This window comes from Cupressus sempervirens, chromosome 8 (assembly GCF_028749045.1).
Source record: "Cupressus sempervirens isolate cs-2001-9-10 chromosome 8, ASM2874904v1, whole genome shotgun sequence".
NCBI classification, from domain to species: Eukaryota; Viridiplantae; Streptophyta; class Pinopsida; order Cupressales; family Cupressaceae; genus Cupressus; species Cupressus sempervirens.
Genome location: NC_143125.1, coordinates 359,482,196 through 359,626,374, shown reverse-complemented (window position 1 = coordinate 359,626,374; position 144,179 = coordinate 359,482,196). Strand labels below are relative to the sequence as shown.

The window sequence follows — 144,179 nt, the reverse complement described above, 5'->3', positions numbered from 1 at the left end:
CTATCACTATCAGGTTGTACATCTAAGATTTTCTATCTCTTTCTGCATTGTGTTCTTTGGAATCAGATATCTCTATTGATGCCTGCTCATCTTCTATTTTATTTCACATAATGTGTTCCTAGATCAATCACACATTAGTCAAAGAGGCGCAAATATAATCACCTAAAAATGGTCATCTAGACTATTAGCCCCCTTCTCAGCATTTTGGCTAAATTAATTGATTACCTAGACCAAATTTCTATAAATCAATTAATTTGATTATAACCTTTAGTTTTTACTATATTATCCTAAGTTCATTATTTGATTAAAAGAACATGTCCCCTTTTAATTAAATAAAATCCCCCTTTCTTCTAACCCACTCAATGTGCACACATAAGGCATTATTTCTACTTTGCAAATTAAAGGAAAAGACTCTTTTTGTCTCATATGCAAAGTCAACTCTTTGTTTATTGGTTGACTTGTGTGTGCACATGGATCAATCTCATTTTCAAACTCCACCCTTGATCTTCCATCATCTTGATCTTGATCTCCACCATCCTTATGACTTTGAGAGAGAGAGAGAGAGAGAGAGAGAGAGAGAGTTTCCCCTCAAAGGATCCACACTCTTGAGTAATGTTATGTTGTAAGTTTACTATTTGAATTCTTGAGAGCCTTTGTGGAGAACTTCTATTTTTCTTGTCTACATTCTCTCATACCATGACATTTTAGTGTAGTTGCATGATAGGTTAGTTTCCTTTACTATAATCTAGCTCACATAGCTTAATATTTGGATTGGTAACACTCTCATTCTTGTTAACATAGCTTTATTATGCATATTCATACTAGTTTAGTCCACATTTGCATTGTATTATTTGAGGCATTCTTTGTGGACATTTGAATTCTTGCATCTTGTCTCTAAGAGAACCTCCCATTGCATGGTTTACTAGAAATAAATGTATTTCTAAGGCTCAGTTGATATCTCTCACACATTCAAACATACTTTCTTGCACTCCATGGATAGGGAGCTCCAAGCTGGCATCCAAGCATTGTGAGCTCATGGAATCACTTGGATAGAAGGGTTTAGAGTGTGACACATTTATAGTGTACATTTTGTACGAATTTGCACATTGATACACATTTTCATGATATTTTCATGAAGCTTCCCTCAATAGTGCATGAACTAACTCTCAACAAGTCATCCATACAGTTAACATCTGTACATTGTGATGTTGTAAACTGTCTAACACTTAGACAATTTTCTAACTGTAAATGCATAAATGAAATGTTGAATGTTTGTTACCATAAATGACAACCATCAAGACATCTATTTTACCATATTTCCAAAAAATGACTTCCCTCATATCAACAACCTATAATCTTCACTACACTCTCACTTGTCACCCTTGACCTCACTGATTGCTTGCAAAAGAATCAATAGCCTAAATTGTCTTCCTTTTAGAATGACTATGAAATGGAATGCTACATCAATGTCATTAAAATTTTACTTTCTTCCACCAAAAAACTAGCAAAAAACATTACTAAAATAGATATCAAGTACCTTCATCAAAAAATTAAAATAATTTTTTAAAAGAATAACCCCTCTGATGGCAAAAACCACTTTCTAGTAGTGTGCTGAAAAGGTAAAAACAAAATACGTGTCTGAGGGTGAAATACTCTTTGAGGCACCCAAGGATGAGTTACTTGGTATTTTGTCTAGTTACTTTTAGGATAGATCTTTAGGACTGATAGAGCCAACACAACCTATAAATCTTGGAATAGAAGAAGCACCTAAGATCATACATTTAGCTCAGTCTCTATCAACAAAGGAAAAAACAATAGTTCACTAGATCTTTCAAAGAAAAGAAGATAAATTTTTCTTTGACATGTGCAAAAATTCCAAGGTTTGACACTAATATGATTATGCATCATCTATTCATAGCTCCGAGAGTTAAACTAATTAAATCAAAATTAAGAAAGATGCATCCACATGTAACTCTTGTGGTCAAAGCTGAAGAAAAACTCTTGATTGTTGGGTCCATACGAGCTATTGATTGTGTTGAATGGATCTCAAAATTTATTCTAGTATCTAAACATGAGAAGTCCATTCAAGCATGCATAGATTTTTGAGACCTTAACAAATCTTGAATTTTTACTCCTAATTATAGACATGATAGTTGATATAACTATGGGTTATTAAATGCACTCTCTCATGGATAGTTTCTTAGGATATAATCAAATTAAAATAGCTCTTCAAGATGAAGAAAAGACTAACTTCACATGTGCATGGGGGACCTTTTGCTAGAGTGTCATGCCATTTGGATTGAAAAATGTTGGAGCTACTTATCAAAGAGCTATAAGTATTATATTTTAGGACAGGATGCATCAAAAAATACAAAATTATGTGGATGATACCTTGGAAAAAACTAAGAAGAGGAACACACATCTTGGAGATTTGAGCTTGAACTTAGTTCAAATGGAACAATTCAAACTTATATTAAATCCTAAGAAATGTTCTTTTGATGTCACCTTAGGAAAACTACTAGGACATATCATTTCAACTAAAGGAATTGAGGTTGACCTCAAAAAGGTCCAAGTTATAATGGAGATGCCACATCCCAAGAACATTAGTCAATTGAGGAGTCTTCAAAGATACCTTAAGTCTATCTACAGGTTCATGTCCTTGTTGATAGATCACAACCATTCAATAAGAATTTGCATAAAGGTGCTACATGTACATGAAATGAAGAATGTGAGAAAAGCCTAAATTAGATCATATAATATCTAGCTAAACCTCCAATCTCGATGCATCCTATTCTAGGGAAACCATTTATTTTATATTTCTTAGCTACAACTACATCCTTGAGGGCATTACTAGAACAACAAGATGAATAAGGTAAGGAAAGAGATATATACTATATCAGCATAACTTTTGTATCCTATGAGGTGAATTACAATAACATTAAAAAATCTTATCTCATTTTGGTGTTTGCATCTCAAAAATTTAAACACAACATCTTGGATACTACACATCTTGTAGCTAAGATTGACCCACTAAAGTATCTTTAGGCAAGGCTACCTTTACTAGTCAATTAGATAAATAGATGATAATTTTATCTAAATTTGACATTCATAATATTGATAGTAAGTGGATTAAAAAGAAAAGTTATAGTAGATCAGTTGACTGATTTTCCACTTCAAAATAATGCTCCTATATAAATTGACTTCCCAAATTCATCTATTATGTATGTGACTAAGTGAACATGGACGATGTTCTTTGATGGATCTCACACTCAGAATGGTGTTGGTGTTGGTATTTTTTTTTGTCACACCTCATGGTTATACTATTCCAAAGTCATATAAGTTGTTATTTTCATGTACAAATAACATTGAAGAATATGAGGCTTTAACAAATGGAATTAAGCTACCTATTGAATGGAGGATGACTAAGTTGCATATCTTTGGAGACTCCTAGCTTATCATCAATTAAACTAATAATGATTACTAAGTCAAAGATGAAAAATTTATCCCTTACAAGAAAATGATTGATGATCTTAAGAATTAGTTCATTTTTGTCACATTATAGTAGATTGCTACATCTTAAAACAAGGAAGTTTATGATATGGCTACTTTGGCTTCTATTCTACAATTGCAATAGCATGAGTCTCAATTTGAGTTCTTAGTGGAAGAACTATGTCACCCTACCTATGATTCCCCTAATAACCATGTCATTATTACTATGGTTGGTCATGACTCATCTCGCTATGCTAACATATAATCTTACTTATATGACCAAATAATTCCTGACGGCCTACCCCATAACAAGAAAAGACAACTCATTCACAATTCTTCCCGCTATATCGTCATCTTTGGTGACTCGTTTAGGAGGGTTCTATATAAAACACTTTTTAGGTGTCTAGAGAAATATGATTCCAAACATGCCCTAGCTAAATTCCATTATGGCATATGTGGATCTCACTCTAATGGCCTTGTGCTAGCTCAAAAGCTACTAAGGGATGGTTATTATTGGCCTACTATGCAGACTAATGTTGTGTGCTATACTAAGTCTTGTAAAATGTGTCAAATGCATATAAACTTGATTCATGCTCCAAGATAAGAGCTTATTACATCTATTACACATTGGCCTTTTTAGCAATGTACTTCTGACTTGGTAGGTCAAATACATCCTAATTCTTCTAATGGACATAAGTTCATCATTGTCATCATGGATTACTTTACAAAATGGGTTTAGTTTATTCCTTTTTCTGTCACTACTGGAAAATAAGCACTCTATTTATTCAGAATCATATTATATGTCTTTATGGAATACCTTCCCCTATAGTTACTAATAAGGGAGGGAAATTCAAGAATAAGGATCTCAAACAATTTTGTAAGAAGTTTAAGATTAAGCAATATTGGTATTCGATCTACTACCTTCAAGGTAATAGCCAGGTTGAAGCTTCCAAAAATAAAATTTTAAAAAACTTATATAGAACAATTACAAATTAGGTAGAGACTAACACTTGCAAATTAATCTTGCACTATGGGCTTATAGAACAAGCATTCACACACCTATGGGAGCTATTCCCTTTGAACTTTTGTATGGATCTATAGTTTTTATACCTCTTGAGGTTGAGATATCTCCTCTTAGGCTTTTCTTGAAAGGCCTTGGTATAGATGAAGATGTTAAAAATAGGGAATATTGAGAGGGGGGTGAATTGATATTCTACAAAATTTTGCCCAAAATTGGATATTGTTAATAATTATATAACATGCATATTAAAGAAAACTAATAATGTTAAAAAGTAATAATAACCATACATAAAGAGAACTCATAACACCATAATTTGTTAACTAGGAAAACCCTAGCCAAGGGAAACCCCAGTGGGGATGGTACCCACAAAATGATCCCCTAAACAAAAGTGTCTTGTTAATGATGTTGACCCTATAAGGAGTCTATTACATACATATAGTGTCTCAGTCCTTCATAGAGGACTACGCCCTATTAAAAGCCTCAACCATATTATCAGTTGATATATATAATTACAAAATGTATGCAAGATGAGCCTGCTGCCCAAACATGCAATTATACAATATAGTTCCTTGATACAAAAGAGATAGATACAAAAACATATTTATTGTTGATATCTTCAATATCTAATCTTTCCTTTGCTACTCTTCACATACCTCTAATCATACATCAGAATGCATCAATATAGTTTTCATAGTAGTTCGCATATCACATACAACTTTCACATCTTATGAATTACTTTGCATTTTACAATCTTTCCTTTTACCTTTACATTTTATCAAAACTGCCCAGTCGGCCTTCAAGCTTTCACAGGCTTGGGAAAATGTAAAACTAACTTTTTCCCTCTTAGGGTTAACATCTAGGATGTCATCCCTAGTTAGTCAAATAATTATTATGTAAACAAAATAATTCTTTAACCCATAATTTACACTTTTCTATTATGCTTTGTTCTGCCTATATACTGCCTTTACTGGTGTTTATTCCATAACTCCTTTCGTACTAAATTGTACACTTACACATTTCATCCTGACATACTGTAATATATGTCCCTAATTAAGAATGTACTAATAATAATTGTGTCATTCATACACATCAAAACTATCTTTACTATGTTGGATAACTATCTGATGCTTATGTAATTTTCTATGTCTAACTATGGAAACTTCATCTATACATAGTGCCTTAATCACATAATCTATATTTTGCCATAAATGAAAATCCCACCATTATACCAACTTATCTTACTTAGCCATATTTCCAATAATCTCCCCCTTTGGCATTGATGGCAACATATGGAAGAATTGGCTAAGTCCCAAAATGTTGATCAAAAACTCTTACAAAATTGGCCTTTGCAAAAACTTACAAAACTTCAAAATTGTGGATCATTACATTTATAACCATCTTCTCTTATAACTCCTATTACAATACTTCATATAAGTATTACTCCCCCTTAGTATATTATTATTACTCCTCCTTACATTATAATTTATACAATTTTCCTTATACTGCTCCCCTTTGACATTAATGAAAAAGGTGTCAACATTTATATACATGTCAAAATTGTAAATCTTTACCTCTGCACTTAGGTGGATAATCATGAAATGCAATCATCAAAACTTACCTTTAGACTTTTCAAATTCTTCTCCCATGTATCCTTCACTCCCTCTGATATGTTAAGGGAAGTGCACAACCCATAGGATGTAATTTCTACTGCATTCAAGTCTGAATATACAAATTTATCAAAGGATGTCTCTAGTGCTTGGTTGCTGAAGTTGATCTACTAGTGCTTTTACTTCATCACACTTTCTTCTCAACTCATCATCACTATCCTTTGTGAAATTGAATGACATGGCACATTTGGCATACAATTTCTTCCCTTCTTTCTTGCATCTCCTTAGCTCTATGATGCATGCATCAAGAGCTCCTAAGTCATTATTAATGTTCTAACCCACAGTGTCAAAATTTTGAGCATCATGCTTTACTTGGACTTAGACTGTTTCCACATCTGACAAGTTAGTGAATTCAGAATCAAGTGCTTGAATCACTACCTTAGCTCTGTCCTCTAGATCTGGATCTAATAATCTCACTACAAGTGTGTTCAATAACTTTTCACTTACATCCATAAGAGTTTTCTAGAAACTCTTCACCTATCTATTATAGTTTATTATCTTTCTTAAAGATGATATCAGCTCTGATTGATCATCATCATCTGATCTTGTTAATGTTGCAAGGGTAAGAGATGTTCCTAGTGCACTCACCTTCTCCTCTTCTTCCTTCTTCTTTTCTTCCTCCTCTTTTCTTTTCTTCTCTTCATATTCTCTTCTTCCTCTTTTCTCATCTTTTCTCCATCTTCTTCTTTTCCTCAATTTTCTTTTCTTCATTCCTTTCTTCTTCTGCTTTCCGTTTCTCATCTTCCTTCTTCCTTTTTCTTTCTTCTTCTTCCTTTATTTTCTTTTCTTCTTTTCTCTTTGTCTCCTCTTCCTTACTCTTTCTTTTCTCCTCTTCTTCATCTACTTCTTCTTCTAATCTACCATCATTTGCAAAATGGCTTTTTCTATTTCCTAATTCACTTCCTGATAATTGTCTCCCATTATTAGTATGGCCCTTTTCTTATTTCTAATTTAAGGTTCAAGATTTTTCATCAAACCAGTCATATGTTCATCATTGTCAACTTGGCATAGTTTTCTTATTTGTTTATGTTTGATGTTCTTATCTTCTTCGACAACTCTTTTCCTTCTATTTGTAAGCCTCTCATAGAAATCTTTTAAGATCTCATATTTAACATCCTCAAATTTCTTATTAGATAGAACTATATGTCTAATAACAACATTTTCCAACTCTAGTCTATCAATCCATGTATATGAATGATAGTATTTATTCAATTGAACAAAATTTCCTTCATTTATAATTGTGGTGTTACCTTTTTAATTTTAGGCTTCCATGCCTTTCTCCCTCAGGGCACAACTTCAAGTTGCTTCTCTATTGTCTTTTAAGGCTCTACTTGACCTTGCATCTTCTTACTAGGCAAGCTAGGCATTAATTCCTTTTGCCTCTTCCCTGGTCCTATAGTAGTTGCCTTCATTATCTTCTTCTTTGGAAGGTCAAGTGACTCTTTCTTTACCTCTACCATTCTGACTAATTTTGTCTTTACCTCTACAACTTCTACTTCTTTTTCTTCTTTTGATTCCTTGGTTAGTGGAATAGGAGGTGTGATATTGTCTATTGTTGGGACACTGCTACACAGATAGCAATTGGTGTTGTGGTAGGCGGTGTAGCCATTGTTACTCCTAATGGTCTGGTAGATGCCAAGGGTGGAATGTACATCATACCTTGTTGATCAATTTTTTTCATTCCAATGATGGTCTACCTCACTGCTCTTTCTTCCTCAGTTTTCATCCCATCTTTTTCCATAGACTTTTTCATGATTGATTCTACTTTCTTCTTGGTTGATTTTTCTAACGAATCTTGGCTAGTTGATTGAATCATCTCATCATAAGTTCCCAATTTTTCAAACTCCTCATCTTTGTCTAATTCAAGAATAGCCTTAACATATCCTTCTATTTCTTCTGTTATAATCTCATAACCCAAGGGTTCAACATACAACATCCTAGGCTCTACTGCTTCAATGTATGTGATGTCATAGATGTCTTCTTTGAACTTTTTTGTTATAGAGGGTGGGATTCTGAATCATTTCCTCATTTCTATCTCATATGTCTTCATAATCAAATTAGCACTATAATCAATCTTCTCAAGAAGGTGTCTATTGTAAACTTCTGAAATCTTTTCCATAGTGCTCCTATCACTACTCATTATGGTTGATGCTTGCATGAATGGAAATCTATTGATCAAATGAAAGAACATATGTGTGATCAAGGATTGGAATCTAAACTGATTGTTCCTGACTTCTTGACCTTTTCAAGGTTCTCTATCAACTGCGCTCTTAGGATCTCACATAAATTTACCTTTTCTTTGTCAACACAAATTTTGTAGACTACTTGTATAAACCTAGCTATTATATCATCCTGTCTGGAGTTGTAGCACATCCTTGTTGAAATGATTCTACTCAAGAATCTAACATCATCTCGTTTTAATCTTACTAATAATAATACCTCTACCATTGTAGATAGACTTACTGTTATCAAGTACTAACTTCTTGACATTATTTTCATTCATTGGTAGGGTTCCTTCATTACATAATCCAGTGACCTCATGAATATAAGGTTAGCTGAGATTTTAATCACACTATCTCCTAACCAAAACTTTCCATCATGGATTCTACTCAATGTCACTTTAGTTCACTCTTCATTATCAAATTCATAGTAAAATGCAAACTTTACTAGGTCGTTATCCTTCAAGTATTAATATCCTAGCTAATAACTCATATCTTGGTTGTAAATCTTGTTGAATTCATCATAGATGTGTACTTCTCTTACAATATCAAACTTCCTTATAAGATAGTTGCTCACATCTTTCAAGTGAATGACATTCTCAGGTGTTTTAGACAATGCAATGCTAGGGTCATCAACTATAGGTTTCATAAGGTTTATCTTCATCTTGGGTCTTGCTTCATCTTCCACATTATGTAACAAAGACTTATCCATTTCTACACTTGAATTCTTAACACAATTTACTAATCAATTATTTTCTTAAGAGTGAAACACCTCGCTTTGATGTGTAACTTAGGGATTTCTATTCTTTGCACTTGAAATACTTCAATTCTCCTTCAATTTTTCTATCAAATCACTATTGATTACTCCTTAACTCTTCACATGGTTGAATGATACACAATTTTTCTCGCATGGCTTATATTTCATCAAAATGAACTTCGCATTAATTGCATAACTACTCAATCTATAAAAATGTGTATCTATTTCCCAGTCGACTTGGTTTCTTTCATGTAACTTCATGCAATTTCCAAATGACATGTGCTCTTGACCACATCTTCCTCTTGATATGTTATACCTTCTATTAACCTTGCAACTCTTAACTCAATCTCTAACCTTAGTTATATCTTTTTGATGCTCGGTCTTCAATAGAAAGGTGCTAAATTCAAATAGGATGAATCACATACAATAGTTGACATCAATATTTCTTCAAGTGCATCAAAATATTGTTCTTCTAATACTAAATGTGAACTTGATGGATCATTTTCCTTGACAAATAACTCTTTGAATTCTTTTGTATGTTCTCTCAATTAATCTTTCTAACTATTAATGTTGCTATCATTCCTTCTAGCATTTATGTTATTTTTCCTTCTAAAATTGGGATTCATGTTGATGTTCCTCATGTCCATTCTACAAAATCTTTCTATATGACCAAAATTGTTGCATAGCTAACATACTAGTGTACTTCTTCTCTAATTAGGTCCATTCTGATTAATCAGTGCTCTACAATTTCTGGTAATGTGTCCAAAGTTGTTACACTTGTAACACATAATGTTACTCCTTGTTCCATTATATTATTAGATCTGCTAGAGGATCTTCTTCTCTCATTACCTGCAAGGTTAGTATCTCTAAACATTCTACTATTTCTATTATTACTATCAAATCTAGGCTTCTTACAATCAACTGCTTTATCACCAAAACCATGACAATTATGACAATAAAAAATAATAATAGGTTTGAATGAATTACCTATATAGTCTCTCTTTATATGACCAAATTCATAACATATTAAGCATCTACCTTTGAATTCATACCTTACCTCTTTAGGTGGTTCAACTTGCTATGTTTTCTTAGGTTCATCATGTTTCTCAGGTTGGCTTGCTTGCTTGACTTCTTTTGGTGCATCCTTAGATTGATTGGACTCAATCTTATCTTGATCAATCTTCTTAGGTTTAGGGTTTTCAACAACTAGATCTCGGTCCTTTCTTGCTTGAGATTTCTTTTTTGGATTTTCTCCAATGAAATATCCAAGACCAGTCTTATCATTGGAAGGTCTCTAATAATATAGTTTCTCATCAATTTTCTCACTATAGGAATATATATTTTTTAATTGTTTCTTAGCCTAGGTTAACTATCCTTTCACAATAGTATTGTACTTCTCAAGTTTTGCATGCTTCATCTTGATAGATTCAAGTTCAGGTGTCACTTTAGTAAGATGGGATCTTATAACTGCATTCTCAGATTTTAGATCTGATTCAACCTTGCTATCATCTTTCTTCAAACTTAGCTTTAGTTCAACAATCTTCAACTCATGTTTAAGAATCTCATTTTCTTTGTTTAATGTTGATACCTCATCACTATCTTTTGTTTTCTCTCTAGGTTCCTTTCTGGATTTGAGATGATCAAACTTGTCTTTCAATTTCCCAATGTAGTCTTTTGCATCTTCATATCTTTTTTTCAGGGTATCTCTTTCTTCAGTAAGAAGATCAATGTGCTCAAGGGCTTCTTCAAGATTCCTTTGTAACTATTCCATATTCATAGGGATCATACTCAAGTTGTGAGGCCTCTTTAGAGTAACTGTGCTCGTTTACCAATTGCTAGAAATAGCGAATACTAGGGGGGGTGAATTAGTATTTCAAAAATGTTTTCCCAAAAGTAGATATTGTTAATTACTTTATAACATCCATATGAAAGTAAACTAACAATGTTGAACAATAATAATAATTGTACACAAACAAAACTCATAACTCCATATTTTGTTAACTAGGGAAACCCTGGCCAAGGGAAAACCCCAATGGGGATGGTCCCCACAAAATGATCTACTAAACAAAAGTATCTTGTTAAGGATGTTGACCCTATTAGGAGTCTATTACATACATATAGTGTCTCATTCCTTGATAGAGGACTAGGCCCTATTAAAAGCCTCAACTCTATTAAGAGTTGTTCCAACCCTGTTATGAGTTGATATATACAATTACAAAATGTATGCAAGATGAGACCACTACCCAAACATGCAATTATACAATATATTTCTCTGATACAAAAGAGATAGATATAAAAACCTCTTTATTGTTGATATCTTCAATATTTCCTTTGTTGCTCTTCACATACCTCTGATCATACATCATAATTTGCATCAATATAATTCACATATTAGTCCACATATCACATACAACTTGCACATCTTATGCATTACTTCACATATTACAATATTTCCTTTATACCTTTACATTTATCAACATTGCTCAGCCTTCAAGCTTAATTTCACACGCTTGGCAAAATAAAAAACTAGCTTTTTCCCTCTTAGGGCTAACATCTAGGATGTCATCCCCAATTAGTCAAATAATTATTTCATCAATAGAATAATTATTTAACCCATAATTTACACTTTTCTATTATGCATGTACACTGCCTTTATTGGTGTTTATTCCATAACTCCTTTTGCATTGTTTGTACTAACTTGCACACTTATATACGTCATCTTGACATGTTGTACTATCTATCCCTAACTACACATGTAAAAATAATAACTATGTCATTCATACACATCAAAATTATATATGTTATGTTGGATAACTATCTCATACGTCAACTATTTTCTATCTCTAACTGTGGAAACTTCATCTGTACATAGTGTCTTCTTCACATAAGATATATGTTTCCATAAATGACAACTCCATCACTATACCAACTTATCTTACTTAGACATATTTTTAATAGAAGACTATAGAGCCATGCATATACAAGAATTGGAACTTCTAGATGAGCATAGAAGAGATGCATTTGATCATATGAGGGTCTATCAAAAAAGGATGCCATAAAGCTACAATAAAAAGGTTCATTCTAGAGAGTTTTGAATCAAAGAACTCATCTTGAGAGAGAATCCTAAAAATCAACAAAATAGAGCACACAAAGGAAAGTTTGAGCCAAATTGGCTAGGCCCTTACGTAGTTACTATTTCTTGTGGGTCCAGTGTGTATCAGTTATCTACATATGAGGGAGAACAACTCCATGAACCTATCAAAATATTTCACTTGAAGAAGTTCTACATGTGATTCTCTTTCTTTTCAAAGCTTTGTACATATATTAAAGTCCTCAAAAATCTAAAAAATCTGATATATGATCCTAGAAAATCCTAAAAATCTAGAAAATGTCCTAAACAATGATCATCTTAGTGAAAACCTAGCAATAGGAACTTTGATGTATCATTAAAAATTTATCAAAATATCAAAATAAATAATTAAAAAATCTAGAAAAAAAAAACCTTCCAAGTGGTGAAAACTTGAAAACAAACGCTACTTGAGACTCGTGCACTTATCTATCAGTTTGTTTCTTCGAACTTTGAACAATTTTTGCTTCATCTCTCACATTTGTCTCCTTGGTATGGGATTGATCTTTGTTTAGATCTAGGGGGCACAAGCTGCATCTTTCTTTGGTCTCTTGTGTTTGATGGTGTTTCTTGGTATCGAGTGTTTCTTAACACTTATCAAATACACTACCTTGAGTCAAAAAAAAATTATATAGTCTAGGATTGTGCAATATATCTCACCTAAATACATGAGTCCTGGTGAGTTAGTGATTATATTTTTATCTGTCATGTAGTGCTTAAACTAAAATGACTGAGATATGCTTGACTTATTTTCTTTATGTGTTTATTGATGATGATTTTCTATGAGGGTTCCCTCCTTAGTCTCTCCAATATGTCACTTGGACTAGAGGACTAGGGGCATGGGGCATGTTTTCCTTTGAGTTTTATATGTGGATGTAGATTTGATGATCTTGGGTGTCTACTCTGCAAGACCGTGCTTATGGTCATCTTGAAAGTTTGTATCTTGATACGAGCATAATTTTTCTATATTAAATCTAGGGAATCTAATTGCATTGTCATCTTGACCTCTCTATATTTGATGCATAGGTTAGGTTCATCTTTCTTGTGAAAATCACATTTTAAAATTTATCTCTTTAGTGCAGTTGACTAAATTTTTCTAAGCTAATATTTTGAAGCAATCTTTATCTTTTCATCTCTTCCATCATCTTCATCTCTCATTTTTCTCATCATTCATTCCATTTAATTTCATGTCACCACTCTTCTTGTTTTGACCTAATTCTCTTATTTCATCATTTCATTCAAACTAAGGCATATTTTCATCATTTGGTGGTCAAAATTGGTTCTATGCTCTTTGAATCTATTATCTATCACCATGGACCTTATCTTGATTTGATCAAATCTATCTAATTTCTGCCTCTCATCTACCTCATTTCAATTTTGATCCCGGGGGGCAGAAATAATCCATCTGGAAATTGATTATGTTATATCTATCTACTTTTCTTGGCACAGATTCTTGACCTGTCTAATTTTTCTTGGGTATATAAGTTCTCATCGCATCATATTAGTTCTAATATTGTCTTATTTATCTATCTCGCTATCTTTTCTTGTTCGCATTCAATTAGGTTTGGGGTTAGTTATATCTTTGTGCTCCATTTGTTCAAGTTTGAAGTCAGATATATATATGCTTGGCATCATCATTCTTTGACTTAATGTGTTCTCAAATCACTCACACATTAGTCAAAGAGGGAAAAATGTAATCACTCAAAAATGGTCCGGTAAACTATAAGCCCCCTTTTCAGCATTTTTTATCTCTATAGTAACCTACATCTTATGCTTAATCATTTTTGCATTATTATTTAATCATTAATCCTTGATCAAATCATCAATTAATCATTTATTTGATGTTATCCTATAGTTTGACCATCTTGTCCTAAGTCTTTATTTAATTAGAAAACGTGATCCCTTTTAATTAAATAAAAAAATCCTTTATTCCTATGTGTGCATATGAAAAATGAATTTCCTAATCTATAAGTAAAAGAAATATAATTTTTGTCTACACGTTGAATACACACTTTTCTAGGTGAGAGGATCTTTTTTGCCTCTTATTCTCCTTCAAGCATCTTTTGCCTCTTCAGAATCTTGTGCACCAAAGTGAAAATGAGAATTATTCTCCACTGTAGATATTTCCTCTTAATCTCTCACCATCCATTATTCTTTAAAAGGAGGCTCTCTCCTCACTCTCTCATATCTTCGAAGTTCATGCTATTGTTATGTTGTAGGTTTCATTCTAGAGCTATTGGAGCACTTGAGTACTCTTGTTTGCATTCTCATTAGTTCATACTTGCATACTAGTTTAGTTTCATTTTAACATAAATCTTCAATGGTAGCTTAGTTTCCTTCTTGCATTAGCTTACATCACCTAGTCTAAATAGGAGGAAAGTAATATTGTTGATCATCTTGTTAGCTTAGTTTTCTTTCTTGTTATTGCATTTACATCTAGATTAACACTCATTCTAGCTTACACTTTCATTTGCATACTCATTTGAAGTTCTTGTATACTAGCACTCTTGCTTTTATCTTTGAATCTTCCATTCTATGGTGTACCTTGCAAGGGTCTCCTATTGAGGTTCATTAGAAAGCCACACTTATACTCTATTTGCTTATTTTCCCTTGCACGTCATAGATAGGAAGCTCTAAGTCACCATTCAAGGTTCCTAATCAATTGGATCCCTCAGATAGAATGTCCTAGAGAAGTGTGTCACATTTTTAGCATATAGGACCTAATTTAAAATTATTTGATACAACGCTCATAATCACATTATATCAAACAAGGAGAAATGTAGACACCCAAAAATGGAGACTTGAGAGTTCAAATCTAATTATTCTACTATTAATTAAAGGTTATTAAATCATTCCCTCTAAAATTTGAATCTTTGCATCATTTCATCATTCTCCTATATTAATTAAATAATTAAATTTATTTAATTAATTAATCTTGAAGTAATAAATTATTAGTGGTTAATTAAACTCAAATTGTAATTTGTCATAATTTACTTAATTATTTAAGTTAGCTAACTTATTCATTAAATTAAATTAAATTCTAAATTTAATTTAATTTCTAATTAATCTCATCTTAATTTCACATCAACTACAATTTTCAATTAATTCTATTTAATTTCAACTAATTCCATCTTTCTAATTTAATTGCATTTTTAATTCAATTAAATCTGAAAAAAAAAAATTTATGAGGAAATATCAATTTTGAAAATTAAAAATCCTCACAACCAAAAAATCACCTTTTTCTTAAAATTATTTATTTTCTAAAATTAGAAAAAAAAAAAGTATTTCCATTGTTTTTGGAAACTTTATCTCTCCAAAAAATGAGAATATCTTCAAATTTAATCTTTATTTTTTTTAGTTCAAATGGGAAACTTACCAAAATCTCTTCAGTCTTATCTCTTCTCCTCTGTTGATCCTAATTTTCTTTGATTAATCTTGATCGTTGATTTTTAATGGAAAGTTCTATATAAGAAATATTCCTTCATTCATCTCTCTCTCTCAATTTTGTATCAAACTTATGTTGGTTTTCAATCAATTGAGTATCAAATCTCTATCAAAAAAAATTATCATTTCTCATCATATATCTTATCATATTTCTCAGAGCTCGAAGTCAAAGTTCTATTAGAATCACAAATGAGTGCACACTTCATACGTATATAGAGAAGCAACAAAGGCTTGAAGCATTTATTGGTTTTCATGCATTCATTTGTTTGTATTTTATTTCTAATAATTATGTTTTCATTTATGTTATTTGTAGTGTTAAATAGATTTATTACTTTAACATTTTGATTTTATTGGTGTTGTTGATCACTCTTTCTTGTTTTGCATATTTTCCCTATGACGAGTAACTTCTATCTTAGAGTTCTTAAAAAGGATTGCATTTGCAATTATAACTTGTAGTCCTACAAAAAAAAATTAGGCCTCTCATCCCTATAAGTACTCAAATATAAGGTAGTCTTACAAGCAAGATTGAGACCTACACATGTATTGATGTATTTCATTGAAGTCTCATAAATAGGGTTAAGACAGAAAAGAGTCCCATGTGAGTACTAGGATGATGGTAGTCTCATAAATAGGATTGAGGTTGTGAAGCCCTACATAATTACAACAATAAACATAATAGTATAACTATCTCCTTTGAGATTTTAATCTCGATAGGAGGCATTTGATTATAGTGGGTTAGATTGGACAGGTCGGCTCATTCCCACTTGAGTTGTTCCTATGAGATTTTTCCCTCAACAGAAGGTTTGCTAATCAAAACAAGATTATAAAAGCTTCAAGGGTCTAGAATTTTGATTGGACCCAAATGGCCAAAGACTATACTCCCCTAACACCAAACCAAATGGATCTACGAATCTTTTATGGTGCCTAGAAACCAAAAGCAATAAACAAAGGTGATGATTTTTTGTATCTCCAAGGAACCCTATAGCACAAATTCACTAGTGTTTTTAGAAATATATATCTTCATCAAGTGGTTTGCAAGAACATGTTAAGATATTCAAAAAAACATCAAAAAATAGAGCATCAAACAAGGGTCGACATCTCCAAAACTCAATCAAAAACCCCTATAATCATCTCTCTGAATTTAATGACAAAATGCAATGAGAAAACAAAATTTCACATCAAGAAAAAGCTTACCATACAAAAATATACCTTTTTGTCAGAATTTTGTATCAGCCTTGATATGATGTTGTGTGACAAATCGTCAATTTGCAAAACATTGTACAAGTCAAGAGTGAATATAGTACGAAAATTCCTCAATTGTAAATGCTCGTATGATCCTATACAAAAATCCATATGATGATCTAGAAAATTATACAAATAAAGAAGTCTGAAATCAAAAAATAAGAGGCTAATATCAGAATTTTAGCCCTATGGGGGTGTTAGAAATGTGTGTGAATTTTGGATTTGTAACTATGACACAAACACTTCAATAAGTAATTATATACAATGGTCAAAGAAAATAGACAATCAAATGAAAAAAGCATAAAATCATGACAAATTGACCTATTTCCTCCTATCTAATATAAGTATAATTCCTCTTAGATTTGTAAAGTATCAATGACTAAGCAATACTAGAATGAAGGATTAGAATGCAAGTAATCTATATTTTTGTATTTTTTGATGCAAAGTATGATGAGATAAATCTAGATGCAATAACAATATTCTAAGATGGAAACATGATTAATAACTTATAGTGATATTCAAAATTGAACTAAATGGACACAATAAGAAAATTTCTCAAAGTTGATTCAAAATATCTCCAGAGCAAACCAACATAATAACTCTACTCTTCAATTGCACATAAGAAATAAGGAGGTGAGCCTTGGTTTTATAGAATACTTAGCTAGAATGAATGATCAAGTTCAATTTAGATCAATGATTCAGATCAATCCAAAGTTGAGTTGAAGTTGAGTTGAAAAGCATGCACTTCATATGATTAGTTGCTTTAAGAGGTGAAAGACAAGCTAACCAATTATTTTTTGAGTGATTTTAGAAGATAAATAGATAATAGATTAATCTAAATTTATAAAGATTAGTTAATAGCTCTATCTTCTTTTATAATTATACATTCTTTAGTGAAATTTTTTTTTATTAATGCATAAATTTTTTCTTAAGAAAACAAGTTTTGTAAGGGCCCTGAAACCCAAAAACAAAGCAGGTGCTAGCCTGCAAACCAAAACTAAGCTCAAGAAAAGAGAAATGAGGTAGAGACACAGTAGAATGATCACAAAAGTGGGAGTGCCAAACACCTCATAGCCCCCACCTACATGAACCGGTGGTCAATGAAAGATTAAGCCCTTAATATTTTGACTACCCTACAAAATAAAAGAATTGCAAAATTAAGTCTTCCCTATAGCCCCACCTTGTGGGCTTTAGGAGGACAATGAGAAGTGGACCTCTTTGAATGTTTGTCTTTAACTGAAATTCATCCCTCCTCAATCTTGGCCACCACAAATTGTCAGGCCAACGAACCAACAGAAAAGTCTGAAACTATTGAACCACCACCAAAGACAAGGCCAATAGCACTAGAACCATCATTCATATGGCCATAAATAGGGCTAGAAATAATAGGCATAACCATTGAAGCCACAACATCATCATTACCTATCACTAAATGCTCAATAGCACCATGTTAAACACAGTCAACAACATTGTTCTGATCAGCATCACCAAATAAAGAACCAATAGAGACTCCGTGAATAGAGTCAGCCACAAGAGGGACCGCAACAACATCTTATGTCTAATTTATACATAGTTGAGTTAACTAAATTTTTTGATTTATTAAACTATGAAAACTTAACTTTTAAACTCGGACTTGGAATTATGTTTTTTTTTGTCAATTTTGAGGGTGATTATTTTTCTCAATTAATTAATATTTTCAGATAATTAATTTTTTTGGATATTAATTTAATTTAATCAAATTAATTCATTTTTTATGTGCAAATGGAAAATAGGTTTAATTTAATTAATGAGTTGAGACATTTAATTTAATTAATTGATTTAATTGTCAATTTGATGTTTTTGATTAATTTTAAAATGGGTTTTGAAGGGACCTAAAATCCTTTGCAACTTTTAGAGCATTAAGATATTCAATGAAAGCCCCAAGATAAAATGCTACCAGCAAACAAAAAGTAGCAGCCCAAAAGAAACCAAAGGAACTGCAAAGGACAACACTAGTTAAGACCAAAAGAAACTAGCAGAATAGAAGAAATAAGCAGAAAGCCCAATCTACCCAATGGGTTTCAAACCAAGCACCCACAAACTTAACAAAACAAGGAAAAGAACTAGGATTTTTGTTTACCTCCTTTCTTTTGGGAGTTCAATGCCCTGCTAAAATGAGGAGGGGATTTCTTATGGTTTTTTCCAACAACAAGAATCCACCCCTCCACCATAGAAGCCTTCTCTTGCCAATCTTGAGAAACCAAAGCTTGAGACCCAAAGATAGAAGTAGGACAAGAACCAGTCACAATAGAGCTAGCAAGAGAGTTCTAGAAAAAACTAGTAATGGGGCCCTCCACTAGAAGAATGACATTAGAACCAGCAATAGTAGACACAACAACATCATGCTTGACAGTACCAACATTAGCAAATTTCTTAGCACAAACAATTATTGCCTCCTCCAGAAAAGGAGAAACACCAGGCCTAAATTTACTATCTACAAGAGAGAGGCCAGCAAGTACATAACCCCTAGCCCATAAAAAAGGATTAGAAAATGCTTTGACCAATATAGAGCTAGAATTTAAACCAATAGTAGCAACAGAACTATCAAAAGTTTTACCAATAGACCTAGTAGGAACAAATCCAATGGAAGAGACACTTGTAGAGTTCCTAGCATTAGAAGTACCAAAAGCAATACTAGTAGACTCCACTAGAAAGGAGAGACAACCATAGAACCAATAGGCATGATACCATCAAACTCTTGTGTCATGCTTTGAGAAAAGTTTTTATTAACAACAATATATTGTTTGGAAGAAGCTCCCTTCCACCCAGAAGAAAAAAAAATTGTCTAAGCCCTCTCTAATCTCTATTGGGTTGCCAAGTGACCCATTTTAAAGCACTTCCTACATCTGAAGAGGAGCTCTTCATCATCCAAATTTTGTATCCAAAAACCCTTAGAATTCTCTAACTTAATCATTTCTGATAACCCCTTAGAGATGTCCATCTCTACTAGGATTCACACATAAGTAGAGTGCATAATGTTAGTTGACACATCATCAACCATCATGAAACCTCTAAGAGCCATTTTTGTCGCTTCCAAAAGGTATTCAAACCAAAGATAAAGAGGAAGATAGGGGAACCTTTCCCAAATCAAACCTTGTTAAAGATTTCAGAAGAGGGGGAAAATTCGGGAACCATAGTTTCACCATCAATACAAGACGATCTTCCCAAGTGCAAGAATGATTGCACAAGATCAACTTTCTATCATCAACATTATCAAACTTGGAAATTAAAAATTACCTATCCATAGGGATGATGTGAATAGTATTACAAATAATAGGTTCCCAATGAGAAGAGACCCACCCATGTAAATCTAGAAGGTTTAGCCACAAACCTAAGAAAAGATAGATCACCCCCTGGCAAAAATAATCAGAGGTGGAAAACTCAATATCTTTCCCTACTTCCTCATCCAAAGCGATCAAGATAGGGTTTGAAACAAGTAAATGTCCCTTCACTTTCAAACTCGAGCCACCACCATTCCCAGTCCCAACAATCTAAGACCCAACAGGGACATTACCAACATAAGAAAAGGTCCCTACAAATAGAGAAGCACCAGTAGATGGAAAACCCTCAACAAGAAAAACCCCAACCGAACCCTGACTAATAGATGATAAGGATCCGGTAGATCATAGAAATTTTGCAGCCAAAAAAAACCATTGCGAAGTTCCATCAAACTACAACACTCCAGCTAAAGGTCGCAACAATTGAGTAGACGACAAAGCACCACTAGGCAGAAAAATTTCATTCACAGATAGAAATCCCCAACTAAAGCAACAATTTCCTAATAGATAAAGAATCCCTAGTGGACGAAAAAAACCCTAGCAAAAGTTCCAATAGACAAAAAAACCCCATCTGTAGGTGACAAAATCCTAGCTAAAGACAGTAGAGTCCCAATAGACAACAAAGCTCTATGGGTAGCAAAAATCTAAGCGAAGATCTAGTGGATGAGGAAACCCCAATAGGAGATGAAAAAACCCCATCTGAAGCCTGTAAACATCCTAGCAAACAACAAAGCTTCAGCAAATGACAAAACCCCAGTCGAAGCTCCAACAGTCAGTGAAGTACCAACAGACATCATTTCAAAGTCAAATCAATTAGCAAAGTTATTACGTTCTGATTTTTTGATTTTCTACATCAACAAGCCCCCAAATGTTTTTTGTGCTATCACTACACATGCCTCATTTTGAGTCACAAAATGGGGGGCCCCTAATTTCAAAATCCTCTTAGGGAACCCAATCAAGTGCCTCGGTCATCTAGGACCCTCCTCTAGGTCTAGGTCAATCCTTGATCCATGGTCAGACAACATTGAGCAGTAACAAGTGGTCAAAAAAAATTATTTTGACTTCTAAGTGCATAAAGTAAATGCTCATATGCACCCTCACCTCCATCCAAGGATGCACACATGCACACTTGTGCATGTGTGCACCCTCGAAGGTGTGCACTAAGGCCACCCGGGCCTATAAATAGAAACCCCCCCCCTCTCTCTCTCCTCACTTGTTATCTTTTCAGCTACCCTTTAGTGTACATTCACCATTTGCGTTGATCCGTTCCTCTACATATATGCACTCAGGCCTCTACCTTTCCAAAGGTTTAAAAAAACACCTATTGAGGTGAGCATGTGCGCATGTGCACACCCTCAATAGGTGCGCAAAGCGCACCAAAACTAACCAAGCCCCCAAAACACTTGCCCAAACAAAGAGTCAAGTGTGCAATTTTTCACATGTGCACCTTGTGCATGTGGTGCACCACAGCGCACTTTTTATATGTTCTAATGCTAAGGCAATATGCACACATGTGCACAATGTGCACCTGTGTAGGTGTACAAGGTGTGCTTGTGTGCATATCAAGCTCATTAGGGGTTTTTTATCAGTTTTGTCTATTTTTTGTTAGTTTCTCATCAGTCTGGGTCTCATCTAAGGGTCATCATAGTTTTTTGACACCAAAATACTAACAATTCTCCCTTTTGTGCAGATATAACGATGTCATCCTCATCCTCCATGGTAGCAAAGATGACACCAAAGCTAGTAGCTTTCAAGTATCAAGAAGCATCGAAGAAATTCTAGTTCCAAGATAAACACACTGAGATCTAAGACACTAAATTGGGGCAAATTGACTGGAATGTCTTTCTCACCCTATGCAACAAGCCTAAAGAGAGGTCAGCCATGGTGTTGGTTATGATCCAAAGTGGGTTGATGAAAATGGCTTCTCACCCAAGATCAATTCGATCATCTAAATTAATCATGACATTAGCTCATCACTATATACGAAAAGAGAAGGTGATCAAGAGCGTGACTGAGGAGACCAATACCTTCAAATCACCTATAAGGGTCTAGACAGATGGTACAGGGAGAATGAAACAGAGGCCAAAGAGTTGGTACAATCAAAGTACCTAACTAACAGAACACCTTTGGGGAGAAGAGCTAGAAAGGTCAACATGACACGTGGATACATGATTAATGATATTGGCTACTCACTAGTTCTCCTGAGTAGAGCCATGGGCCTTCCTGCAGTAAGTCATCTAGAAACATGGATGGTACACTTCATAGAAACCACCTAGACAAGCAAGATGCATATTGACTAGGCTACAATCCTGAGTGATAACCTGGATGAGCAGTTGATTTTGGTGAAGAACGACCCCCACTTCTACATGACCTCATTTATGGTAAATTTGTTCATGACAAGAACCACAAATCTAGGATTGTATAGAAAGGGAAGCATGCAAGATGCAAATGCTTGGCCTTATGTCATGTATCCACAGCTAGTAAAGAAAAAGCTTCCTTTGCAAAGTGTGGAATATAGGGTGGTCAATGATGGTTTTATATTTTTCATCATCATATTTATCAAGGGAGGCTATGCGAAGAGGATGTTAGTAGGAGTTGAAATATGAATAACATAGGTTGGTGCATACTACATACAATTCAAGACATTCACCTATGTCCAAGTATCTAGAACCCTAATGCAAGAGCATCCTAGGGAAGTCGGCAATCTTGTATGATGGAGATTCATTCTTAAGTTGTAGAATTATAGTTTGCAAGGTTAGGGATATGGTGGAGACATGTTTTTTATCTTTTTCCTATGCGCCCATAGAGATTGGAGTTATCATGTTGAAGTTAGAGTTGTTTTTACCTTGTTGTTGGAGTTGTATTTTCTGGTTTATGTGTGCTTGTTGTATGTGATGTAACTAATTATGCGCAATGATTCAGAGGCTGAAAATTTTAGGTATTGAAGAGAGCCTAGATTTCTATCTATGGTTAAGAGAAAAATCCTCAATTCATTATGAGTTAGGAGATATGGAAATTCTCCTGTAGTATCAATTTTCTGCCAGTTTTGCAATGGGTTTTTGCATGTGACTTTCGGGGTAAATGTGCACTTATCCTTAATGAATCAATCTTTTCATACTTAAGGGGTTGTAGAGGACCTAAATTAATACCTTTTGTTAAGAGCACATGTCTTTATTCAATCAAAGTGAGGAGATATCATGATTTTTCTCAAGTAGCGATTTTCAGCCAGTTTCACATGAAATGTGTGGATTTTTCGTCTTGCACGATTTCATACGACAAAATGGGATCTTGTTAAGAGAGGGAAATTTTGTTGGGTCATGTGTGGACCTAAATGTATCTTTTCATTTAGTCTTTTTCATGTTTGTTAGAGTTTTGGTTTACTCTTCCAAGGTGGACCTATATTGTAATTAAATGCTTGACTAGCCAACTTGTGGCTTAGCTAGTTATTTAAGGAGGGCTTGGGTAGTGTCTTAAGCAATAAGAAGAAGAGAAGGAAATTCAATTTAGTGTGGGAGCTCGAGAGAAATTATTTGAGTTGGAATCTAGAATGGTAGTTTGGGAGAAGAGTTAGTGGCTGCGATTTAGAAACAAGGAGGTTGCTTGGTGGCTTGCAAGCACAAGTTGAGATCTTGGAGGTTTCTACCAAATTGTTGTTGTGTTACAGATCTGGGCTAGCTATGAATTGAGTTGGATCTGGAGGGATCTTGCTGAAATATTGTAATTTCTTTGTATTTGGCCATAACCGAGAAGGCATTACAGCCTAGCACATTAACTGTAATCAGTTGTTTTTATGAATAAAGAGTTGTAGATTGGTATCGGCTCTTGTCTTTTTATTTATATTCTATTGTGTGGTTATTTGTTGGGGGTTAGGACATCTCCATTGGGGATTCTCCTACCTTGCACTGCATCAGACCCTCTTGTTCCCAAAGAAGCTTCTACAATATCCATCGGATAAGTTTATATTATTGGAGATAGCAAGATAGTTAGCCTCTACATATGACAGGGTTAGGAAGCAACATAAGAAGACTTATGTATGGCCAATCACCATCGAAGCCTTCGAGGTGAAGCAAAAGTAGGATATCGCTACATTTGATTCAGAATGGGATCAATATCCTCTTGAGGACTACCAAGCACCTTGCCCTTATTTTGATAATATTGGGATGGTACAGCACTTGGTGGGAAAGAAGTTTGTGCCAGAAGAGGCACTAGAGGATCATTGGATGAGTGCGGTAGATGGCTACGACGTTCGCATTAGGGACTATTGTAGAATGAGTTTATAGCGGATTGAAAAGGTACTGAACATGGAGATACCCCTCAAAGCATGTGACAAGGATGTTCTTGACATATTAGGTCCCTTGTACAACAAAGAAAATATTTATGAAAGGCCCATTATTACTATAGAAATTGGGCATGAGGATAATGTGCTATCAATCATCAGGGTCAACATGCAGTTGAGATAATAAGAGAATGGATCAGGAAGCCTTTCCAGATGGATCCAATTCCTCAAGCCCTACCTCTTTAGGATACAACTAGACCTAAAAGAGGTAAAGAAAGAGATAAAGGAACAAAGGTCACCATACCAACCTACCATGCAAAATCACTAGTGAGGCTAGAGACAATACACTAGCATGAGCATGAGGTTGAGTATTTTGCTCGACACAAAAGGACAAGGGCAAGAAGAGAAAGGGATCCCCTCGAAGAAGAGAGAAAGAGCAAGAGGTTCAAGCAGAACTAGCTACTCAAGAAGAAGAAGCCCAACAAGAGCCAGAACAAGCTCAACCCAAGCAAAAATAGGCTCAACCGATATGGGAAGGAGTCCCATCACCTCAAGCCCCAGCAGAAGAAGCCTCCCTGTAGGTATCCAAAAGATCCAAAAGAGAGACGGTGATGGCAGGTGTAAAGAGGAGAACACTAATGAAAAAGAACACTCCCTCACCACAAGTTTCGAAAACCATCCCTAAGGTGGAAGACGAGGAGGAAGGGGAAAAAATAGAATTTGTCCCTTTGATAAGAGGGCTCGCTAAGCTACTACAGCTAAAGAAGAGAGGAGAAAAAATTTGACTCAAACATCGCCTTCTATACCAAGGGAGCCTATTTATGTTGAGACCTCAGAAGACGAGCAACAAAAATGGGTTGAAGAGATGGAAGGCGAGGGGGCAGATGTTTTTGACCTCTCGAATTCTAACTTCATGTCTATGGGTACTGAGATGGTGGGAGAGAGGATACAAGATACTCCAAAAAATGAGCCATTAGGAGAAGATTGGAATCAACTACCTCCTCTACCACAACGACCTCTTGGCATTCCTCCTTTGCCAGCATAGGATATACCAAAAGTAATGGATCAAGGATCAGTGGCCCTACCTCCTCCAATGGTTGAACTTGAGAGTGAAGCCCTAGAGGAAGGAGAATATGTGCAGTTACATGCCAATGAAGTATCTGAGGAAGGACAAATTCTAGAAAAAAAGGCAACAAGCTCCTCCTTATATAGAGGCTAGGTCCCCAACCCAACATGACATAGAAGCCCACTCAGAAGTTCTTCCTCAACAAGAAAAGACTCTAGGGAGGAGTGATAAGGGAAAGGAACCTACAGAAAAACCTACCTCTTCAACACAGTACATGTCACCAATGGCGACAACACCATCATGGCTTAAGAAAGAGGTCATGCTTAGACAAAAGAGAAAGATGGAATTAACAGAAGAAGGCATGACATAGCTAATAAAGGTGATTAAGAAACTTTAGCAACCTAAGGGTGATGCTAGAACACTTGCCTTCATAATGAAGAATCATGCTCATGACCTTCTGGTGCATATTGTCATTCCACCTCCTCATGCAAACACAGAATAGTTGACTCCTAAAGATTATCAAATGAAGGAGGTCATACTAGGAAAACCCATGGTGGATATTGCAAAATTCTTGATTACCACGGGCCTCAAACAAGTGTTTTCACAACTTGAAAAGGATGAGTCGGAGCTTTTAATGTTGCGAAAACAAAACGAATTGTTGAGGGGATACTTGAATGAAGTGGCAGGTTCGATAGGCTTTGCGAATCTTGAAATTTCTCTTGGAGTTGCATTGGAAAGAAAGGAAACAAGGCCACCAATGGATTCATTTTTGGATGCTTGTTGGAAATGGCCTCATAGTTTTGAGGAAAGAGGAGTGCAAAATAATACAAGATAATGTGAACCTTCTGCACAAGATCCAGAGTAATGCCAACAAATTGGTTGTCACTATAAATCAAAATTTTGGGCTAATGAATGAAGTATGTACCTAGGCCAATGATTTGCAAGCGTTGAAATCTATCAAATGGAAAAGGTATGGGATGTTAATGGAGATATATTTGGCAGAGGAGTTAGATAAGTTAGATGATTGGATAGAGAAGATAGCTTTGGGAAATAAAGTCATGGAAGGGCTATATGAAGATATTCAACAGATAAAAAATAAGGCTCAAGAGAAATTTTGGGGGGAGGATAAATACTACAACGCCACTAACCTTAGATATCTTTGAAGATGAGTCAAGGATTAAAATTTCCTCAATGCAAAAAATAGTTCAACAATTTAGGGATACATTTGAAACAACTTTGTCTAAAGATGATGTCAGACAAGCATTCAAAATAGAAAAAGCATTGTTAGAACTAGATTCTAAGCTTGAGGATTTTTCTTATACGAGGATAGAAGTAAGCAACTATCAAAAAGTAGTTTGAAATAAGTATTATTCATTAGATTTACCGGAGCCTAAGGAAGTAGCAGAGATAATAGAGAAGTTCAAAAGCAAACATCTAGACATCATTTTCGTATAAAGGGGAAGAAAACCCAGATATTGGAAATCAAGTTTTGACACTTAGAAAAAATTTTGGATTTTTGGGTCCTGTCACTAAGGTGCGCTTTTCCAATGTGCACTTTTGCAAGGTGCACCGACGATTTTGAAGAAGCAGTATGCCGACAATTAACTGTTAGTTGCTACTTTAGAGCATTACATGCATCGAAAATGCATTTTGATAGTAGTTCGACTCCCAAAGACACCAAGAGAAGGTCGAGCTTCCATTTTTAGAGCTCTCAGTGACTCTCAGATCATCTCATGGCTTCTATCTTCTTATCTCTTTCTTTTATTGTTTTAAATTAGGTAAAGGCTAATGCACCCATTAATAGATATAAACAAAGGTGGAGACCTACATAGCACCATTTAGAGAGTCAGTTTGTATGTAATTAGCTTTATTTTATTAGTTTTTTAGCATGAGTTTACATTAGAAGGGCCTTCACTCCTAACACAAAGGGAGGAGAGGATTTTTTTTAAAACACATGAATGTAATATGTATTCAAGGCTGATATTTTGATGCAATAATATATGTTATTTGTGCTCTCATTCTGAGTGTAGTAAATCTTGCTGGAGTGTAATATTTTTGTGAATGCATGTTCATGAATAATAATGGAGCTAATGATTTTATTGTGTTGTTATAATTGTGTGATCTTTTAGTTTTGGTTTTTGCCTTATGTTTACAAATTTCATTGTCGTGACGAATTGGAGAAAGGATCATTATTGTTCTTACATAGCCATTTGTCTCATGTGAGCGCACTTTTCGTGGCCTCGCGATATGATGAAACGTGAAGCACCTTTCGATTATTATTGAAGTTCCCATCAATGATTGCATCAGTGTAGTTGAGAAAGTGTTGCTCCTAATTTCATTGGTTTCCTACCAAATCCTTTTGATAATTTAATTTGCATACGTGTTGTTACTTTGGCTTATGTCTGTTTTGATTAAGTAAAAACAGGTTTTGAAAGTACCTAAAACCTTGTATAAAGGGACAAGAAAGATATAACAATGAAGAACATAAAACAACTATGGAAAACCACTCAACAAACTAGAGGGACACAACCAAGTTCCCCAGTAGAGGGCAAACAGCCCAAGCAACCACATACCATCAAAATTTACATTTTGGTCTCAACTTTTGAGAATGTAAAGACATATCAAATGAGGGTTTAGAGGATTTTTTTTTTTTTTTCCTTTAACAGATGTCCAAGCATCCTCCACCTTCCCAGCAACCTTCTACCAATCCCCATCAACCCCCAAAACCCTTGTTGTAAGAGAAGCACCAACAACAGAGTTCTGGACAGAGTCAGCAGCAGAAAAAGGGACAACACCAACATTCTGACTCAAAGCTGCCAAAGGGATAGCAATCGAATCTATAGAGTCAGCAACAAGAGAAGTGTTAGTAGTCAAAACCTCTTGTTAGGAATTTATCTTTTAGTGATTTGCTTCAAATCTCTTGTTACTCTATCTTTTTTATTTGTTTTTCAAACACTTGGTTAAGGAATTCATATAATTGCATTGATTAGAAACTGCATTCATCACAAAACAAAAAATATACAAATATATCCTCCTTTGTGGTTACATTCAGCAGAGTTGTGCAGATTGGTGGGTACTAGAAAAGGCCTCCTTGTGAATAGACACATTTATTGTCAATTGAGTTACTTAGCAGGTTGAAAAATAGACATTTGGAACCTTGGAGTTGATCATTGATCAGCTTTTCAAAAGAGAGATTCGAAAGGATTTATGTTGTTAAGCATCATTTAAAATGACTGCTCAACAACGTTGAGATAGAATGTCTTTATTTGTTTGGTAACTTGATTTGTGTAAATAAGCCTTTTAGGCCTTTTATAAATGTAACTAGATTCACATGCTTGAAAGGCGAGGTGTATGAGATAATTGTGTTGTGAATGCAACAAGCCTGTGGTGTCATGGTGGATGGGTTGATTTAGTCACAATCTATGATCCTTGGGGATGTGTTTCTTTCCTTTTTAGATCTTGTCCCCCATAGTAAATGTTTCAGGGAGTAGGAGACGACTAGGAAACTTCCCCCTAGTCCCCTAGGTGCTAGAGGTGTCACCCTTTGACTCCATTGTGTCATCACCTAGCCTCTTAAACCATGAGCCCCTAATCTGAGTTATTGATCAAGATCATCAAAGTCCTTACCAAAAGGCAATTCAATTTTTATTATTACACTGATCTTATCATCAAATTAGATAATCATCAACATATGCAAAATAATCTAAAATTACTTATGTTGATGAATTATAAAATTTGATGATGAAATCAAAATAATAATAAATATTGAATTGCCTTTTGGTAAGGACTTTTATTATTTTGATTGATAGTTCAAATTAAGGGCTTGTGGTTTAAGAGATTGGGTGATTTCACAATGGAGTCAAAGGGCAACACCTCTAGCACCTAGGGGACTAGGGGAAAAGTTTCCTAGTTGTCTCCTACTCCCTGAAGCATGTCCTATGGGGGATGAGATCTAAAGAGGAAAAAAACACATCCCCAAGGATCATAGATTGAGTCTAAATCAACCCATATACTATGCCCTCACAAGCTTGTTGCATTCACAACATAATTATCTCATGCACTCCGCCTTTCAAGCACACAAATCTAGTTACATTTGTAAAAGGCCCAAAAGGGTTATTTACACAAATAAAGTTATTGAACAAATAAAGGCATTCTATCTCATTGTCTGAAATGGGGCTTGTTGGTATAGAAAATGGGAAAATCAGCTAAGAACATTATAATGACCCCCAAACTCAAATTCAAACTCTAATCTACTCAACCAATAGAAAAAAAAATTCAAAATGTAAGAACGTAATGCAAAATAACCTATTAAAGCATTGAATCCTCCCAATCTCCATTGTTCTTGCCATGATTCAAATTGCTTTCAAATTCAAGAAAGCACTAAGATGATTTGAAAGGTCAAAAATTACATAAGAATTTGAACTCACAAAAATTACATAAGGATTTGAACTCACTTGGAAGATAGTGGTTAGCTGAGTTGAATCACAATCGTTGTCTTACTTGGGAGAATCTTTGCAAGAGAGGCTTCCAGGGGCCTTCCATCTGTGTCTCATGCCGCAATAGCGAAGAGACTATTTCCCACCTTTTTTTTCAGTGCTCTTTTGTCAAGCAGATTTGGCACTTTTGGTGGAGTGTGTGGGGATGCACATTTTGGGATGTTTCCTCCTTGTCTGAGTTTTGGGACCGTCTGGGCCATCCCCCTTCCAAGACCTCCTTTCTTCAAGTAGCTTGGACTATTGGCCCTACTCTTATTTTATGGCATGTTTGGCTTGAGAGAAATAGGAGGATCTTTCATGATGTGCAATTGGGGATTAGGCACCTGTGGGGGAAAATTGCTAATTCTCTTCATGAAACACTCCTTGCTAAATGTGACATTGGTGGGGGTTTGGACCCTGGAGATGTTGGTATTTACTCATGCCTTTCCTTTCCTCTTCAAGGTGGCGCTCCCTCTCTCCCCCACAGATGCTCTGGGAATAGAGCTAGGCAGCACTCTCAGCGTGTTAATCATGAGGGCCATTGGACCCCTCCCCAAGCTGGAGTTCTTAAAATCAACACTAATGGCTCTTCTTAGGGAAATCCTAGACCGGCTGGCATTGGGGGAGTTGGGCATGACAGCTTTGGTGATGTTCAGTTTCTGTTTTCTATCTACAAAGGTTACCATACAAATAACCTCATGGAAGCCCTTGCTATCTTGGTTGTAGTGGAATGGTGTTGTCAATGTGGTTGGAAAATAATTACCTGTGAGACTGACTCGCGGGTGGTTGTGAATTTATTGAATAAAAAGCACCTTGTAGATGTGAATTGGCATTTGGCTCTAGTTATTCAACAAATCACTTAGTTATGCAATTCTCTGAATTTTGTCTTTTATGCATATCCCTCATGATTGGAACGGTGTGGTTGATTGCTTGGCTAAATGGGCCTCCGAGCATGCACTGGATTGGAACATTATTGATCATAGGATGCTTCCCCCTGATTTATCTCTGAAGCTAGCTCAACTTGTGGACCAGGATAAAGCTCTTTAGTGCTCTTTATTTCTTCTCTTGTTTTGTTCTCTTTGTTATTCAATAAAGCATTTACACCTCTTTTAGTTAATGGTTAGGATTGATTTCAAATTGAATGATCAAGGGTCATGATTGAAGGAGAGGATGTTTTAAGTGGAGAAAGAGGTGGAGGAAATAGGTAAGAGGGAGTGATGTTCGAGACTTAAAATTATTGTCGGTTAGCTTAAATAATTAATAAAATTTGATAGGTTAGTTTGGTTAGTTGTAATCTACTCACTACTTTAACATAGTATCAAAGCAAATAATTATTAAATTTTTGTCATTGTGAAGAATTGAGATTCGTTGAGGCATGTTTGAAGAATTACACAACAATTGCAATCCCAATAAAAATGTTATATCACTTTTGTTTCTCAATGATATTTTATATTTCAAATGTTTTAGAAAGAAAAGAATGAGTAGAACAAAACTTAGAATCTGTTTGTATTTATAGTATTCAAAGAGGTGTTTGCCTGCTTCATTTAAATGTTGGACATCTAGAACTACAAGTTCTATGAAGATTGAGTGTGGGAATTGGTGGAAAATTCTTTGTTGGGTGCTACTTTTGAATAATGGACGACTATGAAGTTCTAAAAAGACTACTTCATGTAGAAATTCCAACAAGATTATATGGTAATTTTGTTTCCAGACAATCCAAGAAGTTAGTTCTGTGTTTTTCTCCATAGCTGGCCATTTGACAAACATCTGCAAAGAAGACTTGTGGACAAATAGATTGATAAGCAATGGAGTGAATTTATAATTGTTTGTTTGCTAGATTAGATTGCTATCAGTAAATTTAAGAGAATTTATGCAAGATATTGTTGAATCTCTGAAATTAAATGGATTGGAATAAATTTAATGGAGTATGAGTAGAGCACGATGACTTTTGCATATTGCACCACCATCTATATATTCATTATGGGTGATCTCATTGATGTTGATTGCTAAACATTCTATTTTTCAGATAATTAAAACTTGACATGGTTAAAATTATCAAAACACATTATTCTGAAAGTATTCATATTTGAATGGTTGTAAGGGATTGATGGTGTTTCATTCATGATTACAAATGATGTTTTGAGGGCATATGGTTAGTTTTCTTCAAGGTGAAAAAAGTCACAACAAATCAATTTTTATTTGAAAGAATTTACTACAAGATTTTATTTTCATATCCCATTTTGAAATTTATCCTTTTGAATATTTTGGGGAACCAAAGTGAATCATATGCGAACTGCAATGGAGGTAAAACAAAATATGAGATTATTATTCATGAAAGAAGATTTGTGTTTTTGGCCTATTTTAAGTCTGAAAGTGACATATTTAAGATTAATTTGTAATTGGGGTTATAAGGTACGAGAAGGAAATCTATTGAACATATTTTGTATGAGAAGTGTGCATAGAAGGAATAACTTGTTTTCAAAAATTTGCAATTGTGGTCATGATATCATTTATACATCTCATGACTCCAAATATTGCTTGTATCTTTGAGACCATTTGTACTACACTTAATAGGACTTTAAAGGTTTTTCAAGACTTACATGCAACATCAAATGAATAAAGATGGTATTGAAGGCTGGAAGCAATGGTGATAGGAAGCTTTTTATCATCCTGAGCTTATTTTTTGCTCGTGGATAATTTGTTGCATAAGTACCCTATTTGTGTCACCTAGGGAAATAAGGGGCTTGGCATCATGTTTGTCATTAAAGGAGCAAAAAGGGGGCAAGATTTTTTGTGTGTGCACTTGGTCTATTCATATTTGGTTGGTGATTTGTTGAGCACTTGAAGAGACATAAGACACGCTCTAAGTAAATGTGGACTTTCGAAGGAAAGATGTCTTGCATACAAACATGTGGTTCATGATTTGAACAACAAAGGAAAGATTGTTTCCACAACAATTAAGGAAGTTTTAGACATACTTGGAGGAGATGTGAATTTCTGGAGGAAATGTCTCATTGTGTAGGAGGTTGAGAACACTTTAGTTTTTCAATGTTCTATAAATGATTGTAGGTTCTACAATTCAAATCCATTGATGCAAACAATTCGACATTTCTTGGGTGAGAAAGGAAAATTGGTGAACGCACTTTATCAAGGTCTTCAGAAGAGTTGTATTCAACCCTTGTAAAGTTCAACTCTTGTTCAAATTAATGTCATAAGGGGAAGGGGAATGTTGGAGAGTGTTACATTATTATTGATTATTTGTAAATAATGAATAAAAGTGGGTAGATTAGTTTGGTTAGTTTCATCCTTGTAGGTAGTTATTCACGAGAACATAATGCTTTATAAAATCAATTGGGAAGAAACAAAACATGAATCAAAACAATCAATAATATATAATATTCAAATGAGCAATGGTTTGATATGGTTTTATTTGCAATATGCTCACGACTTTAACAAGTAAAATGTGAAATAAGTGAAATGGGAAAGATGGAAGAGAAGTGGAAAGAAACATTAGATAAGTGTGTTGGATGTTGGAAGAGATTCTTGTTAGGTATTGTTGTTAGTTATGATTAACATTAATGGTATGTCATTGATTTCAACCTATATGTCTAACAGTCAGTGTTGCTACTGATGAACAATGCAAAGAGAGTTTTGATGAAGACACAGTTTGTTGAACCTAAGCTACCGAACCTTATGAGATGATGATTGGTGAGTCTACATGCTATATTTGCCATCAAATGTGTTCCTAAGTTGATTCGGATAAGTTTCCAAGGTCTTGATGAAGATTGGTTACAAATAGTATTTACTAAGAACTATTTCAGATAAAGGTACAGTATACTCTACGGTGAATTTTGGAGGAACAAAATTTAGGTGTTGGATTTTTGATACATCATGAAGACTTGGATTTGTGTCCACTTTCAAATGTATTTGAGGATTGGAGACTTGGAAGCCAATTTGTTTGTTGGACAATGAAAGGGATATTATTTCCTAGCCAACTCAACCGAAAAGACGTGTTGATTGGATTATTGAGACTAATTGTTGGTTGGTAACATGTTATTTGATATTTTAATGTATTCCATATGTGTTATAGTAGACACCTATGGAATAGCATTGGTTGATGTAATTAATTTTGTAATTAGGTCTCATATGAGCCGACCTAAAAGTGTTAGAAACTTGTGTAAAGAAATGAATTCATTTGTAAATTCATGTATGAGGAGTATGCGAGTGTGTATAGAGAATGATATGATGCAAAGGTGATTATGCAAGTTTGGATCAAAGATAGAGATCGGAGTTAATTGAGAAGAGGTATGAATAGAAACTAATAATGTACTTCAAACGAACTGTATTGGCATTGTTGATGCTTTCAATCAGTTCATCTCAATGGATTGTTGTTTACTAATTGGGTTGATGCCCTTATTGTGATTGGATTGTTGTCAAATCTTGAGTTGTTGCTCTTGTTGTATTAGAGCAATGAGCTTTAGGCAAGTGTATGAATGCATTTGCATTCCTCATCTACCTTTGGCAAAATATTGTGTTAGTACATCATCTAGTGGATTTGATCCCCACCGTGGTTTTTCCCTTAATAGGGTTTCCACACAAAACAACCTAGTGTTATGGTGTTATTTGCTTTGCATTTTCTTAAAGTTTTCAGATCTGATATACGGAGAATGGTTTAGTGTTTTAAATTTGTCACAACTAATTCACATCTCCTCAACCCCATTGCCCAACCCACTCACCCACCCCCAACATTGGAGATAATTAAATAAGTTAGAATTTATAAAATTAAAAATGCCATGAGAAAGAGGTCAGATAATTAGAGTAATTATTTGATCTCAAAGAATAGATAGATAGTTAAGGGATTAAATATTTAAAATAGTTATGTATCTAAGATCAATTATTAGGGTAATTAAATATCAAAGAAATTAAATAATTAAATAATTAAATAACTTATTTAGTCGAAAAGGCATAATTAATGTAGAACAATTAGATGACAGAAATTAATGATTAGACAAAATGATTACATGGAAGAAACAATGATTAAATAATTAAAATTGTTTATTTGAAGGATAGAAAAACAAGAGAGATCAGTTGAGCAATTAAGATCAATCAATGTGGATGAAAATTTAGTGAAAAGCATTATCGCAGGCATAGAAAGTTTTGCAATGTCTACATGGATCACCCCAATTTCTGATCAGGGTGATTGATCTTCAGCCTTGTTTGAGAAGATTCAGCAGCTGTCAAATGCATATGCTTGTGCAAAAACATCGATCAGACTCATCATCCATTGAAACAAAAGACTTCAATTTTTCCATAGATAATTGGCCGCTAACTTCATCGCTTTACCCTCTTTTTCCCATTATGAAGACTGAATGAGTCACTGATGAACCATGTCATAATCAGAAACCTTTTTCCATCTTACTTCTAATTTATACAAGTACCTGCAACTGTCTGCTTTCTATGTCTTAAAGTCTTCATCTTTTGGACTGTAAGCACCACATAGGCATTGTATTAGTGGTATATGCATTGTTGCAACATTCATAACACATGCATCTTTCTGAGAAAAACTGAATATGACTGATCCAATTCAGATCAGTTAGATGTCTCTGTATCAATTCTTTTCTATTTGAATAATCTTAGGGATACATTTCTCTCACTTATCTTGTTGGAGTAAGGACCCTCTTGCTGCCTCCACCTTTGTGTTAAATGTCTCCATATTTACTGAAAACTGAGGAAAAGAAGCTCATATTTTTCTCTGCTTATTAATGGATATGTGCAATGGTTCACAGATTATTGCTCTGCAGAAACTGTATGTGAACTCTTGGCTTGCTTTTCTTTTATCATCAATAAATGGCAAGATGACTTTTTAAGCTACCTGCCAAGTCCTGTTTTATCAGATAATTTGGAATCAAACCATAGGTAGCAAATAATTTGAATATGGCGCATAAAGGTGACCAAAAGAAAATGCAATAAATTACTTATTCAGCTACTTTCCCTTTATATGGCTATTAAAACTGTCACTGAATTATGCATATTTAAAACTACAAAGGGCGGCAAAATAAAGTGAGCAATGCGAAGACAACTAGATTGAAAAAGAAGCTATATTTTCATAATTGCTCAAGGAAGTCTTAGTTGTTCTGCCATGCACTGTCCAGGAGCAGTAATGCTGAGAAATTCTTCAAGAAAATGGCACAACTAAGCACTAAAATGTGGTAGCCCAAAGTATTTCAAGACAGATTTGATGAACAAAACACTGGTTTCCAGACATCCCTCATGAAGTAATTGCATCTTTATAATTCATGATGTTTTTTAGGTGACTACAAAACAGGGTGAGAGATTTGGATAATGCAACATATATCTAAGAATCACAAGTGGAAATGGTTTTTTGACACAATAACTCAGACTATCTTGAAAAAAGTATAAGCCCCTCCAAGGCTCACTATTTCCATTAGGGTATGTCAGAATCTTAGATCTATCAACGAGTGTAAAGAGCCAAACCCACAAGGTAGCTAGTTTTCCTGCTCCCTAGATGAAGAAATGAAGGTGATTGTTTGCATAAGTGAATGAATGTTCATTGATCATCTTAAATGATCTTAACCACCCGTAGATTAGACTGTCATTCCTAAGTTGTAAAGCGTAAAATGAAGTTGCATTGATTGACAAATTGACCAGATTACAATGTATCTGGTCAAAAATGAAAATGCTATTGATTCAGACAATTATCAAAAGGCTGGCAAGGAATTTGAGATTGCACTGTAATTTACATTATTTATAACCTAACTCAATATGAAATTAAATGCCAAAAGAAGAATAAGGAGAAAAAAAGGTGAGGAAGAATGGATAGCCACATTACCAATTATTTCTGCATTATTTGTAGCCGCCTAATAAATCTTCAAATGGGTTGTGAAGTGATCAGCCTTCACACAATCTCCTAGCATAACTAATACAGTTCTGGAGAAAGCAATGTCAAAGAAATCCCAAAATTTATTCAATCATAAATATGCATACCAGTAATGTTGTGATTTGATATAAACCCATATTTGCAAAAAGTATGTGAAGCATCATTTATTGCATATGCATATTCATAAGATTTACATGATGTGACTCACACCAATGAAATCAACAGTCATAGAAACTAGATACAGAAGGAAAGCTTATACTACTACATGAGTACTCAGATTTCTCTTTTCCTCCCCACTCCTAGAAGTTAAATACAAAATGACTTTATTATACTCAACCCTTCCATGCTTCCAAACTTACAAAACTGAATCCATTTGAAAAAATCAATTTAGTATTTTGTTGCAACTGAACTTAGAAAGATAATCTCGCAAAGATGCCAGTGGTTGAGTTAATTGTGATACGAGGCCTAGTTTCTTTTTTTTTTAAATCCACGTTAATGACTGCCCAAATTGGCTTCACTTGTTTCTACCAAAAAAGCACATCAAATGAATCATGTTTTCAGTTTTGCCAGATATTTGCATACAGCATATCACTTCTGAGTACAACACCATTTTAAAATTATACTAAACCAGCGAATGAAAGAAACATTAGAGAGAATTTTGTTGTTTTCGGTTATTACAAGATGTTTGGAGACAATATCTTCTCCTTAAAAGATCATTTATTAATAGTATACCAACAAATCAATATCAAATATGCAACAATTAAAAAACAACCCGAGATAGACATCATTGGTAAGTCTCACAGTCTTAAACCATTCTGGCTCCAGGAGTGCTTTAACAAATGAAAATTGAATATGCAATAAGCAAGAAACAGTCTGAGATGGACATCACTGGTAAGTCTCTGTCTTGAAGCATTCTGGCTCCACAGCTGCTTTCATGGGCTCAAAAAATTTCACATGGTCTCTTATATGGTCTGCATCATTTAAGTCACTTAATGAAGTTTTGATTTTTGATCTTCATAAACTCAATGTTTTAAGTGTTAAAATATTTTTTATTGTATCTGCTGCCGTTTCTAACACGAAGGATGTATTGTGTTCAACTTCATACCCGAGTTCCTACTAATAGTTTGATTGAAATTCTGGTTAGAAGTGAGGACAGTGGTAAGTGGATTAAGGCATGCACTGCTCTAGAGAATTTCTGATTCTCACCAATGGCAATGAAAAGATTTCATTGCTGGAGGTTGGTCAGGTTATGAGATGTTTGGGGGCAATACAACAGAACAAGAGCTTTAGCTTATGATGAAAGTAGGAGATATTAATGGCAATGTGCTTCTTCATTTTTCAATTTTCACAATTGATGGATTTGAACACTAGCCTTGTAATTCATTTATTTCTATTGTTAGAAAGAAATAATCATAGTCCATAGATGACCAAAAGTAGTTCAACAGCACTCAAGAATAGAGCAGTTTACAATAGAAAGGTCCAGGAAAAGGAACCTAGCACTTTTATTGAAAATGGGCTGTTATTGATGAGCAAGTGATTCCTGTGTTGAGTGTGTTTGTAAATTGAGTATTTGCTATTGTGAATTAGTAATCTAATGATGACTATATGGTTATGTTCCCCACCAACCTTGTTCTTAAGGGAGTGTTGATTTGCACAATTCTTTTTCTCATTGAAGCTTCTCTTCATCTCGCATAGTTCAAGTTGTGTGCCAATGTTTTGAACTTGTCAATGTTCAAATGTGACAACTCATTAACAGTCCACTAGATCAGCCTATTTAGGTTGTATCTTGTTTACTCATCGTTCATCTCCAGACTTGATTACAGACTAATTATATAGGCAATCGAAATACATTCATTACACTATTTTTACTCTTTGAACATTGATGTTGACACATGCAATAGAGAATTGCTTGTGACATTTTAGCCATAGTAAATGCAAAGAAAGAGAGCTAGTAGCATGACATTTAAAAGTATGTTGGTTGTTATACAGTAATAACATGCATGTTCATAAATCAAAATATTGTTGAAGTTTAAGGCCCATGCCATACCATTTCATGTGGCATGTTTCTCCCTCTTTCAAGCAAATATTCAAAATCAAATAGTTTGTTGGTCCCTCAGCTGTCCCACATCGAGAACATAAGTTTTTGTTAGGCAAAAAAAAGAGAAAAACTTGGATAACAGATTGCAGCTCTACCATCATGAATGGATGGACTGATATCAAACATTGGCTACTCATCGATATCATAGTCAAATGTTTAGTTGGCTCTAATTTTCTTCGAGCTATTGATTGTTTCAGGAAGAGGGAGAATGCAAACATCTAATTTGATATTTTCAAGGATGCTATAGAAGTTATTGGAGCCACTCATGTTGTAAAAGCGGTGACCAATTTAGCTTGTGTATGTAAGGTATCTAGCTTGATAGCAGAGTTCTTCCAAGCACGTTCTTAGACCCCGTGTAATGTCTGTGTGTTGAACAACACCTTGAAGGACATTGAGAATATGGATTAAGTGACATATGGATGTTCATTACACTTCACTGTTTTTGTTCAATACTTTTTGTGGGGAAGATTTTCAAAAGCAAGCATACCTAAAGGAAGAAATGTGGAACAAATGATACCTACAATGATTAACGGTCCACCATAAGCTACTTCGTCAAACATATAAAATATATAGCTATCATTATCAAAATTCATGTTCAAAACCATTACCTTTGTTGTTCTATGATGGCATCTCCATTTTTCTTCTTCTTCATCATCATCATCATCATCATCATATATATATATATATATATGATGCCACCATGATATTAAATCTCTAGTTCATCTCTAGTAATATATGTATAAATATATACATGCATATATATTGAGAGAATATAAGGTTAGAATAAATCATAATCCCCCGAATTACGCACATACATAGATATATGTATCTAGTAGGTATGACCTTGGACATAATATTAGCATGATGACATCATTGGAAATATATATATATATATATATAAACCTTTTGTTTTAATTAACTTTTCAAAGGAGTCGGTTGATAATTGTTTTAAAATTACAAAATCTTTATGAGAGATGTTGAATACATTTAGCACCTCTTCCTTTTAATCGGTGAACTCAAGAAAACCGAGGATCTTGTTCCTTTACAATTGTCATGGCCTTATATTTAAAACTCTCATTGCCGAGAACGGCATTCAACCTTTTCTTCCCTCTCAGCTTCTTTACATTAAAGTATTGAGCTTCATCTATCTCACGGTTCTTACAAACTAGATTGCTAGCATTGTTCTCTATTGTTCGAACAACTTGAACCAAAGAACGGCAAGACTTCTTGAGCCTCACTGATCAACGATCAGGTTATGTTTACTTCCATTTCTTCTTATTCAGAAATCGATGCCAATACTTTTCTCGATAAGTCTAAATCTGCCATTGTTCCTCAAACATTTTATGTTCAAATGTTACAAGCAAAGTATAAGTAGTTGGCTCATGTCTGCCTGTTTTTATTGTTTCTTTCTTTATGATTAAATGCCAACTGTTTAGAATCTAAATAAGTCGGAATGCACAAGCATGACTCTCATAAAGAACAGATCTATGTATGTGTGTGAAACATCTTAATTTTATGATTTTTGATTCATCAGAACAGCTTACTGCCAGAATGGTTTTATCTCATGTTTTCAGCTGAGAGTCAAAAATTTACTGCTAATGGAAGAATTCTATGCTTAGCAGTATAATCAATCACCAAGGATTCACCCTATTCAGAAGGACCAATGAAAGAGGGTGAAGAGGTGGAGGAAATCCCTGCAAAAGGAAGGACAGAAATTAGAACTATTAAACATGATACAATATATAATTAAACTCTAAGAACGTCCCCAAGTAAGCTCATGTTGTCCAATTCATATATTTTGTTATCAAGTCAAGTGGTGGAATTAAGTACCAGGATGCTTAGTAGCTAGACAAGGTGTTCCATGTCTAGTCTGGGTAGGGAGGGCCTTTCTTGAATAAGATTATGTGGGAATATTTTGAGGGTCCACAGTTGGAAGGTTAAACCCCTGACAATGTTTCCCCTCTCCACAAGATGTCAGGACATGCACCAGACAAAGATAAATTATGCCTTTAACATTTGTTGGTAATAGGTATTTTACTTTTATGATGGTTATATGATGGATTGATTCATATCATCAATTTAGTTATTTCCTCTAATGAAAGCAACTTTTCTCATCAACGTAAATGGTAACTAGTTAGATCGGTTGATCTTCCAACTGAGCATGGAATATATCTATAGGCAAGAGATAAGTTTATCTGATGGATTGTTATTTCAGTCTTTCATTTATGTGAATAATGAATATGAATGTATTTTCTAACTATATGTTATTGTCATAGTTAGCAATGGAAGGAGAAGGGATGATACAATGGTATTTGATGCCCTAAATGATACAATGGTATTTAATGCCCTAAATGATACAATTGTATTTGATGCCCTAAATGGTACAATGATATTTGATGTCCTAAATGATATAGTGGTATTTGATGGTATTTGTCATTTCAATAAAGTAGTATAGCTAAGTGGTATTTATGGACTAACCTAGGTTTTGCAAAAGCATCCCTAGACGGATTTCGGTTTTGAATTATACAGTATGTAGATTTTAAATTCCTTGTTAAATTCATTGATGGTATCTTCAATAGTTATTTATGAAATTTCCATTTAACCGATTGTAACCATTAATCTCATTCACATGTACGTATCTGTTATAACTATCTTCTTGTGAATATGAAGTATTAACTGTATTTCCTTGGTATGACATGATGTTAGTTACAACCCGGGAAAAGTGGATGTTACAAATGCCTTACCACAGCTATCATATATATTTGATATTTCCTTAGATTTTGAGTTTTGAATTTGTTTAATAGTTGTCCCCTAAAAAATCACCTAAATAATTGTACTTGAAATGCACCTCCCATCTGCTGTCATAACCAATCCAAAAACTTCGTGGAGCATAATATTGTGAGGTTTTCACACCATCGCTCCATTGCAAATTGGGAGCCCTCTTTTTGCTCGTAATTGTTAGGTCAATTAGGTTTTGACAGTAAATTTGGCAATTTTGAGCTTTAAAAGACAGAGAGGTAATGCAAAAAATAAAATGTCCAAGTTGCGATATTAAAGGGGGAATGTTAAAATTGAAGTCTTTCAGGATCATGTTATAATGGCCTGGACATAAAATTATTAGCGTATTTAACTTTTGGCAAGTCAATTAGTCCAAAATTCAATATAAAGACATATTCCAAGCGTAAGCGCCTTAAAATCCTTACAAAAATTGATTTTTCATGTTAAAAATGGCCAAAATCCTAAGGTAAATCAAGTTTTCTTTATAAAAACGCACAAAATCCGAACTGTACATGAATTTCCTTTCATAGTTTGATCAAAATCTGGACTATACATGAATTGTCCTTCGTATTCTGATCAAAATCCGGACTATACATGAATTTCCCTTCATATTTTGATCAAAATCCAAACTATACATGAATTCCCTTCATATTTTGATCAAATCCGAACTATATATGAATTCCCCTTCATATTTTGTTCAGAATACGAACTGTACATGAATTTCGATTAATATTATGATCAAAATCCGGGCTCAGCATGAATTTCCCTTCTTATTTTGGCATTTCCAGAAACAATTCTAAGTGGTGGAGGTCAAAATCGAAGCATACCATGAATTTCCACCTACTTTGCATAATGTTTTCTTGAAAATTTGCAAAGTGTCTGAAAAATCCAGAAAAGGGGTGACTCTCCCCCAAGTGTGAGCTTGAGATTTTCCAAAGTTTGGAAATTGTCCAGACTAGGGTCATTTTTCCCTTAGAGGAAGTTGGGAACTTGGAATATTTTTCAAGTCTGGAAATTGTCCAAACAGGGGTCATTTTTCCCCAAGATTGAGTGTGGAACATGAAAAAAAAAATTCTAAGTCTAGAGGTTGTCCAACTAGGGTCGTTTTTCCCTGGGTGGCAAATATGGATTCCAAGATTTTTCTAAGTATCAAATTTGTCCAAACTAAGGTCATTTTTCCCTTGGAAGGAATAACGAATGGTGGCATTTTTCAAAGTGTCAAAAATGTTCAAACATTGGTGTTCCGGTTGGTGTTTTTTTTCCCATGCAAGTCAACTCTACACTTGGTTAAATGTTTGAAGAATAAAGTCTATCTTACAAGGAGATCAGCTTGTCCCTATTCACATCAATTTTCTGTAAGGATTGAAAAAGTACAAAAAGGAATGTTTGAGGATCATTCTAACACCGAAGTTAGTATAGAAGCATGGATAAGGACATAAGGACAAGTTTGAGGTTGAGAGCAAGAAAGAATCTAAGGACAAGATTCCCATCAGGGAAGTGGTTCTGATGATGATTGAGTTATACAAGGAAATGGCTTTACTGTGCCAAGGAAGATGTTAATGTGTTCTAGGGATTGCTCCAAGGATAGAATATGAAGATCAAGAAGAGAAAGAAGAATTCCAAACAATGAAGGTGGAAATACCAAGGCTCCAAGCATTGTAAAGTCGATCTATCCAAGAGAAAAAAAAGTCCAAGAACAATGAAGAATTCCTAAGGATAAGGTAGTGGAATTAGAGAAAAATTGCATTGAGAAGTTAGAGGTCATAGAGTTTTAACATGGAGGCCTTCCTAAAATTGAGATGGATTAACTTAGTGAAATTTTACTTAAGTTCGTTGATTTTACTAAAAGGGAGAAGAAGAAAGGAGTATACATCTTGCATGATGACTAGGCGGCTTCCTTGCTTCTTATTGATCTTCAAGCCTTTGAATTTTCTCATTGGCTTATTTTGTGGTGTTTCATTTCTACTGGCTATTTTTGGTTTCCCTAATTAGAGTTTGTAATGGATTAATCTGGGTCATTGATTTCAAATCAATCTTGGTCATTCATTATAATTGGAGCTCCTATATAAACCCCAACCCTCTCATTTGTAAATTAGGACTTGTTGGAGAATTGTTGCTAATATAATGTCAAATTTGCTCTACTTTTCATTGTTGGGTCTTGCATGGTGAATTGTTGTGATCAAGTTTGCATTATTGCATAGTGATCCATATTTCCTCAGTTTAGGATTTCATTTCACGTTGTTTAGAAGAAGTTTAGTTGGATGAAAGAATTGTGGATATTTACTTGCTTGACTCAAATTTAAACTAGGCCATTAGCCTCTTGTTGATGGTAGGGGTGCCTTGTGTCATGAGCTAGTGAAAGTACTTAATTTCAATTGATATCCAATCTTCAATTTGCATCCATTGGTGGGATTGAAGAGGGTAGCTATTGATTTGAAAATCATTTGAGTATATCCTTAGAAGTTTGCACTAGGTGGGTGGAGTCGTTGATGAAGCTACATCGAGTAGAGTCTGAGATTCCTTTCATTCCTAGTTAGAGGTAGAAGTAGCAGTAAGTTTAAGTTCAAGTGGATATTTGAAAATCAAAAACTATATTTTCATTGTACGTTGTAAATCCAAATCTAGAAGTACAAGAGTTGATACCCATTGAATGAATAGCATGCATCCCTTTGTGATAACCTAAGTTGCCAGTTCGAATTAAGGTATGAATTCAAATTTGAGTTTGAAATTTGTTCAATGTTTTTGGAGGTTAGGTTCGGTTTCGTTTTGGGTTCGTCTATACAAGAATATATATATATATATATATATACAAAGTTCATAGACCACTATGCTAATATTAATGCAACATAGCAAAATACACCACCATATCAATGTTTTAATTCAAAAACAATAATGTCAAAATTATCACGATCAGATATAATAAAAACTATCAAGCAAATCATCAACATTCTGTTACAAATTAGAAGCAGAAAAAGTAATGTTATAGGCATGTTTAAGGCCAAGGTTGTGATTGTTGCCATATCATAAGCTTCACACATTAATTATCATACCGGATGATTCAAAGAAATCAACTTTGGATCACACTAGATGAAGGCAAGAAAGCGGGCTTTGGATCTAGATTTAACCACAATAAAGATCTCTATAGATTTTGTTCAATCCATATTTTTATATACATGTTAGTGTATACGAACGAATTATAGTGTATTATACATTCCATAATAGATGTGTGGCACTTTTATACATCTTGATTCTTCTCAAGTAGCATTTTATTCAAATTAAATATAATTTGTAATTTGAGTCTATTCATGTGCTTTCTAATTCTTAGTATAATTTGGTATTAAATCTTTTTGAAAAAGTAAACAAAAGGGTGTTTTTCTGAGTCTAATTTATTCTGTCCAGGTCCCTATGCTGTAAATCAAAGTCACTCAAAAGTCGTCTAAATTATGTCAGGGTTCCTCTGAGAGAATTCCTAGCCAAATTTGGTCTCTATGGCAGACTTTTGACAGAATCTGAAAAGGACCAAACTTTTGAGAGAATTGAACCAAGAATTCCCAGGTCTAGGAGAGAATCTGTTAACTCGGGTGATAACCAATAAATCGCATTATTACACTGAGTGAGTTTCTACAATAGAAGGAACCTTGAAGTCATCTCATGATCTTACTTTGCAAGCTTAGAATGAGAGATGACCTTATATCAAGAGAGGATTAAATGTTTGTTGTTTCATCGTGAAACATTGAGTATTTGATTATGCATGTGTTGCCTCACTTTTCACCCTGTAACCATTTTGCAAAGTGGAGAATTTTGTGTCTTAGTTAAGCATAGGTATGTCTAAGTCTAGTTTTAAGTTCCCTTAGGTGAAAAGAGTCTTCATCGGATTTTTCATCTTTCCCTTCTCCCACATTTCATGGTCGAGTGATTTTCTTTTATGTTGTGAGTTTACATGTAGGTTAGTACCTAATTCGATGGAGATTCTTGCAACATGCAAAAGTTATTCACAAAGCTGGGCTTGTCTGCGTCTTATCATATTTTTAATGAAAAGAGGAAGCTTACGGAAAAACGATCATCGCCTTCTCCTCGGCAGGTTTTCAACCCATGAAGGTGATTTTCTGCAAAAAGCAACAAATGATGCTTACAGGCCTATGTAAGAAGATAATGAGCTATCTTATGGAGAATCCCTATTTTCTCTACGACATATTACCTTAGGAAACGTTCAGAATCCATCACAATGCCCAGAATCATCTTAAGCGGAAAATGAAAAACCAACTTCTTTTAGGTAGGTTTTAGGCCCATGAGGTTCGTTTTCCACCAAAGGCAATTGTAAAGGAAAAGAAACAAGGAAGTGAGTCCCATCCGACTTTCACAGTCCTTTTAAACTTCTCTGAACCCAAAGGAAACATCAACTCAAAAGATAAAGTTTAAAGGAAAGCCTGGGCGGAGAAATGCAAATTGTCTTCTCCTCGGCAGGTTTTCAACCCATGAGGACGATTTTTCGCATTTAGAAGAAAATCAACTTTGTAAGCGGATTTGGCCCACATATTATACACAAAACATCTTAAGATGATAATGGAAACAATCTAACCACTACGGGAAGGGTATACTAAGCAGAATTCGATTGGGCGGATATTTCCTTACGGAGTACCCTGTTCATAATTTTCCGAAACTTAATGGGAAACAGAAAAGCAAGTATGAAAGAATGGAAAGTTACCGTTGGGCCAACAGAAACAGTGAAAAGACACCGAAATATCCGTTAGAGCTCCCGCATTTACTGTTTCAATGGATTCATCCTTTAATTCATTTGTGTGGCAGGAATCCTGAAGATCAACGGATGAATTGAGACTCCTATATAGATGGAAACATAACAGTTATTCAAACTACCGCTTTTTCTTGAACTCTTATTCTGTTAAATTGCACAACGCTTTCAAATAGTTTGTATTTGCAAATTCAATATCCAGCTCTTCATCTACATTCAAAATTTCAATTCATTTCATTCTCAAACAGAATGGCAACCATGTTTGCGGGTTTTGATGGGTTGAATGGAATCAAGTCCACATTGCAGAATTTCACGGATACTTCATTCTGTTTTTATGATATGCAAGATTTCCAAAGAAGGCTAAAGTCAGAGCCAATTCATCCTATAATTGAGAAGCTCTGAGGATGTGGACTAGTGGAAGCAGTTGGTTTTTCGGCGGCAGTTCAAGCTCCAAAATTGGTTTATGAATGCATAAAACACTACAATACGGATACCAGACAGATTGCGTTACCTAATCATACAGTATTGATCTCCATTGATAGGCAAATTGTGGTGAATTGCCTCCGAGTTCCAGAATAAGAGGAGTTTTCGGACTTGACAGTGGGAGGAGCAATCTTTGAGTTCTTTGCAAAGAAGATGGTCTGGAGGAAGGAGATTATGCAGTCCTAGTTTCAAAAGCCGCGGAGTGCTAAAAGTAAGGTTCCCAAAACTCTATTTGGTACTAATCTCAAACCTGAGATTGTAGACATTCTGGTTCTCCTACACAGATTGAGAGGTGAGGTAGAAGCTTAAAATTTCGTTGAACAATATTTCTTTTCGGTACAAGTTATTTATTCAAATATTCAATATATTGACTGGGCTCATGAGGTAAGTGAAAATCTTTCCAATGCTCTCAGCGTCGCGAAGTTCTACAACACTTTCTATATGTCTTCCTTTCTGATTTACATGCTAGCATCTCTACAGTTATGGCCGAGCCTCCCAAGAATAGAAAATTTTCCCAATGATGTGAAGTGTTATGAATTCTATCCATATTTGCAATTGCAAAATAGTTATGCGGAGTATGTCAAGGTTAATGACGCATTCACAATGAGAATTTGCAAGGAGCTCCAAGGATGTTCAGAGAGAAGATTCAGTCCGAAGGCAATGGCGGCTATTAGTCAGTTTGGAAGCTACTTTATGCAGTTCTCATCTTTCTTGTATTCGTGCCTTGCAGCTTTCAATGGATTCCCCTTGAAGCTGCCCAAGTATCTGAGCAACATGATCATGCTAATAGAGATCGTGACACAGGCGATCCAGGTGAATGTGCTAAGCAGAAGCTTGAAGAAGGGATATGAGTTTCCTATGAAAGTAGGAGCTTTCAGTTGCGAGTCCCGATTTGATGCAAAGAATATGCTCAAAGTGTTTGAGGTGAAATACAAATTGGAGATGTATGAGGTCTTGAGACCTATGTTTGATCTGAAAGGATATGCGAGGGAGGTGTTGCAGATTGGGAGTGTGATCAAACACATTACCACTATTGAAGATTATTGGGCGGATGGTAGAGATGAATTTGAAAGTCGAGAGCTTTCGCCAGCCTCACAGTGGAGCAAATAAAAACATATAATATCAATCTTAATGTTGAAGGATTGGAGGATGATGGGCAACATATGTATAGTAATACATATCTGACTAAGTTAAGAGACACTCCTATCAGTTCAGAGCCTTATCAAGATGTTGAGGAGGATTTAGATACTATGATGGCCCAAATCATCAAAAGAACTGGGAAATGAGTCGAATGGACAGCCAAAAGAAGCCAAAGCAAGGGCACAACTACTCAAGCTTCTCCAACAACTCCAACTCCCTCTTCCTCCCAAAGTGCCACACCAGGCATAACTCTAGCTATCACTCAAGGACCAGCTCAACCTTCGGGAGGAGGTGACCAACCTCCAGACAAGAGCATCCCCATAGCTAAGACTTATCATGATGGCTCTCTCCCAGTTATTGGAACCCAAACTAATGCTGAGGAGAAGAAGACGGAGGAGCCAAAAGCTAGTGATGTTACCTCAGTTCCCTCTCCTCATGTTACACTAGTCCCCTCTCCTCATGTCACCCCAGTTTCCTCACCTCATCATAGCCCAATTCCACAAGTAAGTGCTTTACTTCTGCAACCAAGTGGCTCCCCAGTGCAGATAGTGGATTTGGGAGATGGAAAGAGCAATAACAGTGAATCTACTGAATCTAATGAGGCAACTAAGAAAACCTCAGAGGTGGAGAAAGGTCAAAGCTCTTCCAAGCTCATTTCTCAAACCCCGAAGAATCCCTTCTCTTCAACTGCAATGGCAATTACTCCAGTCAAGAAGAAGATGTTTAGCATAGAATCACTTGGGACAGCCTCCAAAGTGATAGGCACTAACTCTTGGTTGGAGGATACTCTAGAGAGAAAAAGGAAAAGGAAATATGAAAGCGCCCCCGCCAAGGATACCATATCCCTTGCAATTTGTTCTAGATCTGCATTAACCAAAGTGAAGAAGCAGAAAACCTTGTCTATACTTGGGCAAGATTCAGAAATAGGGCACCTAACAATGGAGATAGCCAAGCCCAACAAAGAAAGAAGAATTGAAGATATGACTACTAGTGATTTTACCTTGCACTTGGTGGACCTTGGAGAGGCCAGACATGACACCAAGATTGGCTTGTGGAAGTCAACCAATGAAGTAATTGAAGGACAATTGGAAAACCTGAAGTTGTCAAAAGTTAGGATGAAAGCTGAGATAGAAGAGTTGAACAAATTTATCAAACAATTGGTCACTCCATTGGCAACTATCTTTGGAGTGTCAGTAACAAGAAATCCTACTGCTGCTGAAGTTCAAGCCCTTATCTCCCAACATCGAGCAGGCAAGGCTCGTAGGATTCTAATTTATGGTTTTGGGAACCAACAAATTGGCAACTCTACTGGGGAAATTGCAAGTAAGCTTTGCATACTTACTCCCTCAGACCACTATAGAGACTCATTAAAACACAATTTTTTGGTAAGTTTCAGATTTTGTTTTCTAAACATTTGCCAAGATCATGAATAAGTTATTAAGTTTAATTTCAGCATTTACCATTTGCTATTTTATACTTTTCAGATTTTACAAATTAGTTTTTTTCAACATTTAAGCATAACGTATATAAAGTTCTTCCTAAAATTGAAAATTCTGATTGTGTTCAAAGTTTTGATTTCAGCTTAATCTGAATTTCTTTTATTTTCACCTCACACAAACTTTGAAAGCAACTAAATTTAAAGTTTTATTGATATTTTCATAAAATCATTTTTCAAGTTCAAGTTATTTTTGGCATCTGTTGGGGAAACACTTAGACATTTATTTCTTTCTTTCCTAAAAAAGTTGCGACTCTATTGAGTATCATTAACATATTTTATTGAGGAGGTAAATCTCTACTTTTGAGGTGTATGTGAGGAAGAAGGTCAGTGAATCTTGGACTTAAAAGACTTGTGCAACTAACTTTTCAAAGAAAATCAAAAAAGAAGTGTAACAACCCGATTTTCCAAGGTCTAATTTAACATTCAACAATACTCAAGGAATACAGTTATTACTTCGTTTCATAGGAAGACAATTATATCATCAAGTTCATGTGAATAAGTTTTACCACTAAAATCAGTTAGACAAAAATTTTTAACTTAAAAACTTTAAGTACCTTCAAATGAAATTATTACAGAAGTTGAAAAACTACATACCTTAGAAAAACTAAAATCGAATTCAAACTAGGGATACTTCTACAACCACCTAGGTTAGTCCACAAATACACTATAACAATTTCACATGACAACTATCCTCTAAAAACCGCTATTTAATAATCAAATGATAATTACAATTAAATACTTCCATTACTTAAAATTAGGGCATCACATACCACTTTATCAATTAGGGCATCATTTATCACGGATTCAATTTAGGGCTTCCACAACCACGGATTCAACTAGGGCTTTCGATACCACGGATTCAATTAGGGCTTCCAATACCACTGTATCATTTAAGGTTCCAACTATCACACTATCATTTAAGGTTCCAGCTGTCACACAATCAATTAGGGCTTCGGATTTATTTTCCTTCCGATTACTTATCTGTGACAGTAACTTAAGATTAGAAAATATACTTATATTCGTTATTCATATATATATGAAAGTAAAATGATGATAACAATGAAATACTTCAATTTAATCTTACCTCCTCCTAATAAAAAATGATAATACCTGTTTCCGATAAACAATTGAATGCATGGCTTATCTCTGTCTGACGTATATCCAACATCTTGAGAGAGGTGAAACATTGTCAGGAGCTTAACCACCCAACCTCGGACCACAATATATCCCCACACGATCTCTAACGAGAAAGGCCCTCCCTAACCGGAATTGACAGGGGACATCTTGCCATCCACTGGCTTCCTGATAATTTAACTCGCCATACGACTTGGCAGCAGGAGATCACAGTAATAGGATTGTGCATGAGTTATTAATTAATTCATATTAAATGGTAATATTGAAATGTTACTGATTCATATTGTTGATGATTCCTATCTCACACCTCATCACCCATCTTCTTGACTACACAGTCAGGTGAGTCCCAAGTGTTCGAGATTCTCAGAGCAAACGGCTCTTTCGTTTATTCAACCATCATTTCATATTTTATGATCATGTTCTTAAGAGATCTCAAAATGTCAACATTCATGTTTTTTTTCTTAATAGGTTCATCTATACCTCCTCGCCATAATCAGGCCATCAGGCCGGTGACTCCTTGGTGCCTAAACAATTAACCTTTACTGTTATGTCTTGTACCTTATTCACCTTATTCTGGCTCTTAGCCTGGTGAATTCCTTGATAATCTGGTTTCAATTTCTCATTCTCAGCTAAATATATTTCAAGATGCATCTGATATTAAATTGGTTTGATATACTTCCTTAACATGAATCCAAAGATAATTTCATGTAGCTCTACATATTCAAACAAATATAATTGAGAAGGGATGAGAAATTCAGACTTTGTAATCCAATGTCATATCTAATTTGAAAGTGTTTGGATTCAAGCATTCTATGTAAGTATACGGCATGGTTTTTCAAATATAAAACAGAGTATAAAAGGTGTTTACACATTTATCCCTATCTAACATACTTTGCATTGGAAATAAATTGTTAAATTTAGTGACATGAAAAAGGTTTCACAATGTTCTTGCTACGAATGCTATAAACGTGAAAAATGAATTAGTTAAGAATCAGCGGACTTAGAGTATATAAATAATCTGGCATTGACCTTTGCAAAGAAAAACAATACAAGGAATGTGAAGCAGAGTACGGCATGTGTCTTACTTCAATCAATAAACAAAGGCAGACTTCAAAGGAGAATTTCGTTTGGCTACAGTTCGTATTCTTTCTCATAAAGGAAAACGATATGCTTGCAAGAATGCTGAAAACAAGAAACTAAACAATTGACAAGAATGGAGAGAAACCATATGCTTATACCAAACAGGAAAGAATGAAAAACGTTTTCAATGATCTGCATTAAACGTGAATCTGCCCTATGATCATGTTGCTCGAGTATGAAGGTGTTTTCCCAGCCCACGGCAAACACTCAGCCGTATGCACAGTATGACCTGTTGTTGCTTCTTCAACTATTTGTATGCTAATTGTGGGGTTCAAATGTGAATGGCTTGAAAGCCGAGAGTGGAAAGAATGCCATAGCAAGGAAGAATGTCGAGAGCAAGGATGGATGTCCAAATACGTTAAAGGTTTCAAATAAATATATTAAATGTTCTTATGGCTTCCATCAGTTACAAGAAAACCCCTACGAAAACCAAGATGACCATTCGGATTCCAAATATTAAATTGACTAAAAAGAAAAGAATAAGAAGTTGGAAAGAATTGGAAAATTAAAATTCGAAGATTATAATAATACAATTATTATAATCCAAACATTATTATAAAGTACAACTATTAAATTATTAAATGATAATGGTGCCAAATCATGATTATATTTAAATGAACATTTATAAATAATTATTAAAAGTACTACGACAAAAGATAATTTAAAATCCTTTAAGATACGTTTTATAAATAATTTAATTATTTTAATTAAATTATTTATTAAACAACTCAGTTATTTTAATTAAACTATTTATTAAAATAACTCATGCGATTCCATAGATGTATTCTGTTCCAAGTTGCTAGGTCCTCTATCTGTTTGCCTAGTGATGGTGACGCCCTGCCTAATTCTTTTCTGACAATGCTTCCACCCTTAGTTGCCGATTCATGACATGAATCCAATTCGGGCACGTGAATCGGATCTGTGGATTCGGCATTTTTTTTTTTCCCCAACTATGATTCGTGGAGGATTCATGTATATATATATATATATATATACGCTAAAAAATAAGAGAAACATACATAATTCTAAAACTAAATCATTTCATAGTATGAATCTATGATTCTAATATGCAACTAAGAATCTAGTATACTTGATCAATGACATTGATAATTACTCTATTTTCACGATTATAAAGAAAATCAACACATTCACATTGAATTACTGAAAGTGAAAGTTTGTAACATTCAAAATATAGATCATTAAACTTAAAGTTTATAACATGATTTACTCATAAAAGAGTCAATAGTCAACACTAAAGTTTTTGATTTAATCATCAAATGGATTTTCAAGAAAATCTGCATCAAAGGGGTACTGATGAGCTGCAAATGTTGCATCTGTATCAGTAGAGGAACCCAAACCACTAGTAGTAGAGGGGATTGTTAACTCATAATCCTCCTCCTCATCATCCACATCAATCAAAGTGGATCTAGCAAGATCCTGGATGGTCATATCTAAATCAGGAGTCTCGGGTGCTACATCCCAAAGCTTTTCGGGCCCCTTCTTGTACTTTGGATCCTTTCGTGACAACAAGCGCAAATTGTTGTGAATGAACACAATGTCTTCTGATTTTTTTGGAGCCAACCGGTTGCGTTTGACTGAGTGGATAAAGGAGTAAGTACTCCAATTCCACTCAGCTGCAGAAGAGCTGAGAACCTAAAGAGAAATTAAAAATTATCAATACAACAATCAAGATAAATAAATTAAATAATAAATTCAAGGAATTGAGAATGTTAACCTTAAGCTTAATTTTACAAACTTACTTGGGATAGGACCTTTATGGCAAGAGGTTGGAGGTACGTGAGGCTTGCCCATGAAGGTACTACCATTTGATGGCACCCATCCTGCTTTGGTCTACTATGGCAATAGGGTGGAGATCCTCACCTAAGTTGAAAGCAACAAATTCACTCCTCACAATTGCCCCAATCTCTGGATCTTGGAATATTTTAACTAGTGCCCTCTTATACCCATCTGCAACCTCTACATCTCTAAATGGTGGCACTCTACCTGGAAGGCGAAGTACATCTGCACTATAGTACCTGGGGATAACAAAAGACAATTGAACACTATCAAATATCAATAGCACAAACATTTGATAAGAACTACAATACCTCAGGAATAGAGCATATGCAAGGAGGTGCAAAGGTGTGGTCATCTTGTTCCATCGATGATGAACAATTTTTTCGACCTTCTTGCAAAGGGTGTCCTCAGGATCATTCTCCCTCCTTTGTATGACCTAAGATATGAAATATGAATAATAATTATAATTAGTGAATATGTCAATTTAAACTTCAGAATCTAGATATCTCTCAAATAAAAAATTGTTGTAAAAGAGCGTAAAACTTACCATTTTAATTTTTTCCAGCATACTATCCATGGAATCATAAATATCCCCAAGGCATGGCTCATCACTATCTGCGAAGCGAAGCATTGCCATTATTGGATCGGTGATTTCCAACACATAACTCACAAGACCCCACCAATCCTCATCTAGTATCATTCTTCTCACATCTAAAGCCCTTGCTGTATTGGAATTCTTTCAAACGCCCCATTGGGGGCTAATGACCATATGCTTCAATGCTTCTTTTACCTTCACAAGTCGTCTCAAGACGATTGTGTGAGAGGCAAAGCAGGGTTCAGCAACCTAAGAACATATTAAACTCAAGTTAGTAAAACATTTAAAAATTAAAACATGTTAATGTAAACAACAACAAAAATTAATAATTGTGGAATCCAATAATATTCAATTATATATTAAATATAAAAATTTACCTTCAATAACTCCAAGTCCGAGAAACTCCTAAAAATTGCTTGTGACATGTGGTGATTTGTCACAAACATTTGAATCTCTTCAGCTTCCTCATATATCCTTTTCACCCAATCTATTTCGGTGCCAATTGCTTTCATCACTAAATTGAGAGAGTGGGTGGTGCATGGTGTCCAAAAGATATGATCATATCTAGACTCTACAATTATCCCTGCAGCCCTGCAAACTTTTGCATTGTCCGTGACCACTTGGACAACATTATCAGGACCCACCGACTCTATGGCATCAATGAGAATGCGTGAAATAAATTCTGCATCTTTCACTTGCCCTTCACAATCAACTACCTTCAAGAACATTGCCCCCTTAGGACATACAGCAATAACATTGATCAATGGACGGTTTCTACAATCTTTCCACCCATCCGAAATAATAGACACACCCGATTGAACCCAAAAATCTCTTATTGGTTGAAGTTGAGACTCTACATTTTTCCTCTCAACATGTAATATGGTAGTGCACAACTTCTCATAACCAAGCGGTTTGTAACCATGGGGTGCATCATTTATTGCTTCCACCATCTCCCTAAAATAAGGTGATCTAGCAAAATTAAATGAAACACCATTTGCAATTAAACAACGTCCAACTTTGTGATCAGCAATGTCTCTCTTTTCATTTTGGAATGCCCTATCTAGTGGGCCTCTCTTGCAGGTGAGTGGAGATGGGTCTTCATCTTCATCATTTGTAGTTGGCATAGGCAAAAAAGGATGTGTTCTTGTATTTGTTTGATCGGAAGATGGTGTTGGTATATTTGTTTTTTTTGGAAGCACCACGTTTTGCTTTTGCAACTGCTCTATCAGCATCATCGTGCTCTTTTGCTAATGCTGCTATTTGTGCAGCTGGTAATCCCTTCTTATCACTACCTTGACACATGTGAATTCCTTCACCCGCAAGGCCCAAAAAATGTAGTTTCACTCGGGAATAGGAGCTTCTATATTGTATGTTGCAAAACTTACATTTCCATTTGTATGCCCCACCCCCAGGACATTGTGCAACTCTTGTTGTACGTCTCCATAAAGGAGACCCCTTATCAATTTTGAAGCTTGGTGATGCAGCCCCACCCCCACCCACTCAGCCTTGACTACTCATTGTTCTATTCTTGCAATCTAGAAAAAAAAGTGAAAGAAAACCATGCTTCACACTTAAACAAAAACTTGAAAATTTGGAAAACTAAAAATAAATCAATAATCTATGAAAGAACTCAAGAATATGGTTGAAATGCATACCTTAAACACTTCTTGCAAGGTATTTGAAGCTCCACAACCGATCTCTTTCAAATCCAAGCACTTTACTTCAAACTAGTATGAGAGAGCAAAATAGAGAGTAAATGAACTTGCATTGTGATTTAGAGGGTCGTTTTTAGGGTTTAGGGCCTTTAGGAAAAAAAAAATTTAAAAATGAAATTGGGCCCACGTTTTTGCTTCTTTATTTCGTTATTGCCGCGGATCCGCGCGTGGATCCGAGCAGGATTCGTAATCCTGCCTGTGGATCCGTAAGGATCCACCGGCCGCGGATCCTTACGGATCCACAAGCAGGATTACGAATCCTGCCCGGATCCTCACGGATCCATACGTGGATCCGGATCCAGGAATTTACAGGCGAATCCGATAACTAAGCTTCCACCCCTTCGGCATGCTCCTTGCAAGGAATTTCTCCGTAATTAAATTATAAATTATATAATCATAAATAATCATAACAGTTAACCTTTCATCCTAATTCCATGAATTCGCGATTAACGATCAACTAACATGTCATCTGCACTTGAAATCATAACGACCAACTAACTTACCATTTCGCCAGATTATATCAAATTAAACTGCCAACTGACTTCATGTAAACCTCAACGGCTATATTTCAAGCTAGGTCAAAAATTGGGATGTAACATACAATTCCCCTTGTGGTTCATCGTCCTCGATGAACTTGAAATTGCAACGAACATTTTAAAGGAGTATTTTAACATTGGAATGTAACATACCATTCCCCTTGTGGTTCATCGTCCTCGATGACCTCTGCAATTTAGACACAAAGAATATATAACATTGTGATATCATTTCTTTTCTCAATTGGGTCAGAATGAAAATCATAATCGAAACTCAAGATCCATTTACTTTAAAGTTTCCAGAAGATACTTGCATGGTAATATAAAATTTATCACGTACTCACCCGAGTTCTCTTTACCTTGTGATTTTCTTAGCATCTTTTGAGTTGATTCTATTTCATGTTCCTATCATACTCATGCAGGCACTCACCATATCCTTAGTTCAATTCCATATTGATATGTTCATTTGAGAGGATTTTCAGGGTTCAATTATTGAAAGTAAGATAAGTATTTCAAAATTGAAATTCTTCAACCAGCAAGTTCTAGATCATAACTTGATCATAATTTAAATCACTCATACGTACCATCTGGCATATGGCCCTCATTAATGGATAGATCTTCCTTGCAAACTTACAGATTACTTGTAATAGGTTAGTGAATCCACGTTTTTCCATTGCAACTTTGGCCTTCAAGCCCAATATTTCATTAGAATAATCATTTCATGATAGGATATCTCCAAAACGATATACAACAGTTCAATAAGTAAAGCCAACAGCGCATGAGTATTAAACATGTATAACAATGTGATATACTAAGCAAGATCATCAAATCAAGATTATAACCATCTGAAATAATTCATAAGATTCTCATCATTCATATGTAAATACTTGGAAATTCATCTTTCCCATTTCCGTAATTTAGGCTGCCATGCCCCTCTCATCAAAAGTTTACATCTATAAACAAGCATTGATAGTTCCAACTCCTTACTGGAACACATAATGATCTTGTCGTTTAACCAACATCAGAAAGGTTCCTGGTTCACAGTTTTATTTTCATTCAGTTCAAGTTCAAATAGGTAACAATTTATTTCTGTCATTAATTTGGGTCGACAAACCCGCTCATGATAGATTTAGATAACATTTTATCAAGATTATAAATTGTATTTGGATTGCGCAAATCTCAGCATTGGGACCCCTTTTTAATCTTCTGTATCATTTTGGTCCTGCCATCTGAGTAATCAGGTGGGTTGAAGTCCCAACAGTTATTCAACAAAATAACTGAAGCGTCTAAACAATCAACAAGATCAATTGTTCTGGCAAATCTACCTAATTAAACTCCCAACAATTATTCGACAAAATAACTAAAGCGTCTGGACAATCCACCCTGGCCAAGGATTTCAAAATTTGGGTCGTCAAACTCGATCTCCACCACTCAGTTTGCCAATCGTTTTTATCTTTTTAATTACGTTTGGGCTTTATGATATCATAGTTTATACATTTGTCCACTTTATATCATTTCAGCCTTCCTGGCTATTCTAAATGATTTTCCAGTGTGTTTTTCCAGCTTTGATTGCAATATCCGTTATGCAAAAATAAATCTTTTTCAACATTGCATTTTCAATTTTTCAAAAACAGTGTTGGACCCAAGGCTTCAATGTTGAACCCAGCGCTCTGATACCATATGTAACACCCTGATTTTCCAGGGTCTAATTTAACATTCAACAATACTCAAGGAATACAATTATTACTTCATTTCATAGGAAAATAGGTATATCATTAAGGTTCATGTGAATAAGTTTTACCGCTAAAATCAGTTGGACAAAATTTCTTCACTTAAAAACTTGAAGTACCTTCAAATGAAATTATTACAGAAGTTGAAAAACTACATACCTTGGAAAAGCTAAGATCGAATTCAAACTAAGGATACTTCTATAACCACTTGGGTTAGTCCACAAATACACTATAACAATTTCACATGACGACTATCATCTAAAAACTGCTATTTAATAATCAAATGATAATTACAATTAAATACTTCTATTACTTAAAATTAGGGCATCACATACCACTGTATCAATTAGGGCATCATTTATCACGGATTCAATTTAGGGCTTCCGCGACCACGGATTCAACTAGGGCTTTCGATACCACGGATTCAATTAGGGCTTCCAATACCACTGTATCATTTAAGGTTCCAACTGTCACACAATCAATTAGGGCTTCGGATTTCTTTTCCTTCCGATTACTTATCTGTGACAGTAACTTAAGATTAGAAAATATACTCATATTCGTTATTCATATATATATGAAAGTAAAATGATGATAACAATGAAATACTTCAATTTAATCTTACCTCCTAATTAAAAATGATAATACCTGTTTTTGATAAACAATTGAATGCATGACTTATCTCTGTCTGACGTATATCCAACATCTTGAGAGAGGTGAAACATTGTCAGGGGCTTAACCACCCAACCTTGGACCACAATATATCCCCACACGATCTCTAACGAGAAAGGCCCTCCCTACCCGGAATTGACAAGGGACATCTTGCCATCCACTGGGCTTCCTGATAATTTAACTCGCCACACAACTTGGCAGCAGGAGATCACAGTAATAGGATTGTGTGTGAGTTATTAATTAATTCATATTAAATGGTAATATTGAAATGTTATAAATGTTACTGATTCATATTGTTGATGATTCCTATCTCACACCTCATCACCCATCTTCTTGACTACACAATGGGGTGAGTCCCAAGTGTTAGGGATTCTCAGAGCAGACGACTCCTTCATTTATTCAACTATCATTTCATATTTTATGATTATGTTCTTAAGAAATCTCAAAATGTCAACATTCATGTTTTTCTTTTTAATAGATTCATCTACACCTTCTCACCATAATCAAGCCATCAAGCTGGTGACTCCTTGATGCCTGAACAATTAACCTTTACTGTTATGTCTTGTACCTTATTCACCTTATGCTAGCTCTTAGCCTTGTGAATTCCTTGTTGATCTGGTTTCAATTTCTCATTCTCAGTTAAATATATTTCAGGATGCGTTTGATATTAAATATATTTTAGGAACATTTATAAACAATTATTAAAAATACTACAACAAAAGATAATTTAAAATCCTTTAAGATACGTTTTATAAATAATTTAATTATTTTAATTAAATTATTTATTAAACAACTCAATTATTTTAATTACTTTATTTATTAAAATAACTCATGCGATTCCACAAATGTATTATGTTCCAAGTCGCTAGGCCCTCTATCTGTCTACCCAGTGATGGTGACGCCCTGCATAATTCTTTTCTGACAATGCTTCCACCCCTTCAGCATGCTCCCTACAAGGAATTTCTCCGTAATTAAATTATAAATTATTTAATCATAAATAATCATAACAGCCAACCTTTCATCCTAATTCCATGAATTCGCGATTAACGATCAACTAACATGTCATTTGCACTTGAAATCATAACAAGCAACTAACTTACCATTTCGCCAGATTATATCAAATTAAACTGCCAACTGACTTCATGTAAACCTCAACGGCTATATTTCAAGCTAAGTCAAAAATTGGGATGTAACAAGAAAAAAGGTAAGAATTAGAAATCAAAGATGCTTTATACAGGACACAGAAGTTTTCAGGAAAGAACTAACAAGCAAACTAAGAGGGACAATTCAATTCATAATAGCCCTAAAAAAGAGGAAGAAAATTGTAATCCATTTTTCCACATTCCTAGGGTGGATGAAGAGTCGGATTGCGAGATAACTCAAATTGAGGATAACGAGGAGCATGAACAAATAATGCAATGGGATATGATTATAAAGAAATTGGCTGAAACGACAAATGGCAGCAATGCGATATTGGCAAAAACATTAAAAATGCAGCCAAATCATATCCTTGAAAAAATAGAAATATTGAAAGAGCATATTATTTCTCCACTTAGAAAAACTTGCAACGAAGAGAGGTCAGATAGATGGAGAGAAGAAAGATCTAATCAAGTTCAAAATGAAGTAAATAAGTCATCAAAATATAATCCACCTCATAGAAAGAATCTGGAATCGCAATTCGCCACTAGCCATGTTAATCCATTAAATGAGAACAAAAAAGATAAAAATAACAATTTTAATAGGCATTTCAACAATAATCAATGGGCTTGGAATACTAGACAATACACCAAAGGTGTCCTGCAAAATAGTGGGAATATCAAACAACCTTATGGTACAAATAAAAATAATATCAATCAAAATAATCAAGGTTATATGATACAAAATCAAGGGATTAGGAATCAAGCAATAAGGCAGCCGATGACAATCGAAAGATATAGACAACTTGATTTTGGTGGGATAAGAAGATATCCCAATCCAATCTCTAACGACTTAAGGAATGCTATTCCAAAATTTTCAGGAAATGGGATAGAATCTACTGAGCAGCATGTGATTAATTTGAAAAACATAATCGAGGATTTTGAGGAGGATCACGAGGATGTGTTCATGAAACTCTTTGTGCAATCATTAACTAAGGATGCTATAGAGTGGCATAGAAGTTTGTCAGTTGGATCTATTTCTGGATGGTGCGATTTTGCTGACCAGTTTATTGAACAATTTGGAGAACACAATTTCACATCTTTTGTGTCACATGAATTAACAAGTATTAAGAAAAATGCAAATTAATCAGTATTAGAGTTTAATAAAAGATTTACTAAGGTTTTAAACAGAATCCCTAGAGAGACTAGACCAGTGGATTCTTTCCTGATTGATTTCTACTTAAGTGCATTCAATAGTTAAACTCATTATGAGATAAGATCTCAGAGACCCTCTTCGCTGCCGCAAGCTTTCAAAGTTGCTATGACGATTGAGAATGATAGGAAAGCGGCAGGTAGAACCAATAAACGTGATGATCCAAAATTATATAATCCTAAAAACCCTAGGAAGGATGAATTAAAAGAGATTATGGACATGCTCAAAGATATGAAGACTAAACAAAATAGAAATGAAAGGTCGTCGTTCCACAAAAATGACAGATTAAGACTTCAAGACATGTCGTACACTACAAATTGGAAAGATGGAAAACCAGAACAACCGAATTATGTCAAAGATACCCCTGATCCTTTAAAGAAAATCAACGTTGTTGATGATGGGCAATGGTGTGATATATGTAGGCTCCCCCATGATCCTAAGTATTGCATTGTTGCATAATCTGTTTTTGAGGAGGAAGACCAAGAAAATGAAGAACAACCTGTTGTTAATGCCATATCATACGAACCATTATGGGGCAGAGATGAGGATGATTCTACAGAAGAAGATCAAAATTCTTATTATCACTATAGGAAATTAAATCAGCAATGTTGTATCGAGCAGGTGCTTTCAGATGAGGAAGATATACCTACTTCACGGAAATTGACAACTGAGAAAAGGAAGGCTTATACTATCGCAATTGTAGAGCATGTTAAACACTCCTATCAACGGAGAAACAAAGACAACATTGCTGATCAAGGTAATCTTGCTAGTATATTTGCAAAAAATCAGTAACATGTAGAAACATCTAAAAAATATAGTAATCAAACTCAAGCTACGCAAGCAGAAAGTAACCAGTCTCCTAAGCTAACCAAGCAACCAATCAAGCACAATAGTGGTAAGCTAATATCTGATTGTCATAATTTCATTAATCATGCATTCTCTCAATTGAAAATTATTGTTCCTCTAATGGAAATGATGAAATTTCCTAATTACAAGAAAGAAACTTTGAAAATATTATCTAGCATAGAGGATATTAATAATGAAAATGATGCAAGAAATAATGAAGAACCACCTGTTGTGTATTTAGGGACAGCACAGAATAAAAATTCAAATCAAGTAGACCTATTTTATTTAACATTGTTGATTAATAACAAATTGGTAAAAAATTGTATGATTGATTCTGGCACAGCAGTTAATATCATGTATGTTGATGTAATGAAAGAAATTGGTCTCAAAATAGATACTCCTTATGGCAAGTGCTATGCTATGGATAATAGATCAGTCCCAGTAGTTGGCATTATTAAAAATGTTGAATTTCGTTTTCCAACATTTCCACATATATCATATAGGACTGACATCACTGTAGTTGAGATTTCAAAGAGTTATGGCATGTTGTTATATAGAAAATGGTCGAATTTGGTTGGTGGTCACGTACAGCTGGAGTTATCCTACGCTATCATACCAGTAGGAGGCAAAGAGATCAGAATTGAGAGGGAGCCCCAGTCATATTACCTTGTTGAAGATTACAATCCGGATTCTAAAGTCAAGTTTTGCCTTTCCAACATGGATAATTTCTAAGTATAACTAAATCTACTTCTGAAGTTATTAACCCAATTTCAATACATGCAAAAGAAAATTGTGATAACATTTGGGAGATTTTCTTTGATGGTGCATGTAGTAAGGAAGGAAATGGGGCCGGTGTTATATTTATTTCACCATCAAGTAAAATTTTTAAATTTTCTTTCCTATTAAATTTTGAGTGTACTAACAATATTGTTGAATATGAGGCTTTGATTATTGGTCTTGATATTGCTAAGATTTATGAGATTAGATTACTCACTGTTTTAGGGGACTCAGATTTGATTGTCCCAAATTAAGCATAAGTGTTCAACTAGGAAGCCAACATTGAAACAATATCGTAACTATGTATGGGATTTGTTAGAGTTTTTTTATGCTTTTTCTATAAAGTGTATTGATAGGTCAAATAACTACTTGGCTGATATAATGGCCAACCTTGCTATCAGACAAATTGATCTTCCATTTGATGAGGTTATTCAAGTAGAAATGAAAAATAGACCTTCAATACCAAATAATGTGCAAAATTGGCAAGTCTTTGAGGATAACAGAGGTCTCATTAGGTTTTTGACTTGTGAAGAGGATTATGAAAATCAGGTCATTGATTGGAATGGATGTGTGGAGGAAAAGGATGGCAAGGAAATGTTATTCGCAAAAGAAATAGTTCAATTAAAGACAAACAAAATATCTAAGGGTCTTGTGGCCTTAGAAAGAATCTTTGACGAAAGAGAAAGTGCAAAACCTAGCAAATCCACTAAAATCAAAAACAATATTGAGGAAATAAACTTAGGAATTGAAAATTCTCCTAAAAATGTTTATATAGGGAAGAAGTTATCATCCAAGATTAGGGCTGAGTTGATTTCCTTGTTGAGGAAATACAGACATGTTTTTGATTGGAGTTACGATGAACTTAAAGCTTATAGGGAAAACTTATTTCAACGTGAGATACCATTAAAGCCTGATGCTAAACCTTTTAGGTAGAGACAACGCCCAATCAATCCAACTCTAGCACCAAAGATGAAGGATGAACTAATTAAGTTGAGAGATGCTGGAATCATTAAACCTATTAGGCACTCTACATGGGTTTCAAATTTAGTGCCAGTTTGAAAAAAGAACGGCGACATTCAATTGTGTATAGATTTCAAGAATTTGAACATATCTTCTCTAAACGATAATTATGCATTACCTAATATGGAGATCTTATTGCAGAAGGTGATTGGGAATAAACTACTATCCATGATGGATAGATTTTTGGGCTATAATCAGGTTAAGGTCAAAGAGTCTGAACAATATAAGACTGCTTTCACGGCTCCTTGGGGTACTTATGTATATACTAGGATGCCTTTTGGATTAACAAATGCAAGAGCTACTTTTCAAAGGGCAATGAATGTCGCCTCTAATGGACTAATTGATCTAATTATGGTAGTTTATCAAGATGACCTTACGGCCTATTCTAAGAGAGCAGAAGATCATTGTAAACATTTGGAGAAAATTTTCACAAGAGCTCTTGAATTTGGAATTTCCCTAAACCCTAAATAATGTCATTTTGGAGTTACTAAAGGGAAACTATTAGAGCACATTGTCTCTAAGGAAGGGGTAAGGATAGATCAGGAAAAAGTAGCAGCCATTGGTAATATTCAGATTACTAAAACAACTAAGGGTATCCAATCATTCTTTGGGCAACAAAAAAAGATCTAATGATTTTGCAGTCAGCATAACTAGTTAATCTTCACTCATGTAAGGATTGATCTCTACCTGATCACTCTCATTTGATATCATAGTTGCAGGAGAGGTGTTACATCCCAATTTTTGCCTAATTTTAAATGTTCATATAGTCGTTGAGATGTCACGTGAAGTCAGTTGACAGTTGAAATTTGCTACAATCATGTCAAATGGTAAGATGGTTAATCGTTATAATTTCATATGAAGATTACGTGCTAGTTAATTGTTATGATGCTATTATATTATCATCTTGAAATCTTAGAAAATTGGTTATCATCATGGGAAGTAGGATGATGGTTTATGAATAATAATTTGTTATGGTAAATTGTCATTATATTGAGGAATATAATATAATCATGGAGAATCCCTTGCAGGAGCATGTCGAAGGGGGGAAACATTGCCAAAAAGGAATTGAGCATTGAGAGGCACTGCCATCACTGAGCAAATAGGTACAGGCCCTAAACCACCTGGGCTAAGGATAATGACTAGGCAGGCAAGAGTGTACGTTGGACAACCATGAGCTAACTTGTTAAATCACATACCATTTAATAGTAAAACAAGTTATTAAGCATGAATTAGAAATTGAACGAGTTTGTCCCTTTGTAATTGTGTTGTTGGTTGGAGCCTTCTAATGTATAATCATGTCTTATCATATCAACATCATGATACCCACATATCTATACATGTAAATAAATGTTTATGTGTACATATGTAAACCAACTTTATATATGTAAGGATGTATACACATACTTGATATTTGGCGTATACGTAAGAAATATATGGTTGGGGTTTACACATGTACACATATATGCATACATACATATATAGGTATCTATAGATACCATGATGCTAAATACTAAGACAATATTATTTCTTTTACCTTGGCTATGGCCTAGTGTTATTTCATGCGTGACAACCTTTCAGATTCTATTTTAATTTCGATCGAGCCTTATAATTTGAGAGGGCCGTTTTAAATATTGGTACCAATGTCTTCTTGTTTACATTTGTAACTCTCACCGTCACCCTCTTCTTGTAATTAACATACGTATGACCTTTCTTTATTATTCTTTCCGCTGCCTGGGAAGCGAGTCTCTTCCTCTCACAAATTGTCTGAGTTTATATTGTTTTGCAAGGCACAAACTCTTGACAACATGGATTTCCTTCTATTTTTGCATCGTTATTTTTCTCAAAACTTTAGCCCGAGTTCTTACGTCTGCTATATACAAATTCTTCCTACATTCTGAGTTCATACAAATCCCGAGTAGAGTCATGCTTGTCGTGCACCTTGGATTGATAGAACACGGCAGCGAATTGTATGAATCGACTCTAGGCGGAGCACAGTCCAGATCATGGTTTGCTTTTCATATTTGAATCTTTATGTGGTCTTTGAAATATATGCATCGAAACTTGAAGCCATTTCATGGCTCGGGCAGTACAAGCAGCTACCTGCTAGGTGATTATGTAAGTGCATAAGGCTTTTATTTCTTGAAGCTCTGATAGCGAATCAAATTGCCAAATTCGATGGCAAACCCTAATTCATATCCGACTGATGTCCACAAGAGGGTACATCCAATAGTTTGAATAATGAATTACAACTGTTTGCTGATGATTCCCATTTAGAAGATTAATCTCATAATGATATATGATTTTGTTTAGTCAAATCTATGAAATATCTTCAGAATAAGGATCTCTACTCTTTAGTCCGTCAGTTAAGGACAGCAAACAAAATAAGATGCAAGTATAGTATACTTCATAATACTGTGATAAGTCTGGATAGGTCATAAGAATTGATTGGGACTATAACACAGAAAGAACACTTAAGCATACACCCAGAAATTCATACCATAGAATTATTTCTTGCATGAAAAGAAATGAACCATTATTAATAATAATTGTAAGCTCAAAAGAAAAGAGATATTAATCAACAAGGGCCGTCTCATGGTAGTCCAATATTCAAATCCTTATGCTTAGTCAAGCAGTGGGAATGATGCCCTAGTACCAGGATGCTCAGTGGCTGGTTAAGTACTTCCATGTCTACTTCCGAGTAGGGAGGGCCTTTCTCGTTAGAGATTGTGTGGGGATATGTTATGGTTCGAGGTTGGGTGGTTAAGCCCCTGACAATGTTTCCCCTCTCCACGAGATGTCAAGACATGCATCAGATAAAGATAAGTTGAGCATTCAAACATTTATTGGTAACAAGTATTTTTACTTTTATGATATTTATGCAAGTAGAAGATATGATGGATTAATTTATATCATAGAATTTGGTTATTTCCTTTGATGAAAGCAACCTTTCTCGTCAATGTAACTAGTAACTATTTAGATTGGTTGACCTTCCAACTAAATATGGAATATATCTATAGAATTGCTATTTCAGTCTTTCATTTATAAGAATAATGATTATGAGCATATCTTCTAATCTTATGTTATTGCCACAGTTAGCAACAGGAAAAAAAGGGAATGATACAGTGGTATCTAATGCCCTAAATGATCCAATGATAATAGATGCCCTAAATGATACAGTGGTATTTGAAGCCCTAAATGATACAGTGGTATTTGAAGCCCTAAATGATATAGTGGTAAATGATGCCCTAATTGATGTAGTGGTATGTGATGCCCTAAATGATCCATTGGTAATCGATGCCCTAATTGATATAAGTGGTATTTAATGGTAATAGTCATTTGATTTTGATATAATAGCATTGGATGGCAATCGTCATTTGATCCTAAGTGGTATTTATGAACTAACCTGGGTGTTTGCAGAAGCATCCCTAGATTGATTTTGGTTTTCGAAATTCCATGGTATGTAGATTTAATTTCCATAGTAAATTCATTGACGGTGTTTTCAATTGTTAGTTATGAAATTACGTTTAATTGATTGTAACCGTTAATCTCATTCACATAAACGTAAATGATATAACTGTCTTCCTATGAAAATGATGTAGTAACTATATTTCTTTGACATGTTAGTTGTTAGTTAAGACCCGAGAAAAGTGGTTGTTACATATGGTATCAGAGCGTTGGATTCGACACTAAACCTTGGACCCAACATTGTTTTAGAGAAAATTGAAAATGTAATGTTGAAAAAGATTTATTTTACATAACTGGATATTACAATCAAAATGGAAAAAAAAAAATCACACCGAGAAATCATCCAAAATAGCCGAGGAAAGGCTGAGATGATGGTGTGGTCCATATGAAATGGACAGATGGATAAACTGCAATATCATAAAGATGAATCAGAATTAAGGAAATGACATGATTGGCAAGTCGAGTGGTGATGATCGGGCTATTCATTTGCCCATCTAAATCCTTGGCTAAGGTAGATTAAAGACATGCTTCTCTAAAATGGATCACTAAGAGGTCGGTAGTGCCAGCTGAGAGAGAAAAGGGTTGGTGGAGGTGTATCCTCAACCTTGTCTATTGCTGAGCAGACACTTTAACACCAGGATGCTCAGGTGGCAGGACCAAAATGGTAAATGTGCCTTATCCCAGGAGGGAGGGCCATTCTCAGTAGAGAATAAGAAGATTAAATTGGGTCCAAATGCCATAGCTTGCACAATACAAACCAGTTGCCATAACCTTGATGAGATGTTATCTAAACCTTGATGGTGACTAAATATTTCTTTTTAGTTGAATGTTCCGAGCATTTACTTTATGCAATTATATTCCTATTCATATGAAATGGTAGTAATATTTTGTTATCTATTTTGTTCTCGAACTGAAGGAAAAATAAAAAATAAAAATTGTGAACCATGAATTCGAGAACTCTTTTAATTTAATAACGATAATCCCTTCTGATGTTGATTAAATGACAAGGTCATTTTGTGCTCCAGTATGGAGTAAAAACACTTGCATAACTGAAACTATCAATGCCTATTTATGGATTTAATTTTTGTTTGGTTTAAGTTTTCCTAGAAATATTACACTGACAAGATGGGCATGAAAGCCTAGGTCACACTAATGGAAAAGATAAACTTCCAATTATTTACAAGTGAATGATGAGCATGCTCAGATGAGCTACTCGATAAGAATCTTATGAGAATTTGTTTCAGATGCTTATGATCAATTCATGACCCAAGGATGGGTTGAGCTAAGAAAATTCAACATGAAAGGTAGAGTTCCTTGGAAATGTAAGATTTTTGTGGACTCAGAGTCTAAGCCACAATCAGAATATGGTAAACAAAACTGCACCCTGTCTCAGGAATTGCATGTGGGCATGTAGCCCAAGTGTTAAGAGATTGGGGCACATAGTGTGGTACTTTGTTAAACATAACCTCTATGATTTTGATCGATGATCTTTCATAATACATCATGTTTCTACCTTTTGACATACAGCTATACATGTATAATACACATGCGATGTTGACTTTACATATTGAGTTGTTTATATTGTTTAGAGATGAATATTTCTATCATGGCATGACTATTCTGATGAAATGTTATTGTGATAAGATGGGCATGAAGGCCGAGGTTACATAAATGGAAAACATGGATCTATTAACTTTTTTTAGGTGATCTGTAAATTTACAAGGACAATCTACTCATTAATGAGTACCATATACCAAATGGTATGTATAAGTGACTCAAATTATGTGATCAAATTATGCTCTAGAACATGCTAGTTGAGGGATTATAAATTTTGAATACTTATCTTACTCTCAGTTATTGAACATTGAAAATTCTCTTATATGAGATATTAATATGAGAATTGAATTGAAGATATTATGAATGTCTACAATGAGTATGCCAAGAATATGAAATGAAATATCCTACAACATGATCAACTCAAGTGATGTTGAGGTGACCACAAGTAGAGCAAAGTGAACTCAGGTGAGTGTGTGTTTAATTTTATGATATCATGCAAGCATCTTTCTGGAAGTATTTAAGTAAAAATAGACCTTGATTTTTGGTCATGACTTAGATTTGACTCAAATTTGGAAAGAAATGAGATGATGCTATATATACATCTTGTATTTGGAATATTCTTTTACTGTCTAATTTGCAGCGATCATCAAGGATGATGAAACAAAAAGGGGAATGGTACATTACATTCCAAATTTTGGCCCAATTTTAATAGTCTTTTATAATATTCGCTACAATTTCAAGTTCATCAAGGACGATGAAACACAAGGGGAATGGTATGTTACATCCCAATTTTTGACCTAATTTTAAATGTTCATATAGCCGTTGAGATGTTATGTGAAGTCAGTTGACAGTTAAAATTTGTTATAATCATGTGAAATGGTAAGATGGTTAATCGTTATAATTTCATATGAAGATGACATGCTAGTTAATTGTTATGATGCTATTATATTGTTATCTTGAAATCTTAGCAAATTAGGAAGTGGGATGATGGTTTATGAATAATAATTTGTTATGGTAAATTGTCATTATATTGAGGAATATAATATAATTGTGGAGAATTCCCTTGCAGAATATAATATAATCATGGAGAATTCCCTTGCAGGAGCACATTGAAGGGGGGAAACATTGCCAAAAAGGAATTGGGCATTGAGAAGCACCGCCATCATTGAGCAAATAGGTACAGGCCCTAAACCACTTGGGCTAAGGATAACGACTAGGAAGGCAAGAGTGTATGTTGGACGACAACGAGCTAACTTGTTAAATCACATATCATTTAATAGTAAAAGAGATTACAAAGCATGAATTGGAAATTGAAAAAGTTTGTACCTTTGTAATTGTGTTGTAGGTTGGAGCCTTCTAATGTATAATCATGTCTTATCATATCAACATCATGATACCTACATATCTATACATGTACATACATGTATATGCGTACATACGTAAACCAACTTTATATATGTAAGGACGTATATGCATACTTGATATTTGGCATATACGTAAGAAATATATGGTTGGGGTTTACACATGTACACATAAATGCATACATACATATATAGGTATCTATAGATACCATGATGCTAAATACTAAGACAATATTATTTCTTTCACCTTGGCTATGGCCTAGTATTATTTCATGCCTGACAACCTTTCATATTCTATTTTATTTTCCATCGGGCCTTATAATTTGAGAGGGCCATTTTAAATATTGGTGCCTATGTCTTCTTGTTTACATTTGTAACTCTCGCCGTCACCCTCTTCTTGTAATTAACATACATATGACCTTTCTTTATTATTATTTCCGCTACCTGGGAAGCAGGTCTCTTCCTCTTGCAAATTGTCTGAGTTTATATTGTTTTGCAAGGCACAAACTCTCGACAACATGGATTTCTTTCTATTTTTGCATCGTTATTTTTCTCAAAACTTTAGCCTGAATTCTTACATCTGCTATATACAAATTCTTCCTACATTTTGAGTTCATATAGATCCCGAGTAGAGTCATCCTTGTCGTGCACCTTGGATTGATAGAACATGACAACGAATTGTATGAATCGACTCCAAGCAAAGCACAGTCCAGATCATGGTTTGCATATTTGAATCTTTATGTGGTCTTTGAAATATATGCATCTAAACTTGAAGCTATTTCATGGCTCAGGCGATACAGGCAGCCACCTCCTAGATGATTATGTAAGTGCATAAGGTTTTTATTTCTTGAAGCTCTAATAGTGAATTAGATTGCCAAATTCGATGGCAAACCTTGATTCATATCCGACTGATGTCCACATGAGGGTACATCCAATAGTTTGAATAATGAATTACAACTGTTTGCTGATGATTCCCATTTAGAAGATTAATAACATAATGATACATGATTTTGTTTAGTCAAGTCTATGAAATATCTTCAGAATAAGGATCTCTACTCTTTAGTCCGTGAGTCAAGGACAGCAAACAAAATAAGATGCAAGTATAGTATACTTCATAATACTGTGATAAGTCTGGATAGGGCATAAGAATTGATTGTGACTATAATACAGAATGAACACTTAAGCATACACCCAGAAATTCATCCAAGAAGGCTATCTTGGCTGAAACGAAGGGTGAGTTGAAAATAATTGTACCATAGAATTATTTCCTGCATGAAAAGAAATGAACCATTATTAATAATAATTGTAAGCTCAAAAGAAAAGAGATATTAATCAACAAGGGTCGGCTCATGGTAGTCCAATATTCAAATCTTTATGCTTAGTCGAGCGGTGGGAATGATACCCTAGTACCAAGATGCTCAGTGGCTGGTTAAGTTGTTCCATGTCTACTTCCGGGTAGGGAGGACCTTTCTCGTTAGAGATTGCATGGGGATAAGTAATGGTCCGAGGTTGGGTGATTAAGCCCCTGACAATGTTTCCCCTCTCCACGAGATGTCAGGACATGCATCAAATAAAGATAAGTTGAGCATTCAAACATTTATTGGTAACAGGTATTTTTACTTTTATGATATTTATACAAGTAGAAGATAAAATGGATTAATTTATATTGTAGAATTCGATTATTTCCTTTGATGAAAGCAATCTTTTTCGTCAATGTAATTGGTAACCATTTAGATCGATTAAACTTCCAACTGAATATGGAATATATCTATAGGATTGTTATTTCTATCTTTCATTTATAAGAATAATGATTATGAGCATAACTTCTAATCTTATGTTATTGCCACAGTTAGCAACAAAAAAAAAAAAAGGGAATTATACAGTCGTATCTGATGCCCTAAATGATCCAATGATAATAGATGCCCTAAAAGATACAGTGGTATTTGAAGCCCTAAATGATACAGTGGTAATTGATGCCCTAAATGATCCATTGGTAATCAATGCCCTAATTGATATAAGTGGTATTTAATGGTAATCGCCATTAGATTTTGCTATAGTGGTATTGGATGGTAATCATCATTTGATCCTAAGTGGTATTTATGGACTAACCTGGGTGTTTGCAGAAGCATCCCTATATTGATTTCAATTTTCAAAATTCCATGGTATGTAGATTTAATTTCCATAGTAAATTCATTGATGGTGTTTTCAATTGTTAGTTAAGAAATTACATTTAACTGATTGTAACCGTTAATCTCATTCACATGAACGTAATTGATATAACTGTCTTCCTATGAAAATGATGTAATAACTATATTTCTTGGATATGTTAGTTGTTAGTTAAGACCTGAGAAAAGTGGTTGTTACAAGAGGCATAGCTCGAAATGGCAACATCTAGAAGCACTCTACTGCCCATGTTTCAAACCTCCCAACCATTTAAAATGCATAAAATGGGTCTTTCTTGGGACTCTTACTTAAACTTCAATCAAAAACATATATTATTGTTTAGAACAGATGATTGTATTTTGGAAAAAAATATCTTGAAATATTGACAGCCCCAACAGAAATTAAAAACAAGGAGACACATTGCTTGGTAACTTATATATTGATAAAAACTCTCATTTGAGATGAGCAGCAACAAACCCATTGGCATTTAGAAGCATTATATTGCCTATGCTTGAGACCTCCAAAAATAAATTGGTTCTTGTTTTTGGACAATCAAAAGAACATAAAAAGTAATACAAATGATCTCATGTAAATTTTAAATAAATCTAGATGATCATAAGGAATTGATATATGATAATTGTGTTGTTATAATTTAGAGATTAAAAATATGTTGTGGAAAAAGAGGGGATCAAAATTGTGCAATCAAGGTTGCCTATTGCTTTAAATATTTATGTCCTCATATTGATGCCTGTTGAACTGTCATTTTACACAATGCTAAATGGCAAGAATTCTTGCGAATTCCTCTCTTGAAAAGCTCACTTTATGAATCAATTCCAAGGTTCTAGGCGATCTTGCAACCTACTGGAATCCGCTCAGTTGAAGATAAATGTGAATGTTCACGAGGAGGCCTTTCTTGGTTCGTTTTGATTTCGAATGAAATGAAGAATCTGCACACTATTTCAAAAATAATAATAAAAAACTATGTTTTTGTATTTTTATGCTTTTTTATTCTGTATCCTGACTACGCTTAGACTATGTAGCCAAGACATCGGTGTCGTTTCTTGGATTCGATCTTTGGTGAACATCCCTTGTGTTCCTCTTTTAGAACTTTTAGAAACTCTCACGCCAAACAATGATCTTAGCAACCTTTCGAGAAGACCCCTCCTGTTTGAACCAGTTAAAGTTTGAATCCTCTCTTGCTACCTTCGACCTTAATTCGACAACACCTAAGATGGTCAATTCTTAAGTTTGCAAAGTGTTGAGAGCTCGTTGGTTCAGAACCCTGAACTTAGGACTGAAAGTCTCCCTATTTCTGCAAGCAACATCCTTTGTTCAGTTTGTCTAAAACACACAGGCGTCCATATATTTTGACAAAGAAATACCTCTCCCTGAAATCGGAACCAAGAGTGGTTTGTGAAATATATCAAGATAAAATCTCAAGTGCACCTTACCCCCTTGGGACTGACACAACTTTGAAAGTAAACACGCGACTAAAAGCAAACACACTTGCAGAAACTAAAACCTAACTAAATGCAAAAGTAAAATCTGACTAAGTGCAGAAATAAAACCTAACTAATTTTTTTTGTTTCTTTTAGGCTTCAAAATAATGTTTCAGAAACTGCCCATTTACGTGCAAGGGAAGAAATTCCCCTTGTAAGGAACTGAACCTAAAAGTGTTTTCTCCAAGGATTTCCGCAATCTGATAAGGACCCGTCCACAAGCATTGAAACTTGGGATGGCTGCTTGGCTTTTCTTTCGCCTTATCCCACAGTGGAACAAGATCGGAAATCCTAAATGATTTTATCATGGCTCTCTTGTCAAACCATCTTTTCACAACAGCTTGATGTTTAGCCATGTACTCCAATGCAGCTGTTCGTTTTTTGTCCATCTCTAAAAGATTTATCAATCTGATTTGTAATTTGTCAGCATCTTCAGCGTATCCACTCATGAACTTCAAAACAAGAATTCTGAGGTTGAACAGAAATATTGGTTCTTGTCCATAGACAAGAAAATATGGAGAAGTCCCCAAAGCATTTTTTACTCTTACTCTATCTATCCATAGGGCATATTTGAGTTGTGTATGCCAATCCCTAGGGTTCTCCTTCAACAATCGTCTTACTACTGTGATCAAGTTCTTGTTTGTAGATTCGGCTACCCCATTTCCTTGCGGGTAATAATTCGAAGAGAACTTGATAATGACTTGATTTTCAAATGCCGATTGGGTCAAGAATGTTGATGCGAAAGCAGACCCCTTATCACATACAAGAGCGAATGGCATTCCGAATCAGGTAACAATATGTTCTTCCAAGAAGTTTGTTACCACCTTAGCAGTACAGTTTCTGAATGTTTCTACTTCCATCCATTTTGTGCAGTAATCCGTAGCTGTGAGAATAAATGCATGTCTAGCTGACGATGGTGGATTAACTGGACCAATGAAATCCAACCCCCACTTTGCGAAGAGTCGCACCTCATACATTGGTTGTAATGGCATCGTCAAGTTTCTTTCTTTGTTAGCACTTGTTTGACAGACATGACAAGAATGCACATGCTCAAAAGTGTCCTTAAACAATGTGGGCCAAAAATATCCTGATCTTAAAATCATATGAGTAGTTGCTTCCGCTGAACCGTGCCCTGTACAATACTTGTCATGAAAATGTTCTAAGACTTCCTTTGCTTTCTCACGACCTAAGCACTTTAGAATCTTAGATAGATCCCTTCATAATTTTTCTTGTACAACTTTCTATCATGTAGCATATAAGACACTTCATTTTGAGTCCCCTATGTTGTGAACTATTCATCCAACTGGGACACTGGTCTTGTAGAAGATAATAAACAATGTTTTGATACCAAACGTCTGTCACCACACCTTGACCAATATCAACTTGAGATACAATCATCTTATTTTGATCATCCTCATTTATTTCACTGTCAAACTTGAATTCCTTTTCATTTTCGTCCTGGTTATCAGCTATCATTCTTGACAACCCTTGACCTCTAACTAATCTCATAGGTTGAATTTCCAAATCGAATTCTTGAAGTATGGCTATCCATTTTCCTCTCCTTTCATCGAGTTCATTCTGCATCAAAAGCGTCTTTATTGATGGATCAAGTACAATTGCATACACCTTACTTCTTAGTATGTAATGACGGAACTTCTTCATAGCCTTGATTAATGCAAAAGACTACTTATCAAGTTTTGAGTAATTCAACTCGGCATTCTTCAGAGGGCAATTCATGAAAGCAATTGGTTTTTCATCTTCCTTTTCCTTCTTCTGCGTCAGGATCCCAGCACAAGAGTGTTCTGAAGCAAAGGAATAAATTTTAAAAGGTAACACATAAGTAGGACTTACTAAGACCAGAGCCGTAGAAATGGCCACTTTGATATCTTCGAACAATTTCTTGATCTTGGAACCCATTCCGTCTTGGCTGCCTTTTTGAGTAAATCATTAAAGGGACGAACTATCTCTGCAAATCCGCTTATGAATTTCCACAAAAAATTTATCTTCCCGAAGAAAGACTTGAGTTCTTTTTCACTATGGGGAGGCGACAACTTTAGAATAGCTTCGATTCTATCAGGATCAATGGAGATCCTGGCTTCAAAAATGATATGACCCAAGAGCTTTCCTTTAGTAACCCCAAACAAACATTTCTTGGGATTGAGGGATATATCGTACCTACAACATCTATTGAATACCTACCTTAAATCAGCAATGTGAGTGCTTCAATCTTTTGAAAAGATAGTTAAATCATCCATATAGATGACTATACACTTATTTACCAATCCCTTAAAAGCTTCATCCATGGCTCGCTAAAATGTAACCCCTGCATTAATCAGTCCGAAGGGCATTCTCCTGTAGGCAAAAGTTCCACATTTGGTCATAAAGGCAGTCTTCAATCTATCCTCTTCTTCCACCATTACCTGATTGTAACCAGAATATCCATCCAGGAAAGACATCATTTTCGAACCCTTCACAATTTGTAAGACTTCATCCAGCGAGGGCAACGGGTAATTGTCCTTTTGAGATGCCATGTTCAAGTTACAAAAATCAACACAAAGGCGAATCTCTCCAATCTTCTTCCATACAGGAACCAAATTAGCCACCCATGTAGAATGGCGGATGGGGAATATGATCTTGGCATCCAGTAATTTCTTAACTTCTTTCATTATCAATGCTTCAATGGTAGGATTAACAGGCCTTTGTCTTTTTCGAAAAGGCTTGGCATCTAGTTTCAATGGGATGTCATGAGTTATAATCTCAGGGTCATACATCTTTAGTTCCTTGTAGCTCCAAGCAATAAATCTTTATACTCTGTAAGCAGTTTGAGTATTTCTTCCCTTTCTTGTGCATTGCACGCTTTCCCTATCCGGACCATTCTCGGATCATTTTCAATTCCTAGGTTGTATTCATCACACTCCTCGATCCCTTTTTCCTGGGTCGTTCTTTTATTAAGTGTTGATTCATCACGATCAAAAATGTGTTCTAACTCAACCATCCCTTTTGGAATAGTGTTAGTCTTTAAATTCAGGATCCCATTTTCATCTTCAAGTTCATCGTCCTCAGGTTTTCCATCCGGGTTGTCATCAGTTTCTTGTCCTTTAAAGTGACCGCTGCACATGATAAATTTGAGTATGTGTTGATCGTCCTAAAAGACTTGAAAGTTTGTAATATTGTCCGGAATAGATGGAGCAGCAACCAACTCTACTGAAAATCTTTTCAACTTCGTTCTTTCGACTAGTTGTAATGTGCTTGCTGAAGTAGCAAGAGCATCTACCACCATGTTCTTCCTTCTTGGAATGGACCTTATGTTTAGAGCTTTAAAATCATCCAGTAAATCCCATACTCTTTTCCTATAAGAAGGTAACCTTTTGTCGTTGCAAGAGTATAATGATTTTACTTGCCGAATAACCAACTAAGAATCTCCTTCGATTATGAGAGTTGTGACTCCTTTCTCGAGTGCAAAGAGAAGTCCTCGGATCAACACATCGTATTCAACAGAGTTATTAGTGCATCTGAACTGTAATCGATATGTTGCATAGAAAGACTTACCTTTTGGGTTAACCAATTCTATACCCGCACCAACCCCTAATTTGCATCTGGAACCGTCGAAGAAAAGTGTCCAAATTGGATCTTCCTTGGGCCTTTTAATCTTGTGTTTGCTCATTCTTAACTTCTCTTTTACCTGAGAGTTAAAAGATTGTTTCTTGGGGACCCATTGCAACTGATCGCGGGGTGGACTTGATGATTCCCCTTTGTAACATGTTGATAGCGGAAATGTATGTTTTTCTTGTTTGTCTTGAATTTCCTCTATCAATTCCTTAATTTCATCTATTTTGGGTTTACGATGAACAACTACTGAAGTCCACCCTTGGCCTTTCACATACCGTCTTCTTCTCTGAATCTTGATCATTCCTACAGGAGGAGAAGACAAACCTCCACCATCTGAAGAGGTATCACTATATGATAAACTTAGATCTTCAATTTCTTCTTTGACCTATTCTACCGACTCAGTTGAGTTTACATGTCCTTGATCTCCCACGAGTGCCTTTTCTGGACTTTGGTTATCCTTGCCTTGCATCATATGTGTTAACACCTTTGCGACCGCTTCTTGGCATGATGAGCATTCAAATTCAAAGTGGCTAACTTTGTGTAATTGGAAAAATCCAGGGAGGAGTAAGATACTAGGGTCAGCTTCTTCTCCCAAGCATTGCAAATTAGTCACCATGTTATCTATGAAGTGTGTCGCAATCTCATTCTTTGGGATTGATATATTGAGTTCTTTATCCTAATTGCTTGATGTTTTGGCGAGGATCATATCAAATGCCATCACTTTGTAGGAGCCCAAATCCGATTGGAGAATGCCACCTCATTCGGAGCATTGTATTTTGTGACCATCGTTTTCAATTTGGGTTCTGCATCTATCTTGATTTGATTGTTCAATCCCTTCTATGGTAACCATAACTGAGTGAAATCCATAGAAAACCATCCTCTTATGCATTTCGTCCATTCTCTACTCAGGAGCAACCCATATGTCTCTGGAATATCAACCACATGTATATCAATGACATCTTGAATCCAAGGATCGACTGTTAACTGTATCCGAATGTCTTTCAATACGCCGATGACTTTCACCTCTATTCTGTCTAACTGTATATCACTATCCGATTGGAGGGCTGAGGACTTACCCCTAACCTTTGCGCTATCGATAGTGGCATGACATTACATGAGGCTCCCGAATCAATCAAGCAATTGTGAAGATTCTTTCCATATATCCTGATGCTAAGCAAAAACGGGGGTACTTCAACCTTGTCTTTAAACATAGTGGGCATTGCTTCTGCAGCATTGACTTGTTGAGACACTGTCTTTTGAGGGACAGTATTCGTATTACGGGGTACCTTTGTATGATCCAGAGTCTTCATGAGCGCTTCTCGCTGTTGTGGAAAACTTTGCAACATATCAAACATGGACATATTTGCTTTGGTTCATTTCAAGTCTTCGATCGCATTATACTTTTCAGTAGACCAAGTGGGATTTTTCAATATCGTTGGTACGTTGACTTGATTCTGATTCTGTTGTCCTCCATGTGGTGGCCTAATTGGTGCCAGATTGTTACTCACTCTCAGGTTGGGAGGAATTGGTTGTAATGCTGGAGGAATTCCATCCATCAAAGGTTCCTTTCTATTTCTCAAATTATATGTATTTCGATTGTCATTGTGAAAAGCAAACACCTCTTCATGTTGAAGGTCGAGTTCCTGACTGAATGGAAAAGAGAACTCTGCGCTAGTTGGTTGTGCTACCTGCACACTCTGTGTAGAATAATAGGATTCTAGTAGCATAGCATTAAATTGTACAGGAGGAGCATTGTCATTCAATTGTGAACTTTGAGCCATCTCTTGATTCCGATTATAATACGAACCATCATTGTTGGATGCATTCTGACTATCGTCATACTGATTAATATCTGCATACTGAACATTGTTATTGTTGTTGTCAACAGGAATGCTTCCATTATTCGGCCGAGTGTTCCACTGTCGGTTCTGTCTTTGGAAGCCATTATTACAATCAGGAGGATTGAAGTTGTTCCCCCCATTGTTGTTTCCTACATTATTGTTGTTGTTTCTACTGAAGTTCCTGTTATAATTCTGGCCATAATTGTTGTTGTAAGGAGCAGCAACGTTTCTTTGGAAGTTGTTGTTCTGTCTTTGTGACAACCTTAGACAAGTCAATTCGTTGTTCATTTCAGACAGTCTTTTTCATCTGACCAAATTCGGAAACAAAACCATTGTCTACTTCAACAGGTGCTGCTGCCTTTTGCTCAAAGAAGGCAGCTTTCAGAGGTTCAAACCCTGGATACGTTAGAGCGGGACTTTGCAGAGCGGGTGCCTGTTGTAATGGAACTAGATTCATAGGTATGAACTGACTAGGCATTGTGGGTACTCCGGCGGGGTATGTTGCCATCGTTGTGACAGCTGAAGCTAGAAGTATTAATCCTCCTCCGTTAGGATTAGCTTTCTTCTTGAAAATAATTGCTTCTGCGAAGACTTTATCCAAAGTGTCGATATTCAGTGCAGGATGTCTTCTCAGAAAGATGGCAGTAAGATGGTCCATGGCATTTAGATAAATCTGAATAGCGGCTTCAACTGGTATAGTGTATGGCGCCTCTAGCTTGCGATATGCCATATGGAAGCAATGGTTGAAGCGAGAAACTGTCTCAGCTGGGTCCCTTTTGATTGATATGAATTGTTGATGTATTACAGCAGGGTTGATGAATGTTTTGAATTGTTCCAAGAATGAAATTTCGAAAGTATTCCAATCTCCAATACATCTAGGTGGCAAATTAACGTACCAATTAAAGGCAATTTCCCCCAAAGAGTAGGGGAATAAACAAAGAACCACATCCTCGTTAGCAACCTGCTTGCGGTTCCAAATTTCTTTGAATACCTTGATGTGATCTTCGGCAGTTCGTGTCTCACCATAAATGAACCTTGGGCAAAGCTTTTCAAGATTCTTAGGGAGGTCATGGAGTGCACCTCTCAAGTTTATTGGTGAGTCTATAGCGTTTGCAAAAAAGGCCATTGGAGGGTTTGGCGGACCTAACAGTGGTTGTTGAGGTGTAACTATTGGAATATGTGGCGGCCCACCAGGTGATTGGAGTGGAGGTGGAGTTGAAGAAGATGATGAAAGTTCAAATGAAAGTGGTTGAATTTGGGGTATTCCCTTATCACTACGTGGTTTGTGGAAGTGGGTAAGCTCAAGAAATTCGTGTGTACTTGGTACCCTCCAATTTGCATCAATTCTGGAAAAAGCGCACCTCTGCAGAAGTACACTTTCTCACCTCATTGAATTTTGCGCACCACAGAGTTTTGCACACCTATGCACCTACGTACCTAAATTTCTCAAAAAACTCAAAAAAATTTCTGGACTTGTGGGAAGCACAATTTTTTGTAAAAAAGTGCAGAATTTGAAACTTTGGCAAATTTTCCTTCCTTTTCCAAGAATAAAAAGTGTGGCCCTCCCAGCGCCACTTCTATTGAGTTGTCATTTTACACGATGCTAAATGCCTGGAACCTTGGAGTTGATACACAAAATCAGCTTTTCAAGAGAGGAACTCGCAAGAATTCTTGTCATTTAGCATCATGTAAAACGACAGCTCAACAATGCCCTTGGTTATCTCCTACATCATGTAGAATCTAAGGTTTCCCTCATTCCTCGCATCTACACAACTGATGCCCTTTATTATCCCCTGCATCATGCAAAACCAAACCACCTTATTCATGGCTCTAACAGCTGGTTTTCTATTGACTATTTTCATCATTAAACTAATTGTTTTATATTTCATATTCACATGACAGAAATCAAAATAACGAAAAAGAGACTGAAATTAAAACTACATTACTTTTCTATTCGAACAAGTTTAACATTAACTATTAATTGATAATAATCAGCTGAAAATAAATCTAAACTAAATGTGGATTACTGAAAATAAAAATTTAATTAATATGCTCTTGAACAACTAACTAGATTTTCAGATAATTTCTAACCTTTCAATAAAAGAAACTACACCTTGAAATGAAAATTACTAAATTTTCAGATAAGAAAGAACATATTGCTTTTAGTTGAGAATATTTCTAATTGGTTGTCCAAGCTCGGACTTTGGTGAGAGGAGAAGCATTATCATAGGCTTAACCTCCCAATCACAGACCTTTTTACTTATCCCCACAAGTTCTAATTAAATAGAATGGCCCTCCCTACCCCGAGGTCAGGCACGGGACGTTCATTGATCCAGCCATCGGAGTATTCAGGTGGGTTGAGGTCCCAACAAGTATTCGAAAGGATAATTGAAGCATCAGGACAACAACATGATCAATTTGCTGTGGCAAGTTTGCCATTTTCCACCCTGGCCAAAGATTTCAAGATGTGGGTTTAGAACCCGATCTCCACCACTCAAGCTTGACAACTAATTTCGAAAGTGGATTTTGCATGAGCTAATTTCATTAGATTTTATAAAAGTGGTTATTGATTTCATTTATGTGTTTTCTTTTACAAGTTCATCTACACCTCCTCACCATAATCAGGCCATCAGGTCAGTGACTCTTTGGTGCCTGAACATTGATCTTAATATGCATATCCAACACCTTCATCACCTCTATCTGGCATTAGCCGGTTGATATCCTTAGTGTTCTTATTACTGATTATCAGCTATTGAATCATATCTTTCAGCGATTAATAGTATAGTTTTCAAATGAAGAATTTTGCAGACATTACTCATAAAGATTGATAAATTCAATTACATTCTGCTCCTACAAGATATTCAACTGTATGGGATTGCTTGGGCAGATGACTAAACTTATTTAAAGTACTTTCTCTTTTTCATTTCATGAGAGTGTAAATTCTGACTTTTAAATGATGATTACAGAATTCCCATTGAGGACGGCATGATTATTATGATCTGATTTCGACTCATAGCTTGGAAAAGGTTTATCAAGGTCGATTCAATACAAAACTTGGAAAGAGTAGAAGTCGACTCAATATTTTGCATGATAAGATTTTATTAAAAATGATTTAATACAAAACATGGAAAGAATAGAAGTCGACTCAGCATTTGCATGATAGATTTTATTAAAGTCGATTCATTATATAACATGAAGAGTAAAATAAAACCGACTCTGCACTTTACATGGAAAGATTTTAAAAGTTTAGACTCAGTTGTGCAAGGTATAAGGAAAAGAAGAATCTGAGGAACACCATCTTACGTGTCTCACACTTGTTCTGCAATTGTTTTTGCTGAGAGTAACCCAACGCCTCCTTCCTAGACTTCCATGGCTGTGTCACTGACTTTGGGATGCAAAACGATGATTTTCTGAGTATTGTTGGCACCGTATCAAGCAAAGAACTTGATGATAAACTTGCAAAAACAATGTAGTCGGATGGCGGAAGGAATGGTATATCAGAACATGACAAGGCTTACTAGCTAACCTTACAGCTTCCTTGCCACTACAAGAATTCATTCGAATTCTTTTATCATTCGGTTTAAAAGATGAAATACGAAAAGAGGAAAACTTGAAATGAAAAGGAAGATGAAAAGTTTATTATTTAATATTATTTTATCATCTTGGTTAAGTTATAAATACGTATTTGCAAGGTGGCATTATTGGATTAATAATTCTAATGTAATGGTGCCACTTTGCATTTATTTATTTATGATTTTAATTCGAGAGAGTAAAATAATATTAAGTGATATTATTATTTATTAAATTCAAATAAAGGTAAGAACTTCATTTATTTAATAATTATGTTTCTTTTCATTTTTAATTTTAGCTCATGCGACTTCCACTAAGAAATCTATTGTCAAGCCCTAATAACCTTGCCATGGTGATTTTTAAGTCAAACCTGTCTTTCATGATGACTGAATCATATGATCATCCCATTCCAATGACCTCGTTTTGTAATGCTTCCCCTCTCTCTCCGATCTTCACCCTGCAAACATCTTTAAACAACATTCTTGCCAAAACATCAATTCAAGATTCATAATTTGTTCAGCAAAACCTTCAAGTGATCGTTAGGAAATTCATTGTTCAATGGCTAAAATTAACTAATTCCATTTCACATGAACACAATGACTCGATTTAACTGATAATCATATTGATGCAACGGCTATAATAAACTGATTCAATTTCATATAAACATGAATAAATAACAATTATAACTAACCTGATATAACAACGGCTATAATAAACTCACTGGATTTCACATGAACATGAAAATTTTGTTCAACGGCTATAAACAACTTTAAAAAATTTAGGGCAAAAATTGGGATGTAAGATACCCACCCCCTTAGGTTTTTCATCGTCCACAATGAAATAATATCAAATTGTATTTAAGGATTAAAGTAAATGAAATGAAATATTCAGTTTCCAATTTCTGAAAATAGATAGGGGTATTTCTGAAAAATATCATGATAATCTTCCCATGTAGCATTATCTTCTGAATACTTGTCCCACTGGACCTTGCACTGAGTTATCTCTCGATTTCATAAGCGCAGCTTACGTACCTCGAGTATTTTGAGCGGCTTTACCTCTACCACCCCTGGCTCTCACACCTACAACAATTTCCAATCAATCATGTGCTCATGATGACTAACAAACTTCTTAAGGTAAGACACATGGAAGATGTTATGCATCCTGGCAAGGGCTGGAGGTAAAGCAATCCTGTAGGCCAGTGGGTTAATAACCTCCAAAACTTCAAAAGGTCCTACATATCTGGGGGCCAATTTAGCATTCTTGCCAAACTTAATAGTACTCTTCTGAGGCTTGACTCTCAGTAACACCTTGTCCCCTACTGAGAACTCTTTGGGTGTTCTTTTTGCATCAGCATAACTTTTCTTCCTATCGTTTGCTTCTTTCAATCTCTGGTGGATCTGAAGTATTTGTTCTTCCATCTCTTGTAGCATTTCTGGCCCAACAATGACCCTATCCTCTAATCGATTCTAGCTTATTGAGGTTTTGCATTTACGGCCATACAAGGCTTCAAAGGGAGCCATTTTGATCGAAGACTGGTATGAGTCATTATATGCAAATTCAACCAAAGGTAAGTACATTTCCCATTGATACTGTCGATCCATGCAATAAACCCTTAGAAGGTCCTCTAATACCTGATTCACTCACTCTGTCTGATCGTCTGTCTCAGGATGACAAGTTGAACTTATATTCAATTTAGTGCCCAAGGCTGAAAATAATGTTTGCCAAAATCTAGAAGTTATCCTTGTATCTCGATCTGAAATAATTTTCTCTGGAACCTCATGTAATCTGAATATTTCTTTTATGAATTTTTGGGCTATCTCAGGTGCTCCATCAGATAAATTCCCTAGAATAAAATGTGCAACCTTAGTCAATCTATCAACCATGACCAAAATAGCGTTATGTTGATTCCTGGTCATAGGCAACCCCTGTACAAAGTCCATGGATATTACTTGCCACTTCCATTCAGGTACCTCATTTGGGTGCAACAATTCTGCTGGGTACCTATGTTCCGCTTTCACTCTCTAACATTCTAAACAACTTGCTACAAATTCAATTATCTCTCTTTTCATTCTCTTCGAAAAGTATAAGGGTTTTATGTCAGATAACATTTTTGTTACCCCCGGATGTCTTGAATATGGGGCTGAATGATATTCTCCTAAAATTAATGTTCACAACTCAGGATGATTGAGTACATAAATTCTGTGGTGATATCTCAACAATCCATTTCTTCTAAATTGAAATCTGAATATTTGGGGTCTTGTGGATCTCTACTAAGTGTCATGCTGATTTCTTCATAAAATTCGTCATGCTCTAAATGTTGTAAGATTTGATCCCTCAACTGAAGTTTTACCTTAGTCACTGCTGAAATATATCTTCTTCGACTTAAAGCATCAACCACCTTATTCTCTCTCCCCTTAATGTAGCTTATGTCAAACTCATAATCTGCCAAAAATTCTAACCATCTCCTCTGCCTTGCATTCAAATTTTGCTGAGTGAAAATATATTTTAAGCTTTGATGATCAGATCGGAGCTCAAAGGGTTTTCCAATTAGATAATGTCTCCACATTTGTAAAGCATGTACTATGGTTGCTAATTCCAAGTCATGAGGTGCATAATTTTGCTCGTAATTCTTCAACTTCCTAGACTCATAGGCAATGACTTGTTCTTCTTGCATTAACACGCCCCCTAATCCTTTATCTGAAGCATCAGTGATTACCACAAATGGTTTCTGTGGATCAGGTACCCTTAAAATAGGTGCAGTAGTCAGTTTTTTTTTAGAAACTCAAAAGTTGATTGACATTTTTCTGTTCAAACAAATTTCTTCCTTTTTCTCTGAAGTGATGTGATTGGATAAGCTATTTTTGAGAAGTTCCTAACAAATTTCCTATAAAATCCAGCTAATCCCATGAAACTCCTGACTTCAGATACGTTTCTAGGTATGGGTCATTCTTTAATTGATTTAATCTTAGATGGATCTACTGCTATGCCTTGTGCTGAAATTATATGCCCTAGGTATTGAATTTCTTTCTGGTAAAAGGCACACTTTGATAATTTTCCATATAACTTATGTTCTCTAAGTCTCTCTGATGTTCTTCTTCATTTTTAGAATATATAAGAATATCATCTATAAATACCAACACAAATTTGTCCAGACAATTGTGAAATATATTGTTCATTAGGTTCATGAAGGCTGCAGGAGCATTAGTTAACCCAAATGGTAGCACCGTGAACTCATAATGTCCATACCTAGTTCTGAAAGCAGTTTTGTGTATGTCTTCTTCCTTAATTCGCAATTGATGGTAACCTGATCTTAAGTCAATTTTTGAAAACACACTCGCACCCTTCATTTGATCGAAGAGATCATTTATCCTGGGTAACGGGTATCAATTTTTGATAGTGACTTTATTAAGCATTCTGTAGTCTATGCATAGTCTCATGGTTCCATATTTCTTTCTCACAAATAACACAAGGGCTCCCCATGGTGAGACGCTAGGTCGAATCATCTTCTTATCCAACATATCTTGCAATTGTATCTGTAATTCCATTAGCTCTATGGTGGTCAACTTATAGGGGGCTCTAGATACAGGTTTTGCTCTTGGTATTAAGTCTATAGCAAAATCAAATTTCCGAGAAGGGGGTAAACCAGGAAGTTCCTCAGGAAATACATCTTGATAGTTCTTCAAATAGGGATATTTTTCTTCAAATGATTCTTTTAGTTTTTGCTTATTTTCTCCATCTTCATAGATATAATCATCCCCATACGTGGTTTCTCTTGTATCTTCAACCTTTACTGCGAAAATTTCACAGCCTTTCCTTCCATATCTCTTAAGTTGCATTGCTGAAATCTGTTGGGCTCTAATTTCATGTTTGATCCCTAAAATACTTGTGAGTCTACCTCTATCATCCACACAATTGATGGTTTTGGCAAGGCAATCTACCTTAGTCTTATGTTCACTAAGCCAATTTATTCCAATGATAATGTCATAAGATCCTAATGGAGCTACATATAAATTCAGTTATGTAGAGAAGTTTGGAAAATCAACCTAAGCTTCAAACAGGCATTGCTCTACCTTGGCCCTTAACTAGTTTGCATATTCGACCATCCATGGGTTTGCCATAAAACCAGTTCTTTTTGGAAATCTACTTAACAGTCTAGGTGAAATAAAACATCCAGTTGCTCCCGTATCAATGAGTATAGTTACAGGGTTTCCATAAATCTTACCCGGTGTCTCGATAGGACCTATCTGTTGTTCCGCTTATCTATTATCCAAGGCTGCGTGAATCCTCTGTTGAAAAACCTCCTGTTGTTGTTGTGGCAAAGATGAGCGTTGTGGCTGATTGAGGTTAGGGCACTGCCTCCTATAGTGATTCCCTTTGCAAATATAACAACCCCCCGATGGTCCTCTTCCTTCATTATTCCTGTCACTTTTGCTCACATGAAAATTTCCTTGATTGTTTATGTTTCTGCTGCTTATGTTTTCAGGTTTATTATTCTTAAAGTCTTTAAATTGTTTCGTTGGTGGTCCGGATTCAGCACCTTTTGAATTCCTATTGGTCTTTCTCTTACTGTCCTGTATAGAATCATCCTTTTTTACCTTATGTTCTTGTCGAACAGCTTTTTCCAAGGCTTCTTCCATAGTTCATGGTGCAAGGACATCTACAGCTCCTATTCTGTTACTTAGTCCCATAATAAAATTTCTCACCTTTAGGCTGGTATCCTATTGATATGGCGGTACGTATTTAAGCAATCTTGTAAATTTCTCCTAGTATCTATGAACTAACAAATTTCCTTGTTTCAAATTCTGAAATTCCATGAGTTTCTGGTCATAGAAAGTTTGAGGCAGCCACCGTGTCCTAAATGTCTACAAACTTTTCCCATGTAATGTCAGTAGATCTAATGTTCAATTCCACCTTGGTGTTTCCCCACCAAGTTGTTGCTTCTCCAGTAAATCAATATATGCCCCATACTGCCTTTGAGGTTTCCGAGAAGTTGCGGATCTCGAAGTATTGTTCCATCTCTGTCAGCCATGCCTCGGCTTCTTCTCCTAATTCAATATCAAAGAACTTAGGGGGTTTAATTTTCTTAATATCTGCTGATAAGTCAGCCACAATTTCCTTTTTCTTTTGTTTATCAACTTGTTTTAGGGAGGGGATTTTATTATGACTTGAGAGACTTCTGTCTCGGCTTTGGGTGTGTCTTGCATTTCCTCACGATGTTGCCCCATCTAGGCTGCCATCTCACTCATTCTTCTCTCCATAGTTTCTAGTTTTAGTTGTGTTTTTTATAAAATTTGAAGTAGCAATTCGTTAGAGGATTGGTGGTTTTCACAAACTATCTCTCGATTTTTTGCATTCTCATTGTTACTCATGTTGTATTTCAGGTCTTTCACCTACTAGTTTACACAGTTCAAATTATAGTTTTAGTTTTTCATTGCTCAAAAAGATAATTTTCATTTCTATTGTTCTCAATTCTCTTTGTTTGCCAATAACAAAAAAAATTCACAAAATTATATCCATTTCTCAACAAAGCAAAATTTCATTTTCATTGCTCGACAAAGCAATTCTTTATTTACAAGTTTTAGTTTCTAGTTTTAGTTGTGTTTCTTATAAAATTTGAAGTAGTAGTTCGTTAGAGGATTGGTGGTTTTCACAAACTATCTCTCGATTTTTTGCATTCTTATTGTTACTCATGTTGTATTTCAGGTCTTTCACCTGCTAATTTACACAGTTCAATTTATAGTTTTAGTTTTTCATTGCTCAAAAAGATACTTTTCATTTCTATTGTTCTCAATTCTCTTTGTTTGCCAATAACAAAAAAATTTCACAAAATTATATCCATTGCTCAACAAAGCAAAATTTTCATTTCCATTGCTCAACAAAGCAATCTTTATTTACAAGTTAGATCCATTGCTCAATAAAGCAAAATTTTATTTCCATTGCTCAACAAAGCAATCTTAATTTACAAAATTCCTCTATTGAGGTAGTTTTTACATCGATAGAATATTTTATTTTTGTTTTGCAGCTTCTGGTTCTGCCCAGTACATGTCTCGTACCATCCACGATCTCTGAAAATGGAGGGGAGGATTGTTCTGCTATGCGTTCCACTCCAAAATTAGCTTATTCCTGTAAGCTGCCTTCTTGGCAGGGGTCCATTGAATTCTCTCCTTCATACATTGAATGGCTTGGCTCAGTGTTTCATCATCTTGAGGCTCGGAACAACAAGAATAATCGTACTTAGTCATATTCTTGATGAAGGAAAAATAGGATGACGTGTTTTCTTGCAAGGTGTTCTACGTACTAGCATCCTGTATTCATTTTTTCAATTTTTATTAGATTTTAGGAAGGTGATGTGCCCTAGGTTCAGTGTTGAGCCCAGCGCTCTGATACCATATGTAACAGCTGGTTTTCTATTAACTATTTTCATCATTAAACTAATTGTTTTATATTTCATATTCACATGACATAGAAATCAAAATAACGGAAAAAAGACTGAAATTAAAACTACATCACTTTTCTATTTGAACAAGTTTAACATTAACTATTAATTGATAATAATCAGTTGAAAATAAATCTAAACTAAATGTAGATTACTGAAAATGAAAATTTAATTAACATGCTCTTGAACAACTAACTAGATTTTCAGATAATTTCTAAGCTTTCAGTATGATAGAACTATAAAATTTTGGCAAATTTTAGAGTCCTAAACACCATGTTAAGAAAATAATGAAGGTGGTCAAAGGATTGTGTTTAACAGAAATAAATAACAATCATATAATCAGGTGACAGAGATGATATTGAACATCAACATATACATGCAGCAACACATATTTGGGCAAAATTACCTTGGCAGTATTAATTCTGAAGTCTGATGAAGAAATGAACTAAGACTCTGACAGACATATATTTCTACCATGAATAAAAATCTGAAGGAGACACTGGAAGATTCAAAAATGATGAAGTAGAGACTGTTTGTTGCAATAACAGAATCATATTAAATGGAGTATATGTTTCCTAAGCTATGGAAGATAGAGCTTGTTAAATTGAAGAAGTCAAACACAAATTGCTAACAGTCTAAAACTAACTCCAGCGCCAGAGCGATAGCATGAATATTGCTCTGAAAGTAACATAAATCCAGGAGTAGCTTTCTCAGCTTCAACTCAATACAAACTCCTGTTGATGAGTCTTCACAGTCTATGCTGAGGATGAGAATAGGATCAGACTTAACATTCATTTCCTCAACAGACTAGGACCATCCTCTATGTTCAAAACCTCATATTCTTCCCTAGATGGTCATTGGCGGCACATTGTGGTTATACGGATCCACGGCAACAAACTTAATCAGTATCAAGAGTAATTATTAAAGAAGGACTGGAGTCGAAGATTGGTAGAATCAATATTATCAAACAGTAATTATCAAAGGGATGGGATGCCATCGAGAGTCTTCATGTTGAAATAGTTATTAGTGGCAATATAAATCTATACATGACAACGAACTCTAAATTTCTGTGTGATAGATGGCAGCAAGTAAAAATGCTTGTATCACCATCGAGTCTCAAAAAGATGTAGCAAATACGATGAGTCGCATTGAAAGAAACCACATCATGGTAGAGAGCAAGGAAAACTACCAGTATGGAAGTTAATAAAAAAATCTTGTGAGATATTTTCATCGGGAGTAGTCTCTTATGTGGAATACCAAAACCTTCAGTCGATTTCCACTTGCGTGAGGAGTTTCAGTTGAAAGTTTGAGAAAATCCGTTGACTTTAGCGTGATATGGCAGGCAGAATTTGGGACGGCTCCATTCATACAGGCGATATCCAGTATTTAGCCGAGAAAATTATTTTCCATTCGATACAGTATAAAATCATTACCAAAATGGATAATTCCTTTGTTAAAAGCCACGATAATATTAGTAAAAGGAAAGAAGTTTGATTATTTTCAAAAGAATGTGATTTTTTAAATTAGAAGATCACGTCTCTCCATATTTGAAAATACAAATGAAAGAAAAGGTGTTATGAGAGATATGAGTTTTATTTTGAAAAGTCACTGCATCCATTAGATGTAATATAAATGGAGATACTTTGATTTGAAAAGGGGGAGAGATTCGAACATTTTTATTCAATTCGAGAGAAGTATTTTATATTTATTTTATTGTATGGAGAGATAAGGGCAATATTATGATTTTGTAATAAAGTCTATTATTTGATTTTTAAATAAAATATAAATGTCTTTTGTTTACCTTTAATGGCGTGGAGATTTAAACTGCAGGCGAATCGTCCTTCATAATTATATTTTAAAATTCTATATATGATTTTGTTATCAGATAAGTGGACATGGTCAGTTAGCATTTTAAATTTGATCATCATAGGTGTTGTGAAATATTTAATTGTTTCCGCAGTTGTGTCCAGTTTGTCTCAGTAGAGTTAAAACTCAATCTGGACTAATTTAAAGATTGCATTATAATTGATCTATCGCATTTGGATTATCAAAATTATTGGCAGTACAAGTGCACTAAACATTATGAAGTTGTATGTAAATTTTCACCGAAGTTGACTCTATCGCTCGGATGAACAAAGGCACTGGTCTTTTTATTGAAGTCAGAGAATCTATATATTCCTCCTGCAAGCATCAAATTTATTATTATTCAATTGTTCAAAATATATAACCATTATCCAACATTTCAGTTTCATTCTGATCAAGTTCAAGGACCTTGCCAACCGAAGACCTCGCAAAGTTTAAATTCACTATAGAAAACCCTTGAATTGAGTGGTCAGTGTTCAAGGTGAAGGTTTACCCACCTGGGTGTAGCGGAGCTCGAAGTGCAGGGGAATTTAAGCGATTTCCATTCGTTGGCCAGAACTGATTGAGAAGTCCTATCGGAGAAGTGGCACGCTCTTGGATTTCCAATATGCGGTTTTGGGAACCAACACAATAAAAGAAACTACAACTTGAAATGAAAATTACTAAATTTTCAAATAAGAAAGAACATACTATTTTTAGTTGGGAATCTTTCTAATTGGTTGTCCAAGCTCTGACTTTGGTGAGAGGAGAAGCATTATCATAAGCTTAACCTCCCAACTGCGGACCTTTTTACTTATCCCCACAAGTTCTAATTAAATAGAACAGCCCTCCCTAACCCGAGGTCGAGCACAGGATGTTCAATGATCCAACCATCGGAGTATTCAGGTGGGTTGAGGTCCCAACAGTTATTCGAAAGGATAATTGAAGCATCAGGACAACAACACGATCAATTTGTTGTGGCAAGTTTGTCTTTTTCCACCCTGGCCAAGGATTTCAAGATGTGGGTTTATAACCCGATCTCCACCACTCAAGCTTGACAACTAATTTCGAAAGTGGATTTTGCATGAGCTAATTTCATTAGATTTTATAAAAGTGGTTACTGATTTCATTTATGTGTTTTCTTTTACAGGTTCATCTACACCTCACCATAATCAGGCCATCAGGCCGGTGACTCTTTGGTGCCTGAACATTGATCTTAACATGCATATCCAACACCTTCATCACTTCTATCTGGCATTAGTTGAGTGATATCCTTAGTGTTCTTATTACTGATTATCAGCTATTGAATCAAATCTTTCAGTGATTAATAGTATACTTTTCAAATGAAGAATTTTGTAGACATTACTCATAAAGATTGATAAATTCAATTACATTCTGCTCCTACAAGATATTTGACTGTATGGGATTGCTTGGGCAGATGACTAAACTTATTTAAAGTACTTGCTATTTTTCATTTCATGAGAGTGTAAATTCTGACTTTTAAATGATGATTACAGAATTCCCATTGAGGACAGCATGATTATTATGATCTGATTTCGACTCATAGCTTGGACAAGGTTTATCAAGGTCGATTCAATACAAAACTTGGAAAGAGTAGAAGTCAACTCAGTATTTTGCATGATAAGATTTTATTAAAAACTATTCAATACAAAACATGGAAAGAATATAAGTTCCTCAGCATTTGCATGATAGATTTTATTAAAGTCGATTCATTATATAACATGAAGAGTAAAATAAAACCGACTCCGCACTTTGCATGGAAAGATTTTAAAAGTTTAGACTCAACTATGCAAGGTATAAGGAAAAGAAGAATCTGAGGAACACCATCTTTATGTGTCTCACACTTGCTCTGCAGTTGTTTTTGCTAAGACTGACCCAACGCCTCCTTCCTAGATTTCCACGACTGTGTCACTGGCTTTGAGATGCAAAACGATGATTTTCTGAGTGTTGTTGGCATCGTATCAAGCAAAGAACTCGATGAAAAACTTGCAAGGAATGTAGTCGGATGGTGGAAGGAATGGTATATCAGAACACGACAAGGCTCACATAGATATATTACTAGCTAACCTTACGACTTCCTTGTCGTTACAAGAATTCATTCGAATTCTTTTATCATTCAGTTTAAAAGATGAAATACAAAAAGAGGAAAACTTGAAACGAAAAGGAAGATGAAAAGTTTATTATTTAATATTATTTTATCATCTTGGTTAAGTTATAAATACATATTTGCAAGGTAGCATTATTGGATTAATAATTCTAATGTAATGGTGCCACTTTGCATTTATTTATTTATGATTTTAATTCGAGAGAGTAAAATAATATTAAGTGACATTATTATTTATTAAATTCAAATAAAGGTAAGAACTTCATTTATTTAATAATTATGTTGTTTTTTAATTTTTAATTTTAGCTCATGCAACTTCCACTATGAAATTTATTGTCAAACCCTAATAACCTTGCCATGGCAATTTTTAAGTCAAACTTGTCTTTCATGATAACTGAATCATATGATCATCCCATTCCGGTGACCTCATTTCGTAATGCCTCCCCTCTCTCTTTGGTCTTCACCCTGCAAGCATCTTTAAAAAACATTCTTACCAAACCATCAATTCAAGATTCATAATTTGTTAAGCAAAACCTTCAAGTGATCGTTAGGAAATCCATTGTTCAACGGCTAAAATTAACTAATTCCATTTCACATGAACACAACGACTAGATTTAACTGATAATCATATTGATGCAACGGCTATAATAAACTGATCCAATTTCATATGAACATGAAGAATAAATAATGATTATTACTAACATGATATAACAATGGCTATAATAAACTAACTAGATTTCACATGAACATGAAAATTTGGTTCAACGGCTATAAACAGCTTTAAAAAATTTAGGGCAAAAATTGGGATGTAACAATGGCATCTTGCAACAAAAATAATCTCTGCTAATCATTATTCCAAATTAATTGATGATAGCATGATTTTCATTCAAAATATTATTGATGTTTAGATCATACTAAGCAAACTCTCTAAGTATTCCCCAAAGTTGTCGAGTATTATATTCTCATGTATCACTGTGACTTTTTTTAGGTTACTGATGGCTCCTACTAGAGATAAAATAATCCTAGCTGTCATCGTTAGGAAGACCAAAGTAATTCGTGTTCTAGCTGCTACTCTTGCTTTCCTTGCGGCATCTATAGCAATATCTGTTCAACAAGGTAGAAGAGAAAGACATAAGCACCAAAGAGATGAAATTCCATTTTATAAGTGAATTGTCCATTCTATTGAGACAGATTGTCATGATCAAATTCGCATGACTAGAGGGGCTTTCTTTCGTCTAGCTGATATTCTAAGGCAAAAAGGCAGCATTCGAGATACGCTAAACATAAGGCTAGAAGAGCAACTAGTGATGTTCCTCCATACACTTGGCCACAATCTAAGGAATTGTAAGATTGCTCACAACTTTGGTCACTCAGGAGAGACAGTTAGCCAATACTTTCATAAGGTCTTGAGGGCTATCTTATCTCTCCATGCTGATTATCTTGTACCCGCTCGTCCAAACGCTCCTTATGAGATTATTGGGAAGGACCGTTTTGATCCGTACTTGATATTTTTGCTTCACATTTAATCAAAACGATCACATGTGAAGCAAAAATGTGAAGTAAATGTCAAAACGGTCACATTTAATCATGATTAAATGTCAAGTAATATGATTAAATGTGACATTTTTGCTTCACATTTAACCCTACTACTTGAAATTTAATCATATTACTGCACAATTGATTATAAATGTGGTCATTGTAGGATTGTAATAGAGCAATTGATGGATCCCATATACCGGTTATTGTCAATGTCCGGAGACAAGCTAAATATTGTGACAAAAAAAGTCACTTATCATAGAATGTTATGGGAGTTTGTTCATTCGATTATAAGTTTCAATACATTCTTGCTGGTTGGGAAGGGTCTGTTGCGGATAGTCATGTTCTTGCTTAGGCTCTCTCTAGATCACATACATTGGCAGTTCCCCTGGTATGTCAAATCTTCTTGTAAATAATTATATAGTTAAGTTTACCAGAAATGAGGCAACATTGTGACGATATTCATTTCTGTGCATTTTTTTAGGGAAAAAAAAATTTAGTTGATGTTGGGTATCCAAAAGTTCCCGGATTTCTCACCCCTTATTGGTGTACATGTTATCACCTAAAGGAGCTTTCAAGAGCAAACCCAATAAACACTGCACAAGAGTTATATAACCATCCACACTCCTCGCTTAGGAATACAATAGAGCGCATATTTGGGATTTTGAAGCAACGTTTTCCTATCTTGAAGCATGCAACGTCTTATTTGATAACGATGCAAACAAAAATTGTTTTAGCATGTTACATATTATGCAATTTCATAACTATAGAGGATGGTGTTCCATCTCAAATAGAGCTAGAAGAGGATGATGATTGTGATGGGATAAATGTACCATTACTTGAGACATATGAGATGGCTCAGCGAGATAGGGATGATTAGGGAAAGTTTTGAGATGAGATAGCACGGGGGATGTGGGAAGACTACAGATCTTGTGCTTAGTTTTAATAAATCAACATGAACAATATATTTGCAGCTTCCTAGTGATATAATAATTGTGACATTGATATGTCCTTATTATAACTGAGTTTATTGTATGTGTTTTTTAATGAGTAGTTTTTTTATGAGGCTTCCCCTATTTAAATCAATGTATCTTAGAAACTCTTCAATGTATCTGTTTGAAAAGAATGACTACTCATACTTCTTTGTTAACAATCTATGCTTGAAGACTAGGATGAAGGTTTCTGCCAAATAAAGCCCCTCTTCAAACATTTGATGTTCTAATTTTTATTATTGTAAGCAGCTTGCAATTCATGCATTATTTTTTAATAATGATTTCCCTTTGCATTTATTATTTGCTGTACTGAATCTGTCATGATGAAAGAATTTGTACTTCTGGAGTTCAGTATATGCAATGGCTGGAGATAATCTTTCATATAATTAGAATGCATCATTGTTCCTGCAGTTGAGTATATGCAATGGCTGAAGATTTTTGTCATGATCTTCCCTACCATTCAAATGTCTAGTGCTATGAATCCAATTCTTTCTAATAGCTTTAATCTTTCTTCCCCTGCTGCTGAATGTTTCCTATAGCTAAAAGATATTCATAAGAATATCAACATTTTGAATTTTTGGTAGCTTAAAGTTTTAGTTGTTCATTATTCATAAGACCAAATGCTCATAAAAGGTCTTGCAATTTTTCACTTCATTTCTAAACTGTGAAATGATGGTTTGAGTTTTTTTCACAGTTTATACTTTTTTGAACCAAATATATTTATCTATTTACACTCACTGGATTCCATCTTTATCAAATGAGTGGAAGGTCAAGGTGGCAACAATGTTTCTAATAATTTTGGCAAAAAGGGTCATTTGCATTCTTTTCTCCTTAACTACATCAAGCACTTTCTTGTCATGTACTACCTCTCCAACCTCACATTGTTGACACTTATCATTGTCAGTGTTAGTCTCATTTTATTTCCATGCAATGAAACAACACATTATGCATTTGCTGGATTATTGAAGGATCGATTTATCCAATTGAAAATTTCATACTAGAACTATTACGAAATAATTGGTAAAATACTTACTTGCTATTAACAGAGACTGAAAGGTCATTACATACAAAAGAATAAAACAATGTTTCCTTAGGAAATGATCGTAAGAATAGAAACATTCTATTCTAACTAAGAAAGCTAAAAAAGCTATAGCTAACTAAAGCTATCTAGAGGTTTATAATAGATTACCATTAACTAATAATAGACGATTATCTATTATCGTAATACCCTCCATTAATGGTTAATCTATCTAGAACACCAAGTTGTCCTCTGAATTTGACAAACTTATCAAGACCAAGAGGCTTGGTGAGAATGTCTACAATCTGATCTGTGGTAGGAACATATTGCAAATCTATAGTCTCATCTTCAACCAGTTGTCGTATGTAATGATAGTGAACATCCACATGCTTGGTTCGTTCATGGAAGACTAGATTTTGTGCTAACTTGATAACGCCTTCGTTATACAAATAGAGTAGTCGGTCCTGCTAGTGATATTTGTATATCCCCAAACATCCAACAAAGCCAAACAACTTCACATCCTACCTTCACAGTCCCTCTATATTCGGCCTCTGTAGAAAGAGAAAATGCCTGCTACTTTTTACTAGTCCATGTGACTGCATTGGATCCCAAATTGAACACATATCTAGAAGTTGACTTTTTATTGTCAACAGAGCCTACCCAATCTGAACCTGTGAACCCACTGAGTTTAGGATTAGAACTTTGAGAGTACAGAAGTCCATAATCTAAAGTGCCCTTCACATAATGAAGCACACGCTTTGTTGCCATCCAACGATCAGCCTTAGGAGCTGTCATAAAGCAGGAGATGTCAAGCCTAGTAGCAGAGAGGTAGATGAGGTTGCCTACTAATTGCCTGTATGTAGTATCATCAACAGAAGGAGAATCAAACTTTGCGGATAACTTGAGACCTTTCTCCATAGGTGTAGATGCAGGCTTGCAATCCTGCATATGGAATTTGTCTAACAAGGCCCTGGCATATTTGGACTAATAGATGAATATACTAAAACACTGTTGCCAAACCTCAACACCTAGGCAATAATGCATGAGCCCAAGGTTAGTCATATCAAAACACTGGCATAAATTTTGTTTGAGTCCCTAAATCAAAGATGTCGAACTGCTAGTGATGATCAAATCATCCACATAAATGACCAGAAGGATGATGCCACTGTCAGTAGTCTTGATGTACAGATTTGAGTCCGAAGAACTCCTCTTGAAGCCTTGATCACTGAGGTACTTATCAATTTTTATATACCACGCCCGAGGGGCCTGCTTCAAGCCATAGAGAGCTTTTACCAATCTGAGAACTTGATGATCTTTACCAGCAACCTTGAAACCAAGAGGCTGCATCATGTAGAACTCTTCATGGAGATCACCATTCAGGAAAGTACTATTAACATCCATCCGATGGACCTTCCAGCCAAACTATGTTATCATGGCTAGAACTAATCTGAGGGTGCTCATCTTTGCAGTAGGAGTAAAGGTCTCCTCATAATCAATGCCCTGACGTTGACAAAAGCCCTTCGCAACTAAACGAGCTTTATACTTATCCAGAGTACCATCCGATGTATATTTGATTTTGTAAACCCATTTGCAACCATTGGGTTCTTTCCTTGGTGGAAGATCAAAAAGGACCCAGGTGTTGTTCTTTAGCAGGCTCTAGTGTTCAGATGTCATGGCTTGTTCCCACTCTGGAATTCCTTTAGCCTCAGAATATGTTTGAGGTTTAAACACACTGTGAATGTTGGCCATGAGAGAAAAGTTGACAAACTCTGTAGGTTTGCTCTTTTTGTGAGCATTTCTCCCATCAATGAGCTCATCATCAGGAAGATCGACGTCTTAGCCCACCACTTAGGTTGGATAGGAGAATGACCAACATGAGTATCAGGAGATGCGTGATTATCAGGTTCCTCATCAAAAGAATCTGGATCAAACTCAGGTGAAGCATCTACAAATCGAGGTGATCCTGCACGAGAAGCTAGAGGTGTCTGTACAGGTATCACTGGTATAACTGGAGTTGCAGGAGCTACTAGAGCCCTCCCATTGGGTGGACCTAATGGAAGCCTAACTCCCAAATCATGAGCCTTCATAGGCTGGTCTATTGGATCAGGAACAAGAGAAACAAGCATGAATGGTCCTTGTTGCTCATCAAAGACTACATCATGACTGTAGATGAGACAAGATGTCTCAACATCGATCAAGCGATAGGCTTTGTGAAGACTATTGTATCCAGCAAGCATGAGTTTCTAACTCTTGGCATTCAACTTGGTGTGTGACGCATCAGGGATCCAAACAAAAGCAAGGGAGCCAAAAACCTTCAAGTGACTGATTCTAGGCTTGCAACCTGACCAGGCCTCTTCTGGAGTTTTACCTTTGACTGCCATCGTGGGTGATCGGTTCAACAGATAAACTGCAGTGTTAACTACTTCTGCCCAAAACTTCTTCGAAACATTTATGTGTTCAAGCATGGATCGAGCCATCTCGGTGATTGTCTAAATCCGACATTCAACTACATTGTTTTGTTGTGGCACGTGGGGTGTGGTTAATTGGTGTTTGATGCCATGTGTATCCAATAAGCTAGAGAAAACATTAGAACAAAATTCCCCCCCATTGTCTGATCTATTTCCCAGACTCTTTTTCAACTAAAGGTTTAAATTTCTAAAATATAGGAGACGCATATGATTTCTTTTCAAGAAAATACACCCACATTTTTCTAAGGAAATACACCAACAAACAACAGAAAATACCTAGACCCAAGAACAAAAGGAGTGGCCATAGGGCTACAAATATCGGCATGAACAAGTTGAAGTACCTGAGAAGCTCGCCATGAATAGCCACTCGTGAAAGGTGTGCAATGTTGCTTCCCAACCTGGCATGCATCACAAGCTCAAAGTTGTTTAGTCTGAATCTTTGGTAATCCAGAACAAGCTCATCCTGAGCAATCTGTGAGAGATAATGCACATTTAAGTGCCCATATCGTTGATGCAAAAGTATGCTAACAAAAGACCACCGAGCAGCCATAGCTAAGTCCCGAGAATCACCAAAATCAATAAGTCTGAAAAGACCATGATCCTCAAGACCCACTGCAACAGTAGACTGAGTCGCCCGATCAATGATGGTGCACTAATATGAACTGAAGGTGACATCCAAGTGTGGAGAATGTCGCAGCAATTGACTTACTGAGAGTCGATTTAGTTCCATCCCTGGAACATAGTACACAGCGAGAAATATGAGATTCCTCCCAACACACTGAATCTTAATGTTTCCTTTGCTGACAACCGTGTACTCTTCTCCACCACCAAAAATAACAGAATCGGAATAAGGCTCGTAGTCAATAAACCAATCTTTGTGGTGAGTGAAATGACAAGAGGCACCTAAATCAATGTACCAGGCAGACAACTTCACACGATCTGCAGGTCTTTTAGCCATGAAGGCATAAAAAGCAGATTTTGCCTACTCAGTGTGCTCTGCACTGTTCGCTTTGGGCTACAAACCTGATTGCTTAGATTGTGCAGCTAAGCATTTCCGACATTCAACCTTCATGTTAAACTTGTGACAGTATTTGCATTGAATGTGCTTCTTTCGAGAACCATCTGATGTTGGAGCAGAAGACGTTTGCTGAGATGGCTACTAAAACTTACCTTTATCCTTCTAAAAGGATTTAGCAACAAAGGCTTGCTCTGTGGAGATGGAGCTAGAGCTACTAGCGAGTTGTTGTTTCCACTGATCTTGCTGAAGCACATGTGTGTAGAGATCAGTGAAATTCAAATCAACACCAAAAGACGTGATGTTGAGTCTCGATAAAATGCTCATAGGACTTTGGTAAACTCCAAAGAGTGATAACCACAATATCCTCTTCCTCCATCTTGCGACCAATGGCAAGCAACTGTTCATGGATTTCTTGAATCCTATTCAGGTGTACCTGGAGCGAGGTTCACTCATCCATGACAATAGAAAACAGAGTGTTCTTCAAAAAGAAAACTCTGTTGTCAGAAGTCTCATGAAGACCTTTGAGATGTGTCTAGATCTCGACAGCTGTCATTGCCGGATGGAATTTGAGAAAGTAGATCATCAGCCACGGATAATTTGAGAAGCATCACTGCCTCTCGATTATTCAGATCCCATGTATCTTAATCAAGATCAGGAGTAGTCAGACACTTCATAACACCCAGAACAAGTTAATTGGTGTTCCAATATTCAAAAATTGCAATGATCCACTGCTTCCAAGTGCCATAATTTCGACCATTGAATTTGGAGTTGTGCTCAAGCAGAATGTTTGTCAGAGATGCCATGGCATGGTTTTCAATGAAAAGACTTGAAAATTTGTGAAGGCACATTCTTCGAGGCAAAAAAATGAAGACCCACAAAATTCAAAGAGTGACCCAAAACAGAGCTCGAAAAAACCAAAAGGAATATGGTGTCGTTTTATTGGATCCGCTGGCTCAAAAATCAAAGCACCCAGAAAAATGTGACAACCCAATTGAGCTCTCGAAAAACCCACCAAAGTGTTGATGTATAGCATCAGTAGAAGTAATGATGTTATGCGAATTCTGTTCATCAGACATATGCAAAATTTGTACCAGGTTCATCTGATAATATTCATTGATGTTACTTATATGTATATATATATATATATGTATGTATGTATATATATATATATATATATATATATATGTATGTATATATACATATATATATATATATATACATACATATATATGTTTGGATGATTGTCTTAACATACGTTTGATGATCTTATCGGCAGACATTCGATTATCGGTAGACATTATATTATCGGCAAACATTGTAATGTACACGTTATCGGCAGACATCATAATGTGTATGTTATCAAGGGTTTTGTGTTTTACTGTCGATCATGTAATATGTTGTATTATATTAACTAACAGTTGGTTAGTTATGCCTCTGTAGAGTCATGACTCTACGGGAGGCATGACCTTTCTCATGTATAAATACAAGTGCAGATCAATGGAGATTACAGTCCCAGCAATTTGCACATTCATTTTGCAGGACAAATATCGATAGCATTCATTGAAGGTGATTTACATATTCTCTCAGCAATCTCCATTGTGAAAACAGTATATCTTCAGCAATCCTCAGCACTAAAGTTAAAGACTCTGCAATCACCATTAAGAGAATAGACTACATCTCTGGTTCTGTCATTGTTCAAGTAAGGATATCAATTATTGTCTATATCTACAATAATAGTTTTATCTATTAGAGATCACTAAAATTAACATGGTATCAAAGCCATTCTAATAAGAAAAACTATTACTCGGAATTAAAATCTAAAGTCTCAGATTTATAAAAGTTAAATTATATTCTTAAATCAAAATGGTGAATCATGTAAGGCTAGAGGATAGGCTTGAGGGAGCATCAAATTTTTCATCATGAAAAATTCAAGTCATGATAATCTTAAGAGAAATGGAATTAGAGTATATAGAAACAAACATATCCATGCCTAAAAATGATCCAGAGAAAGTAACTTGGAAAAGACACAATAACAAAGCAATGAAAATTATAATAGATTCTGTAAAAGATCATATTCTTCCATCCATATCCAGTCTCAAGACTGCGTTTGAAATGTTCTCTACTATCAAAGATACATTTGAAATCAACAATACTAGTAGATTGTTAACTCTAAACAAGATCTACTATATATAAAGATGAAAAATGGAGAATCTATTACATCCTACTTTCTAAGGATTTATGAATTAAAAGATCAACTTGCAACAATGAAAAATCGAGTTGATGACAAAGAACTTAGCATGATAATATTAAAAGGACTTCCTCTATCTTGGGAAACATTTATTCGAAGCCTAAGCTCTCGACCCGAGCTTCCTAAATTTGAATTACTAAAAAATGAATGCACACAAGAAGAATCAAGATTAGTCTCAAAAAGACTAAGTATAAATCAAGAGGGAGACATTCAAGCTCTTCATGCAAATTCAAACAAGAAAAGAAAATTCAAACATAATAAGAGGGAAACTGACAAATCATATAAGAAACGTGATTAGTCTAAAGTTAGATGTTTCAAATGTGATAAAATTGGTCACTCTCATAATTTCTGCCTTGAACGAACGAGAATTCAAGCAACTCTAGCAGAAATCAAAGAAGAGGAAGAAGAAAAAGAAAACTATGCATTTTATTTAGCTCTTTCAAGTGAATTAAACTCAAACAACAACACTTGGATCATAGAGAGTGGAGCATCTCGACACATCACCGGTTTTAGAGACAAATTTGAAACCTTCTCAGAACACTCCTCAGAAGAAGTTACCATTGGAGATAATTCTACTCATCCTATCAAAGGTATTGGCTCCTGTTCTATTTACCTAAATTCAGGAATTACTCTCCAACTCAGAAATGTTTTATATGTACCTGGAATAAAAAGAAATCTAGTCTCTATCTCTGGTCTTGTTAATCAAGGGTTCAAAATCACTTTTCAAGAGGACAAAGTTCTATCTTAGCCAAAGAACTCTAATATCAAGAAAGCCATTTCTATTGGATTCAGAGACGAAAGTCTGTATAATCTGTGTAACAATCAAAACTTATCTCTAAGTCTTGAAACATCAAACTCTACCGAAATTTGGCATAGAAGGCTAGGTCACCTTCACTATCGTGCATTATTATCTATAGGAAAAATTGTAAAAGGTTTACCTAGTCTCAAAACTGATCACTTAAGCATTTGCAAAGGATGTGCCCTAGGTAAAAACACAAAGCAATCATTTACTAAAAGTGTTCATAAATTAAAATCCATCATTGAACTAATTCACACTGACCTTTGCGGCCCTATGTCTATACCTTCTCTTAACGAGTGTCTCTTTTATGTAATTTTTATTGATGATTACTCTAGAAAAACTTGGATCTACTTTCTAAAACAGAAAGAATCAATTGAAGTATTTTCAAAATTCAAAGAATTCAAAGCTCTAGTTGAAAATTAGTTAGGACAGGAAATTAAAATACTAAGGTTAGACAATGGAGGTGAATACATCTCTGAAATTTTTAAAAACTTTTGCATTGTTGTTGGGATTAAGAAGGAGTTTTTTGTACCATATAATCCTCAATAGAATGGAGTTGCAGAACATAAAAATAGATCAATTGTTGAATCAGCCAGAGCAATGATGTACGATCAAAACCTTCATACTTCCTTCTGGGCTGGAGCATTTAACACTGCAATCTACATTCAAAACAAATGTCCACACTCAGTATTAGACAACACCACTCCTGAAAAACTATTTACGGGTATTAAATAGATCTAAGTCATCTAAGAATATTTGGATGTCCTGTTTATATCCACATTCCTAAAGAGAAAAGAACAAAACTAGAACCATCCAGAAAGAAGGGGTTACTCATTGGATATAATGAAACAACCAAAGGCTACAGGGTCTTTATACCAGGTCAAAGAACAATTGAGATTAGTAGAGATGTGAAATTTGAAGAAGATATAGCCTTTAATATTTCTAGAAACAGTGATGAATCTATTACTGAATCTATTCTTGAAGTAGATGAAAATCACTAGGCAAAACTTGAAAGGTAGAATGATATTGAACAATCTTCTACCTCTACATCTAATCATGAAGATTCTGAAAATATCAACAATAAAAAGAGGCCACTCTGGGCTAGGAAAATGATAGAAGAAAATCAGGTTGAACCTAATAAAGTAATTTGAGAAAGTAAAAGAACAAGAAATCAGTCATGTTATGTTGCATTATTAACTAAACTTATAAAAACAGAACCTTCAAATGTTAAAGAAGCACTATCAAGTCAATCTTGGAAAGAAGCAATGGTTGAAGAATATAATTCCATACTAAAAAATAATGTATGGGATGTTGTACCAAGGCCTAAAAACAAATCAGTTGTTTCTTCTAAATGGTTGTTTAAAATTAAACATGCATCTGATGGCAGCATTGAAAAGTACAAAGCCAAATTTGTAGCACGGGGTCTCTCACAAAAAGAAGGCATCGATTATGAAGAAACATTTGCACCAGTTGCTAGATACACTTCAATTAAAACCATCTTGGCTATCGTTGCATCCAAAGGATAAAAAGTTCATCAAACGGATGTCAAAGTAACGAGAATCGAAATCGGCAAGGCCGAATCAAATCGTGAATCACCCATGAATCGGCGATGAATCGGCAAATTTGAAAAAACCCTTTTAAATTAAGAGATTTTAACAATTTAAATCTTATTTCATGCACCCTTTATTGAATATAACTTAAACACACTATAACATTATTAAATAGAAGTTAAAACTTAACATACATAATCATGGAAGTTTGGAACATAAAACCCATCACATACGTAATTATGTTATGTAAAATGTAAATTGTAGGCTAGCTGAAGTAAATAGAAATCAAATGATCATAATGATTCAAATCATAGAATGTATGTAAGATGAAGATCCATAAGACATCAAATCATAAATGTATGTAAGAATCTAAAGTGAAGATCCATGAAATTTTGAAACGTATGTCTATCAGTGATTTAGAATCAATATCTGTAAACAAAATATAAAAACAAGGCTCCAACTCAAGCCTCATCATCATCCTCAAGCTCGGCCGCAACCTCAACCTCAACCTCTAAGTATCCAGTCTACCTACTAGAAAGGCGTCTAAGGTAGATCCTAGAGGACCACCAAGCCATATCCCCCGCATGTAAGATGGGCTCACGAACGTTGCTAGGGCCTATGTCTGTGCGTGCGCATGTGCATCTACCAATGCCTGAACGTGCTTTAGCTACCTCCTCTGCCATGGCCACAGCCTCAGCCTCTATCCACCTGGTCAACCCACGCACGGTCTTCCTCAATGAAGACTGGATCCACAACCTCTATGAGCCACTCTGATTCTGGATCAATCTCCTCCAGAATAATTGAAGAGGAGTCAGCACCCAAAATATGTCTGATCCTAAGACGAAGGTTGTAATGAACAAAGACAAGATCATTCAACCTCTGCATAGTCAACCTATTTCTCCTCTTCGAGTGGATGTGCTCGAACATGGACCAACTACGCTCACATCTAGAAGCGTTGCTTGGCTCACTTAGAATACGAATGGCAATTTTTTGAAGTTTTGGGGTTGTGCCCCCAAACATTTGCCACCATCTATCTGAAATAAGGGAAAACAAAAACAATTAGTCTCATTTACAAATTACAACTCTAAAATTACATAATCAACAATTAAAATTTAGAATGCACCACTTATAAATATAAGTCTATAAGTCATAAACTTTAAGTTTAGAATCTAGATTCATGAACATTGAATATATTATTTAATTTTTACCTGGCTGTATTGTTGCCTAAGCATATATGACCATCCTGCCAGAGAAAGGTGGCCCTTCTTTATTATTGCACTTGTCCAGCTCAAAGATTGTAGCTGCACTATCCTCATCACTACTCAACCTTTGGATCACTGTATATAAGCTAGTGAGAACCTCCTCATCTGCCTTGAAGTCAGGATGGAAACAAAATGCTGGATTCAAAAAGTAAGTTGTTGCATGGATGGGTCGGTGGAGTTGATTCTGCCATCTCCTATTAATGATATCCCAAATAGGCGCATACTTCTCCTGCACTCCTGCATACTGGCCTCTAATGGCCTGCTTGGCCCTATCCATGCCCTCATATATGTAGCCCATAGAGGGCTTCTCCTCCTCAGCAGTTCGTAGGAGAGATACAAGGGGCTCAGTGACCTACATATAAAGTAAAACAAAAGTTTGAGTCAAAACTTCAATATAAAATAATATAACTTAAAATAAAACTAAATCATTAAACAATTAAATATTAAATATTAAATACTAAATAGTAAATAGTAAACTATAAAATACTAAATGTTAAATTGCAAAAAATTTACTTTAAGGATTTCTCTAACAGGGTTCCAAAAACCATCATCATCAAATATGCAATCCACCACATCTACCCCTGCAATGGTCGCAGCATAGGAAGATGAAATCCACTCCCACCCAACAAACATGCTCCTCAAATCGTCCCTTGATATCAATAAGGACTGCAGTGTTATGAAATTCAAGGCAAACCTCGTGATGCCTGGACGAGCTAACTCCTTGCCTTCTGTGTACTTCCTCATTGTGCTAAGGACAAATAAATGATTATAAATAAACTTGCATATTTTTTTGCCCTTTCAACACATGACTTGACCCACTCAAGCTTGCCAATTTCCTCCAACATGAAGTCAATGCAGTGTGCCACACAAGAGGACCAAAATATGGTGGGATGCCTCTCCATCAAAAGTTTACCTACAGCAATTTTAAGTTAATTAGAAATTCAAATTTCAAACATGTTAGAACTTAAGAAACTTAGAATTAAAAAAAGTTCAAAATTCAAATAAATTTATTTTCAAGACTTGAAAAGTTAAAAGTTTACCTGCAACAACATAACTTGCTGCATTATCCGTCACCACCTGCACCACATATTGTTCCCCCACCTTTGCTATGACTTCCTCAATAACCTCACATAAGTATGTGGCATTTTTTACATGAGTGGAAGCATCAATAGATTTGAGAAACATGGTATATCCTACAAGTAACAAAACAACGAATTATAATGGATCATCAACAAATCAAAATTTGAAATAGTCAATCACGATTCACAATTATGTATATAGGAATTTAGAATGATCAATCACCTCCACAGGATAAAAGAAAATTGAGGAGTGTTCTATTCCTCCTATCTGTCCAACCATCAGTCATGATGGTGCAACCCTTTTCAATCCACTCTTTTCGGTTCTCCTCAAACTCAACCCTCATATCCTCTACCATATCATCCAAGATGTATCCACTCAACTCAGCCTTAGTTGGGGCTTTAAACCTCGGACCACCAATAGCAACTGCATCTATCATGTTCTACCAATAAGGAGCCCTGTCACAAATAGATAATGATTAGAAATTTAGATGTCAAAGACTCAAATCATAAACCAAGTAAATATAATTAAAGTTTTATTTTTACTTTTAAGTTTAACTTTAAAGAAAACAAAGAAAAAAGAATCAATTACCTGGCTGCAACAAATGGAATGTTGCAAAAGTACTAAAATTTGCAAAACTCTTTTCTAGCAGTATCGTGAATCTCCTTGTTCAAACCCATGCCCTCAAGTGTGGGTTGGGAGCCAGAGTAGTGCGGGGCACAAAGTAACTATCCATTCTATTTTTCCGCACTCTAGGCCGCAATAGGTTGGTGTTGCACTCTGTCTCAATATAAGACCAACTAGCACTAGCACTCGCATGAGCACTAGAACTAGGACAAAAAGGAGGCTTGAAAGAACCCTCCCCAACACAACCTACAGATGCGGAAGCTAATGCAAATGCAGATGTAGATGCAACTGCGAGAACATGGGAGACAATACCCCTTAACCCTTCAAGTTGCATTTTCTTATTCACTTTGTCTTGTTCAATTTTTTCTAATGCCACTAAACAAGTGCATTTTGCCTCAGCAGTTTGTTTAGTGCAAATTGTAACATCATGTCCAAGTATAGCAGCAATGTGGTATTTCAATCTATAAATACCTCTAGAATTTATTTTTTCTTTACAGAATATACATTTTGTTTGAAATTTGGTTCTTCCAAGATACTCTTCATTATATTTCCAACATTCATCTTTTTTACCCATTGCGGAAAATATCAATAAAAAAAATTATTGTAAAATATCAAAGTTTGAAACTAATAAACAAAAGCTACAAAACAACAAACCCTAGTTTGCAATTTAGTAAAACTAAAAAACATTCAAGATTTGCAAATGAAAACTATTAACAAAAAATGCATAATACACTAACATGCAAAAAAAAAAATAGCACTTACCTCTTGCAAATGAGTTGAGGAGTGTTGATGTTGACTCCTTAATGCTCCCAATGCAATTTATGGCCCCCCCAGATGGACTTCTGATCTCTTTGGTGCTCTTCCTTCTTGCCGGTTGGAAACCTATGGTTTTTTTTTTTTCTCTTCTTCTCTTTCACTTTTCCTCTCTTCTACTCATGCTTAACAATTAGAAGGCCTTTTAGAGTTATAACAAAGAGGAAAGGCAAAAAAGAAATGAAATAAAATATGGTTTTTTTCAAAAAATTTCATTGCAACTTTTTGGCTGCCGCGGCCGATGCACGACGGCGATTCATGTGATTTTTGGCATGAATCCCCTGAATCAGCGATTCAGGCAATTCATGCCAAAAAATCGTTGCCAGCGATTCACGATGCCAAAAAACTCGAGATGGATGAATCTTATCACGATTCACGCGATTTTATGGTGATTTTCGAAACTATGGTCAAAACAGCATTCCTAAATAGTAAAATTGAAGAAGAATTTTATATCAAGCAACTAGAAGGATTCTACACTCATGACAGCAAAACTCATGTTTGTAAATTAAAGAAAGCTCTGTATGGTCTCAAATAGGCTCCCAGAGCGTGGTATGAAAGGATAGACAACTATCTAATGAAGTTAGGATATTCTAAAAATGAAGCTGACCCTAACTTATACTTCAAAATAAATGGTGATGATATGATTATTCTTGTGTTATATGTTGATGACTTATTGATAACAGGTGAAGAACATCTCATAAAGAAATGCAAACAAGAACTCACAGCAAAGTTTGATATGAAGGATTTAGGTCTTCTAACTACTTCCTTGGATTAGAAGTCTAGCAAAAGGGTAACTACATTTTTTTGAATCAAGGAAAATATACAGTTGATATTCTAACAAAATTTGGAATGATGGAATGTAAGCCAGCTTCTACTCCTATGGAAGTCAGTCTACACAAGTTGAAGGATGATATGATCAAATCAAAACCTACAGATTCTACTTACTACAGGCAGATCATTGGATCTTTAATGTATTTGATGAATACTCGTCCTGACATATGTTATGCAACTAACACCTTGAATCAGTTTATGTGTGCTCCAAAGACGATACATCTACATGCAGCGAAATACATTTTCAAATATCTAAAAGGTACTATTGGGATGGGAATCAAATATGATCAAATCAACATCAACCTTCATGGATATTCTGATTTCGATTGGGCAAGCAGTCCTATTGAACGTAAGAGTACTTCTGAATGTTGCTTCAATCTAGGATCTGCAGAAAATAGTCTTTAGTTGCATTAAGTTCTACTGAAGCAGAATACATTGTCTCTTCCTTGGGTGCTAGAGAAATGGTATGGCTACGGAAGTTGTTAGTAGATTTGTTCAAATGACCTTTGAAGCCCACTGTGATTCATTGTGATAATCAAAGTTGCATCACGCTTTCAGCTAACCCAGTTTTTCACAATCATTCCAAACATATTGAAATTCCTTACCACTACATTAGAGATATGGTGGATCGAGGAGTCATTCAACTGGAGTACATCAATACTAATGAGCAAACAACACGTATCTTTACTAAGCCTCTTGCTAAAGTAAAGTTGGATTACTTCAGAGGAAAACTTGGTATGATTAAATTGTAATATTGAATATTGAATTTAAGTTTTCAATTCATGTGAGTTTATGCTTCTATTGTTGTTTAGTTGCATCAAATATGTAATGAAAGGTGACGATCTTTTATGAACATATATACTCAGAAGGTAATCGTTTGTAAGGTGACGATCTTGCAAATGATAGGCCTGTTATCATGGACATCTCTAGATATTGTTCGAACAATTAGAGATCATTGATAACGAATCCATTATGATTACTCTAGATATTGTTTCGAACAATTAGAGATCATAATATATGTTATGATAGTGTTCATAGCATGGTGATTTTAATTATTTGACTAGTCACTATTTTAGAGTGTTAAGATCAAATAATGTATTCAGATATTCTATTTTGAAGGTGTATTACTTCTCCCTTGCTAAGAGGGAGTGTTGATGTATAGCATCAGTAGAAGTAATGATGATATGCGAATTTTGTTCATCAGTTATATGCAACATTTGTACCAAGTTCATCTGATAATATTCATTGATGTTACTTACACACACACACACACACACATATATATATGTTTGGATGATTGTCTTAACATACGTTTGATGATCTTATCGGCAAACATCATAATGTGTATGTTATCGAGGGTCTTGTGTTTCACTGTCAATCATGTAATATGTTGTATTATATTTAAGTTATGCCTCTGTAGAGGCATGACCCTACGTGGCCAAAGGCCACGTAGAGTCATGACTCTACGGGAAGCATGACCTTTCTCATGTATAAATACAAGTGCAGATCGATGGGAAAATAATCAATCTAAGGTATTACAGCCCCAGCGATCTGCACATTCATTTTGCAAAACAAATATCGACAGCATTCATTGAAGGTGATATACATATTCTCTCAGCAATCTCCATTGTGAAAACAGTATATCTTCAGCAATCCTCAGCACTAAAGTTAAAGACTCTGCAATCACCATTAAGAGAATAGACTCTACATCTCTGGTTTAGTCATTGTTCAAGTAAGGATATCAATTATTGTCTATATTTGCAATAATAATTTTATCTATTAGAGATCACTAAAATTAACACAATGATCAATTTGAAATCAAAATATTTTTTCGAGCCCAAAAATTAGGGTTTTGAAGAAAACCCTAGGTGGCTACAAAAATGAGCTCCAAACAATGGCAGATTTTGACGAAATTCATAACAAAATCAACCAACAAATAGGCATATTTAAAAGGTGACAAGGTCTGTGTGAAGGGCGTGAGTTTATTTGGGGAAGTGCAAAGCCACGAGACCTTACCAACGAAAAATGGCACCCAAGTTCGGCACACACAGACACCAGTTCACCACGCACTTGATCAAACACGATTTGAAAAAAAAATCACACAGGATGCACACGATTTGATCAAGAAATCGCATGGGATGCACACGATTCGATCAAGAAATCACACGGGCTGCACACGATTTGATCAGGAAATCGCATGGGATGCAAGCAAATGATCAAATCTTTGCATTCAAAAACCACGAACCAGAGATCAGATGATTTGCAAACAAATTAGGTGATTTGTTTTGCTGAAAAACCCTAGCCGAGTGTATTGCTATTGCGATTTTTGTTGGTTGTAATTCTCCAAGATTCAAATCAGAAGAAAGTCAACCAAAAAATCGGAAACCCTAGCTAGGTTTATGAGAAAAAATCTCAAAAATAATTTCAAAAAATTTTAACAAATAATTTCAAAAGAAATTATAAATTTTTCAATAAAATTTAAAGTATTGGCTCTGAAACCATATTACGAAGTAATTGGTAAAATATTTGTTTGCTATTAACGGACACTGAAAGGTCATTATATACAAAAGAATAAAACAATGTTTCCTTAGGAAACGATTGTAAGAATAGAAACATTCTATTCTAACTAAGAAAGCTAAAAAAGATACAGCTAACTAAAGCTAACTAGATATTTATAATAGATTACCATTAACTAATAATAGACGATTATCTATTATCGTAATAAGAACCCTAACGGCTAGCTCACTTGACTGTGATGATTTCCCTTTACATTTGGGGCACATATTGTTTGCTGAATGTGACAACATTTGTAATGTTACATGCAGACTACAGCGTTGCTTTTGAATATTTTGTTTGCTTGCATTTTATTAGTTTTTCAGCAGCCCATGTCTAGCCATGCTGAGCAGTTTGATGGCTTTAATTTGAGAAAACATCTATGACTTTTACATATAGCTATACTGTTATTTTGTGTGTATTGTAGGAGTAGATGACAAGATTTTTTATTTTTTTCCTTGTAACAGCAGTAGCAACTCTGTTCTACTTTGTTTTTTCAAATATTACAACAGCTGTGTCTTTTCTGTGTATAAGAGCAGCAGCTCTGTTCTGAAGTCAAATGTTTTGTTTTGTTTTGCTATGAACTTTTATTAGTGTCCATTTTTACATTATTCCTTATCTTTCATGTGATGTTGATCATCTGGATCTATAATTGCTAAGTTGTTTTTTGTATTTTCTGTCCCCTCAAAATTTTGTTGTTAGCTCTAAAGTTGTCCCAAAATTGAACAAGGCCAACTTCCAATGCCTGTCATTTTCTTTCCATGGAATATAAATTGTTCAAACTTTGTTTCTAACTGTGGCCAGTATGAATTATGCCGTTGCCCTGTCTCGCAATTAATCCAGATATATACAGGTCAGCAATATGTTTTAAATTTATTGCAAACACACTAGAAATAAACAATTCATGTACGAGTCCTTAACAGGAAACAAGATGAAATGAATGAATAAGCATACCAACCTGCTCCTTCCTTCCATGTCTCCTTTGCATGAGTCATGTTACCATGGTCAACAATGAGCATATGTTTGTGGTTAAGTAGGTTAATCAGGCATCTATTGAAATAGCAGGACAAGCCATTTGTGCATTCATACAAGCAGGTCCATTGACCGCTCTACCTTATACTTGTTCAGCCTTTTATTTTGTTATTGATCTGTCCGGGCAGCTCAGCCATCTGGAGATAATTAGTTCTAGAGTAAAATAATTGATGGACAAGAGCACCAATCTTCTTAATATCAGAGCCCGTGTTTCAACACTAGGAACCTTAAACGATTGTGCTTTCTAAACTTAAACTAAACATTAAATTGTGTAGGATGCCTCCTATTACTCGAAGCAACCGACGAGGCAGAGGTCGTAGGGCGGGAGGTGGTAAAGCAGGACAGGAGGATGGACCACCTCCACCAACACCACCACCACCTCCACCTCCACCTCCACCACCACCGAACCCGAACTAGGACATTATAGATGCACTTCAGACTTTGATCGGTGTAGTTCAGCAGAGAGTAGTACCTGTAGTTCAGCCAGTTCAGCAAATTCCAGTAGTGGAAGTAGAGGGACCCGGAGGAGGCGGACCCAGGGTCAGAGAGAGGACTAGGAGTCCCCCACCGAGACAGATAGAGGGCCAGGGTGAGCATGAAGGTGAGTCAATACACCAGAGAGGACCCCCACTTGACAGACCTCCTAGACATGTAGGAGATGATATCAGGGAATTGATTTGACTTGGGCCACCATTATTTACGGGTTCCACTGAGGGGACAGTAGCAGAGGCATGGTTGGAGAGCCTACAGCGGTGCTTTGGATTACGACCCTATGGGAGTATTCTAAAGGCACGCCTAGCAGTTCATCAGTTGAGAGGGGATGCCTCCAATTGGTGGCATCAGGAGGAGATCATAGGTGGAGTGAGGATGGATACCCTCACATGGGAATCATTCCTAGAAAGATTCCGAGAGAGGTACTTGTCAGAGCATTTCCGACAAAAACAGATAGAAGAGTTCCATTCTCTTTATCAGAGAGGTCTTACAGTGGCTCAGTATGAGAGCAAGTTTCTCAAGCTCCTTCCTTATGTGGAATACATGAAGGACGAGAAACTATGGGTACATCGTTTTATCATGGGTTTGAATTTCTCACTTCAGAGTCCAGTTTGGATGGCCTTCCCTACCACCTTCAGACAGGTAGTGGAGATAGCACTAGTGGCAGAGGATACTCGAGGTAGACAGGAATCACGGGATCGGTCTCAGAACCGAAACTCTACTCAACAGAAACCCCCTTGGAAAGGGAATCAGAACTATACACCAGGGTCCTTTAAGGGCCAACAGTCTCAGCAGCAGCAGGAACTCTCACAGGGTTACCAGGGCCCCGAGCCCAAGCAGTGGCAGTTACAGTAGGATCAGAAAGTACATACCCCACAGTCATAGTCAGTGCAGACTCAGCAGTCTTCCAAGGGTGGATACAGTGGGTCTAGCAGGTCAGGGGGCCCACAGTAGTCTGGATCACAGGATACACGATCTTATACCCGAGGGCCATGCTATACTTGTGGTGGCATGGGTCATATAGCTAGAGAGTGTCCGCAGGGACAGTCATCCAGTGGTCAGAGAGGGGCTTTTTCAGAGTCGACAGTTGGAGACATGGGCAGGTCCCACAGAGTTTTCGCAGTGGTTGACAACCGCCAGACTGAGCATCAGGCTACAGTTATTGAGGCTACAGGTGGAGTTGGTCGGCCAGTTAGCGCTAGAGCCTATCCATTTTATTGCCCGACAGACCCTAGCTCCTCGAGGTCGAGAGCTGGACCAAGTTAGGGTCCCGTGGGAATGTTACGATGAGGTCACAATTTCTTGGGAGGATGCAGCACGGATGCAATCTCTATACTCTTATCTTTTGATGAACTCCAAGAGGAAGTTCATGCCTAGTGGGGGAGGATGTGAGGCCTCGCCCCGACCCTTCGTAGCCTTAGTTGTTACTTTATCATTTTGATACTCACGACTCGAGATGTCGAGACATTATCTGATGCTTAGAACATACTATATTATTTCATGCTGTGTGATGTTATTTTCAAATGTTTGATGTTTGCCATTTAATGTTTTATGTATATGTATGTTGATGAATTAAGAAAAAGGTAGGATTAACATTTTGGTTTAAGATATTTTAAATGGTTAAGAATTGAATAAGATGAGAGGAACCCTGATTTTTGTTATAGATGGATGTTTTAATTTATGTGATTCCTGATACGTATATATACATATGTACATGTGATTTTTGGGACTATTGATGTGTGCAATGAGTGTGCAGATATTTTAGCCGAGGAAACCGACGAAGGAACAGAACTGATCCCTATGTGCTAATTTTGAAAACCTTGTTGTTCGTAATTCAAGTATTGTATTGTGAGATGTATGTATGTATTTTCCTGTGATCAGTGAATGTTAACATTCGTAACTGTGTTCATTTAGTGTCGCTTGACACTCGTGAATTGTTTATGTTCTTCAGCGTGCTAGTTAGGGTTAGCTGTGTAACCTTTGGACCTAAGTCGGATTAAGTTAGTATCTTTTGCTAGTTTGGTTCTTAATCGAGTTTAGTCATCCTTAATCCGGATTAGTGCTTAATCTGCATTTTAGAGTTGTTAGTTGGTCCTAATTTTTTTCCTAGCTTTTGTTTGGCTCTAAACCTATTCCTAAGGCTTTAAAACATGAAATATGTATACGCAAAGGGTATGGGTATGGGTTGGGGGTCTTTTCCAACCCCTAAGCCCCTTTTATTGACTTTTGAGGCCACTCAAAAAGTCTTTTTTTGCTTTTGTGCGAAAATTGACTATGGCTACCATGAGTTGTCTCACCTTACATCCACTTAGTAGTTAACCATAGTATGGGTTGAGTTAGGAGCTTCTAGATTTGTAGGTGGGTGGGAGAAGTTATTGATCCCTTTGGTGGTTGAGTTTGAGGCTTATTTAGAGGCCCTTCTTGGACTAGTTGAGGTTGTTACCCAATCTCTACATTTAGAGAGGAGTCTTGGAAGATTGAAGCAAGGAAGGGAAAAGCTCTACTCAAACTTGTTCATTTGCCATTACCTCTTTGTGCAGATAGAAATTCTCATCTCCCTTGTTCAGATTTCATGTTTGTTTCATGCTTATGCTACCTTGTTGTTGTTTGAATGTTTGTATGTTTGTGGGTATGTTGAGAAGCTTTGAAAACCATGTTATTTTGAATGATTTCCTTTCATGTTTATATTGGAATTTTGAGATTTTCTTGCATGGGTGTTTTGGCATTACTCACCCTTGGAGAGGGCAAAAGTGGCCAATTTCGGGAAAGGGCATTTTAGTTGGACTCCAACAGTGTAGAGTCTATTCTCAGGACGAGAAAAGGGAGAGAGGGTAGGGTGTTATGGGCCCCTACCTGTCAGCACAAACCACGTATGAGTTTTGGCATGTAAGAATGGAAGAACGGAAGTTCTTGATTTATAGCCCCGATTGGGCACCTGGTTTGGTGTTGTGTCTGACATCTCCTATTGGAAAAATCCACCTTTCCTTAGTTTTGATTCATTGTGAATCCTATTGTGAAAACCTTGTATGAATATGCATGTTTGAATTGTTTCTTGGTCATGCTTGTTGTCACCTGATCAGATTTTGTTCCCTCTATGGTTCTTAGAAATGTGTTGCAAAAAAATGATGTAAAACCCTTGATGAGGGTCATGAAAGAAATTCAATTAAATTGTTGTAATTTTGGGATAGGAAATCCTATGTAAGTGTATTTCAAGACCTTGTTGTAATAGCAACGAAGCCGGGTTTTCTTCCTGGTTCTTTCCCGACTGAGCCTTTGAATCAGGTTTGCCAATAAAATTGGTGTTTGAGTATAATTGTTTATCATGTGATTTAATCGTAATTTTAATTTAGATGGATGCACATCAAAAATAGGATGAAATGATGAGGGTTTAGTTAAGCAAAATTTTTAAGTTTTCCTTATATGTTAAATATGAAAACTATGTTGAGGAAAAAAAAAAAAGGATATGGTTGATATATTTCAATTTCAATTTTGTTAGAAGATCAATTAATCATGTTTTATTGTGACACAATTATTAATTCCATGTTTTTAATCCATTCAAATAATATACCCTTGAAAAAAAATATATACTTTGCTTTGTAATCTACACTTAGAAAAAAATTAGTCAAATAAAAATTGTTTGCCCAAGAGCAAAAACTCTCTGGATTTTGTATAGAAACAAAATTAATTGACTTTTTACAACAGAGCATATTCTTAAAAGATTCTTTTAAATATCTCTTAGCAATTTTTAATCTTTGATAATAGAATTATAAATGGAAATAAGATTAAAATCAAATAAATAAATAAATGGCTGTCCCAAGTTTAACAACTAAACTTTATATTTATTACCACCTGCCATATCATGCACAGAGATGTTTGACTTGATTTTCTTTCTACACTTGTGAATTAAGGGGGGGGGCAGCGGTAAGGTATTTACCTTTAGCATCAATGTCAAATCAATTAGTACTTACCTCCTTTATTTTCTCCTTGGTAGGCGCCAATGCAAGTGGAAAGGGGGGAGATTTACAAAGTTTAAAAGTCACACGATTTTGCACAGTATACTAACCCTTTTTATCTTTTAAAAATACAGCAAACTTACTTCTCCCCATGCAATTTATCACAGCAACTTCCTTGCTGTCCTTGATAACCGTGCAGCCCCACTTTGTATTGCACCCAAGTCAAAAAAAAAGTTGGCTCATGCGTGGAGTGTCGGGGTAGTTTAGGTTTGTCTCAGCATAGTTTGTTTTATTATTTATTTAAGTTTGGTTTAATTGTAAGTAGTATTAATTAGGTTTAACTTTAGTATTATGTTAATATTTAATTTAGTTTTAGTATCTTTTTTTTAATATTTAATTTATTTTAGTTTAAGGTTTAGTATAGATTAGTTTATGTTAAGGTTAGTTACTTTTTTTTGTTAGTAGTTAGTTATTAATTATGTTAGGATTAGTTTTAGTATAGTTGTATCATTTAAAGTTTTTAAGTTAAGTTTAGTTTAGTTTTAAGATAGTTTCAAATTTAGTGAATGATAGTTAGTCATTAATTAGTTGGATTAATTTTTGCATATAATTTAATTATTGTGTTCTTTTTTTAAATATTAGTTTTGTTTAATTGTTTTACTAAGTTAGTGTTACGTTGTTTTATGTATTCTTAAATGTTAGTATGTAATAAATGTTAGATTTTTATTTAATATTAGTTTTAATTTTGATGTATTTTTAGTTTAGTGTTATAATTATGTTAGTTTAAATTTAATTTAAATTAGCTTATTTTATTAGTAATTAATTTTAGTTAAGAATTGTTGTTAGATAATATTTATTTATTTATTTAGTTAGTTTTAATATTAGATTTATTAATATTAATAAATTAATATTTAGAAAATGGCTTGTTTGATTTATTAGTTAAAAAGTTATAAAATTAATATTAGTTGTAAATTTATGTAAGACTAATAAGAAAGGTTAAATTGTTTTGTTTTATCATTTGATGAAATTTAAGTTTATTTTATATTGTTATTAAATTAAGAATGTTAATTTCAAAAAAATCATGATGGATTTAAATAAAATTGTAATTTGAATAAAGTAAAATAAAGTATATTTATGTGTACGCTAGATGTGACTTTATCTTATTTAGTTCTTGATTTAATATTTCAATTAATTAGACTCGTATTCATTTAAATGGTTATTCAATAATTTTAAATATAATGTTGTATAAAAAATGAAATAACGAAACAAATGTCGATATTAAGATAATAACAAGAGTTCAAAATTTAACGATTTATTTCTCCTCAAGATTATAAACTTAAGATGAAAGGTAGAGAACCTATACTTTAACCGTGAACACAAACATATCGAACTTAGTGAAATTTAATTATTATTGTTTTAAAAATAAAAATAACAAAAAAATTGTGTGTGTTTTTGCCCTTGTATTTTGGGCATGACACTTAAATGGTACATCTGATGGACAACTTTCTTGTCTCCGTCATACTTTTGTTCAAGATTTACAACTCTATTACTCACTGGTTGATATATAGCAGATTAAATTTATTGTGTTTGTTCTGGTGATATATATGCTGAAAGTATTTGAAGTTGTTGACTGGTTGTGATGAGTGTCAGTTTTGCTGAATAATGGATAGCGGAATTCAGATAACCCAATCAAATTCTTCTTTGAAGAAGGTACAGTGGACTAGAGAAATGGAACATAGGTTCCTTGACCTGCTCCAAGAGCAAGTCCAGCTAGGCAGAAAAGGAAAGGGGGAATTTTGGAAAGAGGCGTGGACTGCAATTGAAAAGAAGTTCAATGCAGACTTGAAACTAAATCTGACAAAGTATAATTTTTAAAACAAGCTCAAAACATGGAAGGTTGGTTAAAGAATTATGAAAGAATTGAAAATCACAAGTGGGTTTGCATAGAATGAGACCACTCAGTGTATGGATACGGAGGAGAGGGTATGGGATGAACTGTTGAAGGTAATATGATCTTTCAAATTCTTTTGATTAAGTATAAGCTATCTTATTAAATTAGTACTGAAAGACAATAAACTAATTCATCCATGATGCCAACATACAACGAAAAGATTTCAGAAGTGCCAAAGTGTATAAGAGGCAGTCATTCCAATACTACAATGAGCTGACCTTCATTGTGGGGAATGACACAGCTGAAGGTACGACAGCTGCAACAGCACATGAGACTGGAAAAGGGAACCTTATGGATGAGGCCCTTGATCTAGATGATGATAGAGATTTTTCTATGCCGATTGATACTCATGCTGATTTGGATGAGGACATGAACCCTTCCAATCAATCTAGTGCAACCGGCAAAGAGAGAGTGTCACAATCATCATCAAGAAAGCCAAAAAGGAAGCAGGCCAGCATGGCTGGTTCGATGGATGTCATATGTGAAGCCATCAATAAATTACATGAGGGCCTCACAAAACGTCAACATATAGCCATGGATGAAGGACAGATAGATTCGGTTTAGGATGAAGTGTATGATGCTCTCAAAGCCATTTCTGACATCAATGAAGATACGATGCTACAAGCATTTGATAGTTTTTTGCTTGAGAGCGCAAGAGCCAAAGGGTTCTTGAGAATGAGTGAAGGTGAAAGAATCAACTCTATATGACTGAGGTTTGAAGATGATCTCTAGATAGAGCATATCATAAAACTCGACTTAGATTTACCATTACAACTTCAATGTTTTGACATGACAGCTCAACGTTGACTGTCACACTCCAGCAGTTTTTGTTGTGTTTTAACAATTGTAGTTTGACTGTTAGACTCCACCACTCTCATTGTTTCAAAGTGGATTTTAGCCATTTTTTGTTAAGGGGGTGTTTGGAAGACTGCCATTTTTTGCGAAGCTTATATACACGAAGCAATCTATCTTACATTTGACTTTCTAGTTATAATTCTGATTCAGAAAAATTCTAGTTATAGCCTTGCAATTTGATGCAACAAATGAAGTTTCATTACCTCTAGCTTCATAGGTGACTCTTCTTTTAAGCCTTTTTGATACTAATATTATTATTGAATATATAGAGTTTCTATTTTAATTGAGTTGGTTGTTTTTATTCTTTATTCTTATTGTTCTAAGAAAGAGATTTCATTGGCTGAATCATGTTTTTGACTGTTCTATTTTAAGTGTAGTCGAATGCTTCGGACAGTATCTTTATCAATGCTGACTTTTGAAATTCTAATAGATGTTTTTTTTTTTAAAGTAGGAAATTTGTATTGTCTTTGTGCTTTTGTAGATGCTTTTAAGAAATGATAATGAGTGTTGTTGTTCTTATTCAAGATTTTATAGAAAAGAATTATTTCAATAATGAAGGGATAGATAGTGGTACACTATAAGTAATGAAATATGCAGATTTGATGTTCTTCATAAGTGTGCTCCCTGATCATCTGCACCACATGCTCCTCTTTGAATTGTTCTTGAAACATCATCTCTCTCTCACACTCTTCTTTGCTGAGGAAGTTCCTTTGGTAGTCAAGACCTCTGAACCTGAGACAAGCCCTATCATAGGCCAGTGCTGCTGCTTCTTGAGTTATGAACATGCCAAGCCGTACTCTCCCATGGCTTTACATAGATCTGTGCAAGTGACAATTTAATAGTTTTATTTGCAAGTGAATGTTTGTTGGTGTGTTCCTTGAAGTGAAACTTGTTGTCTATGATTCCACATTTTGCACAGAAGAATCATTTCCTAACAAGTTCTGATATCTGCCAATAAACAGTTTGTACACTCTTTTTGCACATGCCTGGAGGAATGTTGATAAAGGTTGTTAAATTTGCACTCTTTTTTTGCACAGTTTGTGCACTCTCTTTTACACAGCATGTAGTCTGCTCAATTGAATGAAAAAGGTATGAAATGTCAAGTTGAACATTTTTTGTGCAATGTCTATGATTCCACACTTTGTTGACATGTCTTCTAAAGGAGTCCAAGTAAAAAATTCTATACATCTTGTGAGATCTGATGGACATCCATGTGCAGTTCCAAGCTCTAGGGCTGTGAGGAAGTTAATGAAGGTTGCAGAGACAGACTTTACACCTAGCTGACTACATTCAGTCCACCATTTTTAAAGCTTCTTTAACATATACCTTTTGGAGCAGATATGGGAAGTTATATTTGGGATGACATCTTTCCTTTCACCCATCAATCCTTACAGGTGTTCCCATATAGTTGGGGCAAATACAAACAGATGTATACAGAACAAAGAATTTACTGCACATTTATGCCTACATTTCTGCTGGCAAATAGCCGTCCAATCTCGTAGAGAGAATAGTGAATAGTAAATACCATCATGGATGATCAGATGGCTCACTACAAGAGCAGAGAGTATGATATTGATGTTGAATCCTTCCTATCTATCTTTTGAGTTGCTTTTCCATGGAGTTTAAATTGCAGTTTATAGAAGCCCCACTGGGTGTAGGGGTAGGCTAGGACTGATCATTTTTAAAGCTTCTTTAACATATACCTTTTGGGCATATCCAACAATCACTACATTATGTGAAGTGACTAGGTTTTTGGAGATATTTTGTCGAGCAGTTTGAGGGGTGTTCGTAATGATTTACATCTTTCATACATGTTTTTTAGGGTGCTGACAACTACTCCATTTAAAAATGATGAATATTTAAAAACTATTCCGAAACCCCAATTTAGCATGCACAAACATAATACTAGCACCTGAAAATTCTCTCCTAGCATTTGACTCATAAATTTCTCTCTTGAGATGAGATTGTCTCCATGTGAAATATGTTAATTTAATTTTGACTATACTGTTTATTATAATATTCGTCTAGTTAATGTAATATTTGATGATGCATTATTTATAATATGTTGATGGCTTCGCTCAATGTGGCAATGTGGCATTCTGTGCTTGTTAAAGACGTCGCACAGCAGACTAATCCTAGGCGTCAATTTTTTGGTCTTACCCTAATAGGAAGAAGGTTGTTAAAGAATGCAAATATATTTTTGTTATAAATTATTGTATGGACTGAACATTATAATAAGAACTCACAAAGATTTGTTATTGTAGGGGAATAATGGATGTGGACACTTTACTTGGGTCAAAAATGCTCCATCTACAAGTATATTACGTTGTGAAGGAACTAAGTGCAAGTTCTATAAGGCTCGAGAGGTGGAGAGGGCCGAGTTTTGTAAGGCTCAAGAGGTGGATAGGACAATGGCAAAGGCAGAAATCACCTTTCTATGACACCTCCTTTTTATTATATTTGAACTTCTTTGTTGGGACCATATGTGGAAAAGTGCATAAAAAATGAATTTGTAAAGAAGTTGTCCATAATTGGACCATATGCGAAAAAATATTAAGATATGACTTCTTTGACTCTTTTGTTTATGGATTTGTATACATAAGTTGGACAATTTTTTTGTGATGTCATGACTATTTTGGAGTTTGTAATATTTTTTTATGATAAATATTATGAAAAAAAATCAGTTTTTGTATGATAAAATAGTAATAAAAAATTTTAATACACAAATTATACGATTTGGCAAAATTTATAATTTTATAGTAATATCATCACTAATTTGTTATTTTTAACTAGTATTTGTAGCTTGAAAAAAAAAAAAACCTTATTCACAAATAAATAAATAATTAATATTCAATAACTTTTAAAAATAAAAATGAGTTCTAAAAATATTTAAAAATTAATAAAAAATTAAAAATTAAATAAATTGACAATTTTAAATTTTAAAAATTAATAAAAAAATCAAATTCCAATTCCAACTTGAAGAACCAAACGCATAAAAATGTTATCTTCTTACTCATCTTCCGCATGAAACAAACGGTTCAAGTAAAATCTCAAAAATAGGAATCAAGATTTGCAAAACCTTGATTTGGCTAAATCGAGATTTGTAGAAATCTCGATTTCTACAGTTCCACAAACCAAACGGACACTTACTTCTTGAAACAGAATCGCCCATCTCCAACGACAATCATCATCCATACTCCTCTGGAAACTTACACATATATGCAACTCTAATCCTACAGCTAGAAGGATTAAAGTGATCTAAACTGTCAAACCCTCATGAGAGAGTCAAGGCTAACGTGGCTATGACACCAAGTTGATGTTTGAACCAGAATTATATGACTCCAATATACAGAAAACCAGAAAAGCATACAAACAGATTACACAGAGATTTACCCTGGGAAAACCCTCCTACTCAGAGGAAAAACCCAGCCACACCCGGAAATAGATCCTTAATTGTATGTTTGTAAAACAATACAAAATATCTTGCTTATGATTGAAGTTCTCAACAGTCAATCAATAAGTCTGCCTCCTTTTAGCAAAATTATATCAGTCTGTCAAAGACCAACTGAAATACAAATACTATGATTCTCAGAATCAGTATAATAGTTGCTCAGAACAGTTTCAGAATTGTAACACAACAAACTATATATCAGTCTTCAGCACTAATGATCAATGCAGTTATGCCAAATAACAAAAACTACTCTTTTAAACTTTCAGAGCCAACAGTATAATAATTCTTGCAGTCACCGTAATGCTACAGCCATCCAATACATAAAAGCCAATAACAGAAATAAATCTCAATAAGAAGAAAGATGGTGCAAAACAACAGAAGGATCGCTATCCACTGCAAGTGACGTCAGTTGCAAGAATGCATGGCGAAGGTTAATACATGGAAGAGTCATCTTTATAAGAAGAATCGTTAAAGAAAGCATAAGAACCGATGACCTCTCAAGAAAATCGCCAACACACATTATTACTACCGTATATGTTGACATGGAGAAACAAACACGACACCACCTTGGAGCCAAAAGGGTAACATGTCAAACGACACCCAAAATAATAATAACGCCTAGTCACCATTCATTTCCAGCAGATGGCAAAAGGCAGATAAGAAAGAAATAACTCCCGTAACATGAAACATAGAAGACAACACGATGAAGGCACGAACATGAGCATGAAGGAGAGACATACGATGACATCCAGAACCGATAACTAAAGATTAATGAGCCTCCTGTCAGTAAGAACCAATAAAAAGCATCATCTCTGCAGCTCAAGAACAAAACAGAGAGATGGGAATCATCACAGCCCATCTTCACTATATACTTCTGAGATAACTCACAGCAGATCATCACCGGTAAATGATCTCTTACACAGCTACTAAATCATTAACACATGAATGATTAGCTAGCTCAGTTCTTGAGGATGAACTTAATACATGCCATACAAAATGTCATAGCTTTTTAGCCATTACATTATGCTTAGATTGTTCCATTTGAAAAATATAAAAAATAGGCTTTCGATGCTCCTCTCTTTAAATAAGTTTTTAAACTTGATTTTTGACTATCAGATAGAAAAATATCCCTAAGCACGACTTATAAAAGAGAGGAAATGATAAAGATCCCCAGATTTAATGGAATGGAGAGCAGAAATTAAGCCTTGGATTTCCTTAAGATAGCTTCAAGAAAATGGAAAAAATTGGGCAAGGAGCAATAAGAGTCATTGGATTAGATCGCAATCAATGGATTCAAATAGCTTCTCTAAAATTTGGTCAAGGCAGTTTTGTAAAATAACTCTGTTTGTCGACTCCAATAATAAGCCTGCTAATCCATTTCCCAGAAAAAAGTGATCATTTTCCACCCCTTTCAAAGCCGATTTAAAAATGTAAGGTGTGGGGCACTCTCATTAGTCCCCACGAGGACATTTCCCCTTGACCCTCTGAGGATGAACACATAAGTTGATTGAACCCATGTGGATATTGCACTGCACTATACAATAAATATTTGTTTTCAATGTTTGATCAAGCTTATTAGCTAGATTTCACTAGAATAATACAAATATAAGATCCAGCTGTGTATTTATCGATTCACGGAGAATATTTTATGTTCAATCATATTTTGTCTTCAACCTTCCAAGTATACCTGACAAGACGTGTACTGTCTAGTATTGTCCATCACTGCATTCATGCACAGTTTCTTAAAATATCACTGAACCATGTTAAACATGTTAGAGTAAAAGGTTAATTCCCTATTACCCTTCTTAAGATTTTGGTTTATGCATTTGACATCTAATAATTCTTTGCATAATTAAATGCCATTATCCCTTTAGGGAGTGCATTATCTCTTTAGGAGTGGATGACAAGGATGGCCTTATCTCCTTATCCCTTTATGAGTGGATGACAAGGATGGCATTATCATCTTATCTCCTTAGAGATTGCATGATCTCCTTTATAAGGAGATCATCTCTTTGTATTTGGTAAGTTGGTAATATAACTCTTTGTATTTGGTAAGTTGGTAATATAACATACTCATTCATTATTTTCTCTCACGAAATACATCTTTCATCTTCGAATGCCTCTCTTCTTTCCTTTGCTTCATTCTTCCTTGTAACAAGTTATTTGCTTGCAGGAGATCTTGTGGGTTTTGTGAAGTTGTTCTTATCAACTTCTACAAAATATGCCCAATTGTTTGCCTTGGACCTAAGAACAAGCTAAGCCCTTTGTAATATGGATGAGATTTCATTTTGTTCAACCCTTTTTGGCATAATGATTTTCCCCAAAAAAACAATATCAACAATTCCTCAGATTTATTAATGTGAGAACCAGAGTTTTGAAGGATCATTGAATGGATCATTACCACAAAGTTGTTCTTATAAACTTCTACAAAATATGCCCAATTGTTTGCCTTGGAACTAAGAACAAGCTAAGCCCTTTGTAGTATGGATGGGATTTCATTTTGTTCAACCCTTTTTGGCATCATGATTTTCCCCAAAAAAACAATATCAACAATTCCTCAGATTTATTGATGTGAGAACCAGAGTTTTGAAGGATCGTTGATTCGGAACATTACTGCAAACTTTAACCTCTGAAGCTTTCACACAAGAACTATGGATAAGAATGAATGTCCAGTGCCTATACAATAAAGAACTTTGGAGGGGATTGCCCTAAGCTGTGACAGAGAAAGATAAATACTTTGATGTGTTATTAAACCAAACAATACGCCTTAAAAAGGCAATACAAGAAAATATGTTGTAGTTACATAACCATATTGTAGAAACTAATAGTTGGTAGTTTATTCAATTAAACTAAACCTAAAACTACTAAGAAATGTAATACACCATCATTCCCCCCTTATTACATTAACTTGAACTAGATTGGAACATTGCACGGGTTTTGAACATAACCCTTATGCAGACTTTGATGATGCGCCTTCAGAAATTCTCATCATTCACCAAGGAAACACTAAACTGACTACATCAGTGGATCTCCTAATTGTAGAACCTACAACCATCTATACAACATGAACATAAAAGTGTTCCCACCCCCATGCACAATGAGACACATTTCCTCCAAAACTTCAGATCTCCTCCAAGTGTGTCTAATGCCCCCTCTAGTGTTGCACATGAGACACCTTTGCTTTGAAAGTCCACGTGTGTCTAACGCCTCCTTTTTTGTTGTGGAAACAATCCCTTAATCAAATATTTGCACATGATAGTGTGAAACAACCTTTCCTCCAAAAGCCCACATCTCCTCTAAGTGTCAAAGCCCCTAATGATGAGGGACTAAAAAGGTCCTATTTTGACCCAAAAGGTGGCTGATGTCAAAGTCGCAACTGTCACGTAGCGTGAGGTATGGAGGAGGAAGAGTTACACCATCATGACTGATGGTTGGACCGATAGAAGAAGTAGAACACTGCTGAATTTTCGTATCTCCTCATCTAATAATTGTAGAATTTGTACTTACTAGTAGTAAAATATTGATTTAGTGATTAAGTTTTTTTTATTTTGATTGCACTAAATTGTTTGATTTTCTCAAGTGCCACAATGCTTTTGAAATCAATCGATGCTTCATGGATAACAAAAAATGTTATCTTTGGGAGGTAATGGAGGAGCTATTGAAGGAGGTGGGTGAGGAGAATGTGATACAAACTGTTTTGGATAATGCAACACAATATGTTGTTGCAGGTAACTTCTTATGGAGAAGCACCCCACCCTATTTTGAAACCCATGTCATGCTCATTGCATTGACCTTGTGTTTGAGGATCTTGGCAAACTTTCCTGAATAAAAATCATGTGTAGAACACTGGAGTATTTGTAAATTCATATATAATCGTACTTGGTTCCTCAACCCTATGAGGAATTTCACAAATAAAAAAGAGTTTGCTTGTATTGGGGTCACCAAATTTGCAATAAATTTTATCGCGTCGCAATCCTTGCTTTAATCCAAGGCCAATTTGAAACACATGTTTGTAAGTGAGGAGTGGACCACATCATCATATGTGAAGAGCAATGCAGAGATTGAGACAGCTGATTGGGTTTTTTATGAGAGTGACTTTTGGTAACCACCCAGGGAGATTGAGCACAAAACTTTCCTTTTTGTCCTCATTTTCATATCATTTCATCATTTTTGTTCCCACTAGCTTATATTCAATGTTCATTTTTAAAAATAACAATTTAAAACTTAAAGCTTAATGTTTTAACTTTCACAATCATTACAATTCATTGTCTCTAAATGTTCTCCTAGAAATCGTTGATGGAGAGAAGCTTGGAATGGTATACATTTATGAGGGCATGGACAGGGTGAAAGTGGACATTAGATCTTTTTATGCAGAGAATTGGGCTAAATATGGCCCCATATGGGATGTCACTAATCGACAATGGCACAATCTGCTTCACAGACCTATACTTGCAGTTGCTCACTACCTTAATCCGACATTCCAATTTAGCTCAAGTTTCAAGGTTGATGATGAGGTGTGGATTGGGCTCTATGATGTTGTAGAGAGAATAACGCCTAATTCAACAATTGGAGTAAATATAGTCTATGAGATAGAAATATATAGGAATTCATAAGGAGACTTTTTCTCACAAGACTTATTCAAGAAAAATCGGACACTACAAATGCTAGGTAAAAACATGATTATGATTCCTAATTCTAGAATTAATTTTTAAATTCTCTTGTTTCAAATGCATGGTGGGAGATGTTTTTGGTACTTTGGTGGCAAATATACATAGGATTGCAATTCATATCTTGAGCCAGCCATATTCTGTTTTTAGATGCAAGTGCAACTAAAGTATGTTCAAGCATATACACTCGAAAAAGAGCAACAAGTTGGCAATGAAAAGGGTGAATGATATTGTGTTTGTTCATTACAACCTTCACCTCCGTCATAGACAAATCTTGGGCCCTGACATATCTCCTATCATTTTAGAGGAGGTTGATCCATAGGCAGAGTAGAACACTGAGATTGATGATCTTGTCTTCAATGATAAAGACTTGGAATGAGTTGATCAGGCGGAACGAGAGGCAGAGGCAATAGTGATGGCAAAAGAGGAGACTAGAGCACTAGGAGACCCATTGGAGGACCCTGAGGCTGAGAGTGAGGGATTTGAGGATGATGAGGATGCCACTAAGGCTAAGCCTCAAACACAGGGAGAGAAGATGGATGCAAAATCTTGCATGCCCTATCTTAGCCTATACGGAGCCCTATCTTAGCATATATGGAGGAAGGTTGTGGGATCGACTAATCACCGATATAGGCTACCTTGAGCCTTAATCTTGTAGGCTCTAAATTTTATTTTGATATATGTTTTGAACTTTCAATTCCATGGATTTCATATTCCATGAATATTGTAGAGATTTGACAATGACAATATTTATATTCCTAATGTGTTATTTAGTTTAACTTATTTTCTTCAAAAATTTTCCTTTGTACTTATTGATCAATGTAAACTTGTGTATGTGTGTAAAGTAGCTTCTATTTATCTCAATTATTGTGCCTTGGATGTTATTTATCAAATGATGCATGATAAAAGTTTTAAACCCTTTAAAATCTTTGAATTTCTTGGGTTTTCAATTTGCTGAGTCCTTGCTGAGTTTTTACAGAGTCCAAGTCTATGTCAAAAGTCATCTTTCCAAGTCCAAGGCAAGTCCAGGTCTTGTAACACTGTGTAGAAACGACACAAGACAAAATAAAAATACCTACTGCATAGCCATTTTAACTGTTTTGAATCAGTGCTCGAATATGATTTTAAACCACAGACATACAATATGCAGTCCAGATGTCTCACACCATTTGCAGCACACAACATCAACAACAAGATCCTTTTTAGCCTGATACCACATGTGAGAGAGCAAGGTAAATACTTTGATCTGTTACTGAAGTAAACGATATGCCATAAATAGGCAATACAAGACAAAAATTGAATATGTTCCAGCTAAGTAACCAGACTGTTGAATTAACAGACAGTAGTTTATTCAATTAAACTATCCCTAAAACAAGTAAGAAATGTAATACGCCAGGATAAGCTACAACACCTTTCAAATATCTCACAACGAAGCTCGCGGATGAGGATCAAAAGTCAAACAATAAGAATCTAATGAAAATGCACAGTGACACTATATATAAACAAATGTCCGGCCTCTTAAGTAAACTTGACAAATAATACGTAATGAACAAAAACTATCTCAGCAATATCTATCATAAAATATGGTATCTAGATATACTACCATGAAAGTATGAAACATGTTGTAATTTTAAACTTCTGGAATGAGAGTATTTACCTTCAAATCCGATCCCTGATATTCATTGCTTGGCATATGTGAGACTTTGAGAGGAGATTTGTGAGACAGAGTGGTAAAGAAGCAAATGGTCATGCTTTTTGGAGCCTCAACGTTGTTGCATGAATCAATAATGCAACCTGATAACTTATCATTAAACTCTCCGTAGTTTTTTCTCATTTATTACAAAATATAGCCGACTCATTGTGTCCCCCCCATATGCCTGCACCATGGTTCTGCACTCTTATAATAGTAGAATCAAAAAACACTTCTTCGCCAATAATTGTATTATGGACTTGTGCGACCTACATTTCTTGAAAAAGAAGTTGATAAAAACAAGTTTGGTAAATTAATTGAGCTGCTCCAACTTCTTGTATATCATTTAGAAAAAAATTAATATCTCAAGCAGTGTATCGACAGAGACAATCCAACACAGCCCTTGAAGTCACAATATTAGTATCCACCATTTGTGAAAAATTGTCACCAAGTAAAACATCATACTGATCTTTTATGAACTCAAATCACACCTGAACACTGAATTCAACACCAAATGCTTTACTCAATGTGCTCAATGTGACTGAATCGGCAACACAATGCTTTGAGCGCATTTCGTCAAGCACCTTAATGGCTTCATGGAACTTACCCTGCTCTCCATACCCATATATCATTGAAGTGTAGGTAACAACATTTGGGTAAGACCCTTCCCTTTCCATCTCTTTCAGAACCATTCCCGCCTGATCTAGTTTGCCTCCCTTGCACAGAGCATGAATCACAGTACTGTACGTAAAAACATCAGGAGGGAAACCGTTGTTCAACATTTCATCAACAACCCTGGCAATTTTCTCGAGTTTCCCTTCTTTACACAGACCGTATATGAAAACATTGTATGCTACAAGATCAGGTGTGCAGTCACTTCTAAGCATCTCGCTTAAAATCTTCTTGGCCTCTCCCCAGTCACATTTTTCAACGTTAGCATGAATCAAGGTAGAGTAAGTTGTTATGTTGGGCATACAACCCTCTGCCTTCATTCGGCTTACATATTTCATAGCCTTATCTATATTACGCAATTTACAGTATCCATTAATTAATGATGTATAAGTCATAACATTAGGACGAACTCCCTTCTCACCCATCCTATCCAAAACCTTAGATGCTTCTTCCAACTTCCCTTCCTTACAAAGGCTATTTATCAATATATTGAAGGGGAACACCCCCGGCAAACGGAATACTTGCAACATTTCATTGAAAATATTTTGAACATCAGAAGACCTTCCATATTTGCAGAAACCGGCCATGAGAGAGCAGTACGAAAACACATTTGGAGAGCAACCCCTGTCTTGCATCTGGCGTAGAATTTCTACAGCTTGATCAACGTATCCCTCTTTGGCCATACCCCATATGAGCAAAGTGTAGGTAACAACGTTGGCATAGAAACCTCTGCTTAAAAATTGATTGCATATTTCCCAAGCTCTCTTGGCATCTCCTGCCTTGCAAAAGCCATGAACTAAAGTATTCAAAGTATTAACATTGGGATTAATTTTCGCACTTGCCATCTCGACGAGTAACTCAACTGCTTCTTCAGGATTTCCTTCGTCACAAAGTCCTCTTATTAGCGTATTTAAAGAACAGGAATCAGGCAGATAATGCTGTTCAGTCATTAGCCTCAAGAGCTCAACAGCATCATCTAACCTACGAGCCTTGCAAAGGGCATTCATGGCAATATTGAAAGTCATAACAGACAGAGGAACTTTGGCACTGACCAATTTATTAAAGAACGAAATAGCTGTTTCAAGGTTCTCGTGTTGGACCAATGCATTCAGAAGAGCATTAAATGTATCAACATTAGGCTCACAAAAATCATGCATCCGATCATAAACCCTGAAAGCAGCGTCCACCATTGATGCCTCGCTAAAGCTCTTGATTAAGCTATTAAAAACTCCTGGCTTTTTGCATCTGAAATCCTCTGCGGTCATCTTGTTAAGCATTTGTTCTGCTTCTTCAAACCTCTTTGCAGAAAGCAGCTTCTGAATCATGACTCTGAAGCTATAAAGATCATAACGTGCACGTCTCTGTGCCCACTTGAACATTTCTAGAGCTTTGTGGGTGTCCTTCTCTGGTTCTAATATTTGAACCATTTTATATGCAGACGAAATTGGGTTTCCCCCTGTCTTTACTCCTCCCCAATTCGCTTGGGACTTCTTGGCGCTCCTGCTATTTGGTTTGGCTGCTGCTTTCTTCACAACTGAAGCCAATTGCAGAGCTAGATTTTGTGACTTTTCTTTTGAGTTTTGCGATTTTGTTTGTGGATTTTGCGGCTTTGCCTTTGCGTTAAAGTTACAAACTGACGGGAATATTTTCCAAGGCGCAGCCGTTGCTGCCATTTGCAATCGCAAGTTACCACCAGATGAAGAAATACCCATAGAACAACATTCTTGCCCAAAAAAATCATCCCTCCCCCAAAAAGCCACTACCAAGTGATACGTTTTAAACCCATATTAATACGCGTTTCTTCTCTCTTAGGGGATGTTCCGTCCATTTGCCACACAGCTATATTCAGATGTATTACAGCTCTCTGAAGACCCAATGTTTCCCGGTTAAGACAAAGAGGTGCGATTTTGGAAGCAAAGTGTATTGTACGATCCCTAAAATTGGATAGCAAGTCAAATAACTATCATTTGACCATTTTTAGTTACTGCTCATAGGAACAATTTTGCATGTCATGTTAACACTCACCATATCAAATCAAAATCAAAGAATTTAAAAGATTATATGAAACTTTAAATGTTTATATTTTTTAAATTTTTCATTATTTTATAGATCACATTTTTCATTTATTCTATTGGTCCATATTATTTTTGGTGGGAGAGAAAATTAATTTTCTTTAACAAAAATATTAATATTTTCTAACAACTTCATCTTGTTATCTTGTATCAATGAATGTATTAATTACAACTTTATCTTTATGTCAAGTTGATAAGATTTCTTTTTTCAATCATTTTATCTTCCACCTCACACAACATGTCTAATCAATATTAATTCTCAATAGCTTGTATTTGAATTTCTTATTTTTTTTAAACTTTGATTTTTTAACAAAAGACGCAATGCGTCATAGTTCTTGCCTAAAGCATAATGGTTGTAGAGGTGTAGATGAGTGAGAATCTAAATTAACATTATGAATACATTAATTTTTGCCTAAAAATGCACTTGTGATCTGATAGGATTGCTCATATTTTGTTGTTAAATTCTCGTCCTAAAAATGTGTTTGTGATCTGATAGGATGGCTCATATTTTGTTGTTAAGTTCTCGTGTTATATTATTATATCTTTGGGCATTTAAGTCCAAGAATAAGAGACCAAAGCCTCCAATATGGCACTAAGTACTTAATATCATACTACGATCAATACATATGCTTTAGACAAATTTGCACCTTCTACATTGACAACTTAAATTATGTGCAATGAGGAAAAATATCCATACCAATATTTGAATTATAGAACTTGAAGAAGTGATGAAGCATTTGGAGTATCACATTATATCTTTAAGCATAACATGCATGCTACTAGAAAACCATAAGTAGTTGGAATAACTTTCCAAATTATGTATTATTCTCATCTTGATTATCAAATGAAACTCACACTATTTTTAATCATTGGCATTGGACAAAAAATAGGATAGAGATATAGATAGAGATAAATAACAATATACACCAATAACAACATAAACATATATGCAAAGGATAGATAATATAAAGGAGGAAGAAGAAGAGAGATAAAATAGTAAGATAGAGTGATACCAACATAAGTTGTGTGTGTGTGTGTGTGTGTGTGAGAGAATTAAATATAATTATTTTTTTTAATAAAACAAATAGTCAAAATAAAATCATAGTTATAATAAAAAATTAAAATATATTATATTTTAATTAATGAAATTAAGAATTTAATTTTTATATAAAACTCACATTTCTATAAGAAAAAATGAAATGTATTGAGATATAAAAATATTTTATAAGTAAAACTAATTGTTTAATTTTACACAATTAGAGAAAGTTTACTATTTAATGTTTTGTATTTCTAAATTTTTCATAAAATTAAATAATTTTTAATTATGAAATAATATCTATATAATTTAATATGTACATTTGTAAATAATAAATAGATGTAATACATATAAATTTGATGTTAGATGAATAAATATGATGTAATAAATAAGAAATAAAATATAACTATTTAATTTTAATACATAGTTTATAAAAATATAATAATAATTTATATATCTTTTAAAATTGAATTATTTCTATTTTATGGTTATTTCTTTAATATGTTTTTTGATATAAAATATAACTATTAATTTAATATTAAAAAATATGTATAAGTTTTAAATGTATTTAAACTAAATGATAAATTGTTTAAATAAAAAATATTAATAATAATAAATAATATAATTTAAAATTTGTAACACTTATCAATTATACATATTACAAACACTGTTATAAAATATAATTTAAAAATAATATTGTTTAATTTATTTTTATAAAAGACAAATAATAAAAATAATTTAACTACTTTTTTTTTTTTTTTTAAGTTTTTAAAAAATTAGAAATTCAAATACAAAGATATAACATATTGAAATTATATTAAAAAGACATATATATATATATATATATATATATATATATATATAATTTGAACTTATGCATTACATGAAGTTTTAGGAACAAGTTATATCAAATAGTAAAAAATAAACATCAATGTAAAACTAATAATAAATATATTTAAAATAAGAAATTAAAAATATTTAATAGATTGTGATAATTAATATTGATTAGACATGTTGTGTGAGGTGGAAGATAAAATGATTGAAAAAATAAAACCTTATCAACTTGTCACAAATGTAAAAAGGATAAAGTTATAATTAATACATTCATTAATGCAAGTGGAAGTTGTTAGAAAATATTTGTATTTTTTGTTGAAGAAAATTAATTTTCTCCCCCACCAAAAATAGTATGTACCAATAGAATGAATAAAAAATGTGATTTATAAAATAATGAAAAATTAGAAAAATATATAAACATTTGAAATCTCATATAATCTTTTAAATTCTTGGATTTGATTGGTTAGTGTTAATGTCCTATTTGGATTGAATTTGGATTGACAAGAATGCCTAAGTATTCCTGCCTTGGTAGGAACTAATAAAAGTAGTTAAATTATTACTATTATTTTACTTTTTTAAAAATAAATTAAACAATATTATTTTTTAATTATATTTTATAATAGTGTTTGTAATATGTATAATTGATAAGTGTTACAATTTGTAAATTATATCATTTATTATTAATAATGTTTTATATTTAAATAATTTATCATTTAGTTTAAATATATTTAAAACTTAAATATATATTTTAATATTAAATTAATAATTATATTTTACATCAAAAAAATACTAAAATAAATAACCACAAAAAGTAAATAATTCAATTCTAAAGGATATGTAAATTATTATTGAGTTTTTATAAACTATGTATTAAAATTAAATAGTTATATTCTATTTCTTATTTATTACATCATATTTATTCATCAACATCAAATTGATATGCATTACATCTATTTATTATTTACAAATGTACATATTAAATTATATAGATATTATTTCATAATTAAAAATTACTTAATTTTATGAAAAAATAAGAAATACAAAACATTAAATAGTAAACCTTCTCTAACTGTGTAAAATTAAACAATTAGTTTTACTTATAAAATATTTTTATATTTCAATACATTTCATTTTTTCTTATACAAATGTAAGTTTTAATATAAAAATCAAATTCTTAGTTTTATTAATTAAAATATAATATATTTTAATTTTTCATTATAACCATGATTTTATTTTGACTATTTGTTTTATTAAGAAAAATTATTATATTTATCTCTCTCTCTCTCAACTTATGTTGGTATTGCTCTATCTTACTATTTTATCTCTCTTCGTTTTCCTCCTATATATTATCTATCATTTTTTCCTCTGCATATATGTTTATGTTGTTATTGTTCTATACTACTATTTATCTCTATCTAATGATTAAAAATAGTGTGACTTCCATTTGATAATCAAGATGAGAATAATATATAGTTGGGGACTTTGGCCTCTTATTATTGGGTTTAAATGCCCAAACATATAATAATATAACACGAGAACTTAACAACAAAATATGAGTCATCCTTTCAAATCACAACTGCATTTCTAGGACGAGAATTTAACAACAAAATATAAGTCATCCTATTAGATCACAAATGCAGTTTTAGGAAAAAATTAATGCATTCACAATGTTAATTTAGAACTATTTAACCTTATTCTCACTCGTATACACGTCTACAACCATTATACGTTAGGCAGGAACTATGACGCATTGTGTCTCTTGTTCGTTTACGATTTTATATAAGGGGACGTCCTAACATTTTAGCATTTTGTTTAAAGTTTCTTGGAGTGGAAAATACTATAGCATGCAAGTGTAGGCTACTAAGTTTCTATTTGTGTTCAAAAAAAAATTTCCTCATTTTCATTTTCTCATTGGTGCATACTTAGTAGGGGAGTTATTTTATCGTTGACAAGCATTAACTAAAGATAGATTATTAATTTTGGTGTAGGAAAAGGGATGCAGCTATCCTCTAGATAAATCATTTCGTCGTATAGGAAAAGTACAGAAAAATGCATGATACATACATCATTTTTGAAGGATGCAATTATCCTCTAGATAAATTGTCTCGCCGTATAGGAAAAGTATAGAAAAATGCATGATACATACATACTTTTTGAATGGCATGGTCATCTCATGGAAGTCCATCCCATGGACCCATTGATGGTCCTTCTGTATCCTTCCCTGGGTGTCACCTGGTGTCTTGTGGGCGTGTCTGATAGATGTTTCATTAAACTAGCAGTTGATTTGTGTGTGTTTTATTAATTATGCAGTTGTACAAATGCCAAGTAATGGAGTTCCGATGGAATTGTCACTGTGGATTATTTTCGTATGAATTCATATAAGAGAAGCAACCTCATTCGATGCAGTTTCATGGGCCTATTAATGTTGCATCAAGTTAGATAATTGTTTACTTATCTCTAACTAGCCATTATTGTTACTTCACCGTAGAGTTAAACATTTTAAATGATTTAACCGTAGTCAGTTGACAAAACATTTAAACATTTATCCAATCTCTTTCACATTCACATTGTAAGACAAAATAGATAAAACATTTTTTTCTTCCTTCAACACATCTTTTCTTTTGCACAATTGCCACATGTTATAGTTTAATGTTCCTTCGATGTAGAGATAGAATTACTATTTGTCCTTACACTTTACTAACCACAATAAAGTAGCGATGACAACACCATTAACCATTTTTGCAACATTGCTACCTCAGGAACTGGCTGCATCCTAGCATTTGTGAAGGTGCAAAACCGTTCATTGCAACATCGATGTTTGTATTCTTTACTATCACTTTCACTTGCAAAGTAGCGAAACCTTTTAGACTAACCTTTTCGCAACTTCTTTGGGGTTAAGGACTTAACATCTTCATCTTTTGCGATGTTGTGATGACTCAAAACCTAACCTTGTCGCCTCTTCCCAACCCTAACCATGTGAAGCTATGATTATAAGTTTTGCCACTTCGCTATGTTGACCTTAAGTCAAACTTAATCTCTTGTGAAGCTACGATGGCTTAAACTTAAGTTGTCCTGGCTCTTTGTCGCTCTTTCGCAACTTAAAATATCTTAAGTGCTTCGCCACCCTTGATGTTGCAATAACCATTTGAAGTTAACTGTTACCTTGATTGCAACCTCACAACTTAAAACTTTAACTCATCATTTAACCCTACAAAGCCACGATTATGAGTATTCACCACTTCACAATTGTAATCCAATGTTAACTTTAACTGCATGTGATGTTGTGATAACCTAGACCTTGGTTGTTGTGGTTATCCTTTGCATCATCACAACTTCAAATGTCTTAAGCTTAATAGAAGTCATGACCTTGTGATATGTAGTTTATCACCTATTCACAATCGTTAATGAGATATATTTCACACAGGCACATCGAAAACATCAATCGATAGAAATGTTGTTTCTTTGTTTGATGTTTCGTATATCGGTATAGCTACAGAAATTAGGTTTCATGAGTCGGCATACACTATAGCAATCGCAAAATGGTCAAAAGAGATTTTGGGTACTATATCACTATATCATATAGTGAACTCTTCTAACGTTATACAGAGAAGGCCTAATCTTCACATAGTGATGAGCAGTGAGTAAAGTATATCGCTATGACATATAGTGATCCCTTTTATCGCTATGCGAAAAAAACTGCAAAAGCAATATAGCGATGAGCGATAAAAGAGGTTTATCACTATAACACATAGTGATCATTAGCAAACAAAAAACATATATAATCATTACAGTGATGATCTATAGAGATGTTGTATTGCTATAAGTCATGGCAATGAGTGTTTTCAGTGATAAAAAAGAAGGAGATATTGAAAAAGTATATCAATTTCATTCATATTTTAATTATGTAATCTAATACATTTATACGATATGTGTTGAATATTTTCGGGCAGCTTCAGGTTCAACCTATTTTTGTTATTAACAATAACATTCCTCCTTGGATGTCCATAAAGAGGGAGTACATAATGTTGGCAATGATTGTACTAGGTATTTATCCATTTAATAGTCATCTAAATTAATTTATAAACATAGTATCAAAATGGCCAATACTAATGCAAGTAATGGGTGTCAATCACTAAATTCTTCCCACAACCCTTTCTTAAACTTCTTCCAAGTTCAACCAATACCTAATCCCTTCCTTAGGACCTACTCAAGATTAGAGTGGTGGTGAATGGGTTCTTTACATTTCCACTTCACCTTCCTATACCATCTCTATCATGTAAGTATCCTCAAACCTTCAAAAAGGTAACCAAATCTTCTCCACACCTCACTCCCTTGCACCCTCTAGGATCTCAAACTCTATTACACTCCTTTACACTCTTCTCCATCATTTCACCAAGTTTCAAACCCATCTCATTTGACTTCCTCCTAAGTTAAAACTACAAGTTTCTCTAGAAAGCCTAATAGGGGCTCTTTCCTAGTAGCCCTATCTAACCATTTTATTCATCAAACTCCCATAACTTCCAAATAACTTGCCAAACCAATTATAGAATCACTGATGGGTTATGAAAACCTAAAAAACTCCAAAATATGGCATCTGGGTCAACTCTCCTTGCCCCTTAACTCTCGAGCCCTAGTTTAGGACTAATTAGGACTAATACCACAGTTTGGACTAACAGGCATATCAAATATGAAACCCATGTGAAGAATGGCCCTGTCAACACTTAGAACATCTCTTCCAACTACTATCTTCCAAACCTCAAGCACCTATGACCTCCAATATGCCTCTTGCAACGTGATTCCTAACTGCTTGCACGCTAAGCACATGAAGATGCTTAGCTTAATGGCTATCAGGATACTCCAAGAAGGTGGGTGTATTGAAAAGAAAAAGTAAAACATTCATCTCCATCCTATACCCCTTCTACACAAAAAATAAAAAGGTTTTTCCACCATGGGGATTATGAAGGAGATTCCATTTAAGTTAAAACCCTAAGCACAGATTAGGGTAACCAACAAACATAAAATAAATCAAAACTACTTCAAGCTTATCCTATATGCCTCAAACTAATTAGTACCTTTACTAAAAACACAACTTTTCACAATAGAAGCATGTACATACTATAAAACTACAAGGAAATCTTAAAATAGTACTTTCTGTCTGCACATCTTTTCCCACCAAAATTGTATTCTTATTGATTCAAAAACTATACATATCAACTCCAACCCTCTCCTAGGTTGAGGAACATTCATTTATAGGTCATGCCTCTCAACCTTACATGTTCACTCCTCCTTGTTCAATCAAAACATAGCCCTAACTATTGACCTTCCAAAATTGTAAGAAAATTGCTCAACAATAATATTTGTTGCATGACAACTTTTTGTCAATTTTTGCAACTTTTCAAGATTTCTAATCAAACACCTTCAAATCCCTACCAAGATTTGTTAAATCATGTAAGACTTCTAAAAAATATGAAATAAAATATTTTTGGTCAAATCTTAGCGTTGACCAATGTTGGCTAACCTATAACTTGCCCATAGGCCTTATTACAATATGAATGAAATTTGTCTAAATGGATTCTAGAGATGCTTGAGATTTACATATTTCTTTTTGTCAACTTGGATGCTCATTAACCACCTAATATATCCAAAATTGAGGTTTGGACACCTTGTTTAGGACCTTGGGCCCATAAACCAAGTACCAAGTGGAAGATATGAATGTCTATATTTGAGCCCTTGATTGATGAGTTGTTGGAGCTATGGAATGGGGTCACTATGTATGACATATTTAGACCAATGGGTGAAAGAAAATTTCAATTCCATGCAATGCTTGTATGGATAATTTCAACATTAACTTTAGGAAAAATTCATCATTATTAGCCTCATTTTATAGCAAAATATTTCACTCCTTCAACTATATCTCTCATTTGATGGGCAATAAGTACCACCAAATAGGTATCTATGAGATTTGTCTTCCTCGAGTAAGGAAAATGTGAGAATAGAAGAGGATAGTGAGACATGTAGTAGGTCTATGAAAGAGAGACAAACTAGAGGTCAAAAGATTAGAAGAAAATTCAATAAATGCATGCAATTTTTCCTTGCTCAAGGGGGGTCATGTTCTTATGATGATGAGACAAAGGGCAACACCAAGGTTCCCTTGAGGTACACACATCTTGAGAAAGAATAGGTACCCAAGGAATTACCTCCAATTAGCACTGATTTATGTGTTAACAAGAGGATATATCACATAGCTCCGTCATCATTACATTTTTTGGGCCTATTTTTCATGGATGGAAAAGAGGTCAGTTATAACAATTTTTTTGAATTGATGGATTATGTAGGACCTTGTTACAATTACAATAATTGGATGCAGATAGTTCAATATAAAAAAGTATGTGTAGGTATGTGTTGGTGTTTCAAAGCTACCAAGTTGCAGAAACCCAATACTAGGATACAAAAGATAAAACTCGGTCTAAGGATTAGCTAATTCCCATATTAAACCAAATTAATCTCAAATCTAGACCAATTTCAACAGAGCACAAAGACTCTCTACACTTTAGGCTCTACAGGGCCAAGGCGGGTGCACCTTAGGGATTGAAATGATTTATTCTCCTCTTCAAATATTTTTTCATTAATATTCTTCTTCTCATTTTCTATCCCTTATAGCAGAAAATGGTCAATAATCTTCTTAAACTTGTAATTAACTCCTTGATTACAATAGCTAACTATAACTCAGAGGAAAGCTATTACAAATAAGTAATGACCAGCAATTTAGTTCTTCCTTGCAAAAATGGAAATTTGATTTTGATTTTATATGTGTATTGTGCAACCACATGATTACATTAATTTGCATCTGAATTAATGACCAATGCCTTGTCCATTATTACACAGAGTCAAACCAATAACCTTAGACCTATTTAATTGGCTTGCAATTAAACTTATCAATTGTTAACCTTGAATTTCATTCTTATTATATATCTCCCATATACCTAGAAACCTTATCAATTCATGAAAGCATTTACTTAACTCTTTGAATTAAAAGCAATCAATGAAAAGGCATACAACCCATCCAAGCTAGATTAAATTGAAAGAACTTTACTCATTTCAATCTCAAAATAATAGATACATGAAAATTGAGACATAGATATGTAGAACTTTCCTTTGTATTAATTCTCCTTGAAACTAATACATTACTAGTATGAAACTCAAAAAGTAACTCAAGACATGAAAAACCTATCATTCAAGATTCATTATATTCTTAGATTTACAAAATTGAATACATCATACAATTGACACAAAAGCTGGACTGACTATAAATAACATAAGCATTAAAATTCTACAAAATTTGGACCACCACTCCACATCTTGGAAATCCTTTTATAGAAGGATTTCCATAAGCTTCTAATGGGAGGACAGATGTTAAAAATCTACTAGAAAGAAAATGCAAAGGTATTCTATATTGTTACTTTTCAAACATTCTCTATATTTTGATCGAAATTGGAAATGCAATTGCAAAATTAGCAGGTGACACTTTCTTTAGGTATCTTTACCTTGAATTTGTTTGTACTCTAATAGCATGTTGCTTTCCTTGCCTTTTCTTTATCTTTTTGTCTCTTTTGCCTTTAACTACATCTTTGAACCTGTTGGTGTTTTGAAACATCATGGTTTCAAATTATCTCAATGAGAATAGAATATATCTAGGGGCAACTACTTTCCATCTACAACATATCCTTTCAGACACTAGGCCAACTATAAGGCTAGACCCTTCTTCTACTTCAAGCTCTGCAAAATCTAGGCGGGTATACCTATAGATTCTTCATATGTTGCCAGTATTCAAAGCATACATTGAATCTAAAACAAAGTAGATAGAACCTTTATATCTTCTGTACTTATGCAAAGATCATAGACATGAAATAGCTAATAACATGACCTAAGTAATTGATAAGCTAAGTGAGGGCATCCTTTTAGCTCTTGAACAAAAAGGGAAATGTATGATTATAAGTTTGATTTTAGCAAATCCCCAAATATGCAACAGTAAGCATTAGTTGATCTTGTAGCTCATCAGTACCTTATCTATTGGACAATTCCACAAATCACACGCATACATCTGTGATACCAGTGATATATTCCATATATCAAGATATCAGATCTATCCTATCATTTTGTGAATCAAACATCGGTATTCATAAAGACCTCATTCTCATGAAATATCCTTCTCAAATAACTAGCAACCCTGTCAAGTGTATCAAGCATTTACTTGGCCCTCCATTCCAACAACAAAGCATACCAGGCATACAACGTTAATGGGATGCAAAAGGGTCTAAGTTCTTTGTCCCTAAACCACACAACATTATAGATTACAGATATAGGAGACAAGAATCAAAATGAAACTAAGAAGATTCTTGCTCATTGTATTCATTTCTTTGAAAATATACATTCAAGATGTATAAGAATAACTCTTGAAACCACTAAATAGAGTAGAACTATCTATATTAGCTTTATTTACTATTGTTCATACAAGAGAGAAAGCTAAAGAAAATGGTATCGTAGTCATGACACAAATTTCAACCCAACTGGAACCATCCTTGTGGCATCATAGCAGTGAAAAATGTCCAAGAAATTGGAACCCTTACAATAATCAGAAAGAGAAAGGTATAGGAAAAGAATGAAATCCTAGATCTAATCTAGAAGTGACATGTGTCCACTTGAATCTTCATTCCCTAATGTTGCGAAGCATCTCTCATCTTTCTGCAACCAAAATTAGAACATAATCTCATCATTATTTTGTAACAAACTAAAAATATCTCCTCTAACTGATGAGAAACCTTATCCTGAATAGATCACCAGGTATGCATCTGAAAATGCTACTAAATCATTCATTAAACTGACTTGGAGGTGAGAAAATCTACCCCTAAATGCATTTTTACTATGTCTGACATTCACCCAGTTCACCATCTCATCAGAAATCAAATCTAAACTATTATACCGAAAAGAGACTAAAAAATGGGTACTTGGTACAAAAGCTTTCATAACTTGCACCAATGGCTTCCTGTGTAGAAACAAACCACAAACATGGAAAATTCTCTCTCTCCCAATTCTGACAATATATAATAATGCTATGTTGGCATATCAGGAATGCCTCGAGGATCAAATTGAAAATCATGCCCCTA

At 34.9% G+C, this 144,179-nt stretch overlaps 2 protein-coding genes across 8 annotated transcripts; both read right to left on the bottom strand.

The window, feature by feature from the left end:
* Positions 1-35,137: 35,137 nt before the first annotated feature.
* On the bottom strand, positions 35,138-132,944 carry LOC149542815 (uncharacterized). 7 transcript variants are annotated; one of them, XM_089797708.1, is made up of 5 exons: positions 130,369-132,944; positions 104,130-104,256; positions 36,951-37,048; positions 35,755-35,972; positions 35,138-35,583 (listed from the first exon to the last, which is right to left on the bottom strand). In XM_089797708.1, the coding sequence occupies exon 1, from the start codon at positions 132,783-132,785 to the stop codon at positions 130,887-130,889; it is 1,899 nt and encodes a 632-aa protein (XP_089653834.1). In that variant the 5' UTR covers positions 132,786-132,944; the 3' UTR covers positions 35,138-35,583; positions 35,755-35,972; positions 36,951-37,048; positions 104,130-104,256; positions 130,369-130,886. The 7 variants fall into 7 exon arrangements, with proteins under 7 accessions (XP_089653834.1, XP_089653831.1, XP_089653830.1 ...); XM_089797705.1 differs by having other exon boundaries at positions 35,138-35,982; XM_089797704.1 differs by having other exon boundaries at positions 35,138-35,972.
* Positions 105,418-107,892, bottom strand: LOC149542816 (uncharacterized). Its single transcript, XM_089796231.1, has 5 exons — positions 107,712-107,892; positions 107,450-107,602; positions 106,923-107,322; positions 106,356-106,761; positions 105,418-106,181 (listed from the first exon to the last, which is right to left on the bottom strand). Exons 3-4 carry the CDS (start codon positions 107,151-107,153, stop codon positions 106,372-106,374), a joined length of 621 nt encoding a protein of 206 aa, XP_089652357.1. The 5' UTR covers positions 107,154-107,322; positions 107,450-107,602; positions 107,712-107,892; the 3' UTR covers positions 105,418-106,181; positions 106,356-106,371.
* Positions 132,945-144,179: the final 11,235 nt, after the last annotated feature.

Excerpts from the sequence above, each read along its gene's own strand:
- LOC149542816 (XM_089796231.1), bottom strand. The coding sequence starts at position 107,153 with ATGAGGAAGTACACAGAAGGCAAGGAGTTAGCTCGTCCAGGCATCACG. Across the intron at positions 106,762-106,922 it reads CTGTTAGAGAAATCCTTAAA|GTCACTGAGCCCCTTGTATC; the intron begins GTAAATTTTTTG and ends CTTTATATGTAG.
- LOC149542815 (XM_089797705.1), bottom strand. The coding sequence starts at position 132,785 with ATGGGTATTTCTTCATCTGGTGGTAACTTGCGATTGCAAATGGCAGCA.